Source organism: Telopea speciosissima, chromosome 5 (assembly GCF_018873765.1).
Source record: "Telopea speciosissima isolate NSW1024214 ecotype Mountain lineage chromosome 5, Tspe_v1, whole genome shotgun sequence".
NCBI classification, from domain to species: domain Eukaryota; kingdom Viridiplantae; phylum Streptophyta; class Magnoliopsida; order Proteales; family Proteaceae; genus Telopea; species Telopea speciosissima.
In genome coordinates, this window is record NC_057920.1 from 42,977,493 (window position 1) to 43,121,671 (window position 144,179).

Consider the following 144,179-nt stretch of genomic DNA (forward strand, 5'->3'; position numbering starts at 1 on the left):
TCGGTATTATCCCCCCATACAGAAACACACTTTCATCCACCAAAGGGTGAAGGGTGATTCAGTGCTAACAACCGATAGCGGGACTTACACTCATCTACCTTACACGGCTCCAGAAAGCAACAGAAACCCCCGACGCAACTCCCAGAGGATGGTAAAAAGAGGACGGAAAAAAAGGAATAGTATAAATAATCAATCGACGGCTAAATAGGACATGGCTCTGATACCAGTAGGTTTTTGTGTTGATTTTTCAAAATATTGTGTAGGGACTAATCCTTCTTGTATACAGTTTAATTGGGCTCCTGAAACTATTAATGCAATAGTGCTTATTTTATGGGAAGAAGATATTACAAGTGTTATATTTACATACCATTGTTGACATGAAACCTTGTTGATAATATCAATGAATTCCTTTCCATTGTTTGTTTCATTGTTCGTTTGTGGTTCTTCTTCTTCTATCTCAATGGATTGTTCAATTTTCTTCAGTTTTGCTATGTCGGCTTTGATATTTTTAATTTCAGTTTTAAGATCATTAGTGGTTACTTCAAGGTTTGTGATTCATGTATGATCAGAAGTTTGCGAGGTAATGGCTTTGATATATATATATATATATATATATATATATATATATATATATATATGCTTCTGCTTGTATTAACTCTGATGTTAAATGGAATATTCCTTCCTTTTTTTGCATTGTAATTATTTGGGTGGGTCCTTGGTTGTTGACTATGGATTGGGACACTGTGTCATTGATCCTGGTAGGAATTGGGATGATGTATGTCATCCAAATCACCCTCTTGACTGTGCTTATTCCTAAGCTTGGGATAGGGGCGTGACACCTTCACTGAGGCTGTCAAACAGCCCCACTAGCGTGCTGCCATGGAGACAGAAATTACTACTTTAGAACAGAATGACACTTGGTCTTTGCAGCCTCTCCCTGAAGGTAAAACACCCATTGGTTGCAAATGGGTCTACAAGGTCAAGCATCGGGCTGATGGTACCATTGAACAACACAAGGCACGTCTGGTCGCCAAAGGGTACACTCAACAAGAAGGATTGGACTACACTGAGACTTTTGCTCATGTCGCCAAATTCACTACTGTTCGTACTCTTTTGGTTGTTGCTGTTCAGGGTTGGCATTGCCATCAATTGGATGCCAACAATGCCTTTCTTCGTGGCAATCTCCACGAGGATGTTTATATGCGCCTTCCGCCGGGTTATTCAAAACAGGGGGAGACTCGTTATTGCAAGTTTCACAAGTCTTTGTATGGTTTGAAATAGGCCTCCCGTCATTGGTTCGCCACTCTTACTTGCTCCCTTTTAGATGCGGGTTTCACATAGTCCTTGGCCAATTACTCGCTTCTTACTCGGCAATCTGGTACTTCTTATTTGGCTCTTAGTATATGTGGACGATCTGGTCCTTGCTAGGGATGACATGGCTGCCATACAGGAGATGGTCACATTCTTACATAATCGGTTTCAGCTCAAGGATTTAGGAACCTTGAAATATTTCCTAGGCCTTGAAGTGGCTCGTAGTCCGGATGGTATTTTTCTCAACCAACGCAAGTACGTTCTTGACATTCTCTCTAAGTCTAGTTTACTTGCTGCAAAGCCTGCTACTTTTCCTATGGAGCAAAATCTTTGTTTAACTACTAAGGATGGTCCTCCCCTTCCAGACCCGTCTCTTTATCAGCATCTGATCGGGCACCTTATTTATCTCACCATTACTTGTCTGGATATTACATTTGCAGTTAATCCTCTCAGCCAGTTCATGCACTAGCCACGTCAACCACATTTGGATAATGCCTTTCAGGTTCTATGCCACCTCAAAGGCTCTCCAGGCACTGGCATATTTTTCTCGGTGCATAGCTCCCTACGGCTCATCGGACTCCGAATGGGCTGCCTGCCCTACAATGCGTCACTCAATCACTGGTTACATCACCTTCTTGGGTGATAGTCCTCTCTCTTGGAAGTCCAAGAAGCAGAGCACCATCTCTCGTTCTTCTGCTGAAGCAGAGTACCGTTCTATGGCCGTTACTACTTGTGAATTATTATGGCTTCGTGCTCTCCTCCAAGACTTTGGGGTATCTCTTCCCAGTCCCATGCGCGTATTTTGTAATAGCCAGGCTGCGCTCCATATTGCTGCCAATCTCGTTTATCATGAATGAACCATGCACATCGAGATTGATTGTCATATTGTGCGCGAGTTTCTCCAATCCGGCTTCTTGACTACTGCCCATGTTCCCTCTCGCATGCAGCTGGCCGACATCTTCACCAAAGCGCTAGGTCATGATACGTTCCTTGTTTTACTCTCCAAGTTGGGTGTTTGTGATCTACACGCTCCAACTTAAGGGGGAGTATTATCGGTTATCATCCATTGTACATTTCTCATCTTTATCACATGTGATATAGAATCCTTTTCATATGGAAACTCTATATCACATGTGATCTCTTTCCTCTTTTATCTCCTTGTATCTCTACTTCTATCTCTTTGTATATATATTCCTCAATAGTGAATGAAATACACACCGTAGAATTACAATCCAGAATTCCAATTTTATGTGTAATGAATGTTCATCAATGTAGCGGGGTATACTTGGCATGTCTAACGCTGACCAAGTGAACACATCAATGTTGTTTCGCAAGGACGAAACCATTTGCTCCTTTCGTTCTCCCATGAACAACACCCCAATCTGCATCGTCGGTAGGAATTGGTGCCACTTAGTGGGACTTTTACTAGATCCTCGACCGGTTCCCCCTACCGTGCTTTTGTTTTGTCCCAGTTGTCACTGATTTCTATGGCTAAGGCCATACCCCTGCAGTTTTCCTTCGTCTGCTTCATGAACGCGGCATAACACTCACTGGATTTCATTCGCCAATCCCGTTCATTGTTGGGAACTTGATCTTGAGGTGCTTTGTCGATACTACGACTTCCATTTTTTTTTTAGGCTGGGCTGACCCAGGATGACGATGAAGGCGGAGTTGATTTTGACCACCATGAAGTTGATCATAATGGTGAGATCTTTGGGGGCCTCCCACACAGTGATGGGCAACTCGATTAAACCTTCAATGTTAGCAGCAGAACCAGAAAAACCATATAACGACATACCTTCGTGCTGGAACTTTTCATCCCTAAATCCAAATTGATTGTAGGCGTCATATGATAGGATGTCGACGGATACTCCAGTGTCGACCAGTACTTGATGTACGATCTGATTTGCGATTACTACCTGTATGATTACCGCATCATCATGCAGAAGGTTTAGGCCCTCCAAATCCCCATCTGTGAATGTGATGGTAGGGTTCGGCTTTGCTCTCTTATTCTGTATCTCTGCCACACCAATAAACCTGATGTGGGCTTTTGCTTTTCTGATCGATTCTTCTCCAAGTCCACCCAAGATGGTGAGAATATCGGCTCTCGCTGGTCGGTTGACTTCGGCATCCAAATAACGCTCTTCAATCCTCCTTTTAGGGCTCTACCGATCAGCCCTATGGTCTCTCGGCTCTTCCTTTTGGGATTGATTTCTTCCTCCATCTCCCGTCTGAGCGGCTTACTTGTCATCTTTCACGTATCGATGAAGGTGGCCAACTTGAATCAACTCCTCAATCTCCTTTTTCAACTACCAGCAGTCATTTGTGTCATGTCCGTGGTCCTTATGGAAACGACAATACTTTTTTGAGTTCCTCTCTCTGGGCTTTGAGTACATTGGCCTGGGTCTCTGAAGGAGGCCCTCGTTATGGATCTGCATCAAGATCTCTATTCGGGAAGCGTTTAGTGGAGTGTAATCAGGGCTTCTTGCCCTTCCCCTGTCACTTGTCCGCTTAGACCTTCGCCTCTTCTCTCCATTCTTGCGATCATCTTTTTCATGTGATGATCTCTTCTTCTCATGGATCCCCTGATCCAGCATTTTTCGTGCCTTCCGGACATCTTCCATGTTCACAAACTGGTAACACCTTTCTAGTAACTCAGTCATGCTAGGGACTGGACAAGCTCCTTCTTCGTAATGCCAATGTACAGATCATTGTACGCCATGGCGTCATCTAGGTCCTTGATGTCTAAAGACTCCTGGGTAAACCAAGTGACATAGTCACAATTCGGCTCATCATCTCTCTGTGTTATCGCCAAGAGGTTTATGATAGTCTTCTTCTATTTGATGCTGCTTTTAAAATACAAGATGAAGGCTTTTCCGAGCTCCATGAAACTCTTAATGTAGCTTGACTTCAGGTGCAAAAACCAAGTGGTAGCTGCTCCCTTCTATGATCTGGGGAAAGCCCTGTAAGAACCAGCATCACCACGGCCATAAATGGTCATCATATCATTGAAATAGTTGACGAGGTCATTTGAATTTGTCATCCCATCGTACAACACAAAGTTTGGTGGCTTGAACTCACACAACAACTTAACGTTAATGATATTTGCCAAAAATGGATGATCTCCTGGCAAGAAATGCCCAGGTAACAGTGATGGTTTGTCAAGGCTTTTGAGCCTCGCATCAAGTTCTTGTATTCTCCGTTTGAGGTCCAGATTCGTCAATTTACTAGACACTGAAATTTGTTGACTTGGCCTGTAACTCTGACCATTCGGTGGGTCATGCAGGGCGGGGTCTCTGTTGCGCTCTCCAAGTTGTATCTTGTTCGTCTATTTGGGTTGACTCTTTATGTGTTGCTCTCTAAACAAGGACCTCTCAGTCCAGGGCGACGCCAAGGCTCTCATTGTCCCACATGCCCTATGATGGGCTCGCACAGATGGGGAGTGCATAGGGAGTGCTCTCGTTCGAGTAGTGGGAGCTGCCGTTTCATGGTGGGATAGTTGTGACGATCCCGCACGGCTTTTAGATCTTTGGCCCGCAAGGTTGTCCACGCAGAGGTACTTGTGGATTTTGGACCAAAGATGGTATCTGCTGTGAGGGTGCCATTGAAGGTGGCACAAGAAGTCTGGTAGGGTTAACTTGCCAGATAAAGTCCCTGAGAAAGGCGTTGGTCTGTATGACCTGAAGTTGTAGATCCTGGACTTGCACATTAGTTGTCGATGCATTGGGATCAAGTGTTTCTGGTATCATCATGGCTGAGATAGTTGGTGGTGGTGGAAGCTCTTCCACCGTTGGCTCGACATGTCCATATATGAGGTTGTCAGGAGTTGACACTGCTGGCTCCGTGGCCGGATTCTCCTAGTTCACCTATCACTCCACTTGTGAAGCTAACCTCCTGGAGCGACTAGTCTTGCCAGCGTTTCCCTAGGGAGGACTTCCACCTCTTCCGTTGGAGGAGCTGGGTTGCAAGTTTAGAGTTGTCCTAGTCATTGGTAGAGGGTACTCAAGTGGGTTAGATTATAAGAACCGTTCCCACAGACGACGCCAATCTATTATGTCGAGAAACCTTCGGTGGGCCCTCCAAGGATAAAACCTGCACAGATGGACAAATAGATACGGGAGATGAGTGCCGGTGGGGTACCGGCGAAGGGCTCTCTGATGCCTAAGTTAGGTCTCTCTTGGAAACAAATGAAACAATAAGAGTTTCAAGAGTGTGATCCCTTGCATGGGGTCCTACCTTCCAATTTATAGGGTTGATTCCCTTTAATTGACGTGGTAACGAGAAGATCTTGATTTGATAGATGGTGGAGCCCTCCTGATTTTCAGGAGGTGGAGTGTTCTTGTCTATCAGGTCATGAAAGTCCCTATTTGATAAGGCATGTCTAGGAGCCTTATCTGGTGCGCATCATTAAATGCTCATTAATGTCGTTATGGCGTGGGAGGTGGTTTCCTTGGTTGGATAATCATATGTAGTGGGTGATGATGTGCCAAGGCCTTTGTTGAGTAACCATACTTAGTGGGTGATGATGTTCCAAGGCATGGAGGCTTACTTTGACCTGGGTTGATGATCTAACAAGTGAGCCAACTGCTTCTTGCTACCCCGAGTGGGTCTTGGACCCTTAGGATGGGTCCCGTGCGGGTATGATTCTTCCAGTTCTTCTGTTTGGACGTCTCTGTTGATGCCACATGTCTCATTATTATTGGGTAACTATTATAGGGTATAACAACACCCAAAGCATTTCATAGTAGCCCCATGATTTGGCATCTGCCTACCTATTCCTTTGTTGTGGTCACTTGTAGTGCATCCCCCGATCATTGTCCATTGATCGACTTCATTTCAGGGTTGTCATACGATCTTTTTCTTTCGGTTACCTTTCAAAATAGAGGGGTAGTATAGAGATTAAAAAACATCAACAAAGAAAGAAAGGTAGATTTTTGACTTCTATGGAGAATTAGAAATAACCTTTTGATAAGAGCCTTCAAAAAAAAAAGTTTTGATAGGAGAGTTCGAGTACTTATAGGATAAGCAAGGGGGACTCAAAGAAATTTTGACAATAAATAAATAAAGAAATGACATAATTACTTGGACACCCCCTAGACTATTGCCCGTTTTCTTACAATATCAAACTTTTCAAATAATTACTTGACATCCCCTAAACCTGACGGTGTTAGTCTGTTGTTAGTGGTTAAATGAAAATACCCATTTTACCCTTGTCATCTTTTCAATTGAAACTTGAACTTACCCTTTCAATGTTTTAACCTTAAAAGTCCCTAAAAAACCCAAATCGATTCTTAGCATCGTTGGAGAAGAACTGATATTTCCGGCAAGGTTCACTGCTGCAACTCCCGGCGAAGGTATGTCTCTTCTTTTCCTCTCTTATAAATCTTCAGATCATGACGATTTTGTCTTTATTTGCTTGGAATGCTTATGGGTGTTAATGTTACCATTCATCGGTTCTCTTTATACGCTCCAGATGGGATCCAGAGATGCTGTTGTGGAAATCGATCAACCTATTACCCCCCACGTTCTTCTGTAATTTTCTCCGAGGAGAGATCACTTAAAAAATGCCATGTAAAGGTATTAATGTTTTTGCTGGCCCAAATGCTAATGCTGCATAGAAACCTCTCTGATTTATCTTGTTAATACCTTTACTTGCTATAGTTCTTATTTCTTAGATAGATCCCACTTTCTGGACTCTTCACAATCTATAAACTGAATATAAAAAAGATAAGAGTGAGAAAGAAGTGGGAATTCAACGAATTTGTAGGAGGTATGTTGGATCTTAATCTTTTTTCGGCTGATTCCACCTGCTATGAAAATGAGATGATGATGGACAAGCTTCCTGATAGTTCCGGAGGCCGAGTGGACGATTCCAGAACTTCAAATTCATTAGTCGTTAATGCTGAAGCCTCCAGCAATGGAGGCGATGAGGACTCTTGCTCCACTCACTTTGCCTTGCAACTCTTCCCTGTGAGTGGAGAAGCTGGGCCTCCAGGTGATTCTGTGCTTTTCTCTGGGTTGTCTTCCTCTTCTTTGTTTGGAACACATTGGGTCGATCTCTCGTTTGTTAGAATAAATCGATCCGAATAGGGACAAAATCCCAAAAGCCAGGATCTCCATAGGGCGTTCAAGAACACAATCAAATAAATAATAGAAAATAGGGATAGAACCACCAACTTTATTTCGCATCCATAGTGATGATGATTGCAGTGGAAAATAAAGAACAAAGATCTAGGTGCTTCCCCTCTATTCCCAAAGTAACTGGCCTGATGAGAATACCGAATGCGCAAGGACGACGAACACTGAATATCTCCCTCTCTTTCAAGAATGCACTCCTCAATAGCAATTGAGAATAATAAGTTGTGATGGGTAGAGGGGGGACCTAGCTCTCCTTATATAGTAATCCCTATAGGGTCCGACTCATCACAGTCCCAATGGGAATCTATCTGGCCCACACTAAGCCAGTCCACATTAGACTTCTAATATAACTTAATGACCCCACTTTATTAAACCAAAACCCTAATTAGCCTGGTTTAGGGATTTAATTATGTCCATATAGAATTTTATTAGAACTAAAATTCTAACATTCTCCCACTTGGACTTACATTAAATTCTTTATTTTTAAAAGGATTTAAAAACAGTTTTGACCAAAACAAATCACATGCTACAACTCTTTAAGAAAACTTTATGTGCACAATTTTTAAAATAAATTGGTCTAGAGGTCATATTAGAAAGTCAATCCTATCCCATGGAGTTTTAGACACCGAATCATGCCGGTAACTGCATCTATGATCAAGCGACACAGAGCCTTCCATGGTCACGAGAGCCCTCAACTCTACTAACATGGATGCAATGTGGTAGTGTGGCAACGAGATAATACTCACGTAGTGATTCCTTATGTATTATTCGTTTATCAGTCCAAAATTTCTCTTCTTTAAGTGGCTCACTAGAGAAATAAACTTTGTGATTCTAACGAATCTGTATGTCTTATCAGAAATAACTCGAGTTATACTTTATGTGTTACAAGACATACCTTTAGGCTAACAACTTAATGCCCCAGCCTTGCTTAAGGTTAACACATTCCTTAAGACTTTAAAATCAGAAATATATACATCATGTCAATAAATAAAACACTCATGTGTTTAAAAGAAACTGCATGCAATGACACCTGATATATATATAAATCAAAGTTTACCATAAGGTAAAAATACAGATGAAAAGAAACTTTAAATTACAATGAAACAAAATAAAACAAACTCCCACTAACTAACCACATCCCATGATGCAACTAAGCCCATGCTCATGACATGTCTCTCAAAAACACAAGGGCGAAGACCTTTGGTTAGGGGATCTGCAACCATATCATTTGTACTAATATGCTCCACTGTAATGTCACCTTCCTTTATTCTCTCCTTTATGGTCAAATACTTGACCTCCATATGTTTAGACCCTCTAAGTCCTTTATTGTTGTTTATAACCAACACAGCAGAGCTGTTATCACAGTATATCTGGATGGGTCTATCCACAAAATCTACAATAGTCAACTCCTTTATGAGATTTCTGAGCCAAATAGCCTGAGTAGCAGTCCCATAGCATGCTACAAACTCTGCCTGCATAGTCGAAGTGGTCACCAATGTCTACTTTTTACTCTTCCATGATACTGCCCCTCCTGCCATCAAGAAAACATAACCTGATGTGGATTTTCTGTCATCCTCACAGCCAGCAAAGTCAGAGTCTGTATACCCCACTAGCTTGAGTTCAGGAACGTGTCTGTAAGTCAGCATATAATCTCTTGTCCCTTTCAAGTACGTCAATACTTTCTTGGCAGCAACCCAGTGACTAAGACCAGGATCTGACTGATACCTGCCAAGAAGTCCCGTCACAAAAGCAATATCCGGTCTGGTACAGACCTGAGCATATATGATACTACCAAGTGCGCTAGCATAAGGCACCTTCTTCATTTCATCCCTCTCAGCTTTATTTTTCAGGCACTGTGTCGAACTCAGTTTGTCACCCTTGAGAATAGGAACATTCCCAGATTTGCAATCCAGCATACTGAACCTCTCCAGAACACGATCAACATAAGCCCTCTGAGAAAGACTTAATAAACGGCAAGAACGATCCCTATGGATCTCAATCCCAAGAACAAAAGAGGCCTCACCAAGGTCCTTCATGTCAAATTCCCTAGATAAAAGTTGCTTTGTATTATGCAACATCCCTAGGTCACTGCTTGCAAGCAGGATGTCATCCACATACAGAATGAGAAAACAAAATTTGCTCCCACTGACCTTGTGATATATACACTGATCCACTTTATTTTCCATAACACCAAACGAAGTCACAACACTGTCAAATTTCAGATACCACTGCCTAGAAGCTTGTTTGAGACCGTAGATAGACTTCTTGAGTTTACACACAAGATGATCTGAATCATCTACTGCAAAACCCTCAGGCTGAACCATATAGACTTCTTTATCAAGATTGCCATTGAGAAAAGCTGTTTTAACATCCATCCGATGCAGCTCCATATCAAAATGAGCTACCAATGCCATGATTACCCTGAAAGAATCCTTCGAGGAGACTGGAGAAAAGGTCCCATTGTAGTCTACTCCCTCTCTCTAAGTGAATCCCTTGGCTACCAGTCTGACTTTAAACCTCTCAACTTTTCCTTTGGAATCTCTTTTGGTTTTATACACCCATTTGCAACCAATGGGCTTACAATCTTTAGGTAAATCAATAAGCTCCCAAACATCATTATGTTTCATCTCTCATCGCATCTATCCACAAATCTGACTGAGGACTAGAAACAGCGCCCGAATAAGTAACCGGATCGACCACACAACCAATGTCATAGTCATGTTCTCCCAAATAGACCTCATAGATAAGTGATATAGCTGACCTTCTCTCCCTGGTGGATCTCCGTAATGGTGCCACTACTGCCTCAACCTGAATCTGAGGAATCCCAGCTGGAACTGCATCAATGATGGGATCCTCAACCGCATCCTGAATAAGGGGAATCTCATCAGGTGCTACATGAATGTCGGGGACGGTATCAATATCAGGCTCCTAAACTCCAGCATGTGTAACCAATGGCACAGTATGCCCCACATCAGTCTGAATAGGTAGAAGAATAGGTATTGATGTACCAACCATGTGACTATCTTGAACAGTCTGAGAACAATCATTCTTTTTGGCCACATCAAATTCCAAAAACTTCGCTGTCTGTGACTCCACAATCCTAGTGCCTCCGCAGGGATTATAAAATTTATATCCCTTCGAATGATCTAGGTAGCTGACAAAGTAGCAACAAGTAGTCTTGGGATCCAACTTGTTTAAAGTTGGATTATACAACTTTACTTCTACAGGGCACCCCCAAACTCTAAGATGGTTTAAACTGGGTTTACGGTCAGTCCACAACTCAAAAGGTGTAAGAGGAGCGGCTTTAGTAGGTACACGGTTAAGGATATAAAGAGCAGTTTTCAAGGCTTCACCCCATAAGAACTTAGGTAAATTTGTCCTACTAACCATACTCCTCACCATGTCCATAAGGGTACGGTTACGCCTTTCGGCGACCCCATTTTGTTCAGGACTTCCTGGTATAGTAAACTAACTAACTATTCCAGAATCCTCAAGGTATTTGACAAACGAGCCCTTAAGCTGTCCAGCATCGCCATGTCTGCTATAATACTCACCCCCACGATCAGATCTAACAATTTTAATAACTTTCCCTAACTGTTTCTCAACTTCAGTCCTAAAAATCTTGAACTTGTCAAGAGATTCAGACTTTTCTTTAATTAAGTACAGGTATCCATATTGGGAATAGTCGTCTGTAAAAGTGATGAAGTAAAAATTTTTACACAATGTGGCTGAATAGGGACCACTGATGTCAGTGTGAATGACCTCTAACAGGTCAGAACTACGGACTGCAGTTTTCTTCTTTATTTTGGTCATCTTTTCCTTACAACAGTCTACACAAGTTTCTAGATCACTTTCGAGAGTAGGCAGGATGTCAGACTTTATCAGCCTTTCCACTCTTGCCTTAGAAATATGACCTAGCCTCTTATGCCACAATGTGAAAGACCGTTCTTTAGGTAAGGGTCTTTTAGAAACAATGCTTTCAACATTACAGGAGACGTAGATATTAGTGGGAGACAAACACAATCTGTACAATCCGTTGGACATAAAGCATGAACCAACTTTAGTTGAATTAAAAAATAAATTAACCATAGTATTCTTTATTTCAAAATAGAAACCACTAATGTCCAAAATTGAAACCGAAATTAAATTCCGCCTAAAGGACGGTACATAAAAAGTGTTCTTTAAAGTCAACTTAAAACCAGAATCTAATAATAAAATGACATCTCCCACGAACTCTACGTCAGAATGTCCATCATTTCCTACGACCAGCCTTGATTCATCCTTGTTTGGCCTCCTCCGATTTATGAACCCCTGTATGGTAAAAGCAACATGGTTAGTTGCACCGCTATCTAGCCACCAAGAACTGGATGGGGCTTCTGATAGATTGGATTCATAAACAAAAGCCAAAGAATCATTACCTGATGGCTGCTTGGGCTTGAGTAACCAAGCCTTGTATTTGTCGCAGTCCTTCTTCATGTGACCCTTCTTCTTGCAAAAGAAGCAACGATCACTCTCTTTCTTCAAAGAGTCTTTCTTGGATCCCAAATTATTAGTCTGATCGGACTGTTTATTGGCAGACTTATGAGTATGGTTTTTAGACTTTTTACTCTTACGGGCTTTGGAAGTAAACATGGCAGTAGGCTTTTTCTCTTTCTTCAGTTTCTCTTCCTCAGACACAACCCTAGAAATTAGGTCATTAATGCTCCAGACTCCATCTTGGGAAATGTAGTTGGTTTTTATGATGCCAAATTCAGAAGGTAGGGTATTTAAAGCTTGATGGACAATTAGGGCATCTGGAAGAGGAATGTCTAAGGCCTTGAGTTTAGTTTGGTAATCAACCATCCTAATAATGTAATCCCTAACACCCCCAGAACCATCATATTCCATATTAAATAACTCTTGCAGAAGTGTCCCAATCTCAGCATTCGATGAAACTTTGTATCTCTTGGAAATTGCATCTAGCAATTCCCTGGCAGTACATTTCTCAGGCAGACCACTTTTTAGGTGTTCCGGTATCGACCTCTTTATGGACAGTATACTGAGTCGATTACTCTTTTTCTATGCAGCATGCACAGACTTTTCATCCTTAGTACTATCAGCAGTTAGTTCTATTGGTGTATCCATAATAAGGGACGTGTACACATCTGCCATTTCCATAGCAAACGTAATGTCCTCTTTCCACTTCTTAAAGTTTGACCCAGTGAGGAGCTCAATAGTAACCATGTTATTATTGACAGAGAAGGTGTCTGAAAATTTAAACAATGAACAGTATAATAATTAAAATGATGCAAGTACAGCTTGAAAACTTTATAAGCTAATGAGAATTTTACACACATCATTGTGAAAACACCTTTGGGTTGAATTCTCAATATGCAATTGTAAAAATCCCTACATACCAGTGGCCATGGGAATACAACTCAACTTTCAAAATCCACCACCTTTGGGTGTGCAGAATTCTAGGGTCAACCTATTCACATGCATACTGTATATGTACCCCTTCAAGTACCAATACATGACCACCACCTTTGGGTGTATGACCACACATCAGAGTTGAAGGACATCCCACAACTGTATAAGACCGGTGTTTCACAAATCCAACAAGGAAGGTCGCTTTGGCGGCTGCATCCTGTCAAAAACATGAAACCCTCTTTCGGGATTTTCCAAAATTACTTACATCCTTAAACAATGTGTTATTTTATAATTTATGACAAGGGGCTTTAAATGTCTTAAAATTAACACAAAATAATAATAATTCTGTTCATCAAGGTAGGTATTCCAGCAATTCAGAAATTGGTTCGGTTCCCAATAGAACGAACCGATAAATTACATAAAGGGCATGCATCAAAAGAATATCAAAAATATTTAAAGTATTCATATCTGATCAAAACAGAGGGCACCACTATGTAGAGCACAGAAAAACAGAGCCAACGCAAAAAACGGGACCCCAAACGGAGTCTCGTAGCCCCCAGAAAGTCCAGTCAAAGTTCAGGTCCAAATCCGGTTAACTGTACTGGTCAAACCGGTCCAAAAAGTCAAACCAAATCAATTTGGCTCAACCCCGGTTCGAGTGAACCAGTTCAGACCCGGTCCAATCGGGTTCGGGTCAACCCAAAATGGGTCACCGGTCGGGTCAATGGGTCGGGTTTTCGGGTCAGAAACCTGGTCGACCCGACCCCGGGTGGAGCACGTTAGCGTCGTCCAGAAATACTATCAGGCGCACGATAGCAAAACCCAGTTGATTCCATTCTTTTTTTTTTTTTTTTTCTTTTTCTTTTTAACTTTCCGCGAGTGAAGATCGGCACGAGAGCGTCCGCGGCCATGCCTGCAGCGTCGGAGCGTGAGAGCCAGCGCAGCGTCAGCGTGTGATCCACCCATCGAAAATTCTAATTTTCGAGCTCTATGCCCCCATGTGATCAGATTCTGTTTTCACTGGCTAAAAAAATCAACAGAATGCCAGTGTTTGTACGGGTTTTTGGAAAACTGAAAAAAACCCTAAAAACCTTGATTCGAATCGAAAAATTTTCGATTCCCTTATTATGTTCTATTATTTTGAATCCATATAGGTTCAAGAACGGATCTATGAAGGCTCTGATACCACATGTTAGAATAAATCGATCCGAATAGGGACAAAATCCCAAAAGCCATGATCTCCATAGGGCGTTCAAGAACACAATCAAATAAATAATAGAAAATAGGGATAGAACCACCAACCTTGTTTCACATCCATAGTGATGATGATTGCAGCGGAAAATAAAGAACAAAGATCTAGGTGCTTCCCCTCTATTCCCAAAGTAACTGGCCTGATGAGAATACCGAATGCGCAGGGACGACGAACACTGAATATCTCCCTCTCTTTCAAAAATGCACTCCTCAATAGCAATTGAGAATAATAAGTTGTGATGGGTAGAGGGGGGACCTAGCTCTCCTTATATAGTAATCCCTATGGGGTCTGACTCATCACAGTCCCAATAGGAATCTATCTGGCCCACACTAAGCCAGTCCACATTAGACTTCTAATATAACTTAATGACCCCACTTTATTAGACCAAAACCCTAATTAGCCTGGTTTAGGGATTTAATTATGTCCATATAGAATTTTATTAGAACTAAAATTCTAACATCGTTCTCCCAGGGCGACATGGTGAATCAACCAGAACTGAAGGTTTTAACCCCTTAGCAACAACACCTAACATGGTAGTTTCCCATTATAGAGCTTTCTATCTATAGATTGAACCATTACCAAGGAGCTAATTCGTTCAAAACTCAGTTGACTGCTTCTATAGATAAGGCAGAGCGCCCTTGGCTCAACATTATAGCTTTTAGGGCTTCGGCGGGGTGAAGAAGAGCCGGCGGGGAACATGGAACTCTTAGGGTTATTTCGTTTTTTTTTCCATTCCACTGGCACTGAACAATCGTGTTGCAGATGCGATGCAGTAGGGGATAGGGGCGGTGGGGTTGCAGGAAGAAGAAGAAGAAGAAGAAGGACGAGGAGGGGGAGGGGGGTAAAAGGGTCACTTCATTACCTTTAAAGGGTAGTTTAGGTATTTAATAATTTTCTAATCCATGACGTCATCACTAAACAGTGAGTGAGTGAGTAATGGATAAGACCCCCTTGAAAGAAATGGTAAAATGTAGGGGGTGTTCAAGTAATTATTTGAAAAAATAATAAGAGAAGGGGCAATAGTCTAGGGGTGTCCAAGTAATTTTCTCTAAATAAATCGATATATGGACGATGTGGATTGCCAACTCACTGGTTTGCGTGGCTGAACAAGAAAATATGTAAATTCGACTTCGAATATGATTATGATTCACGCACCAGAGTCCTGTTTTTATTTCGGATAACAGAACAGAAGAGAACAGATTTTTTTGGTAAAGAGAAGAGAACAGATTTACTGTTTACAGAAGAGGAAAGGAAGCTTACCAAAAAAACAAAAAAGAAAAAAAAAAAAAATGGAAAAGGAAAGGAGAGAGAGTTAGGAAAGGTTACAAATTATATTATTTTATCAAATTACTCATCGAAATTTCGGTGGGAAAAAACGAGAGAGAATCAATATCGAAGAACAACGACTGATCTGATCCGATCGTGAACACGAGAAAACCTATCAACCATTGAACGTTACGCCGAAAAATCCTTTATTATGGGAACGAAGCTTGAACCTTCCCTTCTCATGGCGATTTATCAGGCTGCCTATGTTTAAATTATAGCTCTGATCGTCCAAACATGTGGTTTTCTTTCTGGCGATCGAGGAATCGATTCTCCTTGGAAGAACTCAGGTTTGTTCTCTTCTCTCTCTCTCTCAAGCACATATTCCCTAAGAATTCTGGTTCGGATTATCTCAGGTTGAGCTTTGGTCTGTTTGGGAATTCAAATTTTAGGTTTACAATTGGTTTTAGTTGTATCTTTTTTCCTTCTTTTTCTTTCATGAGGGTCGTGATCATACTCGTGATCATCCTTTTTTAAACTTAATGAGGTTTGGGATTTAACCAGTAACTTGCATTTCGATTGAGATTGTAATGCATCTGTTTGCGGAATCACATTTATGAATAACCCAGAGTTTCAATTGAAGTATTTTATTTTACAAATTGAAAGATTTTTTTTTTTTTCAGTTGAAAATATTTGGCAATACTGCAATACGTAAGAGTTTCTTGTCAAATTTTATAAATTTTGTTTATTTTCTGTCATGTGGGTAGACATCCGTAGCTCTTTGACAGGAAAGCCCTAATATTTAAATTGTTGTACTCGGCACGGTATGGTGCCTAAAGTCTTGGTAGTGCTGGCTATTGTTTAGAATATGTAAGGAAGTGACTTATATTCTCAAATTGGAGATGGGAGCTGAAAAAGAACTTCCAATAGGTAAATCATGTAATCAGGAAGTTTATGGTATATTGTAAGAACTATAATACACACCAGGCCAACTGCATTATCCAGTTTTTATCAGTGGTATTTGGACAGGATTCCACAATTTGTCCGTAGCTTTAAGTAAGATCATTTTGGGTCTCACTGGAGGATTGCTTCCATTTCAGAAAAAGTCCTTGAGCTGCAAGCTGACGTAGTGTAGGAATGCGCAGTATTACTTGGAAGAGGTCAATGGTATGTAAGGTTTGGAAGGATAAACTGTATCCATTGAGATCTTCTACAGCACAGGCCCATTTTAAGAAGGGTTTATGTGAATTTTTATTGGTACAGGACCAAGTTGTTATTGAATCTAGTGAACCCAAAATATAGTAGTGCAGGAACTAGACTAAAATGCGGAGCTAGGTCTGGAACTCTGTCAAGTTAATTAAGGCTGAAAAGTCTGAGGTAAAGTTTCTAGGAACAAAAGAGTAAGATTTTACTATCTTCCATGGATTCTGACTGACAAGGATTCTTCATGGTGCTGTTGTTGTAATTTGAACTTGTACTTGTCTCCTTTTAGGGCAAGGGGTTCGAGTATGTACATATAAAGCACAGTTCAAGTAGTTCGATTAGCTCCGTATCATCCATACTACAGGAGATAGAACTATACTAGCTGCCAGACTATTTGAGGGGAAGGCTAAGGCAGGTAGGCACCACCCAAAAAAGTCCCAAGTATGGAATACTGACTTACTAATTAGCTACCGGAACAAATAGAAAGAAGGAAAGATTCAATGAATACCACAAAACTACTACTACTACTACTAGGTGCCCATTGGTCATCAATGGTACATCTAACAAGCTGCCTACACAAGGAAAGTGAGAAGCATTATAGGCAGACATGTGGCACGGAACATGTATCCACCGTTCATGACTGAACGTTGTTTCGAGATCAAAGAAGGAACAAACCTCTAGCCTTTTGAGTGCTAGAACGGAGGACCCTGTTAGTCTTTTTCATATGTTCCCTTATTGTGATGTCCTTTCTTCTTTTTGCATGAGCGAAGAAGAAACTCCTAAGCGCTACTAAGCCCCAGCGAGAAAAAGCCTACCAATATATAAACGGGCTAACGCCCATGCTACGAAGCAACAATTAGCTGATTGTAGAACACTGTTGTGCTAACGCAGCATGAAAAGAGCTAATGCTCCTTATATAAGGGGCATCCAAACACATCAAATCATGCTAACATGTCTTAGTAATAGGTTTGTGAGCTGATCTATGAGCACCCTTGCTTCTTTGGTCGTAGATCAGCTAGCATTCAGGTGTAGCGAAGGTTCACCCCTCCAAAAAAAAAAAAAAAAAAAAAAAAAGAAGAAGAAAAGCACCACAAAACACCTTCTGGGATCATCCTCATGGCTTTCCTGTAACTCTGTTTGCTGTCTTCTCCTGCATTTCATAAATGCATGCATCCCTTTCACTGCGTACAGATCGATAAGCTGCAAGTTGGATCTTCCTCAAGATTGCTGACCTTCCCTCCACTGGGCCTCCCATTCCACCATAATAGATAAGAAAGGAGCTGCCCCAAAATTTAACATCATTCTCTTGCTCACAGTTGCGTGACACATTTCTCAACCTTCATCCTCTTCTAATATGATTGTCCTTTAGTAGAACGTTTACCAACATTGCTGTTCGCATGAAACAGGAAATACACAGAGGGACCTACATGTTCCAAATAGCTCTATAGAGAGAGGCACTACCACCGTTTTTAAAGTAAATCTTCCCATTCCTTAATGTCTGCTACATAGTTCTCAAGGCGTCACCTAGGTCCCCAAGGTCCTTAGATTGGGCAATGCTTGCACTGACCTAGTCTTTTACAACTTTGCTCTCGCCTTGGTCACGTTAGCCAGATTTGACCTAGGCCGGCACCACTTTGGGCCTTTTCTTGAAAAGAAAAGGAAAAAACAATTGTGCAAAAGTTAAATTGCTGCCCTAATACAAAAAAAAGGGTGCAAAAATGTGTTCCATTATCTCAATAGAAGGATACCACCTTCTGTCCATTAATTCGAGACGCACTGGATGCTAGTACTTTTTTCACAAAATTCCCTTTCAATCATTTTATATTGTTTGCTCTATGACTGCTATGGTATAAAATTCCAAAGAAAAAAAGGGCAAAAAAGAGAGATTTCTTGGATGTCTTTGGTGGATGTCTTTGGTGATGAATATATCTTGCTGCTGTGTGTTTCTGAGATTTTACTTTCTGCCACTTTCTTCTTTCTAAGGGTAACAGAATGTGCTATTCTTTTTGGTGTTGATACTACGGATGACCAGGGATGTGATCTCAGGTTTTAACATTTTACAACATATTGACTGAGGTTAATGGTTACTTAAATGTGACATCAACTGATCAAAGTAACCACTACCAAAGGCATGAAGGGAAGAAAAAAAAAGAAGAAAGAAGGATGAACACTTAAAGGGAACATAGATTGAGGTTAATCCCTTATGTTTTTCCTTCACCATGATCCATCCAGACTTGGATACTGCCCTTTCTAGGGAGGCTCCAGCTGAACAACTCAACTGGACAACCTCATATGACTGTTTTCCCCTATTCTGTGATGACAATAAGTACTTAAGACTTGCTAAAAACTACAAAATTGAATTCAGAAAGCAGTTTAAGTTACTAGAAACCAATTTTAAGATTCACTTTCCAATTTTGAATCTTTATTACAATAATTATTCTTTTGAGGTCAACTAAAATTACCAATACTTCAACTAAAATTAGCAACATACTAACTTCTTAGCCCCATTATCCAAACAAATTACATTAGAATTTAAAAATTAGTTTCTAAGTTAGACTTTGCAATTTCCAAAAATCAACTCAAAGAGAAGTGATGAAAATAACTAAAACATAATATGTTGTTACTTGGAGATATAGAACTATGCTTCCATGCTTTAATTCTTTCCTCCATTCTTATGAATTTTCACATCCATTGAGAAAAAATACCATCATTACTGTTGTGATCTCAATTCTAATTGAGAAAGTAACAAGGATGCATAAATATATATATATATATATATATATATATTTATTTATTTATTTATATATTTTGTAGTTTATCAGTTGGTGACTTTATATCTTGAATTTGGCTGGAAAATTTTGAGTAAATTTGGTAGATACTTTGAGATGCTTCTTTTAACACGTATTTCACTGGATGCAGATATTTAACTGACCAGCTGGAAAAAGTTCAAATTGTTAATGAAAGTAACAAGGTAATTTATTGATCTGCCTTCACAGATCAATGTTCTTACTTTATTCTTGTTGCATCTTAGTTTTCAGAGTCAGGCAGACTCATCTGGTCAGAGTGGTTGACCCAGGACTCTAGTGGATTGGGTTGGTTTGAGAATCAGAGAATTTAATCTAAATCATTCAAAACCACTTGACTCATCCAGCTCTATGTTGAAATCCTTTGATGTATGATATGAGGTGGAATGACCATCCAAATTTATTGTAGGCAAAAGTAACAGTAAAGAAAATCTTCAAACTTCTAGGTTTTGTTGTCCCCCGATTTTTTTTGTATATAAGATTCCTATTTCCCAAAGCCCTCAAAATTATGGGACCAAAAGGATCCTCCACATATGACTTCTTAGTCTCACCAAAAGTTTAAATGATTGGTATCACGTATCGTATTAGTGGGGGTGATTTTAAGAGACGTAACATATCGGAGATACATATCGCACGCTACAGATATGCCTGAAAATGGTCAAGAGACATATAGAAATACACTTTTGGAGCAAAAAACAATATAAATAAGCAATATTGCAGTTTGTTTCCTTGATTTGATTCGTTTTTCAGCAAGGAATCAAAGCCCCAAGCATGAAATTTGAAAGACGTCCCGAAATTGAAATTTTGGTTGAAAACTTGTCAGTCCAGGTGTTGTTGATGCTTTCTGGTTTCTAGAATCACGATTCTGAAGTCACATGTCCCTTTTAATGTGCGTATCGCAATGTATTGCATTGTATCGTATCGATACCTTGCGATACCGATACATATTGGCCGAGATGAGACGAGATAAGACGGTGCGATACTTTAAATCATGGTCTCACCATTTCCATGCCATCATATTGTTCTTTGTTGGCACCGCAAGTGAACATTTGCACCTATTTTGCTTCACCCACCCACCCACCCACCCACCCACACACACACACAGAGTGAGAGTGTGCACACGTAAGTTAGGTATTCAATATCAATACAAGGCTCGAAACAAAACAGGTCGGTACGATACATAAGAAAAAAATATTAGGTATCACCCTGTGTTGGTCGATACTACCTGATATTGTGCGAGACAGATGGTAAGAGCAGCTGCTGCCGCCACCACAACTGCCTAGCAGCTGTAGCAGCAACAGCAGTAGGAAGAGGAGGAGAAGAAGAGGGAAGAGTGTACCTGGCGGCAGCGACAGTGATGGCAGCAGAGCAGAATGCTACCTCTGTTACTCTCCCCCCTAACGGCAGCAGTGACAGAGCGTTACCTTTGTTACTCCCCCCTTTTTCTGCTTTTGTATTTAGGTTATGTGATTGGTCCACCCATGGAAGCTTTCCATGCATTGACCTCCTAATGTCCCACATGGATCAACCGAAGACAAAAATCAATTTCCATTCATCAAATTCATGTGCTGCTGGATAATGAATTTTCTCTACCCAACCTAATCTGATGAGCTTCCCTACCCCACCCCCCCTCTCTGGCCTCCCATCACTCCCCTGCCCCGGCCGGACCAAAACATTGGTCGTCTCTTGTCTTCATCATCTTCTCCTTTGAGTTCTGGTCTCCCTCTTCACTTCATCAAACCATCTACCAATGGCAGTTCTAAGTTTGCTCTCGCTCTCAGAATCTCCTCTCTTTTTTTTTTTTTTGGGGATAGGTAGGGCCCCAAGGGGAGTTGAACTCGTGACCTCTTAATGGTGAGGTGTTGATCTTTGCCAACTGAGCTAACCCCTTGGGGTTCTCTCCTCTCTTTAGAAATCAACAAATGGAAATCTTGCCTTGTTGGCCATTTCCTAGGCTCCAGACCCTCTTTTAATATTGTCAAGTCTTCTCTAACCAAGCAATGGAATGCTCAAGGATGTATGGATACATACCTTCTGGATAAAGTAGTGTTCAGCTTCAAGTTTTCCTCTGATGTTTCCAAAGTTCATGCTCTCAATGGGGCTCCCTTGCTTGTTGGTACTAAGCCCATCTTCCTTCGCCAATGGGATCCCTACTTGCAACTCCACAAGGTAGATTTCAGCTCTATCCTCCTTTGGGTTACTCTGCGTGGCCTCCCACTCCATTACTGGAGCCCAGATTGCCTTAGCATCATCGGCTCTGTCATTGGATTCCCCCTTCACTCTAATGCTCGCACAAAAAGGATCGATAGGCTCACTTATACTAGAATCTGTATCAATGTTTCAGCAGACTCTCCCCCCCTCGTCCATCTCCATCGTGGAAGATGATGGGTTCAGCTTCAAACAACCCATCTGCTATGATTGGCTTCCGCCGCATTGTATTCACTGCAAGATTTTCTGTCACCAGTCCAAGATTTGCTCTGGTAAGGCTCCCCTATCCTCCACACCTCTTGCTGAAGTCCCGGAGGTCTGCGCAGCTGTTCTAGTGGTATCGTCTTCCGAGCTGGTTCCTTATGGATTAGTGTATTCGACAACTCCAACTCCCTCCTCCACCATTGATCATAGCAAAGACTTAAACACCTCCACCCTGTCTCACCTCCTGGATATTGGTCGTTATCTGGCACATCGCTCCCTTCTGGCTCCTCCAGAGATCCAGCTTGTGGTCGTTTGAAGTCTCGCTGCAGTAACTGACCTCTCCGGGAACAACCTGATGTAGATCCCACAACTGACCAGAAGAAGAAGAACCAAGGCCCATCGAACCAGCTCCAGATGGACCAGAACTGGAACAGATCGAGCCAGCCCAGCAGGTCTTCTAGAAGGGCCATGAAAAAGAGGCCATAACACTGTTCACGTGAACAGCCCTTATTTTCCTTGTGTGGAGATATTTTTTTGAAGATTTTGTGGACCCATCAAGTGGAGAAAACTTCTATCCCATTGTTTAGTTTCTATTTTCGTTTTATATTAGGTAGTTTCTAATTTATGTTAGTATCTAATATGGTTATCTTTGCATGTTTAGAAGGCTGAGTTATAAAGCCTTTAGTAGTTTCTATTTTCATTAAGTTTCTAATTTCCATTAGTTGCTAAGTTTGTCAAGTTGCTATTTTTTTTATGTTTCTAATTTTGTAAGCTAGCCTACTTCATTAAATAGGCAGCCCCTTATTGTAATAGTTAGACAGAATTTGAGTAAAGAATTTTCTGGCCAATTTAACCACCAAATTATGGGCTGCCAAGTATGCCCTTTACCTCCTCTATTTGGAAAAAAGCCCTTGACTCTTTTTGGGCCCGTTGTAGGAGATCCCTATCCTTCGCTTGGAATGGCTTTGGTTGGATATGACTTTTTCTAGTAATTCTATCTGTGATACAGTTGGCAAGCTTGTGTTTGGGGCCGCTATCTCTCACATTTGGATGGAGCAGAATCTTAGAAGATGGACCTCCAACTCTCGTTTTGATTTGGAAAGCCATCTTCTTTGATGTCAGCTCTAGACTTCATATGCTCCCCCATGGTTCCCTCTCCGATTCCCCAAGGAACAAGCACATTGTTGTATCCTGGGGTTTAGATGCATCTCTTTTTCAGTCTCCTAGCCCTCTTCCTAGGGCTTGAAGCTTGTAATCTTGTATAGCTCTCCCCCCCCCCCCCCTTTTCCCCCTGTGTATTCCCCCCTTCTCTCGCTTTCTCTCCCCTTTGGGGTTTTGCTAATAAGTTTTTTTTATTCACCAAAAAAAAAAAAAAAAAAAAAACTGTCCCACATGGAATGAGGATTTGGCAAATCCAACCATTGAATAGGAAGGGCATGTTCTATATTGGTTATGCGACAATTTTCACAGCGAAACTCAATCATTTACCATCCATGTATGGACATCTTTCCCTTGGGTTTTAAGCCATCTATTTTTTGTCCCAAAATGTAATGAATCTTCCAACTGTTATACTGCCACATGGCCATTTCTAATTGAGTTCAAAATTAACTGTTAATCAGGATTTCATGGGGCATACTTGTACACAAAATATGGGTCCTAGCTGATTCTGAGGCGTGGCGGATATTGGGTCTGACTACCTAACATCCTCTGGTTGCACCTAATTATTATTTGTTTATGGTGCATTATACTTGAAAATAGTAGTGTTTATGTATGAGAGAGAGTTGTGGTTGGGGTAATTGTAATTATAGAAAGCAAAGGGGTAAATTGGGCGATATTTCCACTTGGGGGCCAGTGGTGGGGTAAATTAGGTAATATAATTTCCACTTGGGGCCAGTCGAATGATATAATATGGAAATAGAAATCCTATGTGGAGGACATTTTGGTTAAGGGTTTCGGAATCCAGAATACAAAATGTATTGGGAGCTGAAGGTCCAAAAGTTTGACAGATCTTTTTATTGGTACTTTTTTGTCCCTCCCAGACCCTGCAGTAGCGGGAGTCTCGTGCACTGGGATGCTCTTTTATTTTAATTTTCTTCTCAATATAGTTGTCAACATGTCATTGGTTGGCCAAGTTGACCAGCTTATTGAATGGTTGACCTCGAGCTTGGGGCATGGTACAAAATTTCACGATATATCGCCGAAATTTCGGTAATTTCGACACTACCGAGATGAGATGGGCTTCCGAAATGAAAAAAGTTCAAATTTCGGCGAAATTTTGGTATATTTCGTAGAAATACTGTGTATTGAGCAGTATATTTCGGTAAATTTCGTAGAAATACTGTGTATTGAGTATTAAACTATTGACTATTATGAAGTTTATGAGTTATGACTTATGCACTTATGACTTTATGAGTTTAAACTTTAAAGTTTAAACTAAAGGCTACCTTTGACTTTATTTTTGTTTCATTACTTTGTTTAAATTTCTTATTATGTTTTTTAGTACATAAACAATATGTATTTAACTATTTTATACAACAGGGTCCGACAGTATACAGTCAATCAGGGGTGCAAACCCAAAACACCACTTTGAGTTCGTTTTTTTTGCAATATGAAGGTTTAAATATGTTTATTTAGCTTAAATAAGGGTGTCCATGAAGTATCAGGCCTAGATAAGGCCAAATACCCACCGAAATGGACTCCCGAAATATTGCAGAAAAAATGCAATATATAATTATTTAATGATTCCTTTCTCCTTCCAGCTAGCCAAGGAAGGGATTAAGAGGGATAGTCTTTTCTAGGTTTACAAGCATTTATGTAATCTTCCCTTTTATTTTCTTCTTTTCTGCCCCGGGCCTTCCTTACGTTTGTTAGGGAGCACTGGTCTTTCCTTCTTAATAAAATTCCCTTTTTTTATTTATAAAAAATGGGATTCATTTTTTTATTGTTCTTTGAGTTTATTTGGATTAAATTTTTTCGTGCTCTGTAATGAAGGAGTTTGTTATTGAGGCTCTGAGGTCAATTGCTGAGTTAGTGACATATGGTGATCAGAACGATCCGGCCTTTTTTGAGTGAGACTTCCAATTCCTAGCCTTTATGTTTCTTTTTTTGAGGCTCAGAACAAGCTTCATGTTTTCTGCCTTTTTTTGCAGGTTTTTCATGGAGAAGCAGGTCATGGGGCAGTTTGTACGTATATTAAATGTTAGTAGAACTTCGAGTGTTCCTCTTCAGTTGTTACAGACAATGAGCATTATGATACAGAACTTAAAAAGTGAACATTCTATCTGTAAGTCAATCTGAGAGCTTAGCCAGTTTAAGCAGATCCTTTTATCTGCTTTTTATTTTTTATTTGGTTCTAAGTTTTATCTTGGCTGTTCTCTTTGAAAATTTTGCAGATTACATTTTCAGTAACGAACATATAAACTCCCTTATAACATATTCTTTTGACTTCCGTAATGAAGAGCTGCTGTCGTACTACGTATCCTTTTTAAGGTTTGTGGAGTAATTAGTTCCTTGGTTAACTTTATAATTTTTTTTCTTTCTTTCTTAATTTAGTTTAACTGCTCTTTCTGCAAATGTTCACTAATTTCATGAATTTCTGCCATTTGATGACTGAAGGGCAATAAGTGGGAAGCTGAACAAAAGTACCATTTCTCTGCTTGTGAAGACCCAAAATGTATGCTAATTGCAATATAAAACTTATGCATAATAGTTCAATTCTGCATTTCTGTACTTTGTTATCAGATCTTTCCCTTCCCAGCGACAACTCTCTGTCTATATTTTTTTTCACGTAGCTGTCCTGTTTTGGTGTTACCTGATTACAACTGTATTTAGTCTTTATCCTTTTTCACTAATATCGAGATTAGCCATGCCGATATGATACAGAATCTATACATAAACAAAATATGTACAGAACTGATACGGTATCTATACGGGCCTATATGGTACCGAATATGGACTGATACAGACTGATACAGACCAATACACTCAATACACTGGCTGCCAACTAAAGAATCCCAGTTTTTGGAAAAGCTTATTCCAATTCTAATTTTTTGGCTAAAATCCAAGTGGATCCCATCTACACTAAAAACCGACATAGAAGGAATGATTCATCAAGAAATTATTATTTTTTATTAAATTTCATAAAGTAGAGATCAAACATCAACGTCCTCCTTGTTTGAAGGCCCTGAAAGATACAGTAAGAACTAACAAGGATAAAAAGTAACAAAACGGTATGTGTCTTAGTAAGCTGGCTAACAGAAAACAAGCATAATGGTAATCGAGGAACATGAAGAACCAAGGTTCGAGAACTCGCGAGATCTCGCGAGAAGTTCGTTTTGAAATCTCGAGCGAGATTGTTGAGTCTCAAAGTGCAATCTCGCGAGATCTGCGAGATCTGCCAGATCTCGATCTCGTTGATCTCGTTGATCTCGGTTTCAACCCATTATTTTAACCTACCTACCCTTAAATACCTTACCTAATTGACAAAACTCATCGCAGAGATCTCGGTCCAAATCTTGTGAAGTTGAGGGAGTTGAAAAAATGCACAACTCGCGAGAACTGCTCGGGTGCAAGACCCATGACCTGCCATGACCTGTGTGGAGGAGCCATCTGCAAGGATGACCAGGGAGGACTACTGAAGTTTAGAAATAGAGGAGAACAGATTAAGCTCACTAGTCATGAGAGAAGAAGCGCCAGAATCAATGATCCATGGAGTAGTTGTAGTAAGTAGGGTGGAGTTACCTGTGTGAGCTAAGGTGGCTGTGGAAGCAGTAGTAGATGCCTCAAGTGGTTGAAGACACTTGAGAATCTGATCATAATCATCACGAGGGACAGACACAGTGGAAGAAGCTCCAGATGCAAATATACTCTCTCAGTAGAACTATCAGTCATGGCAGTATTGACCAACTCATTGGTCCACTCAGGTTGGCCATGCTTAGCCCAACAAGTATTAATAATATGATTTTGCTTACTACAGTAGGTTTAATGATGAGAAGATTTGTCAAACTGCTGTCCACCTGTACCACGACCACCTGATACACGGCCGCAGCTTCGTCCAGAGAAAAATGAACCACGTCCTCTACCAGCAATAAAGGCTGATCTTTCCTTTAGAGAAGGGGAAGAATCAACCTTGAAAGACTGGTCGTCAGGATGAAGACCCACAAGAAATTTGGCAGCTTGAAACTCAGCCCGTAGAAGCTTCAACTTATCTAGATCAGTGGTGAGAGGTTGGTGAATCTGAAGTTCTTCAATAATGCCGTTGTAACTGCTGAAGATTTTATTCAATGACTTATCACCTTGCTTGAAATTAAATAATTTCTCATACTGCTCATAACTCCGAAAAATACTTTTCCTAAGAGAAACTTTCTTTCAAATCATTCCACACCCCTTTTGCAGTAGTATGAAACATAACATTAGAAGCAATGATAGGTTTAATAGTCTTCCATAACCATATCTTGAGTGTGGAATCCTCACGCATCTAGTCTTCATATGCGGTAAGAGAAGCAGAATTTTTAGAATCAACAGCAAGAGGATCATCAGTAAGGTACTTCATCTTCCCTTTAGCATGAGTATAAAAAAGAACAGCTTGAGACCAGAACATGTAGTTACTACTTACTAGTTAGAGACACCATTCAACTTGATTTTGGTGATCTGTCTGTGGACATTATCCACTGGAGCTATAGGATCTGTCATCATGCAAACTGGCAGAAAAGGAATACTGAAGCATTTAACCCAAGGAGCAGCAGCAGTAGTGACACAGGCTGGCAGCAATAGAGTCCTGAAACCGAGAATTTGATACCAAGGTTGCAGAAATCAGATGCACAACTCTGATATCACCAGTCTAATAATGCAGTAATACCCAGAAGCAATAACAGTTTATAGTTCTGATATGTTGTAGCCGACAGCAAGAGAAGTCACACAACCCAGATATGGGCGATTTTAGGCTAACAATAATCTGCAGGTCAAACAGATCTAAACCTAAATCGAAGAAGGTACTAGGGTAGGAGAATATATTCCCAAAATCTTAGTCTGATCAGATGATTATAGTGGAATCAATTTAATGAACAATAGATCTGGTTTTTGACCTAAAAACAGAGGATCCGCAGGGAGAAGGAGAAATCAATTTCCATAAGATCAAACCACTGAAAGATCCCAATAGTTGGATCGAGTGTACCTCATAACATGTATAATCAACTCTCAAAAACTTACTCCCATCAGATGGTTGAATAGAAAGTAATTGCAGAACTCAAAATACCACAGAATCAGCAGTTGAGGCTTCATAAACACAGATTTTGATGTCTGAAATCCAGAATTTTCATAACCAGTAGTATGTATATTGCAAGGTGCCCTAGTTTAATTCCATATCATCCAAAAACTAAGGCAATCTTCTGTAGATAGGCAGCATATGGTTGCTGCAATCATAATCGAGCATAGTTCGAGAACTCACGAGATCTTGATTAGTTTCTCGGTTTTTTGAGAAACCGAGACAAGTTGGTATACGAGTTGCAAAAGTGCAACAACTCGACCGAGATCTCACCGAGTTCTTGAGATCTCGAGAATCTCGACCCAAACTCCTTTATATGAGTGCCAGATCTCGAGATCTTGGTGGAAAATCTTGGTATACAGACACCTATCTATGTAAACCTTGGTATACAGACACTTATTTAGGCCAGGAACTAAGATATACACTTATTTATGCCTAATATCATTTAAGTAAATGAAATAGTTAATTTTACTTAAGATATTATTCATAAATAAGCAAATACCCCCTATTTGAATCTAATAAAAATAGTTAAAAAATCAAATTCCAAAAGGAAAAAAAGTCAACCCCCCAGTTCAAGAACAAAAACTGGATTTTCGACGGTAGGTGCAATTTTCAATTTTCTAATGCTAGGGTTTTTCTCAAATCTAAAAATTCCATAAATCTTAATATGGTCAAACATTGCTAAAACCAAAAGTGCGGTAAAATATTCATTTGTTTTGATTTCCAAGAAAATATTTTCATTTAGAGCGATTTTGACAGCATTCGTGCACACCAAATTATGTTTGACCGGTATATAACTCCTATTTGGACTTTGTTTTTGCAAAATCTGATAGTGCCATTGTGTTTAAATGGCATAAAATAGGCTGAATACAAAGTTTCAGACCCAAACTAGGTCTAAAACCCACCGAGTTAAAGGCTTCGAGTCGAAAAAAAAAAATGCACCAACTCGGCGAGATCTCGACTCGACTCAGTTTTTCAAGGGACCAAGTTGGTACCCGAGTTTTAGTACCTTGTACCCGAGAGGAATCTGTGAAGAGACTATCAAAAAAACTTGAGAACGAAAGAAATTGCTAGTTATATTGCTCTGATACCATGTGACAATATCACTGTATAAAACCAGCGAAAAGAATGAAAAAGATAGAGAAGGAAGACTTCTAGGAAGGCTAAAACCGATAGATAGCCTCCCCCTTTATCAGTTCTATTTATAGAGATGCTGATTACAATAATAGTTTCCTACTCTAACTAGGAAACCAACAAAACGAAGTAAACAATATACTAGGAATTGAAGAAGCCTAAATAGAATGGGAGTAAGAACAAATAAACAATAAGGTAACCCACGCTAGGGGGGGCTCCCCCTATCGTGGTATACATAAAACTTATCCCACGGTTTAACAATAGTGATAAATGCCCCTTTATATGTTTAAAGGTCTTTGATTGATGTTGTTGTTGCACTTTGCTATGTTGATCCAACTTGCGTTCCATAGTAGCTGACAAGATGAAATAATGAGTGTTTGCCTCTTTTCTTTGCTTGGCTATTGGATACATCATTTTTCTTTTCTGTCTTCCATTTCCTTTTTGTCTTGTATCAATAACCACCATTTTGTACATCTAGGATGAGGTAGTTTCTTTCCCACTGTACAATGAGGCAATAAGGTTTGCTTTTCATGAAGAGAACATGGTCCGCATTGCTGTACGTGCTTTGACACTGAATGTCTATCATGGTAAGTTCCCGTTTTTGTTTACTATCTTTTCCCTTGCTTATTGAACTGCAGTTATGTTGCAGTGGCACCTGATCTTTATTCCATGTTTACTTTTCAGTTGGAGATGAATCTGTGAACAAATATGTCAATAGTCCGCCTTTAGCAGATTATTTTTCGAATTTGATTTCATACTTCCGGGAGCAGTGCATCAGCTTGGATAGATGGGTATCTGAAGCTTCAAAGTATGTGTTGGGGTGTTGATGGATAGTGATGTGAACAGTTGCATCATTCTTCTTTATATATGGTTGGATTAAACTTATGATTTATATATTTGTTTTTTCCCCTAGTTATCCCCTAATAAGTATTATTTGGCTACTGTGACAGGAATCCTGGCCCAGAATCAACCTCTTGCATTCTTGCTGCTGTAGAAGAAATTGAAGATTATTTGTATTATTTTAGTGATGTCATTTCTGCTGGGATTCCTGATCTTGGAAGATTAATAACAGAAAATATTTCGCAGATTCTAATATTTCCTTTGCTTCTTACTTCTCTGAATATGGAGCATACTGATGTATGCATCTTTGCCTTCTGTCTCTACTTAGAAACAGTTCTATTGTTTCTTATTTCTTTTATGGGAATTGTTTTTTCCTCGTATGACTGTTATAATAAATTGTGGCTATGTGTTTCTTCTCACTTTTTGTTGCTTGCATCTACAGGAAACACACATTAGTGGCACTACATCTCGTTATCTACTTTGTTGCATCTTGCGCATTGTTAAAACCAAGGATTTGGCAAATAGTATTGCGGCTGCTCTATTCTGCCCCCCGGATGCGTTTTCTCCAATTTCTGAAACTAAACCCAATGGCTGTATGTCGGGTCATGTTTCTTCACATGAAAACCAACAGCTGGATAATGATGCTAGTCACTCAGAGGCAGATACTCAACATTTAAGAGTTGTTGTAGCAAATTCATCTAGTTCTCCTCAAATTCATCCTGGAGAAGATTTTGTCTTGCAGCATGGTTGTGATAGTCCACGTTTGACTTTGAGGTAGGTTAATTCTAGTTGTCTCTGGAAGTTGAATTTTATTTTTCCTTTGTTCTATATATCTTGATCCATATTTGATAGCTGCTTTTATTTCCTGTGTCAATTGGTGCAGACACTTCTATGGTATAACTGAATATTTACCTCATATTGTTATTTGCTTACGACTGCCAAAAAATGAGAATCATGGGAAGCTTGTTAATGTAGAAAGGGTTCAACTAAGAACCACTCTACAGTCTACAGTAGCATCATTAATAGTTGCAGCCGATCAGCAATAATAGAAGCAAATCAGAATTAGAAGTTAAACACCAAAATAGAAGGTAACAAATACTAGGTAACCAGCAGTGAGAATGGGCTCTAAGGCTGATCAAGTGGAGTAGGCAATGAGGAGAATCTTTGCTGAAAATTTCAGCCAATTTCAATGGTTAACTTGTGAGATATGGCCCCAACACCAAATTAGAAGGTTTATAGAAAACTTGCCAAATTAGCACTGCACTTGGCCTCCAAGAAGGATCGAGTGTTGAACTTGTAGAGGTGATGCTATGCTGCAATTTTGGTTCAGTTATGATGTTTATAAGTGGAGATGGGAGTTGGGGATGAAAATAGAATAGTGTACAGGACAAATTCTTTGCTAATAAGGTAGTGCCTCCAACGACGCAAAACCTGAACAACTGCATATAGTTCAATGTCATAAGAACTTCTCACTGTAGAATATCTGGTTTTGGCATCATTGAACTTCTCACTGTAGAAGGCAATAGGGTGCCCATTCTACATAAGAACTCCTCCTAGACCAACATGCGAAGCATCAGTGCAAATTCGAATATTTGGTCAAAGTTTGGTAGGCGTAACGCTGGAGCTTCAATCATCTTTTTCTTGATCACTTGGAAAGCTTTATGGGCTGCTGCTGTCTATTCGAACTTTCCTTTGTTTTGTTTGGTGCACTCAATGATGGGTGCTATGATGGCACTAAAATTGCAAACAAATCGCCTGTAGAATGATGCTAAATCATGGAAGCTTCTTTACTTCAGTGAATGACTTCGGAGTGGGATTAGCAATGTTTCTGACCTTTCCCGGATCAGCTTCAACACTCTTTGAAGATGTAATAAAACCAAGGAAAACAACCTTGGGTAGCAGGAAGTAGCACTTCTTCAAGTTGATGTATAACTTCTCTTGCCTGAGTACTCTAAAAACTTGCTTCAAGTGGTCAATATGGTCATATGGATGCTTACTGTAAGCCAAAATGTCATCAAAGTAAACAACAAGAAATTTACCAATAAAAGGACAAAGTACCTGTGTCATAACTCTCATGAATGTGCTAGGTGCATTCGTCAGACCAAAGGGCATAACCTTCCATTCGAACAGTCCATCTTTAGTCTTGAAAGTTGTCTTCCATTCGTCTCCAGGCCGGATGCGAATCTGATTATAACCACTTCGAAGATTAATCTTAGAAAAGTTTAGAGAGCCGGATAGCATGTCCAACATATCATCAAGCCTTGGAATTGGAAACCTATACTTGATGGTAATTTTGTTAATGGCTATGCTGTCCACACACATACGCCACAAACCATCTCTCGTTGGAGTCAATAAGGCTGGAACAGCACAAGGGCTAAGACTCTCTTCAATGAACCCCTTTTGGATCAGCTCTCCAACTTGTTTCCAGAGCTCATCATGCTCTGTAGGGTTGAGTCTATAGGCAGGCAGATTAGGTAGCACCGAGCCTGGTATCAAGTTAATAGCATGCTGGATGTCTCTCAATGGGGGCAGTTCATTAGGCAGTTCCTTTGGCGCCACATCAGAGAAATCGTGCAATAAGTCCTTAATAGCGTGTGCTAGCTTTACTTCTGGCTGGGCAGCAACTTCTTGAGTAACCACAACTAAGATCAGGTCTGAATCATGGTTGGTTTGCTCAAACTCCTTCTGTGGAACAGCTAGTACCTAATTCTCACAATCTGTCCCCTTTTGGTTGGTACGCATTGAGTGGCATTTGCGCATCTCTAAGGGTAGATTAAGAGGTTTAAAAATAACTTGCTGTCCCTTGTGTTGGAACACATACTGGTTCTTCCTTCCAAGGATGGCAACATCATTATCATATAACCAAAGCCTTCCCAATAAAACATCAGTCATCTTCATTGGGATGATGTCGCACCATACCTCTTCTGAGTAGGCTTGAAGCTGTAAATGAATGTTGCATCTCTTGTTCGCCTCCAATTTATTACCGTTCAGCAAAGAGACTTTGTAAGGTGATGGGTGCTTCTGAAGTTTCAGATTAGCCTTCTTCACAAAGCCTTCGGAAATTACATTAACACAACTACCACTATTAACAATAACCTGGATAGTGCGTTCTCTAGTGCGCATACGAGTGCAGAAAATGCAGCTACACCGCCAATCCTCGCCTTTGGTTTCAGCCATTAATATACGTGCTACAACATGAACACCTCGGGTATCTTCATAATCATCACCCAAGTCCTCATAGTTATCAGCCCCGTCATCACAATCATCTGGGGGATAAGTAGAGATGCAACGTTCCTTTACAGCTTCAAGCCTACTCAAAAGAGGTATGGTGCGACATCATGCCAATGAAGATGACTGATGTTTTATTGGGAAGGTTTGGTTATATGATAATGATGTTGCCATCCCTGGAAGGAAGAACCAGTGTGTGTTCCAACACAAGGGACAACAAGTTATTTTTAAACCTCTTAATCTACCCTTAGAGATGCGCAAACGCCATTCAATGCGTACCAACCAAAAGGGGACAAATTGTGAGAATAAAGTACTAGCTGTTCCACAGAAGGAGTTTGAGCAAACCAGCCATGATTCAGGCCTGATCTTAGCTTTGGTTACTCAAGAAGTTGTTGCCTAGCCAGAAGTGAAGCTAGCACAGCCCATTAAGGACTTATTGCACGATTTCTCTGATGTGGTGCCAGAGGAACTGCCTAATGAACTATCCCCATTGAGAGACATCCAACATGCTATTGACTTGATACCAGGCTCGGTGCTGCGTAATCTGCTTACCTACAGACTCAACCCTACAGAGCATGATGAGCTCCGGAAACAAGTTGGAGAGCTGCTCCAAAAGGGGTTCATTGAAGAGAGTCTCAGCCCTTGTGCTGTTCCAGCCTTATTGACTCCAAAGAGAGATGGTTTGTGGCGTATGTATATGGACAGCAGAGCCATTAACAAAATTACCATCAAGTACAGGTTTCCAATTCCAAGGCTTGATGATATGTTGGCATGCTGTCTGGCTCTATGATCTTTTCTAAGATTGATCTTCGAAGTGGTTATAATCAGATTCGTATCCGACCTAGAGATGAATGGAAGACAACTGTCAAGACTAAAGATGGACTGTTCGAATGGAAGGTTATGCCCTTTAGTCTGACGAATGCACCTAGCACATTCATGAGAGTTATGACACAAGTACTTCGTCATTTTATTGGTAAATTTCTTGTTGTTTACTTTGATGACATTTTGGTGTCATCCATATGACCATATTGATCACTTGAAGCAAGTCCTCAGAGTACTCAGGCAGGAGAAGTTATACATCAACTTGAAGAAGTGCTACTTCATGCTGCCTAAGGTTATTTTCCTTGGTTTTATTATATCTTCAAAGGGTGATGAAGCTGATCCGGAAAAGGTCAAGCATTGTTGATCCCACTCCGAAGACATTCACTGAAGTAAAGAAGCTTCCACGGTTTGGCATCATTCTACAGGCGATTTGTTCGCAATTTTAGTCCCATCATGGCACCCATTATTGAGTGCACCAAACAAAACAAAGGAAAGTTCGAATGGACAGCAGCAGCCCTTAAAGCTTTCCAAGTGATCAAGAGGAAGATGATTGAAGCTCCAGTGTTACCCCTACCAAACTTTGACTAAATATTTGAAGTTGTACTGATGCTTCGCATGTTGGTCTAGGAGTTCTTATGCAAAATGGGCACCCTATTGCATTCTACAGGGATGCAGTTGTTCAGGTGTTGCGTCATTGGAGGCACTATCTTATTGGCAAAGAATTTGTCTTGTACACAGATCATGAAGCACTCAAGCACCTCCACTCTCAGAAGTCCATTAGCACCCGGCATGCTAAATGGGTTTCTTATCTACAGGAGTTTAATTTTGCCCTCAAGTACAAGTCAGGAAAGGAGAACACAGTGGCTGATGCACTGAGCAGAAAAGTCCTGACTTTGAACACATTTTCAGCCCATGCACTTAGCATCGAGCAGATCAGAGATGAGTATGCTAGTGACAAGGACTTTCATGTCCTATATGCTGATTTGAAGCAGGGTGGACAACACCTTAAGTATTCATTACATGATGGTTATTTGTTTTTAGGAACACATCTCTGTATTCCTGAATCTTCCTTACGCCATTACATTATTAGGGAGTTACATGGAGGAGGCTTGGGAGGACACTTTGGGAAAGACAAAACCATCATATAGGTGACTGATCAGTACTATTGGGCTCACTTGGCCAAGGGTGTAGAGCATGTAATCAGGAGATGCCGAGTTTTCCAGTGAACTATGCCAAGCAGAACACGAGTCTCTATTCACCCCCGAATTCCTCATCAGCCTTGGGTTGACATCAGTATGGATTTTGTACTTGGGCTGCCCCCTACTGGAGAGAGATTTGACTCCATCATTGTTGTAGTGGACAGATTCACCAAGATGGCTCACTTTATCCTCTGCCGAAAAATACTTGATGCTTCCCACATTGCCAAGTTGTTTTTCAAGGAGATAGTTCGCATCCATGGGCTGTCGAGTACTATAGTCTCTGATAGAGATGTGAAGTTTATGAGCTACTTCTAGAAGACTTTATGGCTGAAGACAAACACCAAGCTTCTGTTCTCTACTGCATTCCACCCACAGACTGATGGGCAAACAGAAGTGGTAAACAGGAGCCTTGGTAACCTATTGAGATGTTTGGTGAGAGATTATGAGAAGACATGGCCCTCCATCCTTGACATTGCTAAGTTTGCATACAACAACTCTTATGAACAGGGCCACTGGACGTACCCCTTTTCGAGATTCTCCTAGGAATACAGCCTAAACGTCTCAGTGGTCTTGTTTCTTTACCTCCTCAAGCTAGGGTAAGTGTGGAAGCAGATGAGTTCCTCCGCCACATCACCGAGGTGTACGCTGATGTTCGAAGGAAGATAGCACTCAATACTGATCATTACAAGGCTATTGCTGATAAACATTGCCGATTTGTTGAATTCAAGCCTGGAGACATGGTCATGGTCAGGGTTAACCCAGAGAGACACCAACCAGGTGTCAACAACAAGCTCCATCCAAAGAAGATGGGTCCATACAAGGTGCTGAAACGTATTGGACCCAATGCTTATGTTCTCGAGTTGCCTGCTGATATGGGCATAAGCAATGTGTTTAATGTGGCAGATCTCTACTTGTACATAGGACATCACTTAGATGATGGTGATTCGGAGCACATGCTGAGGCTGCCCCAACTCAAACCACCTTCTGCAGATGTGATCGAGGAGGTTCTAGATGACATGTACAAGACCACTCGACATGGCACTGGTTACAATTCTTTCCTTGTCAAATGGAAAACTCGCCCACACCAAGACAGTACTTGGATCCATGTAGATGACTTAAAGAAGCTTGATCCCGAGTTATATGATCGATATATGGCCTTCACCCATTCATTGAAGATGAATGTTTCTAAACCGGGGAGAGCTGATGTAGGTCCAATCACAAGGAAGAAGAAGAAACAACCCTGATTGGCTGCATTCGTTGGAACCTAGTTTTTTCTATACTTAATTTTTTTTTCAGCCTTTAAGAACTAATTCTGATTGGGTGGATTTGTTTTAATTTGATTGGTTCATTAGGAATCTTTTAAGTCATTGTTTTAAACTATGTTTTATTCCCCCCTCCGCGATTTTAAGAGGGCAGGAATTGTTTTTGTAATAGGAATCAGATCTGGGATTCCAAATCCAGATATGAATAAGTGTAGGCCTTTGGCCCTTTTGATTATAAATAAAATAAATTGTGGGCAAGCTCCTCCACTATTCTGAATTCAAAAAAACTTCTCTTTAGCTTTTGCTACTTGTGGCCTTGCTGCTGTTGCTCCTTTGTGAGTACTTGCATCCTTGTGGATCTCAAGGTGGACAGGGTGGGTGGATCTCCCACGACTCCTTGCATCGTGAAGATCAGGAGGCCCTTCTCTGGATTGTTTGAGCTGCTGCCATTGGTGATACATCAAACCAGTAAGTTACTTTTAAGTTTCTGCAATCACGCTTCTCCTTTCTCATCCTCTAACCTAAGCCTCCACTCCCAATTGATCCCCTAAACCCTAGCTCCATCTACCATCCATAAACCCTAATTACCCCTCATCTCTGTGAAACCTAAAAACTCCTAAATTCTGTCCAGCCCTATTCAACCATCCAAATCTCACCATACTTCAACCGAATCATCCCCTCCATACCTACAACACTCGACCAGCACCCCTTGACCTAATTCCCCCTCTAAACCCTAGATCTCATCATCCCCTTATTCCTAAAACCCAAAACCCGAAACCCTAATTTCCTAAAATTCAAATCTTCACTTAAACCCTACAAATCCTACCCCATTAAACTCTCATAGGCTTGCCTAGCTTTACCCACTAAATTCCCACTTCATTATCCAAACCCTAACCCTAATTTTGACCTAAAACTCTCAATTCTGCCCCATTCGGCCAGCACCTTTGTGAGGGTTTGATCTATTTGGCTCCTAGTAGGTTTCCTACCTATCTAGGACTACATTAGTTAGTGGTGTAGAGCAATCCAGCCAGCAGAATAGGCCAAGAGTTGGATCGAGTGGGGTGGTTGATGGTGTGATTCTGTGCTCCAAATCTCCACAGGTTCTGATGGAGGGGTGGGAAGTTATGGGACTCAGAAGTTGTAGCAGTAATTCATCTTGCAGGAACAGCATCAGTCTTCAAACGATGGCAGCAACAGCAGCAACAGTCTTGAAGTGTTTGGGGATTGATTACAGCCTTCGAAGGATTCTTCACAGCACTTGTATTGTTAACAGAGGAAACAGTAACACAAAGGGTTCGATTGATATAGAAGATAAGAGAAGAAGGGGAAAGGGATAAGGAGATTCGGCTCTCACGAGCCAGGTTCTCTCAGCCCTTCATGGATTTCGGCTCTCACCAGTCAGCCTCTTTGCCATTCATCCTCACAATGGGATAAGAAACTTGCTCAAAGCAATACTCAATCATTCACTAAATCGTTGGTGGGGAGGGGGGGGGGGGCTCTAAGGACATTACATATTTATGAGCAGCTATGCTTGCCTTATAAGTAGAAGAAAATTAGAAATTTGCAAGAAAAGGACGCAAACTAAAAATAAAAACTTAAGGAAAATATAAATTTCTAATTAAAAGCAAAGCCTACTTTCTAAATCTGGAATTAGAAATTAAAGAGCTAAGGTTGCTTAATAGACAACTACAAAATATCTTAGAGAATAATTCTAAAAATAGAAACTAAACTAAACTCCTAATTCCTCACGCATAGACAAAATTGACCCTTCAAAAAGTCTTAATACGATTTGGTCTTGGGCCCCATAGAATCTTCTAATAATATATATTCTCACCAAGGCAAAATAAGGTGCTGTGACATTGTTTACGTGAACAGTGTTTTGGCCTCTTTTTTTTCATGTTTTGATCTACGTCACTTGTTTTCTTCACTTCCATTAAGGCATAACATTGGTGATATCAATATAATATTACATAACCCTATGAGGAGTGAATACAGTTTGCATCACTTGATGGCAAGGTTCAGAATTCCACTGCAAAGAGCGATTTTCAGCACGAGGTGAAATCAAAATGTTTTGGCAAAGTCACCAAAATCTGGGTGGAATTTGATATAGAAAAAGAGAAAATGGTTAATCCACAGGAGTTCCTCAAAACCTTTTAATAGAACAGTATGGGATTCTAATTTAAGCATAACTGCATATATTGGACTATCTTTTTTGGGGTATACATCATAGTTGGCAAGGCATCGCCTAGGCGGGCGCCTTAGACGCGATGCCGCCTTAGACGCCTTGGCCGCCTAGTTGGTGTCGCCTTGATTTTTTACTGCACTTTTGGTTTTTAGCAATGTTTTACCATATTAAGATTTATGGAATTTTTAGATTTGAGAAAAACCCAGCATTAGAAAGTTGAAAATTGCACCTACCACCACAAATCAAGTTTTTGTTCTTGAACTAGGGTGTAGACATTTTATCCTACCGCATTTTGGTTTTTAGCAATGTTTTACCATATTAAGATTTATTGAATTTTTAGATTTGAGAAAAACCTCAGCATTAGAAAATTGAAAATTGCACCTACCGCCGCAAATCAAGTTTTTGTTCTTGAACTAGGGGGTAGACATTTAATCCTTTTGGAATTTTATTTTTTAACTATTTTATTGGATTCAAATAGGGGGTATTTGCTTATTTATAAATACAAAAACATTTACTTAAATGATGTTAGGCATAAATAAGTGTCTGTCCTGGTTTCTGGCATAAATAAGTGTCTGTATACCAAGGTTTGCATAAATAGGTGTCTTTATACCAAGATTTCCCATCGAGATGACCAAAACCTGAGATCTCGGCCGAGACATTGTAACTTTCCATTTCGCCCTTCATCTCGTCTCGAGCCTTCGTAAAAGCGAGATTTTCGTTGAGACCTCGCGAGTTTTAGTTCTATGCTAATAACCAATTGTCATTCAAGGGAAACTAAAAAAGAATTGAGAGGAGGAAAATGTAGAAATGAGATAAGAGAAGAGAGCAAAAATTAGAAAGAAAAACAAGGGAATTCAATCATAGTAAAATGGTGGAACAACAGAATAGAATAGAAGTAGGTAGAAATATAATCAACCAATAGATACTGCCATGTATATGCAGAACTATGTTCTTATTAGCACTAATGAGGAGTTTGGTAACCAAGGTTATTAAAGTCGCACTCTGGTCGATTGGTGCCAACAACAACAAAATCAGGTCTGCGAATGTTGATAATTGTGGACAAATAGATCTCTGCATACCTTTTTTATTTTTTTGATGATTAAATAATTCAATTACCAAAGGAAGAAGGGGGAGGGGAAGGATACAAGAAAAAGCCAACAGTAAGCCCTGCCAAAAAGCAGGGACAAGAAAAGGGCCAAAGCTCAACCCAAAAACACACAAAAAGAAAAGCCAGGCAATCTAAGGAACCAAGCCTGGCTCGAAGAATGCCAACTAACCCGGGTCAATAGGCTTACCACTTAGAGCATCATTTTTGATATCCAAATTGGAAGGTGAATTCAACTCCGGGGTGGTCAGGGCGTAAGAAAGAGAGGGACGCTTTTTAGGGAAAGGAGGGGAGTTGGGGTTATGGCGACGGAAAACGTGAAGAGACGGGGAGGCGGAAGGGTAGGAAAGCCGGGTAGAGTTAAGGGTTGAGAGAGAAGAGGGAACTGACCCATTAGAACTAAATGGGCCAGCCAAAGAGGAACAATAGGTGGGTTGGGCTAGAGAGGAAAAGGATAAAGGAGAGGGAACTGGCCCATTAGAACCAGATTGGCCAGCCAAAGAAGGACAGGAGTTAGGCTGGGCTACAGAGTGAATGGATAAAGGAGAGGGAAGGGATAAAGGGGGGACCACTGTTAGGAAAACTCTTCCCTCCTTCCATGAATTTTTTTGATGATAACAAACGCATTGATATAAGCTAATATGTACTTAAGAAGGTTTTAAGTTGACAGGAATACTAAAGCTCCAAAGAAGGACAAGAATTGAAGGAAGAATGAAAAGAATGCAAAATTAAGCCTTGAAAGACCCAGAGATTTGAAGGTCATACCTATTAGAGAACTCAAACAACCAACACCGGAAGCAAAGAAGGCTTGAAGTCCTCTTGAAGTCGCTCGTGTGCACATAAAAACACATTGCATATACACATAATGGAAAAATCATATGCATCATGTAGAGACTTTAGGAGGCTTTTTATATAACCTCTTAACCTCAGTATAGGATGGTAAACAGTTGGAACAAAACCCCAAAAGTCGGACTATCAAAAAAATAGTCAAGACAATCACATGGCCATTTTCAACCGGGACTGGCAGAAGTCTGCCGGTACGTACCAATAGGTCTGCCCGGTCGACCAGATCGTGCCGGATGATCTGTCGGTCGACCAGACATCGACCGGATGGTCCAGCTCATGCCTCAACGGTTATATTGCCCGGTCGACCGGTAAGGTCTTCAGGTCTACCAGATGGATAAAAATAGATCCGTTAGAGTTATTTCTACACATGCTTTTAGGGCATTAAATGAGCTCTATAAATAGTAAGTGTGTCAGACCTTTTCACCATCTACTACAGTCCAAAAGACAACTTTATTGAGAGGTGAAAAGTCTTTCAAAGCTCTATTGTGTTGAAGTCAAGAAGTTCTTATCAAGGCCATTCAAGATTGACTTCATTCATGTTCTAAGGAAGGTCAAGCTCATGTGCATTCATTTTCATATCATTCAACACTTGCAAGGAGTTCATGTCACACTCCTTGCCTAGGTAATTCTTATCTTATTTTAATTGTATTTTGTTCTTGTTGTTGAGTTGGGTAACTCTAGATGAGCAAGGTGTACTTGGATTAACCTAAACTAGACTTAAGAGTGCAAGGAATTCTCTTATCCTCAAAAGATAAGGATCCTCTTATCTTGGTAAAAAGATTATAAAGGTGTTTTTCCCACCTATTGTATTGAAAGGAAGAGATTAGTGAAATTCTCTCAAGGTTGAGAGGAGTGGATGTAGGCTGGTTTGGCTAAACCACTATAAAATCTTGTGTCATCCTCCTTTAAGCATTTATCTTTATTCACTTTGTTTAAATTTAAATCAAATTGAAAGAATTATAAAAAGATTCATATTTCACTAGTGATAACCTATTCACCCCCCTCTAGGTTATTCCACAACCACGACATTGGAAGGGGGAATTGAGGAGAGAGAAGGTCTAGGGGATAAAAAGCCCTTAGTCTTAGATTTGAGAAAGGAGGAGATACCAAGGTGTAAATGGAGAGACTTTGGGGAGGTTTGCAGAGGGACGACAAGCTTCATGTGGTCAATAGGTTCCATATGGTCAGTAGGCTCAACAAGCTCGTCAGGCACAACAAGCATAGGATCAGTGGAGACTGGCTTAGGAAGAAGACATGACTTATGGTTAAGTAGGGAAGAGGCCAGCTCATCGGGGGAGAGGAAAGCTGCATCATCGTAGAGGGAGGCAGCCTGGAGGAGAGAGAAGCGGTTTGAACCTACGGTAGCAGGGGGGACCATTTGCTCAGTGGGAATTGGACGATGGGTAGAGATTGAAGCCGAGAGATCCTTCTGGCGAGTTTTTCGATGGCGACTTCTTCTTTGGCCACGACTAGGGTTGTGATGCTCAGAAGCTGCCAGAAGAGAAGCAGAGAATCGACTGGAGGTCTTCTTAGCTCCATGGCAAGATTAGGACCTTCGATAGAAGAAAGCAAAGCAGAAAAAGCTTCAGCGGTGGCTTCACTCCCAGCATCAGGATTTTTTCCAGTCAAATGACCTAAGTACTTGCAAGATAAGCACTGCGGGGGGAGGGGGGGTTCTCCAGTCATAGTGAACAGCCTGGTTGAAGGAGCCTTCATCATCAACTACGAGGATGGAAGCTGGTAGGGGAGAATCCGCCGGAACTTCTACATAGATTTTGGCGAAGGCGAGGCGATCTTGGAGTTTTGTTTTGCCATCGGAATAGAGAGGATTTCCAAGGACCGAGCCAATCACATATTCACATTAAGACCCACCTCACACCAGAAATGCAAAGGGAGCCCGGGGAGAGAGATCTAGAGAGGAAGAGAACTGAGATTGAGACGATGCAGCTGAAGATAGCGGTTCCATTGCCGGAGAAAGAGGGGTTTTCTTCCCACGTTCTAGGGACCTCCAGCCAAAACTCTACTTTGTCTTCATCTTCAGCAAACTTGAAGATAAAGAAACCATTGTCTAGCAGGTATGTTTCAAAACGGCCCTTTGTTTTCCATTGCTTCGAAAGAGGAGCTTTTACAAAGGGGAAAGGGGGTCAGGTTCCCATAAAGTGCCCCACTAGGCAATTATCCCATTCTTAGCTTCATGAAGGAGGAGATCAGCTTCGTAATGGGCTGCCTTGGAGCCACTGATGAAGGTGGGAGGGACAAAGTGAGGGGGGAGCCATCACGGGAGGAGGGGTTTTGGGATGAGAAGAGGGAGGACCAAGGTCTAGGTTCAGGGGTACGGAGAGGGGAGGCCCTGGGTGGTGGCGGCACCACCCCAGGGTGATCGAACATTCAGGAAAGGGTTCAGGCCATCACTGTGGCTGCCTTTCCGATTGTCTAGCAGGTATGTTTTGTCTGTGCATAACTTAATTAAGCATAGTAGATCAGGAAGAGAATATAAAGAAGACTGTAGAAATAGATAACAAAAAACAAATAAAGAATAAGGGAGGAGAAGAGATGAAAACCTGAAATAGAGAGGCGAATGATGAATACCTGTAATAGAGAAGATTCAATGGAAAGAGTTTGAGAGAGGTGCAGTACCTAGGCAGATCCTAGGGTTGCGAAGAGAAACTCTTACTCCCAAATACAATCTGCATTCAATTATCATAAACTTCCGTAAACATTTGAGAATATGACTCTTTACACTAAGCAAGGAATTGACTACTTACTTAAGAAGCAATTGATTTCTTCTACAAGAAGCCAATATGTAGCTTCTTTCTCTTTTAAGTTTCTTAATCCCAAAGAAAGCATGATCAGAATGACAAAAGTATCATCATTCAATACCATTACCATTAAATACAATCCTGCTCCTACTTAACAGAAAAACTCTTGTCTATTTCTCTTCTTGATCCCTTATATGGTCCTAAAATTGAAAGCCTTGAGGCTTGAGCTTGGTTGTAGAATTTGTGCTTTGGCCTCAAAATGGGTTCTTGTTTCCCAAGCCAATTAAGGTGAATAAGTGAATTGCATCAGTAGGTCATTCTTTGCAAATATAAGATGCATGCTAAACATTCGCGAAGTGCTATCTATTCTCATGTACATGTGGAGGTGAATGGTCAAGACTAGTTCTGGTCACCTTCTAAAGTGTGTAGATGTGGTCTTGTCTTGGGACAATGAGACCTTGTACCCCCCTGAGTCGCATGGAGATGAACCATGATTTCTCTTTGAAGAGGATGTCTCTGCATCATCAACAGTAGTGGTACTTTTCTATAGCAACAAAACAAGGTTATCATGTCTTCGAAAATTGTGGAATCTGTTGGGTCCCTCACTTTCCAGGTGAGGCCATGTGGATACCCCTCTTAAACCCCTCTTTTTGTAATTCAAATTTATCTGTAGGTTTTTACATTGTATTAACTGTGAATGGATGCATAATGACCCAGGACAAAAAAAAAAAAAAAAAAAAAAAAAACAGAGAACATAGGTCAACTTTCTTCCCCAAATGATCAACACAAGGCTCTAGGAATATCTACTGGCAGCAACCTATGGCAATGAGAGCAAAGGCCAAACCGCTGGCATGTCCTTGACATTAACTTTACATGCTGAGAGATTCGAATCCTCCCTGATTTTATTCCATTTACTCTGAGCTGATTTGTCCAGTTCATGGTTCAAAAACTTGTCTCGAGGAGGTGTCTCGACCAGGTCGAGATCTTGAGATCTCGGCGTGACTGCATTTTTTTTTTGGGTTTCGGTTTGATGTTTAGGTGGGAAAATGGCCATAGTTGACTCTGAAACTTTAAGAGAAGCTTGTTTTAGGCTTAATAAACATATTTAAATCTTCAAATTGTAAAAAAAAAGCACCCAATTTTGTGCTTTAGATTTGCACCCTTAGTTGGCAATAAATGTCGAATCCTTATGTAATATTTGCCTATACGCATTGTTGTTTGAGTGCTATGAGACATAATGGGCAAATAAAAAAAGTAAATTATGCAATAATGGATGAAGATTAGTAATATTGAATAATTATTTAAGAAATAGTTAAGGACTTAAAGTAAAAACTACAAAGTACAGTGAACAATATATATGTCATAGACACCATAGTCTTCCATGTCCCAATGTTGAATTGTATGGTGTATACCATGGGGTTATACATGGGATTTTACTATGTAATTTTTTCCTTTTTATCTTTCCTTTTTCCCTATCTAATAACTCTCTTATGTGGGAAGGTTGGTGTTCATCAAATCAGTTCTACAAGCTTCTTATATTTACTGGTCAGGAATTTATGGGTTACCTCACTCCACCATCAAGTCTTTGGAATCCCTTATGACTTCTTTTGTCTGGAAAGGCTCTGACTCCTCAACATTTCTTCACCCCATTAGTTGGGCTTTAGTTTGCCTCCCTTTGGAGGAAGGAGGCCTGGGCATTAGAAGAATCAAGGAAGTGAACTCAGCTGGTATCATCAAGTTGATTTGGAAGATTGCCTCTAGAAAGAGGAGTATTTGGGTTGATTGGATTTATTTTGGGCTTCTAAAATCAGATTCTATTTGGACTGTCTCTATCACATCTGATGCTACTTGGGTTTGGCATAAAATCCTTGCCACTCGACTGTCTGTTCTTGGATCTATCCAATCCCGTATAGGTGATGGGACCTCCACCTCCCTTTGGCTTGACCATTGGCACCCTATGGGAATCCTTCTCCATCAGGTTAGCCCTAGAAGTATCTATGGTTCTGGATTGGCTCGAAATGCTTTGGTGGCGGATATTCTTGATTTGAATGGCTAGGCCCCCCCGGAATCTTCTAACCCGGTGCTTAACAATATTTGGGGTATCTTACCTTCCATTACTAGAAGACCCCACTATCGAGGTGACTGTGTTACTTGGCTGCAAAGTTCCTCGGGTTCCTTCAGTTCCAAAGCGGCTTGGGATCTCATTCGTGCTCGTGGTTCGTTAGCTCCTTGGAGGAAGCTTGTTTGGTTCAAGCACCATATTCCTCGTCATTGCTTTACGGCTTGGAGAGTCTTTTCCAACTGCCTTCCAACGCAGTCCTTTCTTCGCCATCGGCATATCTCGGTTCCCCCTAGTTGTGGTCTTTGCTGGGATTCGATTGAGGATTCCAACCATCTTTTCTTTGCATGCCCTTTCTCCTCTTCCATTTGGAAAGGCATCCTTGCAAAATGTTGGCCAAGCAATCGTAGGATTCTTCCTTTTGACAGAGAATGGATATGGATTGATATGACTTTTGGTGGCTCTACCTTGTGCAACGTGATTGGAAAGCTGGCTTTTTGTGCGGTCATCAATCACATTTGGATGGAACGTAATATTTAGAAATAGACCACCAAATCTCGATCTCATTAGCAGATTTGGGATTCCATTTCTTTTGAAATTAAAGCCAAACTTAGTTCAGCTGTTCCCTCTATTTGTGTTGACTCCCCAAGGAATAGGCTCATTGTTGTATCCTGGGGTCTAGCTTCTATTTTTCTTCGAGCCTCAGACTCTCCTGTTTGAGTCTTTGGCTGTTTGTTATTCTCTTCTTCTCCCTCCTATTTGAGGGTAGTTGTACTGTTTTCTTTCTTTCCTCTTTGGTAATGAATTATTTTATTCACCCAAAAAAAAAAACTCTAAATAGTAGTTAGTTAGAGTAAGGGTAGCAGTAATTTTCCCTTTAAAACTTCTTTATAAATAGAAGCTTGGCTGATTCTAATGAATCATTCAAGCATTACTACCTAAAGGATTGTTCTTCTTTCTTCTAACTTGGTATCAGAGCATCTTTGATCTAGGGATTAGAACAATCCTATTTGCTATCGTTTCTCTCTCCTTCGATCCCCTTCCTCATCCCTCCTTCTCCTTCTTCTCTTCTTTCTCTTCTTGGTTCGAAACCTGCACAAGGAGCAGCATCCATGAGGTGATCATTCGATTGTATGCTGCTCTCTATTCACCTCAAATATCTCATGTTTTAGAAGACTCATAGATTTGTAGTTGCTGTCCACCAAGTCTACAATGTTTGGTTCTTTCCCCTTTTTTGAAGGTTGATCGATTTCCACTCAAAGGATCAAGCTTTTCATCTTTGGAAGGCCATACCCGCAGCAATAGGTCAACTCGTATCATCCTTCCTACACCAGAAAGAAACCTGTTGTAGAAATCGATCTCAACTTGTGGTATTTAAGGTTTTTCAGAACCCTATCTCCCAAATCTATTCAGGTTCTCTTTATCTGCTGCTGCTGAGTTTTTGGGAGGAGTTCTTCACTTATTTATCTGGGCCTCCTTCACGTATTTCTACAGATTTCAGCATCTGACATCTCAACTATCGAGTGCTCAACAGGTGTTTGATGAATTGCCTATTATAGTTCTCCTTCTTAGATTGGTGTGAAATTTTGAGGATTTTTCCATCATCATCGAAGAGTACTCAATCAAGTTTTCAGCCTATTTCATTGGAGATTTCTTGGGGTTATTGCTGTTGCCATTTTAAGCAATCAATTTCTTGTGTTGCTGCCTTTTTTGGAGCATTTCTTTGGATCATCATGACTGGTTCTGGTTCTGACCTTACCTCTGCTACCTCTGGGTCTGATGGATAACCTCGGAGTGTGATTATCTTCCTCATGCAGCTGAGATTAAGCTCGACGGTACCAACTACTTGATGTGGTCCAGATCTACCTACGTGACTTTTGCAGGTCGAGATCTCATTGGACACATTATTGGCACCACTGTTCAACCAACTAAGGAAGGTCCTACCAAGAAAAGATGGATTGCAAATGATTCCATGGTGATGTCCTTCTTACCCAACTCTATGCAATCTGACATCTCTAGTGGGTACTTGTTACTTGATATTGTAGCCCAGATTTAGGCTGGTGCAAAGGAGATATAGGGTCAAGTTGGGAATGATGCCCAGGTGTATGAACTCCGTAAGAAGGTTCATGACACCACCCAGAAGGAACTATCTGTCTCTCAATACTGGGCAGCCCTCCGAAGCTTATGGCAGAAACTTGATCAGTATTCCGACTACCAGCCTACCATGTGGAGAAGATTCGAGTGTATGATTTCCTTGCTGGTTTGAATGTCAAGTATGATCAGATTCAGATTCAAATTTTGAGCAGGGTCCCTTTTCCTTCCTTGGAGTAGTCCTATGCATTGGTTCTTACAGAGGAGAGTCGCCGAGCTGCTATGTTGCACATTCCTACTATTGACCGATCGGCCCTCCTAGTTGAGGCCAGCCCTTGCCCTACTCCCACTGCCGATAGTTCCACTCATTTGGGTGCTTCTTCAAAAGAGGCTGTTCCATGTGAGCATTGCAACAAACCATTCCATACGAAGGCTACTTATTGGAAGCTCCATGGGAAGCCTGCTGACTTCGAAGCCAAACGTGCAGCCAAGGGTAAACCCAAGACCAAGGCCTTCCGTCGCATGTTGAAGGCCTCATCTACTTCTGCTGCATCCTCCACTGCCTTTGCACCAGCCACTTTAGGTTCCCATTTTGCCCAGTCAGGTATTCCTTTCGGTGGTCATTGTGCATCGATTGTTCCACTCCATGGAGTATCGACTCCGGTGCCACTTACCACATGACAGGTTCTTCCAATTTATTTCATAAGTATTTCCTTTCATCTAGTAAAGAAAAAGTTTGAGTAGCAGATGGTACCCTCTCTTCCGTATCTGGGAAGGGTTCCATAAGTTGCTCTCCCTCTTTTACCTTGTCTTCAGTCCTACATATTCCTAACTTTACTACTAATCTTCTTTCTATTAGTAGTTTGACCCGAGATTTGAACTGTAAAGTAACCTTTTATCTTGATCATTGTGTTTTCCAGGATCTAGTGCATGGTAGAACGATTGGATTGGGTAGGGTGCATGGTGGTCTCTACATGCTTGAGGGCGCTTCTACACCAACGGCCTTGCCTTTTCAGCTTCATTCAGTTCATCCTCAGCTTCACTCTGCATTTTCTACTACTTTGTATCAATGGCCCTGTCGTTTAGGTCATCCCCCCTTAGGGATTTTATCTCTTTTGTTCCTAAACTAGTTCAGAATGTAATTGAATTTAGTTTTTTTGTGAGGCCTATGTTATGGCCAAACAAACTCATTCTACTTATTCTCCTATTAATCAAAGAAACAGTGCTGTTTTTAACTTGGTTCATTTGATGTGTGGGGTCCCTCTCTTCGCACTTCCATTTCTGGTCATCGTTGGTTTGTTACTTTTATAGATTGCCATTCTCGTCTTACTTGGGTTTATATGATGCAACATAAGAGTGAAGTATTTCGTTGTTTTCAGCTATTTCATAAAATGGTTAGACCCAATACTAAGCTACCATTAAAATTCTTAGGAGTGATAATGGTACTGAGTACACAGAGGGCCAGTTCCAACAATACCTAGCTGATCATGGCATTGTTCACCAAACCAGTTGTGTTGACACCCCTACCCAAAACGGGGTGGCCGAAAGAAAGAACCGCCTCCTCTTAGAAGTAGCCTGTGTTCTCATGTTTGCTCGTCATGTCCCTTCCCAATATTGGATTAATGTTGTTCTTACTGTTGCTTATCTCATCAACCGCATGCCTACTCGTTTCTTGGGTACTCGATCTCCTATTGAGATACTGGAGGGGTCTTCCTCTTTTATTGTCCCCCCTGCACTTTTGGCTGTCTGTTATGTCCGTGACACTCATTCTCTTAGCAAGTTTGAACCACGTGGGCTGCGGTGTATTTTCCTTAGGTATTTTTTCGATACAGAAGGGCTATAGGTGTTACTTTCCTCCTACTCGCCGTACTATGGTAAGTATGGATGTTATCTTTCATGAGTCAGTTTCTTACTATTCCCCGCCTCCTCTTCAGGGGGTGAGTACTAGTCAAGATGTGGCCGTCCAGGATCATTTTCTTCCTTTTCTTGCTATCGATGTTGTGGACACTAAGATTCCAACACAGGGGGAGCCTATTTCTCAGGTTAGAAAGAAGTTGATAGATGATCCCAACCTCAAAACCTTTTGTCGAAAGCGGTCAAAGAACAAGCAAGTTGAAATCACTACCACAACAACACTTGAACCTGTTCAATTGGAGCCCCCTAAGCAAGAACCAGGCGCTACTGGTAATCCCTCTTCTCCTTAACCTTCTCTTGATCTTGATTTACCTATTTCCCATCGTAAAGGCACTAGGTCTTGCACTCAGCACCCCATATCTCATGTTGTTTCTTATGATGCATTATCTACTTCCTACCGTACATTTATTTCTTCTCTTTCCTTTGTTGGCATTCCACACAATTGGCAGGAGGCTCTTGCAGATTCGAAGTGGAAAGCAGCCGTGGTAGAAGAAATGAATGCCCTAAAGAAAAACTACAAATGGGACATTGTAGCTCTTCCTCCAGGAAAGAAACCAGTTGGGTGCAAGTGATGGTTGTGGTCAAGCAGAAAGTTGATGGCAGTGTGGACAAATATAAGGCAAGACTTGTGGCTAAAGGGTTCACTCAATCCTATGGGATTGATTACCAGGATACCTTTGCCCCAGTTGCTAAGCTGAATACAGTTAGAGTTTTATTGTTATGTGCTGTGAATCTAGGGTGGGATCTACAACAACTTGATGTGAAAAATGCTTTCCTTTATGGAGAGCTTGATGAGGAAGTGTACATGGAAGTTCCTCCTAGTTTTTCATCTGACACTACCAGTGACCAAGTTTGCAAGTTGAAGCGTGCCCTATATGGCCTCAAACAGTCTCCTAGAGCTTGGTTTGGCAGATTTCATAAGGCCATGACTTCTGTGGGGTTCAAATAGAGCAATGCTGATCATACCTTGTTCATCAAGCGTCATGGTGACAGGGTCACAATCCTTATTGTATATGTAGATGATATAGTTTTGACTGGAAATGATAGTGAGGAGATAAATCACCTTAAGGAGTTTCTCAGAAGTGAGCTTGAGATCAAGGATCTTGGAAAGCTCAGGTATTTTCTTGGCATTGAAGTTGCCAGATCATCAAAAGGCATCTATCTTTCCTGGAGGAAATACATCCTAGACCTTTTATCGAAGACAGGACTGTTGGGTTGTCATCCAAGTGATACCCCTCTAGAAGCTAACACCAGACTGAAGGAAGGTGATGGAGAACCAGTTGAAAAAGGTCGTTATCAGAGGTTGGTGGGAAAACTGATTTACTTATCTCTTATACGACCCGCCATTGCTTTTGCTGTGGGCCTGGTAAACCAATTCATGCATGATCCCTATTCCACTCATATGGAGGCTGTTCTTCGCATTCTTCATTACTTGAAGGCAGCTCCAGGAAAGGGAATTCTCTTATCTCCACATGATCACTTGAGGGTTGAAGCCTATATAGATGCAAATTGGGGTGGCTCTTCAGACCATAAGTCTGTTACAGGGTATTGCACTTTTGTTGGAGGTAACCTAGTTACTTGGCGTAGCAAGAAGCAAAATGTGGTGGCTAGATCAAGTGCCGAAGCTGAATTTTGTGCAATTGCCCAAGGCATTTGTGAATTGTTATGGCTTCAAGGCTTACATCAAGACATTGGTGTTCCTACTCCTCTTTTTATGATGCTATATTGTGACAACAAGGCTGCAATTAGCATAGCTCACAACCTTGTTCAGCATGACCGTACTAAACATGTGGAGATTGACAGACATTTTATTAAGGAAAAGCTTGAGAGTGGTCTTGTTTGTGTTCCCTTCATGAAGTTTGAAGATCAACTCACTGATGTATTCACTAAGGGACTGAATGAAAAGTTATTTCAACCTCTTGTATCCAAGTTGGGCATGATTGATATCTATGCTCCAACTTGGAAGGGAGTGTTGAATTGTATGGTGTATACCGTGGGGGTATACATGGGATTTTACTATGTAATATTTCTCTTTTTATCTTTCCTTTTTCCCTATCTAATAACTCTAAATAGTAGAGTTAGTTAGAGTAAGGCTAGCAGTGTAATTTTTCCTTTAAAGCTTCTTTATAAAGTAATTGGAATGTAGCCTAATTACTAATTTTCTAAAGATCTCGAATGCTAAACAAGAGGAGTTCTTGGTCCTAATTGAATTCCATTACTGAGATTAAGGTTTCTAAAAACTAATTTGGGTTGGGTAAAATAGGAATAAGACGTGATCGGTACGCTTTGTCTTTGTACCTAGACTATTTTGCCAATGATCTCATAAGTTTTCCATCACTTTGACATGTATAAAAAAAATATTGTGACATTTCATTTCTTATAGCATTTTTCAATTGAATGTTTCTTAGGTATATATATCTCAATGGTAAATAGAAGCTTGGTTGATTCTAATGAATTATTCAAGCATTAGAACCTAACGGATTGTTCTTCTTTCTTCTAACACCCAACAATACAATATTGTGAGTATGTAGACTGTCTATTGATATGAACTATGACATGCTGGTCAATTCCACTCATGGTCCGATGGAACAGACATGCATTGTCTTCCGTCTGCATGGCATATGAATGCCACACATAGTTTTCGAGGAAAAACAAGAGTAGTTTCTTCTTAAGCGGGTCGAGATATTCAAGATTTTCGAGATTTCATTGAAATTTCGGTCGAGTTTACCAAAACCATGCAGATTTGGGTCTTGTAAGAGAACTCGTCTTGACCAGGTTGAGATTCTCGAGTTTTCCGAGATCTCGGCGAGTTTTAGAACTATGGTCCAGTAGTTGCTAGGGATGCAATTCAGGCTGGGTTTGGCTGTGTTCTGTTAACCATAACCCTCCCAGCATGAGGGGCCAAAGTTCCATATTTAACCAGGACAGTCCAAAGTCAGTTTGAGTCTTGCTGGTTTCTCAATCCTAGTCCAGTATGATCAGCGTTTTAGGTAGTAAATTCATGTATAATTCTTGAACGGCCGAATTAGTCAACAATAGGGATGGCACTGGGGTGGGACAGGCGGAGTTTAGCCAAACCTGGATGTGCCCCATTCAAGACATAGCTCTCTATCCAGGCCCCCTCCATCCAATGGAATGTGTGTAGAACTTGTACATTTTACAAGGCACAACCGAGGCAGGGACCAACAGGTTTTTTAAAACCTGCATCAGCTCCGTGCTTGATAATGGTCATATTAAATCTGCCCCATGAGGGGTGGGTCAGGGAGGGTGTGTCCCATTTAACCCACTCCATTCCCATTCTTAGCCGGAAAAAAAGATTCAGAATTTTCTTGTCAAGTTCAAATTCTGGGGAGAGAATGTAATTATTTTAGACATGATATATAATTTTTTATGTACATGCTTAAAATCGGTTCCCACTTAAGTTAATTTACTTGTTGGGGTTGGGGCTGAAGCTACATTTTATTTCACATATCTACAGTGGAATTTATAAAATTTACTATAGATACAACTTGTATTCCAAAACTTTGCGGGAATGAGTCCCTCCCTCAATCCACCGCTGGTTCTAAGCCAGTTTGAAACACACGAGATTTCATTCTGTCTGGTATCCTGTTTCTCTCTCTAACAATGATGCATGATTCAGTGTTTGGTGATCTTAAGCACTTCGTTGCACTCACTTTTTCAGTTATACCATACTTTAGAGATGTTTATGTTGATTTAAACTTGACTGTTTTGATTGGAAATTCCTTTCACCATACCATTCTTCAACCTGTACCTCTTAGGTTCATATCTAATCAGCATTGTAACCCCTCTTCTCTAGTAGGTTCTTCATTTCGTCCTCTCTGAATATTCACACCTCCTTTATGTAGGGAGTTGTTGCTATCATATGTTGTTAGTGGAAATGACATACAAGTTTTGAGTTCTTTGAGTGTGTTGGCTACATTGTTGCAAACAAAAGGTAATATTACTCAAAGTTAATGAATTTAGTACTGTGCTGTTTGTCTTTCGTATTTTAGAAGTTTCTATTTCTTTTTGTAGAACTTGATGAATCGATGCTGGATGCACTTGGAATTCTTCCACAAAGAAAACAACATAAAAAACTCTTACTGGTAGGTGGTAGTGACTGTTATCCATCTCAGTTTCCCAGTTGTTTGTTTTCATATACAGGGTTTATTGACATCTCATGAATATTAATTGTTCTGTGATTGGAGTTTGCAGGTGTTTTTTTGAATCACTGTAGAATTTAATTTGAACACAGCTGAATCTTGTGAATCTTTTTGTGGTTTTATAACAGCGGACCTTCGCAGTATTTGGCTTTTGTTACTTTGTTAGAAAATGGTCAAGAACACACATATATGCCTCAAAGTAGGTGAATTGTATTACTTCTACAAGTTAAAAGTCCAAGATTCCCTGATTAAACTTACTCAACACGAATTTACTTTGTTGCCACTCATTAATGTTTTTAAAATAAGTAGTATTTTTACCACTCCCGAAATCCATGATTAGTTTCTTCAATGGAACTATAGTCCATTCTCTTCTTCCACTACATCAAATGCTGATCGCCTTTCTGTCAACAGAGATTCAAGACAAACAATGAAGCAAGTGATATCTTGGTTAATCTTTTCTTCAATGTAGTCATTATATATTAGCATCGGTTATTTGGTTTCCTGATTAGATTATCCAGGTGATGTTTTCTCTTAGTACAGCAAGCTAACATTACATAGCTATGAGATCATGTAACTGGAATGCAGAGCATGTTCTTGATGCTGTACTTTGACCACCTACTTGTTCATCATGCAATATCTGCTTTGGTAAAACTGGAAGTTGAGTAATGAGATGACCTTTTACCATTTCAGATTTGACCTGAAAATGTAGATATAGAAACTCCAAGCTGCATTTAGGAGGTTGGGAGCTCTTCTTTCCATCTTCTCTTATTAGTGATGATAGTTATACCAATCCAGGCCTGATAGCTACATTTCAGATGCTGAGTTATCAGATAACCCTCATTCCTTTGGTGTCGGATTGCATTCTTAAACTCAAAGAAGTCATCAGCTTTTTTGTATGATGTCAGAGTCTCACCCCTGGAAGGAGAGGTTCTGGGGTTTGTGAAGGCATTATCACTGCCTTAGGCCATGGGACTCACATTTTCTAGATATAGTGATTTCAAGTACCTAATTGATGTTCTCCGTGCTATTCTATGTCTGAAGAAGTGTCGTAAAATTAGGAGGCTAGCAATGCAGTTTCAGTCAGTTCTTTGAGTGGGATCTGGATCTTGCAATGGATGTGCCCATGATGGAGCTGAGTGGGCTACTTTGCTAGAGGTGGCTTCTATATACACCTTCCCTTTTCCTTCTCTCATTTTTAAATTTTTTTAACTCTTCTGCTGGAGAACCTTTGGATTCTGATTCCTGACAATATTTTACTCTTACACCAAGAGGGGGGGGGGGAGGAAGAAAATAGAGAGAAGGTTTAATAATATCTATTATCTGGGTCATTTGGGCTTTGTACATTCTTTGGAAATTAAAAAAAAAAATTTGCTGATGCAGCAAGCCTTAGATCCCAAATTAGAATTAGCGTATCGAGTGGTGCAACACAGCCCAGATCTAAGGTGCTTTGTGATAATCCAAGTGCTGAAAAGCTTGCTGGTTCTCTGTTTCAACTGCCTGAGATAGGAAGAAGATATAAAAATAAAGAGGATAAGGGATAGAAAAGTTAGGGAAGAAGGGGACTCTATAGGGGGGGAGGGAGAGAGAGGGATCGATCTGATTAGGGGAGGGGATAAATATACCTGCCTTCACTCAGGCAGGTATTTCTCACACAAATTTCTTCTAGGGATAATTTCTTAGATCCACTAGATAAGAACGGAAATTACAAGATAAGTAGGTTTTAAATTTGTTTTACATTCATTAGTTTTAATTTTGAAAAGATTTACTTGATCTTCATAGTTAGTTATTGGGCATGCCACCTAAGAAGAAAATAAAAGTGAACGTCTGAAAACACCCCTTCACTTCTTGTTTAATAATTATTCGATCTTTCTTCTACGTGTGGTGATAAAAATTGGTGAAGTTTCCTATTAGATCTCATAGAAAAGTTTCCTATTAGGTCTTCTACGTGTTGGGATAAAAAATTGAAAAAGTTCCCTATTGTATCTCAATCTCCACGTGTTGGGAATAAAATTGGAGAAATTTCCTATTAGATCTCAATCTTCTACATGGTAGGTAAAAATTGGAGAAGTTTCCTATTAGTTCTCAGTCTACTATGGATAACAAAATTTGTTTTACATTCAATGTTGGAAATAATGTGTGCCACACAGGGTTGGTAATATTGGTGTCGGATTAATGAATTCGGTATCGGCCGAGATGATCCCAATCTGATACAGATCCATTGATACAGCCAAGGATAACAAGACAATACAAAGTTTTCCTCCACCCATAGAAGACGGTTCACCCACCATCCTACGGTTCACAAACCCCAATAGGATTTTAGTATTTTCCCAAAAGACCCTTGTGATGCCTTCTGCCGCCCTCTCCTGCCCCAAGGTGAATGGGATCCTGTTGAATAATGTAACCAGAATATTCTTTTTTGTGTTTTTATTTTCTGTTTTTTCCCCCTTATACGATTCCTAGTTCTAGTGGGAATTCCTAGTAGGAATAGGATTGGGGGGATTTGTATCTCTTATGTAACTAGATTTTATTATAAATAAAGGGCTGGGGTGATCGATCAGATCATTCAAGCTATTCTCAATTCTGGAATTCTAGTTTTGAACATGGTATCAGAGCTAGGGTTTTGAGCCTTTCTCGATTTTCAAAAAAAAAACCCTTCCCCCCTTCCATCGATTCCCTCTTCTTCTCCCTTCTTCGATCTTTTCTCTCTCTTCTTTCTCTTTCTTTGGTCCCCTAAACCCTTCTAGGGCAGCATCTATGAGGTGATCCAAGAATGGTTCAAGTGCTGCCCTCTATCCCACCTCAATTTTAAAACCCTAAATCAGATCGATAGCTGCTGCCATTGTTCATCTCTGCGATTTGGGACTGCTTCAACTCTTGTGGAAATTGATCTCATAACAGTGGGAGATCGATTGGTTTTCTGTTGGAGCATCATTGCAGGCCTATCGACAGCAACTATCATATCTGCATTCCAATTGGTTGAAGACCTCAAAGCTGCAGCTTACTTCCTCTCTTATCGATCTCAACTGTCAGGGTTTTTCAAAACCCTGACTCCTTATCGATTTGGCTATTTTAGGCTGCTGTTTGGGAAGTTTTTTTTGAGGGATTATTCCTTGATTCAATTACTGCAATCGACACTGTTTCAACACCACAGTACTGCTGTTTTTTGAAGATAAGAATTCTGCCCAATTCAAGATCGATTTCTGCAGTTTTTTGGAAACTCTGTTTTTTTTGCAATCTGCATTGCTGCCTTATATCTTATGGGTGACTCAGAGGTTACCTCGGCTGCTTCTGGAGGAGATCAGACCAGGAATGATTTCCTGTCCTATGCTGCTGCCATCAAACTTGATGGTACCAATTATCTGATTTGGGCTAGATCGTTATCCCTGACTGTTGCTGGCAGGGGACTCATTGGCCACCTTACTGGTACCACCAAGCAACCCACTGAAGAAGGGGCTGCCCGCACTAAATGGGCTGCCAATGATGCAATGGTGATGTCTTTTGTTCTGAATTCCATGACCACTGACCTCTCTAGTCAGTACCTTCTCCTTGACACTGCCACTCAGATATGGACTGCTGTCAAGGATACTTATGGCCGTTTAGGGAATGGTGCTCAGGTTTATGAGATCAGGAAGACTCTTCAAAACACTACTCAGAAGGAGATGACAGTCACTAAGTACTATGCTGCCCTCAAGTGCCTATGGCAGCAACTGGATCACTATGCTCGATTCCAGCCTACCACTGTTGCAGATATTATTGCCTACCATACCTTTGTGGATCAGTTTCGGGTATATGATTTTCTTGCTGGACTTAATGATGATTATGACCCTATTCGGGTACAGGTTCTTGGTCGAGTTCCATTCCCCACTTTGGAGGAAACCTTTTCATATGTACACAGTGAAGAGACAAGGAGGGCTGCTATGATGATTACTCCTAAGGTCGCTAGATCAGCTTTACAGACTACTACTGACACTTCTGCTGATAATGTTGTTGCTACCAAGGATTTAAGTCTCGGTATCGGGTATCGTATCGGTTAGGCGGTTTTAAGAGACGTATCGTATCGTATCGTATCGTATCGGAGATACGTATCGATCGGTGCAGAAATGCATGAAAATGATCAAAATACACATGAAAATACACTTTTGGACACAAAAAACAATATAAACAAGCAATTTGTGTCATATATCATGCATATATACTAAGAATTGTGAATAATCAATAACCAGACAAGTGCAGCACTTTGAAATTGTTATAAAAGATTAAATGATGAAATTCTTTATATATAGAGTCACTCTATTGCCATGAAGAATGTCGGGGTGGATCAAAGTCATGTCCGTAAGGGTCTTTAACAATAGGAGCGACTAGGATGATGTTGTGTCTTGTCCGAACATAAGCACAATCATCGAGCCGTCAAAATATCGATGGTAGTGACTCTCCCACTCATAGTAGAATCGTGTGTCTGCTCGGAGTGGCTAATGTCACTGACAAAGACTAGGTTGTGCTTGTGCTTGATTCTCTCCGTATCCATAACTTCCATACCCTACGAAGCCCCATGTCCATAGCCGAAGAAGAACCGATGCATAATGCCCATGGCCGATGAAGCACCAAGATAATCGAACAAATGCTAAGTGACTCCATGCCACTCATAAGCACATCACTATCATATGGATTGTGGGAGCGCTTGGCAGACTTGCCCTTATGCGGCTTCCGCGAGTAAGTCTTATGGCCAGCAGGCTCAGCACCATGATCCATATCTTGGGTAGTATGTGTGTATCCTGCCTCACATGTGAACTGAACCCCAGCACGATGTTGTGAAGCCTCATGGCCACCACCACTACCTCCAGCACCACCACTACCTCCAGCACCATGGCCACCACCACCACCACCACCACCACTACCATCATCATCATTGTCATCATCATCATCATCATCATCATCATCATCATCATCAGCAGCAGCAGCAACAGAACCACCACCACCATCACCATCACCATCACCATCACCATCACCATCGTCGTCTTCATCCTCATCATCAACATGTTGTTGAGTTCCTCCATACGGATGACCGACCTCGCCCTCCCGACTAAACCTTCTTGAGCTACTTTCATTTTCTTCAACATTAGGACAAGGATCTTGTGATGGTGGTGTGTTGCATCCTCATCCATCTGTTGAATGATGCTCTCTATCACTGGATCAGGTTTGGTTGTCTGGCGATCCTTACTTAATTGATCCATCACCAATACCTTATCGGTATCTTCTATCCATGCTCTAACTAGATCTTCATCGTCAAGTAGGTGGTTGATGTCGATTGGGTTGACATCTACATCATCTCCTTCTCTTTCCAACTCTAAATATTTAAGCTTCAGCTTCATGTTGTAATGGACATACACTAGCTTCTCCAACTTTGAATAACTGAGACGATTCCGGGGTTTGGTGTGTATCAACCCGAATGTACTCCAGTTACGTTCGCAGCCACTAGAGGATGCCGTCAGGGATAATACTCGAATTGCAATTCGGGTTAAGTGTGGAGCACTAGTACCCCCATAATTGAGCCACCAATCAGCTGCACAATAATAAATGAAATATTAAAAGACAAAACCTTAAAACAAATTTTAAATGATATAATAAATTAGGTAAACCTAACTTACCTGGATGTTGTGTGCTCCTAGCATGGATAGCCATTCTATCAGCAAAACCACGAGTGGCCTCCCAAAAATACTTAGCCTAGAGAGGTATTAAAAAAATATATATATTAGTTCCACTTCCACCAATCACTCTATTCTTGGTTTCAATCATTTATACAACTAATTTAGTTCTAACCTCATCCATGGCAAGTGTGGCCTTCGCTACATCTGGCTCCATTCTGTTCACAACATTCCTTAGGGCACGCAATAGATCCGGTCTACACCCTATATCATTGGAGTATTGGATATCCGGACTCAAATAATATGCTGCACATGGTTTGTAATGGATGGTTAGAAACCTAGAAATTCTAATAATAAATAAATAAATAGTAACTTACTAACTACTAAGTGTTTAAAATGAAACCAAAGTCATATACTTATAAGATTACCTGCCCAATGAACATCTTGAACCAACATATTTTCCCATCGATCGGATATAATCTTCAAATACTTCTTGTTTGATGTTGGATTATTCTCATGTATTTTTCTCTTCACACATCCCATGGCATCTACCATCTTACCCATGGTCCGCTCTTTATCCCCATCAACCTCTCAAGCGCATAAAAGAGTGGCATCATAACATTATAAAGTCGGCCCATTGCAGCCCAAAAATTTGAGGAGGTAACAAGATCTTGAACAAATCTCCCAATTTCAGACCTTGCATAATTGCTAGTCAACCACTCAGTAGAGGTGAACATCTGTAGCAGCCCATGCTTTCGGGAAATGAGGCTATCAATTGCAATGTAATTTGTTGCAAATCTTGTTGTTGCAGGCCTCACTAAATCCCCTTGTGTATAACTCCTCATCAATGCCAAAACCCAACTATGGTTGTAAATAAAGTTGGTGATTTTCCTTGCATTACCAACCAACTTTTGGACCTTGGGCAATTCTCCTATGTCCTTAAACATCAAATCTATGCAATGAGCTGCACATGGTGTCCAAAATAAATGTTGCCTCTTTAACATAAGCAATCGACCAGCTTTCTTGAAATTTGCTGCATTGTCGGTTACTACTTGGACAACATTTTCTTCTCCTATGTCCTCCACAACTTCATCCATTAACTTGTACAAGTAGTTGGCATCTTTGATTTCACTAGATGCATTGACCGACTTGTGGAAGATCGTCCTTCCATCACAGTAGATAAGAAAATTGATGATGGATAATCTTGTTGGTCCACTCCATCCATCACACATGATGGTCACTCCATATAGTGGCCACTTCTCCTTGAACCTCTCTACATACTCATGCACCTCTTGGACAATATCATCCAAGTAAGGCCCAGCAATCTCATGAGGTGTGGGTGGCTTAACATTTTTCCCACACCGCTGAATCTCCTTTACCATGGCCTTGAAGTGGGGATCTTTGGCCTTAGTGGTGGAATCATAGAAGCGTGGAACCATCCGGAGATTGCTCGCCTATCCTTTTACTAAGTGTTTTGGGTTGAAAGCTTTCTTCAATCCTCTGTTGGCTAGCATCCCTTGCTCTATAGACATTAGGATCCATGTCTCTGATATCTGGGCTCTTCTTTCTCTTACCCTTACCACTCTTTGTAAACCGGTCAAACATCCCCTTCACACTGGTTGCTCTACTAAGGCCAACAGGCTGCTTACCCTTACTTAGAGATGGACGACAAGAGGAGCCAACACCAATATCTACAGGGCCCTGGCTGGGTCGAGTTGATTAACTTCTAATCAATTGCTCAGCTCTCCATTGTTGCTCTTTTGCTTCATGTCTTGATTGTTTCATCGCCAATGCCAACTCTGGGTCCTCCTCTGCTTCCATATCCGATCCTTCATAATCTTCAAAATCTTCCATCAAATTTTTCACCAATGCATCAACATCATCATGTGCTTGCTTGGATTTTTTTTGGAATCTCTAAGGTGTTTTTGCATTGCCCTGCTTAACTCTACAGGGCACTGTGTACACTTGGAAACATTTCCATATCCTCCTGCCATGTGCTCTTTTTGCCGAGTTACCCCACCTCCAAGATGTTGGGTGTCACAGAAGTTGCACTGTGTATGCAATCTATTATTGTTTATTTTGGTACAATAAGACCACCCAATGTCTTTTTGTCGCGGCATCGTCCTAAATACCAAACAAAAGTAGATAACTATATAAGATATATATTAAACAATTTCAAATCTACACATCAATAATTTATTATTTATACAACTATACAAGTATAGACACACATTATGATGCATGTCATGCATTGCATCATCTTCTTTTATTTACTACCTAGCAAAGTTGCCATAAACAATATTTAAATATTTTTATATTTTCTACAACTAGTTACACATTATTTAATTTTTTAAATAATTAAAAAAAATGACATAATGTACTACATATATGAATCTAAGTCTTTGATTCTATTTCAGCCAATTATACATTTTATCAAACTATAATGAAAGAGTATAGATGGAAAAATCAGATTTTTTACATTTTTTTAAGTATTTTATAAATTCAGAAAATACCCCAAAAAAAAAAAAAAAATACAGATTTTAGGGTAAATGTATAATCTTCTTGGGATGTCATACATCTATACATAATGTACTCCATATCTTATAAACATTACCATTTGTTTTAAAGTTAAGAAGAAAAAAAAAAAAAAATCATTTTAAAGAAGGAATTTTCGGTTTTGGGTAAAAATGGTCAAAGAAACATGGATTTGAAACCAAATCTTTGTAAATGCATACAAAGAATGCAATTTCTATGTTTGTTTAACATATTCTCTTTGATTCATACCAAAAAACATACCAATAATCAAAGATTAAAGCAAAAGATTCAAGTTTTTTTCAAAAAACTTACCTAACCCTTCAAGAACAGCTTTTGAATTCGAATGTAGGCTGTTAGATCCACCAAATGATGTGATTTCAGCTCCTCTAAGTTCGTTTTTGGCAAAGAATTGAAAGCCCTCAAGAAATCTTACCCAAAAATCAAGTTTAAATGTGTTTTTGGAAGGGTTTCTCAAAGTGGGAAGACCTTTTTTACTGGACTGCTAGAAATCGAGTTTTGGGTGAAAATGATGAAATGGCCATGTGTTTTTTAAGTTAACGATACATACTGAGACGTATCGAGTCGTCTCGATATGTATCGGTATGTATCGGTCGATACATATCGATACATATCGAGACGTATGGATACGTCTCGATACATATCGTTTTTTAAATATAAAAAATAATTTTTTTTAAAAACTCTCGGCTGTATCGATACGTATCGTATCGTATCGGTACGTCTCGGTCCATACGTCTCGATACAGTCGAGACATTTACATTTTTAAAAAAAAAAGATACGTCTCGGCCTGTATCGTATCGACCACGACCGATACCGAGACGTATCTGCCGAGACGGTACGATACGCACCGAGACTTAAATCCTTGGTTGCTACTGCTACTACTAAAGAGCCTGTGAAGTGTGATCATTGCCACAAACCATATCACACTAAGGCTCAGTGTTGGAAACTTCATGGGAAGCCTGCTGATTTTGAGAGCAAATGTGGTCGTGCTAAATCTAAAAACAAGGCCAATCACACTGAAAGTGTAACTTCAGCTCCCACTATTGACATCGGTTTCTCTCAGGACGAACTTCAAGCTCTCCGCCGTCTATTGAACACATCTGCTGCCCCCACTACATCTGCTGCCAATTCAGGTTCCTGTTTTGCTCGTACAGGTATTACCTTTGGTGGTCATTGTGCATCAGTAGTTTCCACTCCTTGGATTATAGATTCTGGAGCTACTGATCACATGATAGGTTCCTCCAACCTTTTTAACACATTTTCCAGCTTCTGGTAAGGACAAAGTGAAAATTGCTGATGGATCCCTCTCCTCCATATCAGGGAAAGGATCCATTGGCTGTTCCCCTTCTCTGACTTTATCTTCGGTGCTACATATTCCCAAGTTCACCACTAATCTTCTCTCCATTAGCAGTATCACCAAATCCTTAAACTGTAAAGTGACTTTCTTTCCTACTCATTGTGTTTTTCAGGAACTGGACTCGGGGAAGACGATTGGATCGGGTAAAGTGCATGGCGGATTGTACCTGCTTGATGGAGACCCTGCATCAACACAGGCTTTAACTTATCGGCTTTGTTCCCCAGTATCTTTCTCTTCTGAATTACACATATGGTACTCTAGACTAGGACATCCACCTTTAGGTACTTTATCTACTTCATTTCCAGCATTAGGTAATTCTTGTCATAAAGAAGACTTCTTTTGTGAGCCTTGTGTCTTGGCCAAACAGACACGTTCAACTTATCCCATTTCCAATAAAAGATCAGCTTCTTTATTTCATATTGTTCATTCTGATGTGTGGGGTCCTAGTAGGAAAATTTCACTTTCGCGGCATCGGTGGTATGTTACTTTTATTGACTGCTATTCTAGGTTTACTTGGGTCTATCTTATGCACAATAAGAGTGAGGTTTCCTCATGTTTTCAACACTTTCACCAGATGGTTAAAACTCAATTTCAGACCACTATTCAAATTTTACGGAGTGATAATGGGCGCGAGTAGATGGAAGGTCAGTTCCAAAAATACCTGGTTGCCCATGGGATCCTCCATCAAACCAGCTGTGTTGATACTCCAGCCCAAAATGGTGTGGCTGAGAGGAAGAACTGCCACCTCTTGGAGGTCGCTAGTGCACTCTTGTTTGCCCGGAACGTCCCTTCCGTTTATTGGGGGGATGCTGTCTTCACTGCAGCCTATTTGATTAATAGGCTACCCAGTAGGGTCCTTAACTCTAGACCCCCTGTTGGGCTATTACTTGGCTCTTCCTCATTTGTTGTTCCACCCAAAGTGTTTGGTTGCGTCTGCTATGCCAGGGATACCAGGTCCCCGGGCAAACTTGATCTACGTAGTCTTAGGTGCATTTTCTTGGGATACTCAGCTACACAGAAGGGGTATAAGTGCTATCATCCCCCATCCCGCCGGACTTTTGTCAGCATGGATGTCGTGTTTCATGAGAGTGTCTCCTACTATGTGTCCCCACATCTTCAGGGGGAGAGTGTAAGTGAAGATGTGTTGACTGTAGACTCTCCACCTCCACTCCAGCCTGTTTATCTTGAGTCTGTTCAACCCACTTCTAGTCCTCCCCTTGAGTCAAGGGGAGAGGTTGTTTAGCCTACTTCTAGTCCTCCCCCCGAGTCTGGGGGAGAGGTTCCTATACAGGGGGAGCAGCCCACTCCAGCCTAAACTCTTGTCCAGAGGACTATTAGTGAATTTCAGAAGAGGATTGATGCTAGCAATATGAAGAGCTATGGAAGGAAACATAAGCAGGTTCAATCAACCGTTGCTCCAGTACCCATCCAATTGCCAAATCTGGATCCAGGACCTGCCTCTCCACCCGGTAATATTTCTTCTCCTGAGTTACCTATTGCCCTTCGCAAAGGTGTCAGGACTTGCACTCAGCATCTTATATCTCATTTTGTTTCTTATGACTCCCTTTCCCCATCATTTCGTGCTTTTATTTCTTCCCTTTCTTCTGTTCGTGTTCCTAATACTTGACAGGAAGCTCTATCAGATGGAAAGTGGAAGGCAGCCATGATGGAAAAAATGGAGGCTTTGAAGAAAAATAACACATGGGAGCTTGTGGTTCTTCCACCTTGGAAGAAAACCGTTGGATGTAAATGGGTGTTTGTGGAGAAACAGAAGGTGGATGGCACCGTGGATAGATATAAGGCATGACTCGTGGCCAAGGGTTTTACTCAGACATACGGCATTGACTACCAGGACCTGTGCACCTGTTGCAAAGCTGAATACAGTTCGGGTATTGTTGTCATGTGCAGTCAACCTTGGTTGGGATTTGCAACAGCTAGATGTTAAAAATGCCTTCCTAAATGGGGCACTGGAAGAGGAGGTATACATGGACATTCCACCAAGGTTTTCTTGTGACAAAAATAAAGGAAAAGTGTGTAGACTGAAGCGTGCATTGTATGGGCTGAAACAGTCACCCCGGGCTTGGTTTGGTCGATTCCACAAGGCCATGATTTCTGTGGGCTATAAGCAGAGTAATGCTGATCACACACTCTTTATCAAGAGGGTTGGTGAAAAACTCACTGTTCTTATAGTCTACGTTGATGATATAGTGGTTACTGGCAATGATAGTGATGAGATCAGACAGTTGAAGACCTTCCTTGGCCAGGAATTTGAGGTTAAAGATCTAAGTAAATTACGATACTTTCTTGGGATTGAAGTGGCCAGATCTTCAAAAGGCATATTTCTCTCCCAAAGAAAGTATGTCCTAGACTTGTTGGCCGAAACAGGTTTGCTTGGCTGCCACCCTGCGGATACTCCTATGGATCCTACTGTTCGGCTCAAGGAAAATGATGGTGAGCCTGTTGATAAAGGCCGGTACCAAAGACTTGTAGGGAAGTTGATTTACCTTTCACACACTCGTCCAGACATTGCTGTTGCTGTGAGTGCTGTGAGTCAATTTATGCATGATCCCTACATTTCTCATATGGAGGCTGTTCTTCGTATTCTACGCTATTTGAAGTCGGCTCCTGGAAAAGGCATTCTTTTGTCTTCACATGGTCACCTACGGATAGAAGGATACACTGATGCTGATTGGGCTGGTTCTGCAGATCGGAAGTCTATTTCGGGATATTGTTCCTTTGTGGTGGAAATCTTGTCTCCTGGCGTAGCAAGAAACAAAATGTAGTAGCTCGTTCTAGTGCCGAAGCTGAATTTCGAGCTATGGCACAGGGAATTTGTGAGTTACTTTGGCTTAAAGGACTGCTACAAGATCTGGGTATTCCTATTCGCCTTCCTATGATGTTGTACTGTGATAACAAGGCTGCAATCAGTATAGCGCACAACCCAGTACAGCATGATCGTACCAAGCATGTTGAGGTGGATAGGCATTTTATCAAGGAGAAATTAGAAGGTGGGCAGATTTGTATTCCCTTTGTGACTTCTTCGGATCAACTTGCTGATGTCTTCACCAAGGGACTGCCTGGAAAGTTGTTTCATCCTAATCTAGTCAAGTTGGGCATGATCGACATCTTTGCTCCAACTTGAGGGGGAGTGTTGAATAATGTAACCAGAATATTCTTTTTTGTGTTTTTATTTTCTGTTTTTTCCCCCTTATACGATTCCTATTGGGGATTCCTAGTTCTAGTGGGAATTCCTAGTAGGAATAGGAATGGGGGGATTTGTATCTCTTATATAACTAGATTTTATTATAAATAAAGGGCTGGGGTGATCGATCAGATCATTCAAGCTATTCTCAATTCTGGAATTCTAGTTCTGAACAGACCCCATTCATCGTGGGTGGAGGAAAACTCCGTCCAAGAAATTTTTTATTAAAAAAAGGGGCAAATGCGTGATTTGTGAAACACGATATTAATGTGAGACTCCAACTCAGCAGTTATAAACCAGAAGCGAGGATCTGCGAAAAAAAAAAAAGAAGTGAAGTTAGGTGTTTTCGGAAGTTCACTTTTATTTTCTTCTTAGGTGGCATGCCCAATAACTAACTATGGGGATTAAGTAAATCTTTTCAAAATTAATACTAGTGAATGTAAAACAAATTTAAAACCTGCATAACATGTAATTTCCGTTCTTATCCACTAGATCTAAGAAATTATCCCTTTTTTATTTTAATTACTAATTGTTGGGGGTAGGGGTGGGTTTGCAAGTATTTTAAGACTAAAAAGAAGAAAGAAACTTAGACTAGGACTCCTCACTTTCTAAATCAGACCCAAAAATAGAAACTACTAGAACTAAGAGGCTAAATCTAATTGGATTCTTTACGTTCTACTCAAGACACTTCAAAAGATCTAGAAACTAAGCTATGGAAGCTAACAAAGAGAGCCCACAAGATCCCCACTATACTGATAACACTAACTATTTTAAAATAAAATGTCTCCTTAACTAATGGCCCCCTCCATAAAATATTGACACTAATTAAAGACTACTGATAATTTAAATACTATCTTACGGACAAGGTTTTAGGTCTCGATTTCGCCCCTGGTTTCGCTAGGCCACGAAACCGATATATACCGAGATCTCGGTGAGATGATTAATTTTTTCGCGTCTCAACTCAGTGGTGGGTTTCGGTAGCCATATGGCCAAGATAGGTCTTGAAACTTGGCATCCACCCTATTTTAGGCATTCAAACCCAAAATGGTACTTTGACTTTGGACCTAGGTTGGTCCTCTACGGTGTAAGTGAGGTCTACCCTAGGCTATTCGACACAATATTTAGAACTCATATAATTAAAGTAGAGGTGTAAAACAACTTAAATAAGCATTAGGAATTAAAATACATCAAACCATAAACCATTTAAGCATTAGGTATCATATTCATAATTCATACATGGTGATGGTTCGGTGGTTTGTTAATAATTGTTAGAAACTTGGAAAGAGATAGATTAAACAAATACAAGTGTAAGTGTGTAACAAGTCCTACCATTTGAGAGAAGCTAGTACTGAAACAAGTGTCGGGCCGGATCATTATAATGACCACGTTGTTGTCAAATCAAGCTCTACTCTGATTGAATCACAAAGGCTGGCCATGACATAGTGTGCTGGAAGTAACGCTCGAAGTCGTCTATAACTGCCCTATAAACTGAATCATCAGCATACTGGAGGTACCCTAACCTAGGTTATATATCTTTGAAACGTAAGGAACTCGATTGAGGCCACCGCTAGTAGATGGTGCCCGTGGAACCCGAACCGGCATCGACATGTATGGCTGGGGGGCAGGACCCCAAAGATGCTTTCCACAAAACCTGACTCAGTGTGTGACTGACCCTCATACGCATAGGCAGAGAGGGTAATGATGATGAAGAGCCGGCCTGCCCAAAGGCCTCAAACTGACCATACCCAGTATAGTGACTATAGTCGGAACCAGTACTCCCTATGCCATATATAGATGATGATGTACACCACTGCTCCCCATGATGAATACCACTCTCCATACTTATGCCTTCAATACTTGTCAATCAAGCTCTTGATCGTGCCATCCATGCTATCTTGCTGCTCCCCAGTTAATGGTGCAAATCGATGATGTCAACCTCTCCTATAAGCAAGTGCATCATGGTCCTCATCTTGTTTGGTATGAGTGTAGTGAGTCTCTCTCGTGAAGCGCACTAGCTCAGACTCAGTCTCACGCTTTGGCTCCTAATAATGATCCCTCTCATGAATACCCCATCACCCCCATCATCCCATCATCCCCATCACCATCACCATGATCACCATCACCACAATCAGCATCACCATTGCTAGTACCCAAACCGGACAACTTAAGGTTCTCCTCATCAACCCCACAAGCCTGAGACTCAAAAGGTCGGGGTGTCTGTGAATGCACACAGCCCTCGTGAGATGATATATACTCGTCCACGTCAGTATCCATCTGAGCAGCTATCTCCAGGTCGGGCCTACCCCCAGCTTGCCTCCATCCGTCACCCATTGGTATAGGGGATCCTTCTCATCATCTGAGTCAATCTGGAAAACATTGGCAAGCTTGATTGGTACGTTATCACCCTCTATGACTTGGCATATGTGTTGCATTTTCAATCTCATGTTGTAATGCACAAACTCCAATTGCTCCAATTGTTTGTGACCCAGTCGGTTCCGCCTCTTCCTGTGGATGAGTGAGAATGTACTCCAGTTGCGCTCGCCTCCAGAGGCGGAACAAGTTTGAGATTACACCTTGATTGCTACCATTCTTAACTGAGGTGCATCTTTCACATAATGGACTCACCATTCACCTACATTAGAAGTATAGAATATTAGGATTATTTATAGGTACATGATTTAAATGGAGACAAGATGACATCATAACAAATAATGCAGTGGACCTACCCAAGGTTCTAAAACTCAGGTTTCGACCATCCAGAAACCGAGATACAGACGAAACTGGTTGAAACCTTTGTGTTTTTTTCCCAGCCAACTTGAGTTAGTGGTTTGGAGGCCCAGAAATGTTTTTTTTTTCTGATTTTTTGTATACAACCTATTTTTGACATTTTAAATACAATGCATGAACTATTTTCACAAAAAAAACACTCAAAATGGTAGTTGTGGTTTTTTACCCAAGTTTACTAGTGTACGTTGAAGGATCGGGTACAAGAACATAGTATAAATAATTAGTTTACATGTAGTTAAAGTACACAAACACTAAATAATTCATGTTAACCAGATAAAACATTAAGGGCTCAACACTTGCTCAGTTCCATGCGGAGTTTCTTGGTGGGTCCAATCCACAAGCTGCGTACCACTGAATATTTCAGAGTCGTTCCTTTGAATGTACCACATATGTATCCCCTGACTTGCTTTGGGCCCAATTGTTCTGATAGTCGATAATTGCCCATCTATAAAGCCCTATCATCAACTTGTCTAAGATATCCCAATCTAGGGAAAGGCTCACCGAGATTGTAAGAAGTTGGAGCCGACACACATGGCTGGGATGGATACCCAAAGATACTATCGACAAAGGATGACCCAACACCTGACCCATCCCCATATCCATATGTAGCAGCAAATGTATCATGACTACTCCCATATCCAAATGAACTAGTGGTCTCGAAGGATGGTCCACCAGCATATCTACCATACGGTCCATACCCAACATATAATGCTGATTCGACGCTCTCGAAGCCACTATCATGATGTTGTGCTGGACTAGGGGTCTCTGCTATGAAGGATGGCGCACGTCAATGCCGAGATCCTCTAGTCTCCCCCAAACTCATAGCTTCCATAGTTCTAGACAAGCTAGATATATCCATCCCAGATGCCTCATCAGTAGGTCCAAGTCCATGCTTGCGAGGACGTCGACTGTAGTTACGTACACCATGATTCTCATCTTGTGTTGCATGAGTAAACTGACTCTCCCCTGTGTATCTCTTTGGATCTGGCTCTGGCACTGCTCTTGCTGTTGAAACATTTGATCCCCCTCATTGCGTAATCTGGGATTGTCATTATAATATCTACCAATCCTCATACCACCAGCACCATCACCACCACCATCATCGTCATCATCATCACCACCGACACCACCATGGCCCTGAGTTTGGGTAGGTAGTTGAGTGGCATCAGAGGAATGAGACCAGTCATCATCATCAGCTCCACTACTACCAGGGTGTGGCTCAAATGGACGTGAGTTTTTCGAATGAACTTTGCCCTCTGTTGCTATATAATCATCAACATTAACACGCATCTATGAAGTAATATGGTTGTTGGGTTGACCCCCATCCTCAACTAATAAAGGCTCACCTCAATCCCTAACCCACTCTATAAAGGGGATTCTCATCATCTTCATCTACTTTGAATATTTTTCGCCAACTCAATTGGGCTTGTATCATGTTCCATGCCAAATCGTATGTGCTCCTCTCTCAATCTCATATTATAGTGCACATAAACTAAGTCTTCTAATCTCTTAACACCCAATTGGTTCCGTCTCTTGGAGTGAATGAGATTGAACGTACTCCAATTACGCTTGCATCCAACGGCAGAACATATCTGGGATAGCACATTGTGTGCTATCTTGGATAGATTGGGTGAATCGCTGCCATATTGCAACCATCATTCTGCTGCAAGAGAGCATTAAAAATTATTGTTAGGTAATAGTAAATAAGGGTATATAGTTATATACTTAAGTATAAATGGAAAGACTAATTCATTGGACTAACTAGCAGCAATGCCTTCCCGAGCCGCTATTGCCACTGATCGGCCAAAACTCCCAGTGGCATCCCGAAAAGCTTTCCATCTAATATTGTCATTTTAATTAGCACCAATACCGACAAATATAAATTTTTACCTACTAAACAATGACTGGTTCTCATCTTAGCATTGATGATGGACTGGCTATTTGAATTTGGCTCAACCCTTTCCACCACTCTGTGAACTGCATATATCAAATCTTGCTGCATCCTAAGTCGATGCTTGTGGTGGTACTTAGGATTTAGATAGTATGTTGAACACAACAAAGTTCTACAATAAGAGACCAAATGACAATGACACATTGATTATTTGAATTTAAGTTAATAAACTAATAACTCACAAGCCTTATGTAGTGGATGCATGTGCTCCCTCTCCCATCGATCCTTGATAATCTCAAGAAACTCCCGATTACCCCTTCTGTAAATTGCTTCAACCTGCATCTTTATCATATCAATTGCTACCCACAAGAGTGGTAAGGTAGGCTTCCTCTGTTGATGCACCATTTTCAACACCATAACAACTGGGTATAAAATATTTACAACCTTCTTCAGATCATCCCAGGACTTACCACTAGAAATGGAGGCTTGGACTGTCCTACCTCCATTAGTTAAAGACCCCTCCCAGTTAAACCACTCTTCAAAAGCAAACATCGATCTAAGACCAGCCTTCTTCAACTCGAAGCTTTGAAGTGCAATCCAATTAGTTGCAAACTGTGTAATCCCTGGCTGAACTAGGTCACCACCACACCTGGCCTCACCAAATACAGAGTAAATCCATGATTATAAATGAAGGTGCTCACTTATCTTGTCTTCTCCACCACTCCTTTCACAAGTTTCAAGTGCCCCATGTCCTTCAACATGGGATCGATGTAGTGAGCGACATATGGTGTCCAGAAGAGTTTCTATCTGGGATTGTTCATCAGTTTTTCCCCAGCTTTCTTAAAGATGCTACCATTGTCAGTAATAACTTGCACCATATTGTCTACTCCCACATCCTTCACTACTTCTTTCAACAAAACAATTTCCATTTTGGGAGATTTGAAAAAGCACTATCTCGTTGAAAGGTTCTATTCATCTGTCGTTTCTCAATGCATTTCTTTAGACAAAGACTCCATTTTTTCCTCTTTTCGGATGGTAAATATTTCTCAAAACATAGAGTGTGAATCAAACGCATGTTTGAATTGAAATTGAGATACTGATGCAAATTCTTCCCTTTTGAATCAGATAGATTCATATCTGAAAGAGGTTGACAATAAGTTCTTTCAAAATTGACTATTTACCCCTCTGTTAGGGGTGTTCCAAAAATGTCTACGATCAGAAAAATGGAATATTGAATAAGGATTGGATTTCTTTTTTAAAAAAAATTTCCAAATGATAACGGGTTACCCAGGATTCGAACCCGGAACTTGTCGGATGGAGTAGATAATTTCCTTGTTGAAATAAGAAAAAAAATCCCTCCCCAAACCGTGCTTGCATTTTTCATTGCACATGACTTTCTCTATGTATACATTTTACACTCAGTTCCCTAGACGAGACTGTAAAAATCCTTATTTTTTTAGATGCATCAACAAACTTGAGGAACACAGTCCTCCCATCACAATTCAACATGAAGTTGATGATGGACTATCTAGTGGGTCTAGTCCAACCATCACATATCACAGTCACTCCATAATGCTCGCACATAGGCTTCAACCATCAATATTCTCCATCAAGTCTTCCTTGTGGTAGGTTGGCCCCTTCACTCCAGAGCCAGCCTTACCTATCTCATCTAACATATGCTGATAGTATGGCCCTTGGGTGACATTGGCTGGAATGTTGTGGTAGAAAGCCCACTTGGAGAAGGCAATCCCCACTTTCTCCTTTACATTAGTCCACATCTGTTTCAATTACTTTTGTATAAACTCTGGTCTTGGAAAGACTGCAGGATCTATCTGGAGTACCTCAACATCTGGGTTACGGACTGGGGGTGGGGGTGGAGCCCTTAGGGTTTGGGCCTGTCAGGCTGGGGGCCGTGGGGCTGGGACTGGGTCTAGTTTTGGGGCCCTCACAATCTGGGTCTTCTTAAGTGGAATCTCTGGCTCTCTATGTCTCAACCTCCTCCTATGGGGTTGCTCTGGCTCTGGCTCTGGCTCATCTCTGGCCTGTCTAGATGAACTAGCTCCCTTGGCCATCTATAACCTTATCTCATCATCAATCTCTTGTTGTTCTTTGCTCGCCACCTTTGCCCTCCTCAATTGTGTAGCCTCTGCCGGAGTTTCTACATTATCATACTCATCTAGCTCCTCATCATCATAATCTTCATCCCCTAACTCAGGATACTGATGTAGACATGCCTCTTCAAACTCCTCCTTGATTGCCTCTTCTCCCTCCTAGCTGCTACTCCGCCCCTCAGATGTTGTGCCAGAGCTAACTTTATCTGAGCCGGCACATTAGGGCAACCTGTCACATTCCTATCTCCACCAGCAAGTTGCCCCTTCAATCTAGTGGCTCCACCTCCCATTATTTGCTTCTTACAATAATTATACTCTGACTTCCTCTTGTCAGCTGAAAGAGGTCTCCCATGCAGCCGTGCAATGTCCCCCATATTTCAGTACTTAGGATTTACCAATCTGTTGCAACAAGAACACAAATTATTAACAAGAATACTACAAATATAACTCCTAAACAACAACAAAACATATTCTAAATATCTTCCAAAGTATGCAATTTTTTGCCTTTTTAAAACTATTTTTTAAAATTATTTTAATAATTATTAGTTAATTAATTAAAGAACATAACATTACTAATCAAATACAAATGAAAACATATTCTGCAATCTTTAACTATTTTTCTACTTTTTTTAAACTAAAACAGAATATTTTTCTATTTATTTTCATTTTTTTAAATTTCAGCGATTATTTTTCATAAATCAGAAAAATTAAATAAATAATTAAAAACAGGAAAAAAAAAATTTCCACTTCATCATGCCATACATCGGCAAACAGTATCTAACATATATAAAATTGGTGTCCATCCATCATATATAAATCATATTTTTTTCAAAAATATGTTGCATGGAAATGGTTTTTTTATATCAGAAAATAAAAAAACAATAATTGTCCTACCAAAAAAATTTCACTATGTAGAGTCGTAGATCGGGCCATTGTTGCTAACATATATAAATTTCAACAAATTCTACCATGTATTTAATTGTGTTGTACAAATAATTTGATTTTTGGGTAGAGTGCACTATTTCCTTTGAGCTTGAAGGTTCAAACATTGGATTAATCAACTTGATAGATGCACCAAACGAAGAAACAATGCGAAGAAATCCCGAGTTTTGAGCAAAAATGTCTCCTAGAATTGAAACCAGCAAAACAGAGGGGTTTTCGATCGAAACAGGTAACTTATATAGGCCGGTTGGGTTGGTTCAAGTATGTTTCGACGAGTTTCGACCAAAACTGAGATAACTCGGTTGAAACATGTCGAAACCCATTGAAACCTATTACTTTTTAAACTCCATCCTTATCTTGTGCAAAACCGAGATATCTCGATCGAAACTGCTGGTTTGGATTGAGATTTAGATCCATGGACCTACCATGGTCTGCGGTTTGTCTACTATTCACTGCGGCTTCATGACTGAAACTACCACATGCATCCCTAAAGGTCGTTATTTTTGTTCATTTCGAGTATGCCTCGGATTAGTACACAATATAGATGTAAATTACTATTAATAAGTAAGTACCAAGTAGCAACTCCAACCTCATTGTTGCATTTTGCTCACTCCTTAGCTTTAGGGACCAACTTTGCCACCACTAACTCCACTGCTTCTATCAGTGTATCATCAATCCAAAGGTTATACTTGTACTGATACCTTGGATTAAGATAGTATGCTGAAAATTCCATAAATAATTTGTCACTGTTTATAAATATGTAAAATTGTAAATCGAATGTAAATTAAATATCTTGGACTAAACATATAAAAGTATACAAATAAAACTCACCAGCTTTATGTAGTGGATGAGACAAGTGCTTCTCCCATCGGTCCTCAATGATTTTGATATACCCCTTCCACCTCTAGGTATTGGTGCTCTCACTCTTTCTTTCATTAGTTCCATGGCAGCATACACATGTGGCAAGGTTGGCTTCTTCTCTATGTCTGCCATCCACAGGACCCTTACCACTGGATCCAATATAAGAAGGACCCTCTTCAAATTATGCTAGAATTGGCCACTAGAGATGGTAGTTTGTGTTGCCTTACCCCCCACTCTCTCCAACCAAACCACTCCTTGCTAGCAAACATAGATTTTAGGCCAACCATCTTATCCTAAAAGCTTTGCAATGCAATGAAGTTGGTGGCAAATTAAGTACTGCCAGGCCTCACCAAATCCCCTCTGTATTTACCCCTCAATAATTGTAAAGAATATCCATGGTTATACACAAATGTGGTCACATGTCTCTCCCGCTTTCTTAAAATTACTCCCGTTGTCTATCACTACTTGAACAATGTTCTCTGACACTACTTCTTCCACAACTTTTTTCAATAACTTGTATATGTACATTGCATCCTTTTTCTCCTTGAATGCATCCATTAACTTTAAGAAGATAGTCTTGCCATCACAATTGACTATAAAGTTGATGATGAACTGTATAGTGGGTCCAGTCCAACCATCACAAATAATAGTGACTCCACTGCTCTCATTTTGGCTTTAATGAGTTGATGTAAATTTCAAGCTCCTGCTTTTGCTTGGGCAAATAAACATTCACCAATTCCCATGGAGCGGGCCCCTTCACTCCTATGCTAGCCCTCCCAACAGTGTCAATCATAGCCTGGTAATATGTCCCCTAAGCAACATTAGCTAAGATGCTATGATAGGTGAAGAGCTTGGACATTGCATAACCAACTTTCGCTTTCCAACCACCCCATGTTTGTTTTATAGTTCTTTGTTTGGTGTCCTGCTGACTGTATATAGGGGGATCCTATGAAAGAATCTCAATGGGATCATCAGGACTGAAGAGTGGGGGTGGGGATGAGGGTGCAATTTCCCTCACACTCTGGGTTCTCCTAAAAGGCAAATCTCCCCGTCTCTACTTCTTCCTCCTCTCCCTTGTCGGTCGTGTATCTGAAACAGCTGGTCTAGAATCAGAGCCACCTGCTCCTCTGTAAATCTCTGTAGCCCCAACCCTTTCCATCTTGGCTGTCATCCAACTCTCAATCGAGGCTCTCTAGTACTGTCTCCACTCTGCCTGTGACTCAAAATCCTCCCGCCTGGCCATGTACTCATTGTCTTGTGGTTGTGGGTGTCTCTCTTAGACTGCCTCATGAAACTCTTCCCCCACCCTTTGCTCTTCTGCCTTCTTTAATCTTCCTCCCTTCAAGTGTTTAGCCCCTCCAGAATTTAGGATTTTCTACAATAGTCACATCTTGACTTTTTCTTGTCATTTGACATTGGCTTTCCATGCCAGCCATGCTATATCTCCACCTCCACCTCCACCTCCACCTCCACCTTCAGCCATTGTGCAACAATTTTAAACCTTGGCACTCTGTTACATCAACAAATGCTTGCATTATTAACTATTCAACATCGTTTCAAAGTCCTACATATATCATATAGCTATTTCCTATTTTATCCTTACCTCTTGTATTTTCTTCTTAATTAAAAAAAAATCTATAATGTTTTTCATAGATAATCATATCAAAAGTAATACAAAATTATAATGGATGAAACAAGAATAATCATTTTCCATATTAAAATGCATTAACAATGTTTTCATTAATTTTAAATAATTTTCAAAACAAAACAGATATTTTTCACTAATTTTTGGATTTTTCTGAAAATTTTAAAAATATATTTTAAATTTTAGAAATTAAAAGAAATAATTTACTAACTAAAAAAAAACAACACCGTGAGGCTGTAGATCGGCCAACGGTGTCTAACATATATTTAATTGAGTTCTAAACAATGTGTATAAACCATTTTTTTTTTGCAAGAAAATCATTTTATATTACAAAAAATAAATAAATAATTTAAAAAGAGAAAAATAATTTTTCCTTTGTCAATCCATAGAGCGGTGGACATTGTATCACATATAATAAGTACCAAGGTTCGAGAACTCGGGTCTCGGTGGCATCTCGGCCAGGCCAGAAACCGAGTCGAGTCGAGATCTCGCCGAGATCTCGGCAAGTTGGTGCAATGTTTTTTTTTTTGGACTCGGACCCCCAACTCGGTGGGTTGTACACATATTTTGGGTCTGAAACTTGGTATCCGGCATATTTCAGGCCATTTAAACACAATGGCATGCCCAGATTTGCCAAAAAACAAGTCCAAATATGAGTTTCACTTTGGACCATAGGTTGGTAGGCGACGAGTCGTACTAAAACAACCTAATCTATATATAATTTAGTAAAACATAGCAAATTAGCAATCAAAACATTCTAATTAGTACACATCAATCAAAACATTGAAATAAAATGTACATTACATCAATGTTCACTTAATTTGTTACATAAAATGAGATTGAACAAGAAATTCATCCCCATATCGATCCACATAGAATTCCCATATCATGGAATTGTTATAGTGTTGCAAATAGTGTGACACAGTTTCCATATAAGTCTTTTGATCAACATATACCAATTTCTCTATCTTAGGGTACATGGGAGGTTGTTGGTATGAGGTGTAAGATCCACTGCTACTGTCATATTGAGTTTGAGGCATGTATGGCTGGTTTGGGACTAGAAATGTGTACCCAACACCTGACGCAGAGCTTTGACTGTCATACTTAGCTGCTGACGGCCCATACTAACCATAGGTACTATAATCAGAACCGATGCTCTGCTGGCCATAGTCATAACCATGATGATGCTGAGATGATTGCCATGACTGATGCTCACTAGTAGTACATAATTTTCCATAAGCAATAAGTATTTTTCCTTAATATTATATATATATTTTTAATTTTTATAATATATTTATTAAATCTGAAAAATAAAATAATTTTTTTAATGGGTGAAAATAAAAAATTAATCCATGGGGCTGTAGAGCATCCCAAGTAGTTTAACATACATCAAAATCATTTTCAAACAATCACTATTCATCCTATTTTTTTCATTTTCTTTTTTCAAATAAATCATTTATTTTTCCAGAAATTATAATAAATAATTTATTAACTGAAAAAAAAATCTGACTCCATCAAGTGATAGATCGGGCAAAGATGTTCAACATATATTAAATCCACATGAATCTAACAAGGATTACAAAATTTTTTTTTGGAAAAAATAGATTTGGGAAAGAAATAGAAAACACCTTTGAAATCTTGCAAATAGGTGATGATGCTCCAAATTGGCACTTGAATCTTCACTTTGGCACTTCAATCTAACTCCAAACAGTGCATTCCAGCCAACAATCGAAAGAAAGAAGAAGAAATTTGAAGGAGAGGTGTTTTTTCCCTTGGTTTAGAGCCTATCGAGTTCTGTCCTTGCTCTCTCTTATGTTGGAAATGGGTTTTTGGGTGAAAATTGGGCTGAATACAAGTAAATAACACTTTTGGGCCCAACCGAGATATCGCCGAGATCTCGGCGAGATATTGTTTTTTTTGCATTGAAAATATCTTGTTTTTGAGCTTTGAGATATCACCGAGATCTCGGCCGAGAAATTGTACTCCTAGGAACCGACTAGTAACTCGACTCGGTATTGCCCAAAACCGAGAAACTCAGCTGAGATCTCGCGAGTTCTCGAACCTTGATAAGTACATAATCAACGCACAAGTATTGATCATGCTTCTATGTAAAAAATTGTTTTTGAGATAAATAGTTACCTAACAATGTTCTTGAGATGCAATGCAACTACCAAGAGAGATGTTGAAGCTTCAATGTTGCATCTACAACCTTTAATCTGGAGGTGAGATTTGCCAAAAAAGTAGACCAAATAGGTGTTTTCCCTTCACAAGACACCGAGAGAGGTGAGAGAGAGAGCAAGATTTTGACATTGGGTAGAAATCTCGTCGAGAGGATGTATTAAGTGACTTAAAGTTGGTCTGGTTTGACCGAGTCGAACCGAGACCGAGATAATAAATGAGAACTTGGTCAAGTTTTTGCTGTCCTTTTGTATCGTTTGTGATGTCCTGTCGAGATCTGGCGATACTGAGTTATTTCCGAGATCTCGGTGAAATCTCGCCAAGATCTTGAACCATGCTTACGGATCTGGCCCATATTACAATAGTAACTCCCAAATTATGAAATACAGATCTTTCGCCAAAATGTGGGATCAGCCACATCCACGGGTGGAGATTATGCCTCTGCAGTAGCCACACACTGGGCCATTTTCCAACTTTGAGATGGGTAGAAGGAAAAATATTTGAGACCAGGAAGGCCATGACCATTTTCCATTTTTCACTGAAATATTGAATGCTGGGTGTAGTCTCTAAATATTAAATGATAAAACTAGTCATGCTTTCTCTGGTTGTTTAGTTGTAAGAAACTTTTTACTTTTAGCATGTTTAGACATGCTACAATTAGTAACTTGTAGGAATTTTACTATTGTTAGAATTTAGGTCTTGATGGTTGAATTTATAGGCAATATTGAAGAAACGTAGAACCCCTTTGATGCAGATACAACTTGGGATGGAGCTCCAATCCGTTATGTTTTTTTAGCCCATAGTCTGGGTTTAATTAAATCCATCGAACAAGCCTAGTTTGGTTCAACTTCTGACCCAGTCGATCAGTCCTTTTTTTTGGGGAGAAATTCTAGCTATCAGCCAGCCTGCTACGTGGAAGATATTTCCCAGAATTGGTGGACATTGAACAGCTGTATTCCCCCTATCGATCCAGCAAATATTGTGGGAGATTTTTCATATTTATTAGTTATTAATTTGCTGATTTATATGGGAATTAACAGATTTCATGGGAGCTAGGAGGACAGTGATCAATCTGCACTGGAGGGGATAATGATCAAGATTGTGTGGGCCCCATGGCCAATATGAAGAGAATAATCTTTGGAAATATTCCCCAGATCTTGTGGGACCCATGCCAGTTTGCGTTAGAGAAGGATGCTGCCAAGGAGCCATATTTCATGAGAGATTTTCTGGTGGGGCCCAGCTGCTTTATGATGTGTTAGTTTCCTATAATATAGGATTCTCTCTAGTCCTTGTGTGGGGGCCTTAGTAGCTTTAAGGTTGTTTCATTTTTTTATTAGATTAATTTATCTAATGGGTAGTTTCTATTTTTAGGACTCTTTCTTCCTTAGATTAGGTTGGGCTGCTTTATTATAAATACATATATGGCTGAGCAGAAGAGGACAGAGATTGAAGAGAAAAGAGTTATGATTGAAGCTGTGAGATGCGGCAATGGTGAGAGACTGTGGGTGAGAGGATGATGGGCTGGTGAGAGCCTGGCTGAGAAAGCTGATCCTATCCCCCCTTCTATATTCCTTTATTCTTTTTCCTTTATCCTTTATGTTCTCCATTAATATGTAATAGAAAAAACAGCAATTAAAAAAAAGAGCTTTAGTTATTTAGTTATTCCTTATTGTGTTAATCCTGGCTGCAATCGATCTCTCACTGGTTTCTCCCTGGTTCGAGGTCGATTTTGCATTACCCTTAGCCTAAAGTAGACAATGGAACTAAATTCAAATGTCCCAACTGATTACCTATGAAAGCTAGTACAATAAGTTGAGCTTCAAAGAAAACAGAATGCACAGTTCTGTTGACGTAGAATTTGGCTTTTTAAGGGATTGGCTAAGGTTTCTGGGCTTAGACAGGGTAGCTCAATGAAAAGATTTATGAATTAGGTTTAGGGGTTAGTGTTGGTTAGAGATTTAGTCCATTGTTGAGTGGAGTTGTTAATGTAGGCACTGAATTTTCGAAGGGACTAGGGAATTTTCTTAATGAATAAGATTTCAATTGTTAGACCAAGATCTAAATATCGAAAGGGAGCTTTATGAGAACCGAAATTCTAATGGCAAATTATTATACTAACTTTCATGTTGAAAACTCAGGTTGATCCATGTCTACATCTGTCTAAGGGTGTACGGTGTACGAAGTGCATGAGGTTCCCGCCATTGCAGGGTCTGGGGAGGGTCATAATATATGCAGCTTTACCCCTGCTTTTGCAAAGAGGCTGTTTCCAGACTCGAACCCATGAGCACTTGGTCACAATGGAGCAATCTTTATCGTTGCACCAATGCCCGCCCTCCATATCTACATCTGTCTGCATCTAATAATTGCTTTTATGAGATCGAATGCCTTGGCCACGGTTACAACTTTCTTTCTAATGAAACGATATGCATGCCATGTTCTATTTCTTAGTTTTGTTATATATAATTGCAGGGGTCATTTGTTGGTGGCTTGGGCCATCTATAATGAAACTTTATATCATGGGTTTCCTATTTGATTAGTTGCTGTTCTTCTGAACAATATGTATTCTATGATGCTGTGTTGTTTGGCTCAAGTATGATATCTATTTTGTACATGCAGCAAGCTTTGGTTGGTGAGGGCTCAGGTGAGGAGCAGCTTTTTTCCTCTGAAACTAGCTCATTGAAAGATGGTGTTCATAGTGAGGTTGATAGCTATCTCCAAAAACTGAAGGTATTCACACCACCTCTATCTTTCTCAGTATTTATTTGTGTGTGTGTGTGTGTGTGACTGTATTTAGTTATGTGCTAAAGTGGGCTTAATCCATGGTTAATTCTATTCATCTGAACTCAATTAAATCCTTATCCCAACTACAACATGGGTTTGCTAGATGAATCTTTTTCTATCTATTACACTCTATCCAGGGCCATTTCTTCTATTTAATCCCAACTTCTCTGGCCATTTATCACTATGTCAGAGTAAAAAAACCTTTTTGTCTATTCTTCAATCAAATAGAGCCTTCTATTTGTACCATATCAGTTATTGGTGTGGTTCTCGGTATTATTTGAGTATGCCTACATATGAGAGGTTACGCTGAATCTCGGTCTGAAATTTGACATGTGGCCACTTGTGGGTGATCTTCCAAAATCACACCTGGCAGAAAATTCCTCTACTTTCTGCTTGATGTTGGAACTTCTGACCGTTGGATAGACAGGTCAAGGTCCGGATTGGTCATGTGTCAAATTTCAGCATCAAATCCAGTCATGCACCCTCCCATGTAATGGCATACTCCCCCTTGTATGTCCATGTAACCCCTTGGAGTTCTGTGCACCCTCTTCGTAGTCTTGGATTTTTTAAAGGTTTGATTTGCCACCTAACCAACTTGGTTTGGGCTGAAACTTGGCTTGTGGGCAAGGGACTGTGGGGTCAATCTGTCCACAAAATTTGGACCACATTGGAGCTACCATGTGGCAGATACTTGATGCCAGGTGAAATTTCGTCAATATCCTCTTGTGGGTGTCCCAGTCCCATAACATCCGTAGTACTTGCAGTTGAAGAAAGCCATATTAAACAATTTGTAACTTGCAGAACTGAACTCAGTATCTAGGATGTCTTTTGGAATCAACAACAGATTTCTCCAACAATTCAAAGAGACTATTTTTTAGGTTTGGAGATGAATCTCCATTCCATGGATGTTAATAATGTCATCAAAGTTATCCTGGTAGTCAATGCCATAGGTTTGAGCAAAGCCCTCGGCGACTAATCTGGCCTTGTACCTCTCAATGGAGCCATTTGCCTTGTGTTTGATAGTGAACATCCACTTGCATTCAACTGGCTTTTCCCTTCTAGACCGGGAACAAGCTCCCAAGTGCCATTATTTTGCAAGGCCTGCATTGCTTCCATCATAGCACCCTTCCATTTAGGATCAGCTATAGCTTCTTTCCAACCCTGTGGAGTAGAAACAGAAGACAAAGAGGAAACAAAAGCTTTATAGGACGGGGAAGGATTCATAGGAGACAAATTTTGAAATGGGATGTTTAGTACAAGTTTTAACACCTTTCCTAACAACGATAGGAGGATTATTGTAATCAACTTCAGTGAGAGGAGAATCCTTATTACCTGTTTGTGACGAAGGAGGATCAGGAAGCTCTGATGGACATGGCGGGTCAGTCATAGGCTGTTTTGTCTGGTGAGAGTATGTAAGCAAATCCTTCTTATGAGCATTCTTCCTCTTCAAAATGAATATTGCCAATAACAAATGGAGCAGAAGGAAGCTTTGGTAATATATTCTACCTCTCAAGAGAAGACTGGTAATAAGATGCTGACTTCCTTCCCCTCCTCTCATGCCTATTTTGACAACCCAGGCCTCTCTGACCACTCTCCTATCTCCCTAACCGTCCGGCCTTTCTCCTCTTTTGGTCCTAAGCCCTTCAAGTACTTTGACATGTGGTCCTCTCATCCTACCTTCTTTCCCTTGGTCCTTGAAGCTTGGCACAAACCTGTTTTCTCCTTCTCCAATCCCCTCCTTGCTTTTTCCAAAAGACTCAAGAATGTCAAAACTGCTCTCAAGGCTTGGAACCTTAATACCTTTGGAAACATTTCTCTCCAGGTGGCTGACTGCAAAGACAAGCTGGCTGCTATCCAACTTCGGCTTCAATCTGATCTTCACAATGGCCCTCTTGCTGTTGAAGAAAAAGAAACCTCTACTGAGCTCACTACCTTGCTTGCTAGAGAAAGCTTTCTCAGGCAAAAGTCTAGAATCAAGTGGTTAGATTTGGGGGACTCGAACACAGCCTACTTCCATCGTTCTGTGAAAGCAAGAGCCAATGCCAATTCTATTTCTCAGCTCTCCAGGCCGGATGGCTCTCTTGTCACTTCTGTGGAGGGTATCAAAGGTTTGGCTGTCCAGCATTTTAAAGATCTCTTCAACAACCATTTGGTGAACCATTCCCCTTTTCCTGATAACCTGCTGAACAAGTTTGTTGCAGCTGAGCAGCAAGACTCCCTGTGTGCCATTCCCAATGAAGAGGAAATTCTAGCAGCAGTTCACTCCATTAAGGTTAATGGGGCCCTGGGCCCTGATGGTTTTAGTATGGGCTTCTTCCTTGACTGCTGGGACATCATTAAATCTGATCTCATTGCAGCCATTAGAAGCTTCTTCTTCAACCCCAGTCAGATCAAGAGCATCAATCATACCTTCCTCTGTCTCATCCCCAAAAAGGAAGGGGCAAATGCCATGAATGACTACAGGCCCATAGCTCTTTGCAACTTGCTAAACAAGTTCATAGCCAAGATTCTTGCTCGTCGCTTAAAAGGTGTTGTGGACCCGCTTGTCAGCAACAATCAGTCTGCCTTTATCCCTGGTAGAAATATTGCGGACAACATCCTTTTATGCCATGACATTGTGAGAGGATTTGACAAGAAGAACCATGCTCCCTCTATCCTTATGAAGATCGACATCCATAAGGCTTTTGATACTCTCAGATGGGATTTTATAGCTCAAGTTTTGACCAAGATGAGGTTTCCATTAGTCTTTGTTAATTGGATCTCTTCTTGCATCACCACTCCCATGTTCTCAGTTCTGGTCAATGGCAGCCCGGCAGGGTGCTTCGGAGCTTCGGCGGGTATTCGCCAAGGCTGCCCACTCTCCCCTTATTTATTTACTTTGACCTTGGAAGTTCTCTCTAGAGATATCCAGATTTGCACTGACCAGTTGCTTATCTCTCCGATGCCCAAGTGCAAAGCCCTTAAGCTTACTCACCTGGCCTTTGCTGATGACTTGATGTTCTTCTCCAAGGCCTCGATCAGCTCGCTTGAGTCTATTCTGCTTTGCCTTCAGCACTTCCATGAGCTTTCAGGTTTGCGCATCAATCCGGCCAAGTCTCTGATGTTCTTTGCAGGGGTGCCCGAGTCAGACAAAGCTGCCTTCTTAGAGAAATCAGGTTTTCTTGAAGGTCACCTTCCAGTCAAATACCTGGGGCTTCCTCTGATTCCGGCAAGACTTTCAGCCCACCACTGTACCCCTATGCTTGATCTCATTAGGAAGAGACTCCAACTTTGGAAGAGTAAGCTCTTATCCTATGCTGGGAGAGCGGTTCTCATCAAATCAGTCCTAGAATCTTCCTATATATTCTGGTCTGGTATTTTTGGTCTCCCACAATCGGTTATAAAATCCCTGGAGGCTCTCTTGGCTGCTTTTCTTTGGAAGGGCAAGGATTCTTCTAGATTCCTTCGTCCAATTAGTTGGGCGGCTGTGTGTCTTCCAAAAAAAGAAGGTGGTCTTGGTATTCGTAGAATAAAAGAAGTGAACTCTGCAGGTATTATCAAGCTCATTTGGAAGATTGCCTCCAAGCAGAAAAGTATTTGGGTTGACTGGTTATACTCTGGCTTGCTTCGCCAAGACTCTATCTGGACTGCTTCAGCCTCTCCCGATGCTTCTTGGGTTTGGCGTAAGGTCCTTGCCAGTCGTCATCTGGTTCTACATACCATCCGCTCCAGCATTGGCGATGGCCTCTCCTCTTACTTGTGGTTGGACCACTGGCACCCCATGGGAATCCTCTTACACATGGTCACCCCGAGATCCATTTATGCTTTAGGTCTCAACAGACTGTCTTTAGTGGCTGATATCATTGATCAAGATGGTTGGGCTCCTCCTCCTACCTCCTCTACCACTCTTGGCCTTCTCTAGAATGAGCTCCATTCTATTTCCAGAAGGCTTGCCCCTAGAGGTGACTATGTTACTTGGAAGACAAACAACTCTTGCTCTTTCTCTTCCAAGGCTGCCTGGAATCTTATTAGGATGCATGGACAGCTGGTCCTGTGGCGCAAGCTTCTTTGGTTCAAGCATCACATCCCTCGTCATTGCTTCACAGCTTGGAGAATTTTTAACAATTGTTTGCCTACCCAGTCTTTCCTTCGTGCTAGATAGATCCCAGTCTCTACGGCCTGTTGCCTTTGCTGGAATGGTATTGAAGACTTGGATCACCTCTTCTTTGAGTGCCCTACTGCCTCTGCCATCTGGAAAGGAGTCTTGTCTAAGTGTTGGCCTGCTCGTAGAAGGATCCTCCCTTTCTCAAGGGAATGGATTTGGATTGACATGACCTTCGCCGGCCATTCGATTTGCGACTCCGCTGGCAAATTAGCTTTTTGTGTAGCCCTCAACCACATTTGGATGGAGCGTAACATCAGGAAATGGACCTCCAACTCTCGCTCCTTTCAGAAGATTTGGGATTCCATTTCCTTTGAAATCAAAGCTAAGCTCTCGCTAGCTCCTCCATCTTGCTGTACTGACACCCCAAGGAACAGACTCATTGTTGGTTCCTGGGGTCTCTCAAATGTTTCTTTTGTTGTTGCAGCCGGCCGCTAGCTTTGCTACAGCCTGGTTTTTATTTTTCTTTCTTCCCCTCGGGGCCTCTTGTTCTCCTTCTCTTTTGGTAATGAAATTCTTATTCATCCAAAAAAAAAAGATGCCGACTCATGGAAAGTGACATCCATGGTAACATACAATCATCGAGAGGGAGGATTGTTGCACTTATGACCCTTTTGCGAGGACAAATAGCCAAGAAAAATGCAATGAAAGGCACAAGGGTCAAGTTTATACTGGGAAGGATCAGAGCTGTGAGCATAACATAAACAACCAAAAACCCATGGGTGAAGATGGGAAGCAAGGGAGGGATCAGGGAGACGGCTACTGGGAGTTTGAAAGTCCATAACACTTGAGGGAACCCTATTGATGAGATAGGTTGTAGTGAGGACAACATCCCTCCTGTAGGATTTAGGGACATTCATAGGAAGTAGAAGAGAGCGAGCAACCTCGAGAAGACAACGGTTCTTGAGCTCAGGAATGCCATTTTAAAACAAAAGAAACATACACTGCATCTTAACAAAATCTTGGGTTTAGGATAACTCTTACATAGAAATTGCAGCTGTAAAACTTCAATCCTTGTTCTAAATTCATTCTCTGCAAAACCCTGATTTCCAGTGAGAGTTACACTCTTGAAATCCTCTAGAACTTCTTAATATTTGTGGGCAACTTCAAATAATCTCCTTCCTTTTCTCTCTTCTCTTCTTCTCTAATCCTAGAATTTCCAACAAATGAATCAATCACACTCTAATAACCCAATACTCAGCCATTTTATAAGTCCATGGCAAGGTTGTAATATTTCTTATTTTCTCATGATCTTCCCATTTATACCCTTTGAAGATTTTGTAGCACTAACTTAAACCATCCAATGGAGAATAGAGATACATGCAAGTCCCACCTAACTCTTTTCTTTTCCATTATGCCCTTCATTTAAACCAACCCCAAACATTGGGTGAACCAACTCTTCAATAAGAACACTTTCAATTGAGCAAGCCCAAGAAATCAAACCCAATCAAACCATTAATTCCATATTAAATCAAGCCATAGTACAAGCCATATAAACATAGTGAAATGAATTAATACCTTAATAAAACAAATAGCACCACTACAATAAAATAAGGCCAAATAATAAAGTACTTAACAACATTAAAATATACCAGACGTCAATATAATATTATTAAAATATTACCATATATCAAATAATGGCTAGAATAGCCCAGTAACCATATAAATCATTATTTTTTTTGGGTGAATAAATAATGAATTACCAAAACCCCGAAAAGTGGGGGGGGGGGAGATACAAAGACTCAAGCCGTAGGGAGAAGGGACATGAGACTGAAAAAGAGAGACATATAAGCCCCAAGAGACAATAATACGTTTGTTCCTTAGGGAATCAATAAGAGAATTATGAAGCAACATGTGGAGCTTGGAGTGGACATCAAAATAGATGGCTTTCCAAATCATATCAAGAGAATGGGAGTTGGATGTCCATCTAAGATTCAGCTCCATCCAAATGTGGGAGATAACAGCACCAAACACAAGCTTGCCTACAGTATCACAAATAGTATTGCCAGAGAAGGACATATCCAACCAAAACCACTCCCTTAAGAAGGGTAAGGGTCTTCTTCCACGGGGCCAGCAGGATTCAAGGGTTTTTTTTTTTTTCCAAATAGAAGAGGCAAAGGGGCAAGAGAAGAAAAGGTGATTGATGTCCTCAAGACCATTCCAATAGAGGATACAGGAGGGGAAACAGGCAGCTTCCGGTGGAGGAGAAAGGATTGGGTGGGGAGGCAGTGGGTGAAGGCTCTCCAGATAGTAAAATTATGGCCGGCCACACAAGGTTGTGCCAAGAGACGGAAGGGGCTTGAAGTCTGGCAAATTCCCAAGCTGAGCGGGAGCTAAAAAGGCCCGAAGGGTAGGGGACCTAGGAGACCATATCCATTGAGGAAGGGATGGGGGGAAGGGGGGAAAGAGGCCCAGACCTGCGAGAGAATGGGGGGAGGGGGAGGGAGGGAACCAGGACTCACCAGGTACCATGGGAGATGATGGCGGAAACCGGGGCGTGTTTAGGAGTACCAAAGGAGTATACCAAATGAGCACCTATAGTGGAAAAGAGGACTCAAAAACATACATACATCCTCCGAACCGGCTTCCTCTTCCATATCGGGATCAACCTACCGGCTCCAAGATTAAAATAATATTTAAGCATGGATTCAAGATGTGGGGGTATTACATTCTCTCCTCATAAAAATTCCATCCTCGAAATTAGTCATACCTTAATCCCCAAACAAATGGGAATATCTCGCCCTCATATTAGCCTCAAGCTTCCATGACTCTTCTTGACTCGAATGTTTCTTCCATATCACTTTCACCAAAGGTACAGCTCGATTCCGCAACACTTCCTTCAGATCATGATACATCTTAGTATCACCTGGGTGAACAGTATATTGGTTGTGGTGCGCTTCTTTCAATAGAATATGTTTCAGCTTTTCATTATTAGGCACACACAACCTGGTCCTAAATTTCTAGGACCCAAGAAAATTACTCGGTCGGCCAAAAACCTCCCATTTCTTAAATTTAGCATAAAAATTTTCTTTCCTCAACGTCTGAAAGAACGCCTTCAAGTGTTCCTCGTGCTCTTCTTCACTTATTGAATATACTAGGATATCTTCAATGAATACTATCACATACTGATCCAAAACATCATGGAACACTCATAAGGATGAAGTAATGTAGGGAACTTATCAAGATTGAAGATCTGAATACAAATTTGGTCATATTCCGGATGAATACCACTAAGGATGTCATACACATTCCATTGCCCATTTCTTCTAAAAGGCGGGAGTTTCAGCAGTGCAGGCCATCGGTACAGGATGATAAAAGTTTAGCTGCTTCCAGAGAGCAGTTAATGTAGCATAATAGGCAGTCAACGAGAGTTCTTTCTGAGAGGTGTTGTGAACCTAGTGGCGAAGCTCATATATCTGGGCATAAGTCTGCTTCACAACATCCCAGAGTTCCTTGGTAGAGTTCATCAATATAAAGCTGGAACTGATGGCAGGTTCCATAGAGTTGAGAAGAAAAGACATGACAAGGGCATCGTGTGCCAACCAGGTGTTCTTGGCAGCAGTCTCACAAGGCATGGATGTATCACCAGTCAAATAGCCCGAAAAATGATTACCCTAGATTGTTAAGAGGCATGCACGTGACCATGCCAGATAATTAGTGCAATTCAGCTTTATTGGTCTCGGATGGAGACATAGTTGTCAAGGCGTTGCCTAGGCATCCAGGCGGATTTTTAGGTGCCTAGGCTGCTGCCGCCTTATTGTAGGGCGCCTTGCACTGGTTTAATTGGTATCGAGCCAAGTTCTGGTACTTATTTATGCTAAATATCATTTAAGTAAATCATTTACTTAATATATTAACCATAAATAAGCAAATACCCTATTTCAATCCAATAAAAATAGTTAAAAAATAAAATTCCAAAAGGATAAAAAGTCAACCCCTAGTTCAAGAACAAAAATTGGATTTTTAGCGATAGGTGAAAATTTGAACTTTCTAATGTTGTGATTTTTCTCAATTCTAAAAATTCCATAAATCTTAATATGGTAAAACATTGCTAAAAAACAAAAAGTGTGGTAAAATATTCATTTGTTTTGATATCGAAAAAAATATTTCATTTAGAGTGATTTTGACAGCATTCGCGCACACGAAATAAGGTTTGACCGGAACATAACTCAATATAAATCAGATTTAAGCAATCTTGGATTTGTTGGAAAGCTGGTTTTATGCTCTATTTAATACAAAAAGTCTCATGTAAAAATAAAATCATTTGATTAATCAAATTTCTTAGAGAACAAGAACATTCCTCTAAATCGAGAGTAGGTTAATTACTTATTGATAAGATCATATTTTCTAAGAACAGTATAAACCAAATGTGTGACTAGGTATACCTGAAAATGACCAATTCCAAGAACATATAAACCAAATGTATGTTTTGATTGTTTTTTCTAATAGCTTGCTTCAGTTCTGCTGTCTTATATTTCTATGTTGATTTTTGATGACTTGATGTAGCTCAATGTTGATTTTGATGAGTTGATGCGACTTGGTGTTTATTTTTTATGACTTGATGTGCCTTAATGTTGATTTTTTATGACTTGATGTGGCTTGATTTTTTATGATATAAGGTACATATTGTAGCATACTAAATAATTCTAGAAAAGAGGGGAAATAAAAAATAACACTTGCTTCTTCTTTGCAGCCTCCTCTCCTCCATTAAGCTTGAGGCTCGAGGTTCTGTTTCTCTCCCCACCCTTCTCCTTTCCTGCCTTTGTATATTCCCCCCACTCTCTCGTTCCCACCCCCTCTTGGGGTTTGGTGATAGATTTTTATTCACCTGAGAAAAAAAAAAAAAAACCACTTGGGCGCGTTGCTCGCCTAGGCATGCATCTTGTTGCCTAGCTGCTTAGACACCCCTTCACCGCCTTGACAACTATGGATGGAGAGTAGGGTGATGGCCATGAGTTCCAATACGACTCACCTGACCATCCACAAGATCTCTTAAGGAGTCAGTAGCTCTCCGTCATAGAGCCAAAATCTCAACCAAAATGAAGGAAAGGTAAAGGCCAGGTGGCCCTTTGTAGCATAGTTGCCAAGGCGTCGCCTTGGCATCCAGGCGCCTTGCCCTCGCCTTGATCGCCTTGTTTTTTCAACCCCTTCGGCCACCTGGATTCACCTAGGCGCCTTAATAACTATGCTTTGTAGTGGCGGTAGGGCCTGCGGGTCCTTTGGAGCAACGATAGAGGGGCTAGGGGGACCTGGGAGGTGGCAACAGAGGGCCTGGGTGGCCCTAGGGTGCAGCGGTAGGGTCTGGGGGCCTTGGGAGGCTGGTGGTGAGAGCGACAGGGGTTGGGAGGGGCCCTGGAAGGCCGGTGGTTATAGTGGTAGGGGCTAGGAAGCCTACGGTGAGGCTTAGAAGCTAGGCAGTAAGGGCGGCGCTGCCATAGGGGCGGGAAGTGGCGGTGGAAATATTTTGTAATGGACGTCGGTCAATGATGGAAGCTATTTTCTTACTTAGTAGACTCATAGAAATATACGTGATTTATATCATGAACCATGTACCAATGACGTTGCTTGCGGTAATTGAAAAAAAAAAACAACAAACTCAGCCTTATCCCAACTTAATGGGGTCAGCTACATGGATCCAATCAAACATAGTAGGTAAAAACTGCGAAGTTAAAGACAAGAATGGGAAAATGAGACGAGAAGTGAAAATACGAAAAAATGGCAAAGGAACAAAGGAAAATACAAGAAAAGTGAAGGAGGAATGAGGCACAGCCCAGCAAGTCAGGAGAGTCTCGGCTAAATAGGGTCTGCTACATGGATCATTTCCCTCCAATAGGCTCTATGAGATCATATATGGCACCAGACCTAGACTATTCATGTCCTTTCACACAACTTCCCCTATGGTCATTTTAGGCCTACCCCTCGCTCTTTTAGCTCCATCAATCGGAATCATATCACTCCTCCCTATTGGGGCGTCCCTAAGGCTCCGTTGAACCTGACCAAACCACCTCAAAGGAAAGGACTCTCTTGGAGCTTGTCATTGATCGGATCAACTCTCAAGTCAGCTCTGATACGATCATTCCTTACATTATCCTTGTTTTTTCCACTCATCCATCTTAACATCCTCATCTCTACCATATAAAGCTTCTCAATATGACACATCTTAACTGCCCAACATTCTACCCCATACATCGTAGTAGGTCGAACAATGGTCCTATAGAATTTTCCTTTAAGCTTTAAAGGAATACGTCGATCACATAGCACTCTGGACGCACCTCTCCACTTCAACCATCCCACTTTAATTCTCTGTGAGACATCATCTTCTATGTCACCTTCCTTATTAATGATTGACCCCAAATATCTAAAATAGTCACTTTGTGGTATCTCTCTTTCCTCAATTTGCACCGTGATAGTATCCATCATATTGTGACTAAAATTACACATCAAATACTCCGTCTTCGTTTTACTAATCTTAAAACCTCTTGTTTCCAAGGTTTATCTCCATAGCTCTAACTTAGCGTTAATCCCTACTTTTGTCTCATCCACCAAAACGATATCATCGGCGAAGAGCATACACCATGGGACCTCGTCTTAAATGCTTTTGGTTAGGTTGTCCATGATAAGCGCAAAAAGTTATGGGCTTAAGGCTGATACCTGATGGAGCCCAATCGTAATTGAGAATTCCTTGCCCTAACCTCCCACAGATCTCACACTAGTCACAATGTCCTCATACATATCCTTTATTATATCCATATATTTACCCCTCTTTACTAGAACCTGACGGATTAAGTCTCTAGGGACTCGGTCATAGGCTTTTTCCAAGTCAATAAAGACCATATGGAGGTCCTTCGTGCTATCTGTATGTCTTTCCATGAGCCTCCTCAATAAGTACATAGCTTTAGTTGTGGATCTACTTGGCATGAAGCCAAATTGGTTCACCGACATATGGGTCTCTCTTCTCAAGCAAGCTTCAATAAACTTTTCCCAAAGTTTCGTAGTGTGGCTCATAAGCTTAATGCTTTCTATAGTTATTGTAGCTTTGGATATAACCTTTATTCTTGTAGATCAGGATTACAATGCTTCTCCTCCATTCATTTGGCATCTTCCTTGTGTTCATAATCCTATTAAACAAATTTATTAACCAATAAACCCCACAACTTCTAAGGGTTTTCCACACTGCTATCGGAATCTCATTTGGGCCAGGTGTCTTGCCTGTTTTCATCTTTTTTAAGGCTTCTTTAACCTCTGCCATACTAATCTTTCTTACTTATCTATGGCGTGTGATGTCTTGAGAGGATCACTTGGGGTTTTGAGCTCTGATACCAATTTGAAATAAGAGGATCACTTGGCTTGTCAATAATGACAGAGGCCACCACTTTATTTATAGATAAAGAAGGGATTACAGATATAAAATGTTAGCTAAGGATGACTCACAATCCTTATCTAACATATGGAACATGTGCACAATGTCCTAGGCACTAGACACATACGATGAACCTAGACACTTTGACACACTTTAACATTGATCCCCTCCATCATACATATCTTTAATTATGTCCACATATTTACAGGACACCCTTCTCTTCCCTAGTATATGCCAGATTAACTCTCTTAGGACTTTGTCGTAGGCTTTTTCTAGGTCAATAAAGACCATATGGATATCCTTCTTGCCCTCTCTATATATTTCCACGAGTCTCGTAAGTAAGAAAATAGCATCATTGATCTTCCTGGCATAAAGTCAAATTGGTTCTCCAAAATAGTAGTTTTCTTTCGCAGGTGGGTTGACTACTATTCCAGAAAATAACTTCATCCCCACTTTATGGGCTTATAAATTGGGCCCATTAATGAACCCGAGAAAATAAAAGACCGAACATATAATATAACTACTCAAAGCTTGTTTTCAGCTCATTGGACTGCCACTAGCACATTGTGGGCCTCCATACGGGATGATGTTTATTCAACCAGTATAATGCAACTGCATCAGAATGTTGACCTAAAAAGGGTTTAAATGTTAAGTAGTTCATAATCATCTACATGTTATGTTTTGAGCTTCATTTACTTCAATAGATTTTCCTGAGTCCTGTAACCTTTAACATCATTCTTATTTTAATGTATTTATATCATTCAACCACATAACTTCCTTAACTAATTTTTGGTTGACTTATTGTTGTTCCTTTTTTGCTTTTTGCAGGATCAATATGGATTGCTGTGTTCTTGCAGTGAAATTGGAGCTAGCCCTCGTGGAAATAGATTTCAGGTCCTTACTTCAGTGTAGTTTGTAGCAGTCTTTCTTTACTGATGATCCATGAACTTCACAAAGTTGATTGTGTGTGCTATAATTCTTTTAGACACCCCTTAGTAGGATCTCTGAGATAGCATAGAATCTCATGGAACTATGATCAATGAAATTTTTGGAATGTTTAGGATCATGTTACGTAGGAATCCTTCAATATTTGGCACCTATATGCACTTTTAGGCATGATGGCTGTTTTTGCATGAACATAAACTTGAGGCTTACAATTATAAAATTGTAACAATGTTCTTTTGTAGGTGCTCGATTCATTGGTGAGCCTCTTTTGCCGGTCAAATATTTCTGCAGAGACATTGTGGTGTGGTGGTTGGCTGTTACGTCAGCTTCTTCCTTACAGTGAGGCAGAGTTCAACAGTCATCATCTTAAACTGCTGAAAGTAAGATGCTCATGGCAATGATATTGATAAGAATACGTCCTTTGTGTGTTTATCATGGAACTAAATCTCGGTCGAAACTGACCAAAATCTCCGAGTTTTCTCAATTTCGAGCCTGGCCGAAATGAAACCCAGGGAAGCGCAGTGTTGAAACCTCGAAATGAGACCTGGCATGTCTCAGTTTCGGGCCTTACTGAAACCGGATCCGAATCCGAGATCTCGATCCTTAATTCCAAAAGCCATCCATAGATAGCCAACAATAACTGAATACAACCTAACTTGGCATTGTTCTCATGATAGCAGTGCCTCTTTCTTCATCAATATTTGATGCCCTGTTATTGACACATGCAAATATATTTTGTTTAGCCCTTGAGATATGTCAATAATAAAGGATTCAAACTGATTACATTCTATGAATGGTGCACTTTTATCAGTATTTATAGTACATGTCTTAGGCAACAAGAGAGATATTGGAGGGACCAAAATGGCATTTATTGCAAGTAGAATCTAATTCACTTCTAACATAACCAAAATGTGTCTACTTACATCACAGTATCATTTCAACATTGTAAGTACAAATATTTGGAACAACTCAACTCAAGTCTTATCCCAACTAAATGGGGTCGGCTACATGGACTTTTTCTCCTATCAGCTTTATTCAAAGCCATACTTGTTTTTAGTCCTAAGCTATCTACGTCTTTCCTCACCACTTTTCCTAGAGTTATTTTAGCTTTCCTCACCACTTCTCCTAGAGTCATTTTAGGCCTACCTTTAGCTCTTTTAGCTCCTTCAATCTGAATCAAATAACCCCTCTGTGTTGGATCATTCAAAGTTCTCTACTGCGCATGTCCATGCCACCTCAAACAATTTGCCCACAACTTATCATGTATTGGAGCTTCTGGAAACGGCCTCTCTGTGAAAGCAGGGGTAAGGCTGCATACATTATGACCCTCCCCAGACCCTGCAGTGGCGGGAGCCTCGTGCACTGTGTGTGCCCTTTTTTTTTTTTTATCATGTATTGGAGCTACTCCTAATTAGCTTTAATTTGTTCACTCCTTATTTTATCTTTTCTAGTTTTACCACATATCCATCTCAACATCCTCATTGCTGCAACACTATATTTATATCTTGTTTCTTCACTGCCCCACATTTAGTATTTTAGCTCCATACATCATTGCTTGTCGTATCACTGTCTCATATAATTTTTCTTTTTCTAAATGAATACGTCGATCATACAATACTCTAGATGCACCCCTCCACTTCATCTATCCTATTATTTTTCTCTGTGCAACATCATTCTCTATTTTTTCTTTTTTTTTTTAATGATTTACCTAGGTACCTATATTTTTCACTTAGCGGTATCTCCCCATCATCAAGTTTCACCACCTCATTTTCGGTCATGTTGTTACTCAAGTTATACACCATATATAGATAGACTTTGTTTTTGTTGTACTTATCTTAAAACCTTTTGACTCTAAGGTTGATTTTCATAATTCGAACTTTGTATTTATCACTGCTTTTGTTTCATCTACCAAAACAATATCATCAGCAGAAAGAAAATACCATGGGATCTGATCTTGAATGTCTAGTCAGCTTGTCTATGATTAGCGCAAACAAATATTTGCTTAAAGTTGATCCTTGATCTAATGTAATTGGGAATTTACTATCCAGCCCCTTACAGTCTTACACTAGTCACTACACCATTATACATTTCTTTAACTGTTAACGGTTGACACAGTGACCCGGACCTAGATACACTAGAGTGTCTAGGAGTTGGAATATGTAATCCAGAATACTGTAGGGGTATTCTGGTCCTTTTGGGGGTAGATTTATTCTTATGATATTAGGATTAAGTTGCTGCTCTTATAAAGTCAGCTAGTTAGGGTAATTATGTCTATAACTCTATATCAGTCCCTTTGTAACTTTCCCTATAATAGAGGGGCTTACCTATCAATGAATTCAATACATTCTATTATCTAATTCTCTCTTTCTAACCCACGGTTTGCTAACATGGTATCAGAGCCAAGTCTGATCTGGGTTAGAAAGAAAGAAAGAAAAAACCCTCCTTTTCTTCTTCAATCGACATCTCCCTCCTTTCTCTCTTTCTCGGATTCACCTTCTTCTGGTTTTCTTCTCATCCTTGTAAAGGGGGAAGCACTAATGAGGTAAAAACCTAAACCAATGATTTTGTTGCTGCCCTCCTCCATCCTATCTACTTTTTTTCTATTAAAATTCTACTGGAACCATACCTGCAACCTGAAGGTTTCCAGAAATTTCTTGAAGATCAGATTTCTATCACTAAAGAAGGTTGATCCTCTATTGTTGGAGCCTCCCATGCACCCTTTTCCAGCACCTTTCTACCCTATTCCACTATCCCCTTTCCCCTTTTTTTCTGTCTCCAGCTTTCATTAACCATTCCAGCCCCCATACCCAGTCGATCTCAACTTGTCAGGGTTTTTTTCAAAACCCCGACTCCAATAGATTTTTGGGTTTCTCCTTTCAGATGCAGCTGATTATTGGGGGGTGATTCTCTACTACTATAAGCCCCACTCGACCTAAGTTTGGACCTTTTCTGATGGCTGGATTAGTTTTTACAGCAAAGCTTCCTTAACCTTCTAATTTGGTTACCTACTAAAATCCCTAACAAAACCCTAACTCTAATCGAATTTAGGGTTACAGGTCTTAGCTTTTGCTGATTTTTAGGGCTGATTACTTCCATTACTAGGACCAACCAACCTCAATCTTGCACCTATCCAAGTTTTCTAGAAGACCCCTACCCCCAATCGATCTCTATCTAGACATTAATCGATTTTTTGGGTTAGGGTTACCTGCTACTTCTGGAGTTTTTTGGAGATGTTTCTACCATCAAGAGAGGCAATCTACTTCAAATTTTTTTTTTTGGGTGAATAAGAAATTCATTACCAAAAAGGAAAAAAGAATTATAGGGCCCTCAAAGAGGAGCAACAAAACAAAAAATATGAAAGACCCCTAGCCTTAGCTTGGCGGGCCAGGGGGAACAAGGGAGACAGAAGAGAGACCCCAGGAGACAACAATAAGTCTGTTCCTTGGGGTGTCAGTACAAAAAGGAGGGGCTGACGATAACTTCGCCTTAATATCAAAGGAAATGGAATCCCAAATCTGCTGGTAAGATCTAGAGTTGGAGGTCCATTTCCTAATATTGCGCTCCATCCAAATCTACTTCAATTATTCATGGCTTGAAGAAGAATTTTACCTAAGATAGCTGCTGCCCTATTTTTTCTGCACTTTTGGGTGTTTCTCCTTCTTGAAGATCAAGTCTCAAACACTATAAGAGATTGGTTGTTCATATTGGAGATCCATTCAAGCAGCTGAAGACAGCATCTATTACCTGAACTCATCATTCTTTGACGAGTCATCATCAGTTTTTTGAAGCCCCCTACCCTCCAATCGATCTCAAGTTTCAGATTTTTTACAAAACCCTGACTATAATCGATCTAAGGGTTAGGGCAGTCCTCTCTTGCTGATTTTTTGAGGAGAGTGTTATCACCATCAGAGGAGTACTCGACCCAAGTTTCAGCATCATTCATGGAGTTGTTTAAAAAAACTCAGGTTTCATCCTTATTGTCACCTTCTATATCAATCAACCTATTTATTTTCTAGTTCCTATAAGGCTGGCTGCATCATTTACTATTGGATCTGCTGAGTTATTTATCTTATACTTACTGGTTCTATTGAGTTTTACTACGTACCTTGCTGGTTCTATTGATTGGCTTCTGTAAACATGATTGGTTGACATGTTACTGCTGCGTTTATGAGGACTGCTGCTGCCCTTCTTGAGACTGAATATCCTACTATTGGAGATCGAATTTCTTTCATTGTTGAAGACTCGAATCTACTACCCTGGAGATCAATTTATTTGGGATCACAACAGTGTGTTCCATAGTTATTGGTTGCAACTACGAACCTATTTAGTTGTGTGAAGTTTTTTCTACTGATTCAAATCCAGCTTACTTTGAGAGCTTGATCCTAGCATTGTTCACTAATTCAGATCTGATCCAAGTTTTTTTTTAAGTTTATTACATCAATTCTGGCCAGATATCTTCGTCAGTTCTATTTAGTATGTGAGAGTTTCCAAATTGGAGTTTTGCACACTGGTTCTTCCGTGTTTGAAGATTGATCAAGCCTTGAAGATTGGAGTCTTTCCTTACGTCAAATCAGATCTGTTTACTTATCAGATTTGAATATTGGATCCCCTGCAAGAGTTTCCATCTAAGGAGTTTGTTTGATCGTTTGAAGATGGTTGACAATTTATTTGTTGCATTGTTTTTCTCCGTGATTCATTGCCCCACTGGTTTTTTTTCACTTCACCACTCCCATACCATACCTTTGGCATATACCCATAACCACTTTGGAAGTTTATGAAATTCTTTAAATTGTCATTTCTTCATTTTCCATTACCCTTAGCACCTTTTTGAAAATTTTGGAATATTATACTTTTGCACTATTTCTTCCATCATCTCCGTTATTTGTCCACATGCACTACTACACGTAAGGGGGGGGGGATTGTGTATAATACACCTGCAGCTATTGCAGAAAGCAGAACTTGCAGGAACATTGGTGCAAAATATAGAAGATTAGTCTTCTCCACCATTGCTATTCGGTATCCTTCATTATTGGGTTGAGCTTGCCGTAAGGGGGAGATGAAGAATATTGAAGATGGTTGGTTATTGCCTGCCTATTTAAGGATTTACAGTACCTTTACAGTGCCTATATGAGGATCTACAGTTAGGTTGACCATTTTCGCTGCCTGATTCATTTGTTTCCGCTGCTTGCTGCCCTAGTTGCTTATCTTCAAGATTATCAGTCAGAGATTCATCACTGGACAGCTATAGAAGATTGGTGAAAGCTGCCTTTTTTAGAAGACATTCTAGTCCCGGTTTGCTGATCAAGTCTGCCTAGGTTTTGAAGATCTATTTTTCAAGTTCTTGAAGGTTTATTTAGGAGCTGCATTCATTTGTAAAGCTGGACACTGATGCAACTTTGTTTCTTCCCGTTTTGTTCAAGTTGGGCATTAGTGCCTTGTATGCGCTAACTTGAGGGGGAGTGTTAGCATTATTATGGAGTTATTTTTTCTTATTAGTTCAAGCTGGATCCTCCTTTACTTATATGTATAATCTAGCTTGAGGGGGAGTGTTGGAATATGTAATCCAAAATACCGTGGGGGTATTCTGGTCCTTTTGGGGTAGATTTATTCTTATGATATTAGGATTAAGTTGCTGCTCTTATAGAGTCAGCTAGTTAGGGTAATTATGTCTATTTCAGTCCCTTTATAACTTTCCCTTCTATTATAAATAGAGGGGCTTACCTATCAATGAATCTAACACATTCTATTCTCTAATTCTCTCTCTCTAACCCACGGTTTGCTAACACTAGGTTTATTATGCACATGTTGCACATGTTGATTATGTTAGGATTTGTTTCCAGATTTTTAATGATCTTTGATTATAAATAAAGCGGCGGCCTCTGTCTCATTGATAAGCCTAATCGTTCTCTCTTTTCTCTCAACTTGGTATCAGAGCTCAATCCCCTTAGGGATTTTTTAGAATCCGCCGCCGCTGCCACTACCACGTCGAGGCTTCGGCCTTTTGGTTCAGCATGGTTGATTGAACATGTGCTAATGCATGTCACACCACGCTAACCATTGCTGACCACTAACCACCACCATGCTACCTACTGCTGCCGCCACTACCGCCGCCGTCACCGTCACAGCCAACCCCGTGGCCCCTTTTGCCCTCCTTTAGGGCTTCTTTTTTTCGCCGATCACCTTAGGCCTACCACTGCCGCTGCCTACCGGCCCTGCCTGCTTGCGCCAGGCCTTCCAACCCCTGCCGGTGCCTCTGCCTGGATCTGCCCAGGCCTGCCAACCTATCTGCTGCCTCTTCTAGACCCTCTGTCGATCTCTTTAGGCCTTGCTGGCCCTTCTGCCAACCTGCCCAAGTGCCGCTAGCTGCTGCCTTGCGACTTTTTTTTGAAGTATTTCCCATCCAACTTCTTGTGCTTATTTTTTTTGGCGCTATGATGGAAGAATCTATTAGTTCCCTTGGTACTGGGAGTGGCCCCTTGAATCGCCTTGGCACTCCACACCATTCTCTTCAACCAAGACTCACCAAGTTGAATGGACTTAATTATCTCACGTGGTCACGTGCTTGTCTCCTTACCATTCGTGGTAATCATTTCGCGGGGTACATAACTGATGACATCCCTTTACCTGTAAAGGCTTTTGCCAAGGAAAATTGGTTAGCAAATGATGCCTTGATTATGTCCTTGTTGAATTCTATGGAACCAGCCATCAATCAGGGCTTTGTTCTATTGAATTCTGTGAAAGAAATATGGGGAGCTGTTAAATACACTTATGGACAGGCCAGTAATTATGCTCAGATCTATGAGCTTCGTTGCCAGGTTCGTGACACCACATAGAAAGAATTGTCAATGCCTGCATATTATTCTACCCTCACTACTTTATGGCTGCAACTGGACTTCTATCACCCCTTTGCATGACAAGCCCTACTGATGCAGCCACGTTTGCTAAAGAATGTGAAATGGAACAGGTGTATGATTTCCTTATTGGTCCCAACCCAGAATACAATCCGATTAGGCTTCAAATCTTGAGCAGAAGCTACTTCCCTTCACTTCTTGAGACTTACAATATGATTTAGCATGACGATCGTCATCGTTCTATTATGATGCCTCTTGCTGTTCCCACTCGGTAAGCCCTTGTCACTACTCCACAACCCTCTTTATATGTAGATACTATTGGTACAATTAGCATGTCCGATACTACTCGTGAACCTGTGAAATGCGACTATTATGGTCGTCCTCGTTACACTCGGGAGACCTTTTGGAAACTCCATGGCTGTCCTATAGGAGGTGGGAAAGGAGGAAAATCTGGTTCGACACGTCCCTAGGCTCACTTGATCGACTCTACTAAGGCTTGTACTGGCTCCTCCTCTATGTCTGTCGAACAGCTTGTGACCTATCTCCAGCCATAGTTATCAAGGCGTTGCCAGCTACGCCATGGCGTCCAGACTCCTTGGTTGCCTTGGACGCCTTGGGCGCCATGGCGGGCGCCTTGCTGCCATGGCGGTGTCGCCTTGCTTTTTTTCTCTCTAAAACGCCATGGTCGCCTTCTTGCCTTGATAACTATGTCTCCAGCGTATGATGACTCAACTTGGTCCTACATCTTCTACCACGACACCCCTTACCCCGTCTACCTCTCATTTATCCCAGTCAGGTATGTTTCTTGCTTCATCTGGGACTAGCCCATATTGGCTTCCTTGATTCTCGGGCATTGGATCACATGATCAGCACTTCGGATCTTTTTCATACCTATTTTCCTTGTTCTGGTAAGGACAAGGTCCAAGTTGTTGATGGCAATCTTTCCTTTTATTTCTGGTTAAGGCACTATATTACCTATACTCCTACCATTTATTTATCCTTTGTCCTCCATGTCCCTAGTTTATGTGCTAATTTGCTTTCTATTTCTCGTCTCACTAGTAAACTAAATTGTAGTGTTCACTTTTATTCTACTCACTGTGTTTTTCAGGATTTAACGACAGGGGGCAAGGCTCTCCACCGATCTCTGCTAATACTCTTACCCGAGCAAAGAGCGCTCTTACTCAGCTCTAGTAGTGGCATCGTTGTCTTGGACATCCCTCTTATCATGTTATACGTTATTTATTTCCTTAGTATATTTACATTGTGATTTTGTGAGTTTGCCAAACATACAAGGTCTTATTATTTTCCTAGTGACAATAAAAGTTTGATTCCTTTTTCTGTCATACATTCAGACTTATGGGGCCCTTCTAAGGTTGTTGCTAGGGGTGGGTTTAAATGGTTTATTCCTTTATTGATAATTGTACTCGCTTGACCTGAGTTTATCTTCTTCAAACTAATCCAAGACTTTTTCTTGTTTTCAATCATTTCACAATATGATTCGCAATGTGTTTAATGCCAAAGTCCAAGTCTTATGCAGTGATAATGGCACTGAATACGTTGATGGATCATTCCTTTACAATACCTTGATTTTCATGGCATTATTTCTCAAACTTCTTGTGTTTGGACCCCAGAACAAAATGGCATCCCAGAGCGAAAAAATCTCACCTTCTTGATGTTACTAGGGTTCTAATGTTTAAAAATCATGTCCCTAAGTTTTATTGGGGAGATGCGGTTCTTACTGCTGCCTTTCTTATAAATCGGGTTTCCTTCTAGTGTCCTCCACTTCAAAACTCCAGTTAGCCAGCTTCCAGATCTGACCCCTTGCCTCTCACCTTCCCCCCAAGGTATTCGATTGTGTTTGTTTTGTGCACAACTCTTCCCCTTCTCATTCCAAGCTGGATCCTCGGGCAATTCGTTGCATCTTCTTAGGGTACTCCGCCTCCCAAAAGGGGTACCAGTGCTATCATCCTCCCACTTGGAAGCTGACTGAACCCTATTATCAGTCATCTCTTCATGGGGAGCATCAACTGGAGGAAGAGATTCTGATACCCAGTAAGCCATTAGGTTGATATTGGCCACTGAATTGACATGTGGCAGATTAAGAGGATACCATGTCTATACAATTGTCAGATCGACCAAATCTGCCACCTCTTAGGCAGAAATGGATGCCATTTTCTGTGTCCGCTGGACAGGACAAGAAAGAAAAATAGACCCTAATTATTACATCTTATTACTGAACATATTAAAAATGAGCTCCATGTTTTGGCTTAAATGCTATGCTTTTTAGTTTTAAAACACATTTGCTTCTGATTCTCTGGTTATATAATGTTTTGGCCCTCATCACTGCAAAGTTAATGGTCATGTGGTATAGACAAAATTTTATGTACAAGCAAACATGTGGATGATTCTTATTGTATAATTAAATATGAATAACATATTGGTCAAAAAGTAGTTTTCATCCATATCGATTCTCAAAACATATTCTTGTTGATGTGATATATATGGTGGAATGGAATGACAAGGATGTTTCCTACTGGACAGGACACGTACAAGAATTGCATCAGTGGTCTTCTCCAGGAGGTTAGGGGGACATGGCCTGATTTACTTATAACAGTCCTTATTGATGAGTGGAAGAAGTGCAAAAAAGGTACGTAACTAAATTTCGATGGTTATGGTGGATTCAAACACATTTTTCGGTGTGCTTTGTTTGCGTGCTTATTGGTTTGCCTATCTTCTAATTGTAGCAATAGAGGCCTCATCCCCACAGAAAGAGCCCAGGCACATCCTCTTGCCATCACAAAGGAGTGATATAGAAGGTTCTATCAGCAATTTTATATTTGTAAAATTTTCTTTGAATTAAATATTTCTGGAAAATTAATAAGGTTATGTCTAATAAGAGAGGTTTATGTTCAGGTGAATCATCTTTTACTGCAGGAGAAAGAATGTGCGAAATGGTGAAGGTGACTTTCAGACTCACTTCAGTTAATTCTTGGTTGAAATGTGTGAAACTACTTCCTTGATGTAGTAACAGTATCCTACAAAGCCCAGCGAGTTTTGTCGTTAGCACAACGAGCCCACTAGGAGTGTGGCTGTTGCTCTTTTATTGCTACGTTTAGTAGATCCCTAACCCATATGCTCCATGAACTCCCTTGAATTGATTGATCAATGAAACCTTGAGAAATTGGCCCAGCGAGAGAAGTGCATAAGCACTGAGCAAGCCAAAGACTGGACTGCAGTCACTCTTTCCTCTTTGCCTTGTTTAGCCACTTTGTCCTTTAATTTCCATTAGCAAATCTGCACTTGCTTACAAATATCCTACTCATAAGACAACAGATAGAGGAGTCTCTCTCCTTAATAAAGTACACCCTATATAGAAACTAGAAAGTACACAAGGAATGAGATTCCCGACCAACAACCAGAACTGATTCTCTAGATAGGCAGAGAACCCTTGTACTCAATGCTCTCCTACTGTATGCAATAGATAGTTTAGTTTGGAGTCAAGGGAGGACCAGCTGCCTCGCTCCATCTCCCAAGGAGGTGAGACTGAGAATTATAGCTTATACAAAGGTGAAGGTAGTGGATGGTCTCACTTAAATTAAGTACTTGCGGGCATCGTGAAGGCCTCCCAATTCCATATATAAAGTGAACAATGGGGAAGCTGGGTTTGCCACTCCTATTTGATATACTCTTGTGAATGAATCTCAGTGGAGGATTTATGAATGTAATATATCATTCTGCTTACATACGCATTATGTCTGTACCTCCAATTAGTGGATATTCAACTTTTTGTTTCCGTAGGTCTGTAGCTAACATTTTTTGTTATCTTCTTTCATATTCAGGTCTTCGTGCTTCTTCATCAACTTCAAGTCTTCTCCCTTGGAAGGACTTTACCTGATCAGCCCCCTATTCTTTCTCCAACTGATCTCCCAATAAACTCTCGAGCTAAAACTGCTGGACTAGATGTCTTGGGTCCAAAACCTGGCACTGAAATAAAACTGGGTCAGTTTTTGTTTTAATTGCTTATTCAAATTACTATAAAATGAATTAATAACAAAATAATTTATTCCTTGAAAGATGTCTTATTTTTGCGATGGGCCTTTTATTAAGGTCTTTCACTTATAAATCATGGTGCTGGATGCCATATGCAGTAGATGCAGTGCCATGTAGAATTGCATTTGAGAGGGGAAAAGAACGTCATTTTTGCTTTTTAGCAACATCGAGAGGAACACTTGGGTGGGTTTTACTTGCAGAAGAATTACCCCTCAAGCAGAATTTTGGAATTATCCGGGTTGCTGCACCCTTGGCTGGCTCTATGGTATGTATGTCTTTCATTCTGAGTTTCTATCTTCAGTGTGTTTCTCCCTGGTGCTTGTTCAACCACATTTTCCCCTGTTCCATTTTAATAGCCACAGGGAGCACAGACAGAAACTTAGTAAAACTGCCATTTTCATCTTCCTTTCTGGGAATTGTAGGTGATTATGTTTATAGATCCTTTTCAATTTATGGTATATAGTGCAGAAGATGGTAAACTCCAAAGCATCTGACCTTTCCCACTAGAAGGATATACTGTCAAGCATTTATAAGTGCTATAGGGCCAGAAGATGCTAGCAGCGAGTTCTGTAGACAAGATCATCTTTGTGAATCCAACAGAAAGTATTCATGAATGCATTTCTTCCAATGCTTAAAAAACTGAACTCAACTCATCCTTATGCCTTTAGTGATAGAGGAAGAACAACTCTTGCAAGAATCCTCTAAACTCTGACATCCTTCTAAATGATCAATACACAAAATGACAGCATGAGTATGGAGAAATGACATGGTATAAGTTGAAAGCTCTTAATGTAAAATGGAGAAGGGTAAAAAGGGGTTTTCCATGTTAGTGGAACCTGATGAATACTGATATGGTCTTAGATACAGCAGATTAAAATTTTGTGGAACTGTAACAAAATAAAAAAGAGAAAACTGCTAGAGAAAGCAAGAAGAAGAGAGAGAAGGGAATCGATGTAAGAAGGAGGAATGGAGGATAAGATTATTGAATGAGAGAAAGAGTCTGTGAACTCTCCCACCGGTAGCCACTTTATTTATAATCACTTAAGTACTACTGAGATTAAAAATGTACCCTTGGTCTATGTATAGCTTCATATAAACCTAAAACAGTAATGTATAAAGACTAAAATACCCCTATGGTAGGCAATAACTATAAACAACAACTAAAACTAACAAACACTAACATCCAGAAACTTAACACAATACTCTTAACAACAAGATTGTAACCTTACTCTTTGCCCTTTTAGTATAACACACTTCTTTTTTCTGAGGGTAAATAAATTCATTTCACACAGACAATAACAACTATTGAAAATGACAAAAAAAATAAGTCACTTTCAACTTATTTTGAAAATAGCTTGTTGTTGTTTGTTGTGTGTGTGTATATATATATATATATATGGGTAAAAAGTCGCAGTACGTACGAGAGAATAATTTTTGCAGAGCATTCTTCATAGATAGCCGTGGATATAACCATATATAATCTGAATCGTTGAAACACTTTTCTCATTCTAACTGAGACCGATTTTGACGGTGACAGCCCAGTTTTGACAGTGATAACAGGTCATCTCCGTGAAACCACATCCCAACTCCGATACCCATCCGGCCATCCCATCTCGATTCTTTTTTTTTTTTTTTCTTTCTTTATGGTAAACATCCATACCAACTCATCCCTTGGGTTTCTGACGGGTTTAGGGATTTGTTGATCACAATATGCGGATTCAAATTATGAATCCTTTAATAACTTCTGTTTCTTGTCATCTTCTGAAACTTAATTCAGAAGTGGAAGTTGTTTAAGAAGATTTATAGTGGAGAATTCCATTGACTGTAGACCAAAGGAAACATAGCCTGAAACTGTGACTCAAGAATAGCTCTCTAGAAAGGAACATTCAGTCGATTCTAAAGTTCATTTCCAGAGTAAGGAAGATGCATGTCGGTACAGAAGCTGAGTTCCTGGATGAAAAAGATTTATTTTCTTTAGATTCAGACCTAGAATCAATCGGTTCATGTGATGATTTTCTCATTAGAATTTTTTGCTCCATCCAGTGGATGGGTTTTTATCAGTTAGAAATTTTGAGAAACCGTCTCAAACTGAAATTGTACTGGACTTCGATGAAGATAACGTAGAAATGATTGTTGATATCCAAAGAACCTAAGAGACCCTTTTGCAGATTTCAAAATATGGTGAGCACCAAAACCATAGACATCAGCGACTAGTCTTTTTCGTTTATTAACCCAATTAGATTTAGGGATGAGACAGAAATTTTCTAAATAGAGGAAAGGGAAACAGGAACATTGAGGTTGATCTTTGAGGGCAATTAAGCAAACACGTCCTCAGTTCACAATTCCAGGTGAGGTGCTCAACCATGACGACCTCAATTACCCCTTGATACTAGTTAACCTCCTCAATCATTACCTCTAAATCTTCCACTTGACGGCCCTAATCCCACTTCTACCAGTGCCAACACTGGTCAGGCCAACAAGGACCGTAAAAATGTCATCCAAGCAATTTGTATTCGAACTCAGTAAACCTGATCTCGGTGAAAATGCCTTCTTCCTCGCTCGAAAATAAGCATTAACGGGTAAAAATGAACTTAGCTTTTGGTTCATCCTCTGTATTTCTTTTCTCCATCGGTCTTCTGAAGCACATTGTTGATGGAGATGACCTAAAATCGATTGTCACCGTAACAGCAAGTAACCAGTAATCTAGGTTCATCATTCAGCGGTTGAGATTAATTTCACTGTAAATGTGCGGTTAGTATTAAAGAACGGAAGAATAAGTTCACAGGACGGACGTTCCGCTACCACTCACCCTATATATATATATATAAAATGGAAACAAATTAGAATTCTCAATTCTCTATGACGTCTAGGCGATGAAATATTTTCTAGAAAAAGCAAATCATAATGATTTTTACCTCCATTCCCAACCATATTTATCATTCTTATCAACATCCACACCCCCGAGAGAGGGGATAGATTGGAAAACACATCTTGCTTTCCCACACCCGCATTGAGGAGAGGGTTGATCATGCATGAAGCACCATACTGATTCCCATGTTGAGCCCTTACCATGCCATGAAGCACTTTGGGGCAGGTTAGACCTCTGTGGGTGTACTTTCTTTTGTACTTTCTCAGGTCTAACCTTCGCCACTTCAAACGGGCCTTCGCTACTAATATCTCATTATTATAAATAAAGGTGGCTGTGTCTCATAGACACAAGTAACAATTCCCAAAATCATCACCAACAATAGCCACGGAGGCCCTCCAAGGCAAAAACTCAAGCAAAATAAATTAGACGAAGGGTTGAAGGGGCTACATAAGGGGAGGGAGGGTTGAAGGGGCGGGCAAGGAATGAATTGAATGGGCACATCCCAAGAAACAGCATGAGTCTATTCCTTTTAGACTTTCTACAAGTAGAAAAGATAGCAAGAGCCTTTTGGTGGACTTCAAAGCTGAAAATATTCCAAAACTGATTATAGGTACAAGAAGAATTCAACAACCTTCTCAAATTCCTCTCCCACCTAATGTGATGGATCACGGCATAGAAAGCAGTTCTACTGATAGGATCACAGACAGTCGACCCCTTGAAATGGGAAAGCATCCAAGCCCATTCCCTAGAGAAGGATCGAATTGGCCTAATAGAAGGCCAACACTTGGCGATAATGTGCCCCCATAGGGATTCAGAGATAGCAACTAAAGAAGAGATGGTTTGTCTTCTTGGGCATTCCAACAGAGGCAACTAATGCAGACCAAGGGGGTGATCTGCTATGGTGGGCTTCATTGGGAGATCAATAGAAGAATTAGAAGGAGGGGAAAGAGGGAACTCACGTTCACACACACTCACGCATAGCTTCACTAATAAAATCTCATTAATCAAATCTGAGTTCTTATAGCATGGTTATATCTATTTAAATAAAAGAAAACCAATAAGAAAGGAAACTTACTCTAACTTGGAAACTCAAATGAATAAGGAAACTAAATCCTAGTAGCTTTCTAAAACTGAAATAAAATCTTACGTAGCTGACCCAAACAATTAAAAGACATAAAATAACTAACTAATTCCAACCCTTGTTGGACCAAAAACCCTTGGACCGGTTTTGTTTGGGTTTGGGTCTCCAGAGCCTATCATGTTTGTCCAACCAGCCAAGTGATATTGCATTAATTCTCCTCCTCTGAAAAAAACCGTCGAGTTTGGAACAGGACCAAAGAGGCCGTCTAAGGAACACGCTAGAGGAGGAACGATCCCACTACTTTCTTGAGTTTAATTTCAGGGAGATCCTTTGTGGGAAGAAGCTTCAAGGTTTTGTTGCAGTGCATGAAGGAGTAAGTATTCGCATACCCGCAATGTTGTGCCTTCTTATCAAACAACCACGGTCGACCAAGAAGAATATGACAGACCTTGAGGAGGAGGACGTCACACTGTACTGTATCCACAAATTCACCAATAGAGTAGGTGAGTAAACACCACTCTGTAACCTTGAGATTAGTGTTGTTCACCCGTGCAACTTTGTAAGCAGTTGGGTGTGGCTCTGTCTGCAATCCTAATATACGAATAGCTTCTTCAACGACGATATTAGTGCAACTACCTCCATCAATCACTAGACTACATAATTGGTCGTTGCACTTCACACGGGTCTAAAAGATACTGCTGCGGCGCCAATCTTCAGCCTCAGTGACTTTGTGAGTAGTCAAAACATAACGAAGAACATAAGAAGGATATCGCTCCTCAACATTGTCATTGGTGTTGACTTTAACTAGTCCAAGTTCTGGTGGTAATTCAACTGTCTCAACACCAAGGTGCTCTTCTAGAACATAAGGGATAAAATGATCCTTATCAATATAAGCCACCAAACGGTTGGGGCACTGAGCAGTGACATGTCCGTATCCTTTGCATGTATAACACTTAATGGCAGCCTTTGGCATTATAGAAGAGTTGTCGAAACCAAACTGAGGCAGAGAATATGGTCGGGGAAGGTGTGAAGATGCCCTGTCAGAATCACGCCGAGGTGGAGAATAAGGTCGATTAGGCCGTGATGCCATAGATGAACCAATAGCCTGTGGTTTGCTAAATGACTTTTCTTGGGGGAAAGACTGCTGCTAATTTTTTTATTGTTACCCCCTAGGAAAAGTGTCTAGAAAATTCCTTCGATTGTATGGTTGTTTCAGATTTTCTTCTACCCAATATGCACCCTGTACAGTATCTTCCATTGTAGGAAGGCGACTGGATGCGAGTGCAACACTGATCTGAGGGTGCAAACCATTACGGAATTGTGCCACTAATACTTCTTCATCCCACTCAAAATCAGATCGAGTGGCATAATAATAGAATCTAGCAACAAACTCCTCAACTGTTAGGTTATCCTGTTTCAATTGTGCAAACCTGAGGTGCATCCGTTGTTTGTAGTCAGTAAGCAGGAACCTTTTGTTCGTGACTTCATGCATTTCAGCCCAAGTAGTAACTAAACTAATGCCACGGGTCCGATTTTGTTGTTGTTGCTTGATTCACCAGACTCGAGTTGTACCTTTAAGCAAGGTTCTAACACTCGGGTCTCGGTGGCATCTCGGCCAAGCTAGAAACCGAGTCGGGTCGAGATCTTGCCGAGATCTCGGCGAGTTGCTGCATTTATTTTTTTTTGACTTGGACCCCCAACTCGGTGGGTTTTACACATATTTTGGGTCTGAAACTTGGTATCCAGCCTATTTCAGGCCATTTAAACACAATGGCATGCCCAGATTTGCCAAAAAACAAGTCCAAATATAAGTTTTACTTTGGAATCCTACAAATAGGTGATGATTCTTAGACTGTTGGAGTTGAATCTTCATTTTAGCACTTGAATCTCACTTCAAACAATGCAATCCACCCAAGATTTGAAAGAAAGAGGAAGAAATTTGAGGGAGAGAGTTGTTTGAGTGTTTTCCCCTTTGTTTAGAGAGCTATGGACAGAACTATTGACATTTTCGAGTTCTGTCCATTGCCCTCTTTTAATAAAAATGGGCACATGGGTCAAATGGGCAATTAAAATGGGTAAAAACCATGTTCTAACCCGATAGATCTCGAGATCTCGGCGAGATATTGAACTTTTAAAACTAAAAAAAAAACTGGAAAAAATGTGTACCGAGACAATACCGAGATCTCACCGAGAAAGTGTAATTTTAGAATGCGTATGGCATCTCGTCTCGGGATCTCACGAAACCGAGAAACTCGGCGAGATCTCGCGAGTTCTCGAACCATGCCTTTAAGTTTAGCCTCTGCAAATAAAACTTTCCTGGCCTCAGTCAAATCATACCATCTAAAAAAGGTCTCCAAACTGTGAATCCAGTCAATGTACTGTTCTGGATCATCATCCCAATAAAAATCAAGGACATCCAACTTTGCTGCTCTTTCAGCTCCATAATCATTAGAATGAGCAACTCCACAAAGTCGGGGTGGTGGCGGTGGTGGTGGTAGTGTACACCACGAAATGGGTCCTGTGCGACAGAGTTGGAAGAATCCCCAACTAGCATAGGGCTCTTTTCTTTATCTGAAGCTTTCAGTTGATCAATAGAAGCTTGCATAGATTCCATCATTGTCTTAATGGAATTGACAGCGGCAGTGAGAGTATCTGCATCGGTTTCAGCCTTACAAGAATTGAACTGTTGGTTACCATGGTTATACACTTGTACTAAAGAAGAAACACTCAAAGACAGGTTGGATGGCAAAATAGTAAATAAATCAAAGGTTATAAGAGTAATGGCAATTCTGTAATTAAGTTGAACTCTATGAGAGGATGGCAACATGGGAGTTCAAATGGAAACACAAGAAGGATTTAACGCATACAGCAGGGAGGGTAATCTTGAAAAATGAAAAGGAGAAATTAGAATATGTATAGAGAGGGGTAATTCTGGAAAAAAAAGGTAAAGTTAAAAGTAAAGTATGGGGGGTAATATGGGAAGAATGGGAATTCAAAAGAACTTATCGTACACTTGGAGAGTTCGTCTGGAGGGTGAGAAAGGCGCTGGAACCAAAGTAGTTCGACTTCTACAAGGAGAGAAAGCCGATCGCTGGTTGCAGAGTTCGAATCGGACTCGGCAAAAGACTGCGACTTCGACGGAAGGGAACGACTCTCGGTGGACAGCTGCAAACCAGGGATGTCTTCTTCTTTTGGTTCAATTATCTGCTTCTCTCTTCTTTTGTTTTTTAAGTTCTCTGATTCTCGCTCTCTCTTCTTTCTGCACTTTTTTTTTCGGTTCTGGCGGAACCAAGAAGGGGATGGTGGGTTGGGATCTGGGGTTTTGGTAAGGGAATCAAAAGAGATGGGAGGGGTTGGTCGGTGGGAATCGCAGGGGTGGGATGGGTTGCTGGAATCGACTGAAAGAGTGGGTCTGATTCTCTTTTTTTTTGCCCGCTGTTACAGCGATGAAGAAAGGGAAACGGAAGGGAGTTGGGTTTTGCTATGAGGATGGAGACAAAGGGAAGATGTGGTTGCCTGGAATCAAAGGGGGTAGTTGGGTTTTTTTGTTTCTTTTTCACTGCTGCTGCGGGTATAGCAGAACAGTAACAGAAGAGAGGGTATAGAGAAGAAGAAGAAGAATGGGTTGAGAGAGAATGATTGGGAAGGAGATGGGATCCTTTGGTCTGATACCAAATAATGCAGACCAAGGGGGTGATCTGCTATGGTGGGCTTCACAGGGAGAACAATAGAACTAGAAGGAGGGGAAAGAGGGAATTCACGTTCACACACACTCACGCAGAGCTTCACTAATAAAATCTCATTAATCAAATTGAATTCTCATAGCATGGTTACATCTATTTAAATAAAAGAAAACCAATAAGAAAGGAAACTAACTTTAACTTGGAAACTCAAATGAATAAGGAAACTAAATCCTAGTAGCTTTCTAAAACTGAAATAAAATCTTACGTAGCTGACCCAAACAATTAAAATACATAAAATAAATAACTAATTCCAACTCTTGTTGGACCAAAAACCCTTGGACCGGTTCTGTTTGGGTTTGGGTCTACAGGTCCTATCATGCTGGTCCAACCAGCCATAGTTATCAAGGCGGGAAAGCATCCATGGCGTTTTAGAGGGTTAAAATTCAAGACGACCCTCTCTGGGCCCCACCCTTCCCTCTCGCCCAACTCTTCACCTATTCCTGCCAGGTTGGGTAACTGTTTACCTGACCTAGATCCTGTTGCAAACTCTCTCTCTCCTCCTTCGTCCCAACCCGAGCACATTCTTAGCTCTAACTCCTGCATCTCCCCTGCTCCTTTGATCCCAGCTAATCCTTTACCCCCTGCTCCTTCGATCTCTGCAAAAACAAAACCCCCTGCATCCTCTTATAATCGAAGGCATCGCAGCTCCTCTGCTTCTCGCAGCGCTAGTGTTTTATCCCGTTTCTCTGGGACTGAGTTGCAATCCTCAAATTCTCCTCAATGAATCTTGGCATTTTGTGGAATACTCGGGGTCTCAATTCCCCTTCTAAACACGCTGCTGTTCGCTCCCACATTAGACATCTCCATGCTACTTTTTGCTGCTTACTTGAGACTCATGTCAAAGAACCAAATGCTGCTCGAATCTCAAATTCCATAGTCCCTGGTTGGTCCTTCCTTTCCAACTACCACCATCCTGATGGCCGTATTTGGATCATCTGGGATCCCTCTAAAATCAAAATTTCTCTGATCTCCTCTTCAGCCCAATTCCTCCATCTAAGCTTCTCTGATAGCTTAAACCAATTCTCCTTTTTCTTCACTGTTACCTGTGCCTTCAACTGCCCTGTGCTGAGACAAGATCTTTGGACAGACCTCCATAACCTTGCAGGTTCCATAGATTCTCTCCCTTGGGGTATTGGTGGTGACTTTAATGTCATCAGATATGGCTATGAAAAACAGGGGGGTGACCACCTGGATCTTGAATCAATGGCTGCTTTCAATGATTGTATCGAGGACTTGAGCTTGGATGATCTCAGATGGACAGGTCCCCCCTTCTCCTGGAGCAATAAAAGGGCTGGTCCTGCAAGAATAGCCTACAAATTGGATCGGATTTTAGTAAATGAATCTTGGCTGACTTCCTTTCCTTCCTCCTCTGCAAATTTTGACCCCCCTGGTATATCTGATCACAGCCCCATAGCTTTACCCATCCAGCCTTATAACTCCTTTGGCCCAAAACCTTTTAAATACTTTGATATGTGGTCCAAACACCCCTCTTTCCTGTCCACAGTCAAGGATGCTTGGGACAAGCCTGTGCAAGCTTTCTCCTCCCCTCTTTTAGCCTTGGCTAGGAAGCTCATGAATGTAAAAAATACTCTCAAATCCTGGAACCTCAGCACCTTTGGAAATGTCTCCCAAAATGTCAAGGACTGCCAGGATAAGCTTGCAAATATTCAGAATCAAATTCAGATGGACAACTTCAATGATCAATTGGCTACCGATGAGAAAGCTACTGCCCTTGAATTATCTTTGCTCCTCAATCATGAAGAAAGCTTCCTGAAGCAAAAATCCAGGATTAAGTGGCTTGAACTTGGGGATTCCAATTCAGCTTATTTTCATCGTTCTCTGAAATCAAGAACCAATCATAACTCCATAATTCAGCTAGCTGCTCCTGATGGATCTCCAGAGATCATAACTCCATAATTCAGCTAGCTGCTCCTGATGGATCTCCAGTTACCACTGTGAATGGTATCAAAGATATGGCTGTGAATTACTTCAAGAATCTCTTCTCGGGTCCTTTGGATGAGACGGAACATGTCCCTGATAATGTGCTCAACAAGTTCATCCCAAATGAACTCATTGAGTCTTTTAATGCCATCCAAATGAGGAGGAAATTATTGCTGCAATTCATTCCACCAAGCTGAATTGAGCTCCCGGGCCAGATGGATTCAGCATGGGGTTTTTCTTAGCTGCTTGGGATATCATCAAGGATGATCTTATCAAAGCAATCACTAGTTTTTTCCTCAACCCTAGCCAGATCAACGAGATGAATCACACTTTTCTTTGCCTCATTCCTAAGAAGGAAGGAGCCTCAGTGATGACCGATTTCAGGCACATAGCCCTCTGCAACCTGATCTACAAATTTATAGCTAAGATCCTTACTTCCAGGCTCAAGAAAGTGGTGGATCTGCTAGTCAATGAGAACCAGTCAGCCTTCATCCCCGGTAGAAGTATTTGTGATAACATCCTTCTTTGCAATGAGATTGTCAGAGGATTTGACAGGAAAAACCATTCCCCGGCTGCTCTTATGAAGATTGATATTCACAAAGCCTTTGACTCTCTGAGATGGGATTTTATAGCAAATGTCATGAACAAAATGAGATTTCCAGCAGTCTTCATTCATTGAATCCAGTGCTGCATCTCCACTCCAAAGTTCTCAATTCTTATTAATGGCAGCCCAGCAGGCTATTTTGGCTCCATTGTAGGGATTCGACAAGGCTGTCCTCTTTCTCCCTACCTCTTCACCTTAGCCCTAGAATTCCTATCCAGGGAAATTCAGCTTTGCATTGACCAGAATCTCATCTCTCCCATTCCCAAATGCAAAACCCTCAAACTCTCACATTTGGCTTTTGCTGATGATCTCATGATCTTCTCCAAGGCCTCCATCACCTCTTTTGAGTCCATCATGAACTGTTTGCAGCACTTTAAAGCTTTATCAGGGCTCCGCATCAACCTCCATAAGTCCCTTCTCTTCGTAGCTGGTGTCCCTGATGATTTCAAGGTTGCTTTGAAGGATATTTGTGGCTTCAGTATTGGTCATCTCCCAGTGAAGTACTTGGGCCTGCCTATGATTCCAGCAAGACTTTCGCCCCATCACTGCACTCCTATGCTGGATCTTATCAGGAAGCGTCTACAACTCTGGAAGGGCAAGCTCTCTCCTATGCGAGCCGATTGGTTCTTATCAAGTCGTTCTCCAAGCCTCCTACATCTACTCGGTCGGGTATCTATGGCTTGCCTCGGTCCACCATTCAGTCTTTCGAGACCCTCATGGCTTCTTTCCTTTGGAAAGGCATCGATGCCACTAGATTCCTCCGCCTATCAGTGGAACTTGATTTGTCATCCTTTAGAGGAAGGAGGTTTGGGAATTAGAAGGATCAAAGATGTGAATTCGGTGGCATTATCAAGCTTCTTTGGAAGATTGTTTCTAGGGCCAAAAGTATTTGGGTGGATTGGATAAACTCAGGTCTTCTCCGTTCAGACTCTATTTGGTCAGTCCAAATACATTCAGATGCTTCTTGGACCTGGCGCAAGATTCTTGAGAATAGAGTTCTGACTCTTGGATCTATATGTTCTCACATTGGTAATGGGAATACCACCTTGCTCTGGCTGGACCACTGGCATCCTATGGGCATTCTGCTTCACCAGGTTACCCCTAGAATGATTTATGACTCGGGGCTTCCTAGAAATGCTTTGGTGGTTGATATTCTAAATGAAGATGGATGGGACCCCCCTGACTCCACTTCCCCTACTCTTACTTCTATTTGGACTCTCCTTCCTACAATCTCCAAAAGACCTTTCAACAGGGAAGACTGTGTCTCTTGGATGCCTTGCACTTCGGGAAAGTTCAGCACTAAATCAGCTTGGGACCTTGTCAGATCTAGCCTTCCGCTTGTCCCTTGGAGGAAACTTGTCTGGTACAAGCACCACATTCCAAGACACAGCTTCACGGTCTGGAGAGTCTTATCCAACTGCCTCCCAACGCAAGCTTTCCTCAGACACCGGCACATTATGGTCTCTCCCAACTATGGCCTTTGTTGGAATGGGACTGAAGATACAAATCACCTCTTCTTTGGCTGCCCCTTCACTCGCTCTATCTGGAAGGGCATCCTTTCCAAATGCTGGCCGTCAAACAGGAGGATTCTTCCTTTTGATCGTGAGTGGATTTGGGTTGATATGACTTTTGGTGGCTCTACTATCTGTGATATGATTGGGAGATCGGCTTTCTCGGCGGCTATCAACCACATTTGGATGGAGAGAAATCTTAGGAAATGGACTTCCAAATCGAGATCTACCAACCAGATTTGGGATTCCATCTCTTTTGAAATCAAAACTAAAATTAGTTTAGCTGCTCCCTCTACTTGTATTGACACCCCAAGGAGCAGATTCATTGTTGTATCCTGGGGCCTTTCTTCTATCACCCTTACGCCAGCGGGCTCCGCTGTTTGAGCCTTTTCTGCTGGTCCTTGTCTCTTGTTTCTTCCCTCCTTTTTGAGGGCTGCTTTTAGTAATGAATTTTTTATTCACCCAAAAAAAAAATTCAAGACGACACAGCCATGGCGCCAAAGGCGTCCAAGGCGACCAAGGAGCCTGGACACCTTGGCGACGCCTTGATAATTATGCAACCAGCCAAGTGATATTGCATCAGCAACAACTTGATATATTGATTGATCTATGACGGAGGAACTTTGGGTAGGAAGGATGGAATGGATGGCCCACCAAACAATGAAACCATGCCTAGGGATGTTGCCTTTGGCCCAGATCAATTTGTGCCAAATAACAGTGGGCTTAGTGGATCTCACAAGATTCCAGGCAGAAGCAGAACAAAACCTTCCAGAAGGAGAGTACATCCACTGAGGGAGGTCACCACTGCCCCTCGGGGAATATGTTATTAAATCATATTGTAACATTTTCTAATTTAGAAACTTCTACAAAAGAACAAGGTTATCAATTTATAAAAGTCATCACAATGCAAAATTAGAGACGAGCAAAATTACTAGACTTTTTTTTTTGGATGAATAAAAATTTAATTACGAAGAAAAAAGAAGGAATATACAAGCCCAAAGGCAAACAAAGCCAAAGCTAGGAACTAGCTAGGGCGCAAAATGGATAGAGGGAGACCCTAGGATACAAGACTTAAACTGATACAACTTAAACTTGCAAAACAAAATTTAAGTTTTTGAAACTACAAACTTAACCATTCACTGAACTGTGATGTTTAGGTGACCTATTGGTCCCCCACATGTTGAAGTTTTGCTTGAAAGCCTGGTTAGCATCCCTTCTTCTCCGGGAGCATTTTCTTGGTCTCCAAGGAAACATTTTCTCTTCCCATGCTAAAAAGTGGCATAATTGGGTTTCCTTGTTGAATGAGATTATTAATACCTATGTCTAGGGAAGGAAAATAGCTTTGTAGCTGCTTCTTTTTTTCATGTATATTTGTCCATTTTTCTTCTCTTTTCATTAGAGACTACAAGGAACTTTATTTTTTCACAACATACAGATTGTTGCTTTTGGTAGTGGCAGTTTCCTTCTCTACAAATGAATGGGTAATTTAATTACATTATGGTTTACACGTTGAATCCATCAACTTAGACCTTTCTGTGAACTATTTCCATAGTGTACATTTGCAATGCATATTTATTCCTTTTATAAGTGTCTGTTTAAGAACCAGTTCTACATTTGAAGTTGCACACTCCTACTTCACTCATACCATTATCCATCTTTTTGCTTCAGCCCAGAATAGATGATAAGCATTCAAAATGGTTACACTTACGCATCCGTCCATCTACTTTGGCCTTCATGGAACCCTCCAAGTCTGAAGCCCTTGGAAAAGCAAAGACAAAAGCTTTAATTGATGGGAGGTGGATCCTTGCATTCAGGGATGAGGAAGCTTGCAAGTCTGCCTTGTCTATGATACTTGAGGAGATGGATTTGCAAAGTAATGAAGTGGAGAGAAGATTAAAGCCTTTGCTTAACCTGGACAGACCTCTAGATGTCCTATAGATTTTTTTGGAAGCTTCATCAACAATACATACACATACTCCATAGCTTATTTCGAATGCTAGTTTGCTTCATGGGTGGAATGGGGATTGCGTGCTACCTTTTGTATAATAGTAGTTTCCGAAAGGCGGTCTTAGAAAAACAGAGATATAGAGTAGCACTTCAGCCATTGAATCATGGATGATCCAATGCCATTCTTTGTACACTAGCCCTTTTTTCCCCCTGTCCTAATTTTTTTTTTTTTCATTCTTTAACAGTCCCTGGCACAGGGTTTTTCTTTGGATTTTCCTAATGTAATTTCTGTAACATTAATGTATATTTGAGATTATCCGAGTAAAATTGCAATCTTTTTGTGTATTTGTCCAAACAGTGTATCCCTATGATTTTGTGAATTTGTGCACTAAATGTGCTTCGGAGTTTTTGTACATGAAGCCTGCCTTCTTTTCCTGTCTTATACTGCTTTATCAAAAAAAAAAATTTGGGAAACCTGAAACATTCTGCTGCTTGCCTATAACATTCCCCTTTTATCTTTCCTGATCCTCTATTCATTCTATTGTTCTTTCATTGCAGAAAAATCCTTTTCGCTTTGAACGGTGATTAGATCACTAGACTTGAGTCACTCTGTGGAATTTGATTGGTTTAAACCTCTATTTGAAGGGGAGGGGAGGGAATCAATGTGGATTCTCGACATTTAATTCTAATTACTTATGGTTGATACCTTCTCCGTTCTGGTTTCATGAACAAGGGAAAATTTTTCAGTAGTTTCAATTAGGAGATTTGCTTAATGAATTGAAATTGGATAGCGCGATCTAGGCTCTGTGACTGGTGGATATAAATATCATCAGCACATATGTTATAACTGGCAAAACTTGTTCGCTTCCTCAGCTGCAGCGATTCATTGTCAAAATGGTTATGTACCATCAGTTCACAGTGGCATTGATACTGATTTCCGAGGCCAAGCTGACAACAAAGGTTGGTGCGGGGCCTTAGGAGACCTAATGTTCAAATCTTCTGCCCTCTCTGTTTTGTTTTGTTTTTCTTTCTTAGAAAAAAGTATATGGACTCTTATGTTGTCTTTGGTATGCATTCTTGGAATGCATTCTAGGTCGATTTTATATTTTCGGATGATAAAGTAGAGCTGTAAACGGATCGGATTCGGCTTGGATAGTGCTATATCCACATTCGCATCCGATTAGCTATCGGACGGATTCGGATTGTGTTAAACAAATACGGACACGGATACGGATCGGATATTTTATCCGTTTACATGTAAATATAGCTTTTTGGATAGCTATAGCTTATCCGTATCTGCATCCATTTAGCTTTCGAACGGATTCGGATAGTTCTAAACGGATACGGACACGGATACGGAAATGGATTTCGGCTATTCATATATACCCCTACGATAAAGTAGTTGTTTTTATCATCTTAGAATGCAAAAATTCGACTTAGAATGCATTCCAACAATGCTTACCAAACACAGTTTTGGTCTTGGTCTTGGATTGCCTTTTTAACTCTTTATTCTCCTAGATCCCTATAACCATTTTCTAATCCCTGTTGTTCTACAGCAAGTTTAAGCACTTCCACCTCAGTCTCAGCCGTCCATAAAGGCGAAAATCATTCTCTTATTGTCAAATTGTCTACATTCCTCATTATTGCTCTCCTATTATTCTTGTTTTACAATTGACAACTTTGATACTCTCATCCACACCAGGGAACATAACAGCCCCATATGACATCTCTTTTGTAGTTTTATTATACCAATGGGTCTTTTCTAAATTATTGAAGCATTAATAAGTATTAAGGTTTTCCATGTCAACCCCTAAGGCTACTTAAAAGGGGAAAAAATGCATAGGCTTTCTTTTCAACCATCCTAATAGAGGTAACACTTCAATGATTTTAATTTTCTTATTTCTTGTGGGATATAGGAGAATGATTACCGTAACAAGTAGTATTAATTCCAGAAGGGGGGGGGGGGGGGGTTGCTATTTCTATGGAATGAGGGTGATTAGCATGAAAACTTAGTCTGGTCAAACTAATGTTCTTTTTGTTTACTTCTGGAATTAAAATTATGTTTATTTTTAACTTATTTATACCATTAATCTGTCATCACCATGGTTTTGCAAGTTGGTGACATTTGTTTCTGTCGCAATAAATTATTGTTGTCACCAAATAAGTGAGTTAAGAAGTTGTAACCTGACTTGCTCGCCTGTTGTCTTATTTTCAAAGTTATTTAATATAAAGGTAATCTTGGCATTTCATACGGACAATGATAATTTTTTAAAATGATATAATGATAATTCACTTTCAACTTATTTTAAAATTTTTTTTTTACCCATTACTAAAATTAATTTTTGAGAATAAGACAAAAGGCAAAAAAGTAAATTTACAATCTTATTGTACAACTAGATTGTATCCTTACTTTTTTACCCCTTGTCTTATTTTATAAAGCCATTTAATGTTGCATTTATTGCACGGGTAAAAAGGGTATTTCAAATAAGACTTGTATTAAATGTTGCAGTAAATGACTTTTACCTTTGGGTTATGCACTCCTTAAGTCGTCCAAAAAATCCACTTGCACCCGCTGCTCTTCTGACAATTCCACATACACCCCTTGGTTTTTAAATTAATCCATGTTTTAGTCCTTGCCGTTAATACTAGGTGTTAGAAGTTAAATATTTTGTTTATTGGCCAAACTACCCTTTCTTCTAACTACCCCTATAATTTGAAAAGACATTTTTCCCTTCCCTTTCTACTTTCGATTCAGATCTATGGATGATTCTCTTCTTTTTCATTGTTTCTTTTGTGGACAAGTTCTTAATGAACCCTCCAAAACTCCAGCCAGAAACATGGTAATGGTAGGATGGGGCTTCATGGCAGTGGTGGTGATGGTGGTGGCTATGGCAATGGTGGTATTGGGTATTGTTGCATCAAGAACTGTGCCGAAGCGATCTGTTCTTGCAATACAGAATTAGCAAGAGAGGGTCGGGTTGTGCCTGCGTCTCCACTTCGATGCCTAAGTTAGAACTCTTAGCAACAGATAATGATAATTGAAGTCAGATGATTGTGGAAGGAGTTTACCCTGTTATTTATAGGCGATGGTGGGCAGAATCGTGCCCTAATAGGAAAGTAGAGTCCCCGGCGTGGAGTGAGAAATTTTAGGGGAGATTTTAGGGATAGCGTTGATCCCTTTGCACCTTATTAGGGGCCATATGGGCAATAATCTCTGGCCATGGTAGTTCATGGCAGGATTTGCATTAACAGAGTGTAGTGCTCAGGTCGTCTCCTCCCACTATGGGTCCAGTCACCCTCATAAGGGGGTCAGTCTGGCGATTCTTCGTAATGACACGAGGTCTGGCCTTGCGCGTGCGCCCTGTGAGGTATGGTGTTCACCCAAACCTCGCTCTTTATGAATCTGGTCAGCTCGTGCTTACCCTACGTGACCTCAGCTCGTCCATGATACACGTGTCAGGCTCTCATTGGCGGCTGACGTCTCCTGACATATCACGAGCCCCCCACTCCTCTAGGCATTCTCGGTCAGGGGAGTTGGATCGATTCCCGGCTTTAATGTCTGTCTTCACGCTTGGGGATCCGACGGTTGGCAATTGAGAGGGCACGTGATGGTCCACCCGTTGATTGATGCGTGGCAAGGGTGATGATGGTGCCTCGGGTATCACTACAGTCGTTCGGGCTCAATGAAGCTTGGCATTCCAATGGTGGAGCGCCACGTGGAACACCATTATGATGTCTCGGGCAGAGCTACGGTCCTCCATTCTCGACCCTTGATGGTTTTTTATTTCAGCCGTTGGATCTGGACGATTTCCCTCCTTGCCAAGGCCTATAAATTTGGAGCCTTTGCTTACCATTTCTCCTATTGTTGCCTTGCGTCCCCTGTGTTCATTTCTCGCTGCTGCTTCTTTTTCTTGCTTGCTTGCTTGCACATTGTCATACTGGTGTCCTGAACCTCATAGCTGCTCCAGCCTTCTTTGGTCGCGTCGTTCTCGTTCTCAAGCGCTTCAACTTTGTTCCTCTCTTCAAACTTCAACTCTTTCCTAGAAATTTTACTCAGTCTCTATGTCTTCTTCATCTTCTCAGCAGCAGCCCAGTAGGGGCTTCGGCAATATTCTTGGCATGAGTGGGGGTTCTGACCCCGAGATGAGTTCTGAAAGAACTCACGATGACCAGTTTGTACTCTTCGGGTCCAAGCATTTCGCTGCCCGCTATGGCCACTTGGCGGTCTCTTCCTCAGACCCCCCGAGGAGTGACCTAGCCCCTGCTCAAGTTTTGGAGGAGCGGGTGGCCGAAGGTGGTGAGCCCCTGGACTAGGAGGAGGGGGCGACTCTGCTTCTGAGGCACCTGAAGAGGATGTTAGGGGGGTAGACTCTTATGAGAGTGTTCTGACTGAGCGATCTCTAATCGCTTTGAGGGACCAGTTCGGGTTCCCCAAAGAAGTGTGTGCCTGGGCTCCAAAACTAGAGGAGAGGGCAAATGCCCCGCGCCAGGGGACTGTGTGTCTGTATGAGGTCGCGTTCACTTGCGGCCTCTGTCTGCCAGTTCGATCTTTCATGGTGGACATCTTTCGCCACTACACCCTCTCTCCGAGCCAGCTGGTGGCGAATTCGTAGAGGCAGATCTTCGACTTCTATCTCTTTTTGCTCAGCTCGGCCGTGATCGTCCTGGGCCCTTTTTGCCCATTTCTTCATGTTGAAGAGGGCATCGGGCGAGTGGTACTATTTGGCGTTGTGCGGCTAGAAGGGGTCGTTGAAGGTCGTGCATTTTATAAGCCACATGCCCCAGTCTGCCAAGAAGTGGAAGGACCGCTTTTTCTTCGTGCGGATACCTGAGGATCCCTTCAAAGCAGAATGGGAGAAGATCCGGTTGAGGACTGTGAACCTTGTCCCTGAGCTAAGCCGATACGATTAAGAGTCTCTCAGTTTGTGCTTGAATAGCGTGACCTTCGACATGCATGAGCTGAAGAACGAGGATTAGCTGGTCCACTATGGCCTGAGCTCGGCCTAGGGTGAGCGCCTTTGGTCCTCACTGTTGGTTCTTCCTTCAATATATATATATATCCTTGACTGCTCTTTATTTCTCTGATAGTGGACTTCCAGGTGGATGTGAGGTCACTCCAATCGTCTGCTTCGGAGCAGAAGAAGAAGGCGACCGAGGAGCAAGCTCAGCACTCCAAGGTCCCAGCTACTAGCGGCCCCTCCAAGGTCCCTTCGAAGGGTAAGGTTGCTCCTCCACCCCCAAAGGTCCCTCCTAAGGACCAGCATCCTCCTCTCAAGAGAACTCAGGACAATGTCGTTGATCTTGAGAAGGGGGAGCCATTAAAGAAGACCACCCTCGAGAAGACCCCCTTACCGCCACCCAGGGTGCCAGCGCTAGCAGCTCGCCCTAGGCTTCTGGGAAGGGGGCGTGACACCGGATAAACTTTCAGTGGAACATTTCCGAGGGTGACTCGACCTTCCAGGTCCCGAAGGTCGCCAAAGAGTGGATGGACCACGGCCTTCCTTCGGATCTAGAGGTCATCCGAGGGTTGACGAACGAGGACCTGGTCAACTCATTCGCCGCTGATTTTGCTCAGGTAAGCTTTGTTGCTTTCTGTATTGTCTATTTTTTTCCTGTAGTATATGTGTTTTCTGATTTAGGGTTGTCTTTTCAGGTCTCCAACAGGCTAGCGAGATCCAACAGAGGATGGAGTTCCTCGTTGACCTTTACGAGGAGGAGAAGAAGAAATGTAAGGCTGCGGAGGAGCAGTCGTTGGATGTCGGGACCCAGGTCTCGACCTTTGACTTTAAGGTCAAGGATATGGAGGGGATGCCCAAGACGCTGACCAAGCGCAAAGATGAGCTGGAGCAGGAGGTCCTCGCGGGCCAAAAGAAGATCCAGGGTCTTCAGAAGGCTTTGGTTGACCAGAAGGCGAGGGAGAGTGCAGCCTGTCTGGAGGCTGTTGAAGCGTTCAAGAAGTCGAAGGAGCAGAATGACTTCCTCACGTTGAAGGCTAAACAGGCCTACAACTTCGGCATTGGCAACACAGTCGGCTACGTCCTGGAGGAGAGCCCGGGCTTCAACTTCACTAAGTTCGAATACTACGTCCCTCCTCCGCCGAAGTCTCCAGATCAGGTCATTGCTGCCGACGCTGCTTCTCCATCTCTGGAAGAGCTTGTGCCTCCAGCTCCGGTTAACGCTCCAACTCCTGTCGATCTTCCCAGCCATGATTCTGCTCCTCCTTTAGATGCTGTTGTTCCTACAGACCCACCACCAGTCAAGAACTGATGATTTTTTTTTTTTTTTTTTTTTGTACTGCCCTTTTTTTTTAATGTAAATATCAAGACATCTAAATGAAGTATGTTTTCTCACTGTCTTCATACGTGAGTGTCTTCTTATTTTTCCAACTCTTTGGGTCATTTTTCTTCATGCATTCGCAGGGTCGAGTAGGTCTTTTGGTGCCAACTGCTAGAGTTGGCCTTTGTGTCCAATGGATTTTTTGTGCTGATCTCAGAGATCGGTTTTTTGGTGCCAACCTTTGGGGTAGGTCTTTCGGTGCCAATACTCGAGGTCGGTCTTTAGTGCCCGGTAAGGTCTTTCGTGCCGATCTTAGAGATCGGTCTTTGATGCCAACCTTTGTGGTGGTCTTTTGGTGCCGATACTCGAGGTCGGTCTTTAGTGCCCAGCAGGGTCTTTCATGCCGACCTCAGAGATCGGTCTTTGGTGCCAACCTTTGTGGTTGGTCTTTTAGTGTAGAGACTCAAACTTGGACAGAGGTTTTGCTCAAACCATAACCTTTTATTGAAGGGGGTCGTTATTACAAAGCCTAACTGAAAAAAATTTCTCAAATTCTCTGAGTTCCAAGGTCGGGGTATTTTGTTACCCCCTGGGGTCTTTAAGCAATATGTGCCTGGCCTTATTTGCTTGGAGACCGCATATGGACCTTCCCAATTCGGGTCCAATTTTCCTTGGCTTTGAGGTTGTGAGGCATTAGTTTTCCTTAACACCAAGTCTTCAGCTCTGAACACCCTTTCCTTCACTTTCGAGTTGTAGAAACGAGCCGTCCTTTGTTGGTAAGCTATGTTTCGCTTCAAGGCATCCTCTCTTACCTTGTCCAGGAAATCTAGGTTCGCCCTTAGCGCATCCTTATATGTTCTCTCATTGAAGTTGAGGCTTCTCAACGACCCTGCTAGTATTTCGATTGGTGCTAGGGCTTCTGTTCCATATGTTAGCCGAAATGGGCTCTCCCCCATTGGCGTTCGAACAGTAGTTTGATAGGACCACAAGACACTCAGCAGTTCGTCCACCCATTTTGCTTTTTCGGTCAACCTTCTTTTTATTCCTCCCAACAGTGTCCGGTTGGTGACCTCCACCTGAACATTTGCATGTGGGTACGATATTGATGCTGTCCTTAAGTCTATATGGTAGCGCACACAGAATCCTCAAAATTCTGGGTTGTGGAATTGAAGCCCATTATCTGTTACCAATACCTTAGGTAGCCCAAACCGATAGATGACTTTGTCTCTAAAGAGTTTGTCCATTTGTTGTCGCGTGATCTTTGCAAGTGGTTCTGCTTCTACCCATTTGGTGAAGTAATCTATCGCAACAACTAGGTATTTCCTTCCTCCAGAGGTCGGAGTGAAATTCCCTAGGATGTCCATTCCCCACATGGCAAACGGGGATGGGGCTGAGTACTGAGGTTAGCTTGGTAGCTAGTTGATGAGGTATGGGCACGAACTTCTAGCATTGTTTGCATGTCTTTACGTACTGGATTGTGTCCTTCTACATATTTGGCCAATAGAAGCCCAACCGGAGTACTTTGTAGGCTAGGTTGCGACTTTCCATGTGACTGCCACATATTTCTCTATGTATTTCCGCTAGAGTGTACTGGGCTCGACCAGGTGTTAAACATTTGAGTAATGGGGACGACATCGACCTCTTATATAGTTCCCCTTTGATCAGGGTATATCTCACTGCTCATCCTCGTATCTTTCGTGCTTCGACCTTATCCTCGAGCAAGCTGTCGTCCCTTAGGCAGGCGACGATCGGATCCATCCAGTTTGGTTCCATCTCGATCGACGTGACCTCTTTCGTCTGATGGGATGGCTCGGGCAGGTTTTCAATGTATACCGACCCATCTAAGGGTGTCAATTTGGGATCGGAACCAGGAACCGTCCCAATACCGTCCCGCTAAAACCCAGCACCGGACCGTCCCATTAGTAAATGGGATGGTACTGGTATCCGATTTTGGTACCGAATGATAAATGGAACGGGACGGTTCTGGGGCAGGATTCCCAACGGTACCAGTACCGAAATACCAATTAGGTACCGGATGGTACTGAAACTACTAGTACCATTTAAAAAGAAAGAGTATATAAGATCTTTTTTAAAAAAAAGGGTATAAGAATTACGACTCGTTAGGGTTTCACTAATTGCCTTTTGAATACGAAGAGGAAGAACAAGTCAATAGCCGTAGCTTGAAGTCTCTCCTCACAGAATTTGTTATAGTGCTACTCCCTCCTCCCTCGACCAACTACATCTACCAGGTTCTTTCTTTTTGCACTTCGTACTTCGTACCATACTACCATGTGACATGTGTGATAAATAAAGTTTTGTTTGGGAAAATAAAAAAAGGAAACACAACGGGATTCTTCCATTTTGTAAGACTTCTCTAGATTTAAAAAAATGAGAAGCTTATTATATGTGATCTTAGGAAGTTTGAAGAAGTAAAACTATGATTTCATAATTTAAGTTGCTTTACAAAAAGCAGTAAACAACTTAGATTTCATGATAGTGAAAAAATTCCACAACACTAATAAACCCGCCTTGTTAGAAAAAATTAAACTTCTCCCTTTTTCTACAGTGCCTAGAACCATTTAAGAACCGGTACCGTCCCATCCCGCTAGTAATCAGGACTGGGATCTAGGTTTGGTCCCGTTAACTAAATGGGACGGTATTGGGATTGGCACTTTTGGTACCGGTACCGGTACCGTCCCATCCCAAATACCAGGAACCGTCCCAATTGACACCCTTAGACCCATCCAATTGTGCTAACTCCTCGCTGGAGAGGCGTGAGAGCGCGTCGGCTGTGGTGTTCTTGTCCCTCAGTACTCTATGCATATAGAATGCGTCAAACGAACTGGCTAGTTCTTTTGCTTTGGATAGGTATACCGCCATCCGGTCGTCCTTTGCTTCATAATCACCATTCATCTGGTTCACGACCAGCTAAGAGTCACTTTTCACTACCAATCTCTTGACCTGGATGGCCTTGGCTGTTTTTAGTCCTACTATCAGCGCTTCGTACTTGACCTCATTATTGGATGTTGGGAACCCGAAACGTAGTGCGAACTGTATTTTAAAGCCTTCTGGACTCGTTAGTATAAGTCCTGCTCCGCTTCCCCCTGAGTTACTCGAGCCATCGACGAACATGGTCCAGGACGGTTCGAACTTGATCTATTCTTCAACTTGTTCCACTAGGTCTGGCTTGGTCTCACCTTGCGTACACTCAAGTACGAAATCGGCCAGGGCTTGGCCCTTTATGGTTGTCCGAGGCTTGTACTCGATCTAATACTCGCTCAGCTCTACTGCCTAGGCTACAAGTCTTGCTGATATGTTCGGCTTGTGTAGTACCTTTTTCAAGGGCTGGTCTGTCACTATTGAGATGGGGTAGGCTTGGAAGTAGGGTCTTAGCTTTCTCGCTACTTTAACTAGTGCAAACGCGAGCTTCTCGATCTTCGGGTAGCGACTTTCTGCTTCCAAGACATAGTAGACCGGTTTTTGTGATCCATTCTCTTCCTTTACTAGGGTCGCGCTCACTACTACGGGCGACGTTGCCCGGTATATCAGCAGCTCTCCTTTCGGGTCAGGTCGTGCCAACAGGGGTGGGTTGGCCAAGTATGCCTTCAAGTCTTCAAATGCCCTCTGGCAGTCCTCAGTCCAGATGAAATCTTTCACCTCTCTTAGATTTTTTAGTGTTTTGAAGAAGGGTAAACACTTATCTCCAAATTGTGACATGAATCTGGCTAGGGCTGCTATTCTTCCATTCAGCCTCTGTATTTCACGGACTGTCCTTGGTGGGCTCATCTCCTAGATGGCTTGTATCTTGGGGGGGCTGGCCTCGATCCCCCTTTGGGATACCATGTACCCAAGGAACTTACCCAAGCTTACTCCAAAGGCATACTTTGATGGGTTCAGCTTCATTTGGTGGGCGCGCAATACTTGAAATACTTCTTTCAGGTCGGCTAGGTGGTCTTTGGCCTGTACACTCTTTACCAGCATATCGTCCACGTACACCTCCATATTTCTGTCGACCTGGGCTTTGAACATCTTGTTGACCATTCTCTGATAGGTCGTCCCTACATTATTCAAGCCAAAGGGCATGACCTGATAGCAAAAATTTTCTTGGTCAGACTAGAACGCCATGTATTTCTCGTCCCCTTCCTTCATCAGGATTTGATTGTATCCTGAGTACGCGTCCATGAAGCTCAGCCTTTCATGTCCTGCCATTGCGTCTATTAGGAGATCTATTCTAGGGAGAGGGTACTCATCTTTGGGGTAGGCTTTGTTGAGGTCAGTATAGTCTACACACATCCTCCACTTCCCGTTTGGCTTCGGTACCATCACTACATTGGCCAGCCAGGTTGGGAACTATTCTTCTCGGATAAAGCCCAATGCTCTCAGCTTCTTTACCTCTTCTTTCATCGTTGCCTGTCACTCTGGGGCAAAGCTCCTTTTTTGTTAGACCAGCTTTCGGGTGGGGTCCACGTGCAGGGCGTGCTCTGCTATATGACGTGGGATGCCTGGCATGTTAGTAGCTGTCCAGGTGAATACATCCGCATTCTCTCGAAGGAAAGACCCGAGCTCTCTCGCTTCTTCTTTTATCAGGGCCCCAATTTTCATGGTCTTCATACTTGACGAGTTCCTTGACCAGTTTGCCCCACTGATAGCGCTGGTCCCCTTCACGGTTGTCGCAGTTGTCGCAGACTTCAACTGCGAAGGTCATTCCTCTGCAGTTGCCTTTAATCTGCTTTAAGAAGGCAGCATGGTATTCCTGTGGTTTCTTCTGCTCGGTTCGGCACTCTCCTACGCCGTATGGGGTAGAGAATTTGACCTTTAGATGCTTGGTGGAGACCATGGCCCCCAACTCGTTCAAGTTCAGCCTCCCCAGTATGACATTGTAGGCTGTCGCAACCCGAACTACTATAAAGTTGACCTTTACGGTTTTTTGGCATGGGGCAGCCCCCACTGTCATTAAGAGTTTGACTGACCCCTTGATAGGGTGGGTGCTCCTAAGAACCCGTACAAGGGCACGATCTCAGGATTTAGTGTACCTGACTCGAACCTGAACTGTAGGTAGGCATCGTACGACAACATGTCTATCGATGCTCCGGTGTCCACTAGTATCCTGTGTACTATTTTGTTGGCTATAACTACTTGAACCACGACAACATCGTCGTGTGGCCAGCTTAGCCCTTTAGAGTCTTCATCTGAGAAGATAATTGTAGGCTCAATTCGTGCTTTTTTCTCGGGTACCTCTGCTACCGCCACGAACCGTGCTTTGGACTTCGCTTTTTAGGATGACTCCTGTCTCAGGCCTCCCAAAATGGTGAGGATGGCTGGGGTGTTGGAGGTGTTGGCCTCGGTTATCTCTCTGGTCCTCTGGCCGATCGTCCCGACGATCTCGTTCATCTCTTCCTCGGGGTCGGTCGTCCCTCTTAGGGTCGCTCTCTGCACCATCTCGACCCCGAGGATTATCTTTTCTATCCTCCTTGACATATCACTGTAAGTGCCCCTTCTGGATCACGTCCTTGATCTCTCTCTTCAGTTGCCGGCAGTCTTAAGTGTCATGATCTACGTTTGGGACTTGCAATATTTCTTCTTATTCCTTTCTTTGGGCTTTGAGAATATGGGTTTGGGCCATTGCAGCAGGCCCCGATCATAGACCTCCATCAGGAACTTAGTCTTGGTGGTATTCAAGGGCATGTAGTTCGGGCTTTGATCTCAGTCTGAGTACCGATCCGACCTCGGATTCTTAGTATCTTTCTTTTCTTCTTTCTCGCTCGTCCTTTTTTTCTTTGCCACTTTGGGGTTTGCTGTTCTTCGCGCCTTCATGATGTCAAACATGTTGTCATACTGATAACACCAATTAAGAAGTTGGGACATGGTAGTGACCGGCTCGAGGGCAAGTGATTTCATAAGGTCATGGTTGGTTACCCCATTGTGCAGGGCATTGAAGGACATGCCATCATCTAGGTTCTTAATCTCCAGAGCTTCTCCATTAAAGTGAGTGATATAGTCCCGTATGGACTCATCGGGCCATTGCTTTACTGCTAACAAGTTCACGGCCGTCTTCTTTTGCTTGACACTACTTTGGAAACGGCTCAAGAATGCTCTGGCCAGCTCCGCGAAGCTTCTTATGGAGTTAGGCTTTAGTTTGGTGAACCAGAGCGCTGCCGGTCCCTTCAGGGAGGTTGGGAAAGAGTGACATGACAAGACGTCAAACCCGCCATAGACCATCATCATCGCGTCGAAGTAACTAATATGGTCGTTGGGGTCGGTCTTCCCATCATAGGCCTCAAAGGAAGGTGGTTTGAAGCGTCGGGGGAGCTCGGCCCTTATGATCTCGATCGTGAAGGGGTGTTGGCCAGGCCTAAAATTCTCTTCGGGGGTGCTCCCCTTCTCCAGGGCAGATCTCCTTGAGCTTATGGTCAAGCTCGCTTTCCACGACCCGATTTACCATTGGCTCGACCCGTCCATTGCGCCCGTTCATTTCTTGTTGGTTCTCTTGCCTGACCGACCTTTGTAGACTGACCCGCGCAGTGTGCGCGTCTGAGTTCTTGGTACGACTTTGCTCAGTTCTGCTGTGGGTCTCTCTGGGTGTTGAGACCGATGGCTCCAATATGAGAGAAGGGTTGACCCGAGCAGGCAGGTCTCCGGTGCAAATGATCCCTGGAGGGGGAATGTTCCTCCGGGAGGGATGAGATGACCCGGTCCGACTTCTGGTCCTACATACCTCCTCTCGTGGGGCTCTCTCATCTTCTAGCACTGGCCTTGGGAGGACTGGTAGTGGAGGTGGGACCTGCGCCACAACGGGTGTAGGATTGGCCGTTCTTACTGCTTGCAATTCTTTGACTACTTCGCTGAGGAAGTCATTCTGTTGAAGAACCTGCCGCTACAAGTCGTGGATCTGGCCCATTGTGGCCAGTGCATCTGGGTTCATGCTTACTGGGATAAACCGGCCATTGTTTTCGATTGGCTTGTAGAGCTTTGGAAGGCTTGTGATCATCGTTCCCATAGATGACACCAATCTGTTGCTTCAAGAACTATGTCGGAGCCCTGTTCCTACAATACAAAAAGCAAGAGAGGGCCGGGTTGTGCTGGTGTCTCCACTCCGATGTCTAAGTTAGAATTCTTTGCAACAGATAATGATAATTGAAGTCAAATGATTGTGGAAAGAGTTTACTCTGTTATTTATAGGCGATGGTGGGTAGAATCGTGCCCTAATAGGAAAGTAGAGTCCTCGACATGGAGTGAGAGATTTTAGGAGTGATTTTAGGGATAGCGTTGATCCCTTTGCGCCTTATTAGGCGCCATATGGGCGATAATCTCGGGCCGTGGTAGTTCATGGCAGGATTTGCGTTAACACTCAGGTCGTCCCCTCCCACTATGGGTTAGGTCACCCTCATAAGGGGGTCAGCCTGGCGATTCTTCGTAATGACACGAGGTCTGGCCTCACGCGTGCGCCTTGTGAGGTCTGGTGTTCACCCAGACCTCGCTCTTTATGAATCTGGTCAGCTTGTGCTTACCCTACGTGACCTTAGCTCGTCCATGATACACATGTCGGGCTCTCATTGGTAGCTAACGTCTCCTGACATATCAGGTATCTACATTTTATCCTGGGAATCATATCGGCCCAGTAGTTTAGGGTTTTCTCTGCAATTTCAGATTAGTTTTTATGAAAAGCAAAAGAAATAGGGTTTCGATCCTTTGCTACAATCGGTGGAGATGGGAAGAAGAAGGGAAAGAGATGGTGTGGAATGGTTTTGACTATTGGCAAATTGAAGATGGGTTAGGTTTTGGGGACTTCGATCATGGGAAAAGAAAGGGTGGAGAAGCACAAGAAATATTTTCTTTCACCAAATACTTGAACTTGGGAATCATATTATTCCCGATACTGTACCCAAAAACCGTAGGTAGACAAGAGCAGGCCCTAGCAAATCCCTCTTGGGAAAACCCTAAACTCTGCAAAAACCTAATCTTCACTTCAAGTTTATATAAGTCAATGTGTGGGAGGAGGATTCCAGGGCACCAGAGAACCAGAGCACAAGATTCGGCAGGAGACACTACGACTTCGGTGGCTAAAAACTCAAAGACGGGAGAGAAATCGGTGGGATCGACGCTGCGGGAGAAGAGTTGAGGGCAGATGAAGTAGAGTCTGCGGAAATCAGGTTCAGAGATGCCCTTGGATTTGAAGAAGCTGAGGATGGAGAGAATGCTCTGAGAGTTTCAGGGGAGGGGACCTCGCTATTGGAGAAGATAGATATCGCAAATTTTCTCGGTAGGAAATATAGAAGTGAAGGAGTGGAGAATGCCGACTAGAAGTTAAAGAAAGAGAAGGAGAATGGGAGGGAGAAGAAGGGAGGAGCATTGGAGGAGTGTAAGAAGATGATGATGGGTTGGAAGAAGACGAGCAGACCATTGGGAAGCTGGAGGGAGTAAACTTGGGGTAGAAACCCTAAACTATTTAGGGAAGATGAGGGCAATTTGGTCAACTAAAACATATATGAAAGGAAAAAATGTCTTTTCAAATAGGTAATTTTACCCTAGTGAGGGTATAATTGTACATTACATTCTTGAATTCCAGATCCGTGAGCATTTAACGCCTAATATTAATGGTAGGGACTTAAATATGGATTAGTTTGAAAAGTAGGGGGGGCACGTAGAATTATCAATGGGTGCGTATGGCATTGTCAGAAAAGTAGATGGTGTAGATGGAATTTTTGGATCACTTAGGGGGTGCATGCATATTTAACCCTTTACCCTTATAAAACCCTTTTTTATCGCTACATTAAATATGCATTAAATGACTTTTAGGAAGTTCACAAAAAATAAAAATAAAAATTTCAGGAATAAGGCTAGGGATAAAAAAAATACGGTTATAACTTGTTAGTTCATCAACCTAGTGACAAAAAGATGTATATATATATATATATAGCATGTTGGGGGGTTTGGCATAAATATTGGTGGATTTTTTTTATTTCATCGGAACGAGCCATCATTTTTCCCCTTCTATGTCTGGGTGTAGCCATCACATGACCAAGCAGGATCTTTTGCCTATATATAGCAAATTTTTGTTTTAACTAAGGTTGGTCACAACAAAATTGTTTTGCCCATTGTCATTATGCCATTTTCAGTAGTTGTCATTTTTTATACTAAATGACATGATTACTTGTGCATGAAATAACTATTCGAAATAAGGCAAGTGTTATGTGTCTACACGGTTCTTGCTTAGGTGCATGGATATTTGTGATTGTGGTTAATTATTGTTAATTATATATGTGTATAAAATTGTGGTCAGTTATTGTTAATTATATGTAGTTATTAGAAGTGGAATGAGTTGCAAGAAGAAATTATAGTAGAGGGAAGTGAGTAGTTAGGATAATCCGTGTATTTATTGATGAATGAAGAAGTAGAAAGATGATCGAAAAAATGTTAATTTAATTCTTGAGAGAGGATTGACAGCCCCCCAATTGCGTGAGGACGTGGTAAAGCCAAATATCTATTTCTCTCCCATCTTTTCTCTTATTCTTCTAATTTTTTTTCTTCTACTTTCTCTCCAAGATCTGCACACGGCAAGGGACAAAAAAAGTGAGCTTGGGGCAGTGTATGGTATGCATTCTAAGTTGATTTCACATTCTCGAATGATAAAAATAGTTTTTTTTTTATCATCCGAGAATGCAAAATTGGCCTAGAATATATTCCAAGAATGCATACCAAACACAGCTTAGAACTTCTTAGTTCAGCTAATTGGTGACGACAATATACATATAAGATTTTGTTATACATGAAATTTTATGAAAACTTAAAAATTTACTTTGTGCCTTCCTTTCTTGGTTGCTGTTTGAAGCTGAAATTTGAGTTAGTGAGACAGGTATTGGTGTTGGATCCTACATCACATCTTATACCACATCGTCATGTTATATTTTAGGATGATGAGTCTGGTGACATTGGGTTTAGGGATTAGAATCCCATTAAAGTTCAAAAGCAATGTGTGGCAGTGGAGATACTATTGAGATATTGATGAGCCACACTCCATAATGTAATCCCAATCCTATGGTATGCCATCAGTGTAAGATTATACCATATCAATGCATATTGATCAACAACACACCACATCTTTATTTGTCCACCACATGTTTCTGTGTCTCTAGATTAGATGATGGTACAAAGTGCATCATTATCCTTATGGGTTCCATGGGCTTTCTTGTTTCCTAGGAACCTGATGATGGGCTGGCTTTTATAGCAATTCAAGACTGTCACTCAATCTCATCTTCATTTTCAGTTTAATCAAAAACTCAAAAAAAAAAAGAGAGTATACTTATAAACAAATTAACAGTCATGTAGTAGTGCATGGCCGCTCATATTTTAAAAATTATAGGACGAAAGGTCCCACAATCGCCGTTTGATGTCATGATTACCTAATGTCTTGATGGGCCTTCTGGGTCAAAGTAATGATATATAGTTTTTAAAAAGAGTATTTTGATTGAACCAAAAAGTGGCATTAATTGGCTTGTAGTGGGAGTAGTAGAGGGATATAGGGATTAATTGTGTTTGTGTGTGGAAGCTCTATGATTGTTCCTTTCTTTGTTATAATTAATGCCCCTCTCATATAATAAATTTATTATATATATATGAAGGGAATGGCTATTGACTGCAGTCAAAAGGGAGAATGGAGAAGGTTAATAATGATGAAAAGGAGATTTTAGAAAAAAAAGAGGAACCATATTATAGGTCTTTGCTTGTGCTGAGTGAATTCAACCCCCCCCCAACGTCCTTATTAAGACCAAAAGTGGATTCATGGAGTAATTAAATGTTTAGTTTATCCCAAAGGAGGAGTCCTATTTTTTTTTTTTGGATACAGAAATACAAACTTTATTAAGTTAAGATGTATTACACATGAAGATTCCGTTTGGTTGCAAAGGGAATTAAAGGGAAGGGAAGTGAAATTTTTTTCATATTTAAAAAAAGAACTTTTTTAATCATTACCTCATGTGACACCATGTGACAATATATCTAACTCCAAATCGTTCCATATTTGGTTATTAAATTTTACTTTATTTTACTTTCATTTTTCTTTGGTTTAAAATGTAAAATAAATATTACATGTAAAATATATCTTTACTAGATATGATAGGAAATTTAAGTAGTTTACACAATCACATGGGGTAATGATTACAAAAATTTCCTTTTTAGGTTTGAAAAATTTTCCCTTCCCTTCCCTTTAATTCCCCTTGCAACCAAACGGAGCCCGAAAGAAATTCTATTTGATTGATCAAATTTAGGGAGAGGGATGGGTTTGCTAGCAGTATATCGTATGCTAGCACCCTATATATCTATCTCTCTCTTCCTTCCGTTGAAGAGAGACTGACATATAGTATATCTCTAGCATACCCAACCTTTACCCTAATATGTATTATAAAAGCGAGTTGATTTCCTTGATGCCTTTATACATGGGACCCAAAGTTGGTGGACATTGTTCGATGTCTTTAAATAACTATGGTTAAAATTTCAGACCAAATTAACATTTTAAGTGTTAGAAAGTGCTTGCCAAACAAGCACTTTATCCCTCTAGATTGGAGTCTCTTTTTGCCCTCTATTGGTGAAGCCTGATCTTAGTCCAGGCTGTGTTGTGGTGATTCTTCAGCAGGCTATTTTGCCTTTGAATCGCACCAGAATGGCCAAAAAGTGCATGCATACAACATTAATTCTTGTAGAGTTCGTTGAGATCTTCGATTTGATATATATTTCGACATATGTTGGATCAGATCCGAATTAGATCGGATGGGTCTCTAGGGTTTTCTTATATAATGTTAGGGAAAAAGTTCTCTGTTCAGGAGTGTGGCCTATGCCAACACTCCCATGAGTCTATCTCTCTCCTTCCCATGTGAAAAGACACTCTACCCCCTTGTTTTAATGAAGAGAGAGATAGACACATGGGAGTGCTAGCATAGGCCACACTCCCATTAAGAAAACTGCTTCCCATAATGTTATTATCTCTTTGAGAGAGGTGAGTGTGAGGATTTGTATTAGCTTCACAGAAATAGTGGAATCGTTCTATCGCTCGACCGTGAATATAACCTTCCTTCTTAGGGTTGAACCACGTAAATCTTGTCTTGTGTGCTTGTTCTTCTTTTTCTCTTCGCTTTTCTTCCACAAAATCGCCATTCTGGGCGTTCTTTTTCAACACTCTCATCCCCCTCTTCTCTACAATTCTATATCCCTCGGTCACACTCTGTAGTCTTGTTACTCTTTGTAGTATAATGTACTTCTTATCTCATGTCCAAAAACAAAAAAAAAGATCAAAATTTTAACGGTTGAGAGTTGCAATCAAATTTTCCAAAAGACATATCTAGATCAAAATCCTACTAATTCATCTAACGGCTAGAATTCCAAATCATCAGTCCACGTTGTCGGAAAGTGTAGGGCATGATGGAAGCCTTTCACCCTTTACCAAAAAATAAAAACTAAAAAAAGCTGTAGAGGCCTTATTTTGACCATTAACTTTGTCCAAGTTGAATTTGGAGAAATAATTAAACTGAATTCACAGGGAAAGCAAATTTTAGATTGATCATAGATTAATTGTCTCTACTGGGGTAGGTGTTACTAGTTGTACTTGAGTAAAACAAAATCCTTGTTTCAGTTTATTCCTCTGCTTTTGGAAGCTTTTTAGCACATTGATGTTCATCAAGAGAATTTTCTTTCCCTCAATTAGGTTGGATGTGTACTCTTAACAATTGTAATGTTTAACTATCAGTTGTTAAAGAAGAAGATTCTTATTGGTAGCTTAAGATCGGTCCCTAGACTTGAGAAGTCCTTATCGTTAAAATTATACGTTCTACTAACATGTTAGGTAATAGTAAATTGGCCTGTTTTTACAAAATCTATAAGGGTATTGATGTAATATCCCTTCATATGTTATAATATAATCCTATTTGTATTAAAGCTTAGGCTGTGAGGGACAATCTAATAATTAGTCTATCTGACCTAAACCGTAGTTTCTCTATATATACTAGCTGAAAGCAGCAGCTGGGGTATTTCAAACTCGATACTCAGGATGTAATGCTTTAAGTAACCTTATGCTTAAACCCTAAACCCTAATACAACCCACAGATTATTTCTACAAGCTCAGGGGCTCGTCCAGAATATAAACTAAAAAACACACACACACTCACTCGACCTTAGTAAAACCCACTAATAGAGATTTAGCAAAGAAACAAGAAGAGTGAGGAAAGAAGTACAAAAGGACTTTTTAATTCAAAAAGAGAAAATGGGAAAAATATTACATGAAAGGTAGTTTGATAGCTTTACTCTCTGTAGTTTTACATAGAAAACCCCGTGGCCAAATCCTTGAAGACAACTTGGACTGTCTTGGGAAGACTCGACCCCTTGAACCCACCATAATCCAAAATATTCTCCTCTTTAGCCCCAAGAAGCGAGAGCTTAATGTTTCCCTCTTTCCCTCTCTCTTTAACAACCTTTTCTAAGCTCGTTTGAAAAATGTCTTTCAGCCAAATTTCAAACAAGCTATCAAGGAAAGAACCACACCCAGCTACCATTTCATCTAACACAACCTTATCAACTGACAATGACATCTTCATCTCACTCCTACACACTTCATGGAAAGACCCTTTGATCTTTGACAAGAAAGTCTCACCCATTTCATCGAAAAGTTTCGGATTTTGATCGAAAAGAAAGCTCTTCTCGATTGATCCAAGAAAATACCCATGTGGGCTGTGGAGATCTGTTGCAGTTTCTTGAGTGAGATCACTAGGGATGGGGTTGGAGTTGTCATCAGGCTTGTTTTCGTCTTCATCTTCATCTTCTTCTTCTTCTTCTTCCTCCTCTTCCTCAGCTCGGATGTTCAAATCAAAGGTGTTACTGCTTGACTGTCTTGAGATAACCCCCTTGTCACCACCATTAATATCTTCCACAGATGAAGAGGAGTGTTCTTTCTCTTCTTTCCTTGGATGCTTATTGTTCTTATTAAATGGCAAGTCCCACTCCGCCTTCCTCTTATGATCAGAATTGAAAATTTCAAATGCAGGATTTGTAGTAGTGTCTTCTTCAAACTGCAACTTCATCTGGATTGCTACCTCATCTTCCTTGCTGTTTATGAAACTTGAAGAACCACTACTACCACTACCACCTATTGTTGCAATGAATGTAGCCTGATCAAAACAAACCTCTCCCCCTTCCATGTCTTTGAAATTTTTGGTTTTCAGGCCATCAGCTAGGAACTTTATGAAGTTTGAATCGGCATAGTCGATATCTTCCAATAGAACAACACATTTTGGGTTCTCTTTCAAGGCTTCTATGAGGATTTCAGACAATTGGGGGTCCTTGTTCTCTCTTCTCTTGTTCAAGTGGACAAGGTGATCAGTAGACCCACAAATTGACTCAGCAGTTGCAAGTGCCAGTCTTCTCTTTCCTATACAATCCATTCCTCGAATTAGAAACCAATTCCCATTCTTCTCTGACAATTTGGAGGAACCTATTAAAGCTTCTGCGATGGAAGGGATTATCGCAGATTGCCAAGGGATATTCTCTTGCAATAGCTTACAGAGATCTCTTTTTGGGTCCATCTTTCCTTCCCTTTTTTGAACCTTGGATGCCATGGAATCTGAGAAAAGAGGATTACCAAGAGCAAGAGTGGTTTTCACTTCCTGGCTTTCCATGTTTTTCAGAAAATCCGAGCTCAATTCCGACTGCCGGTGTTCCCATGCCTCTTCATTAGTGAAACCAAATTCAATTGTACGTGACTGGTGACTTCTCAATTGAGATGCAATGCTTGTGACATGGTTGGTCTCCGTTATCGACTCGGTGAAGGAAATCGAAGTCGATTCAGGGAAAATGCTGGTTTGATTGTACTGAGATGAGGAAGGCCACCAAGGGTAAGATTTTGAATAGGTATAGCTCTTGCCACTTGAGTTTTGGTTGTTGAATAAGGAAGAGCCTTTCTGGTGGAGGATCTGATTAGGCCTTGGATGGTGTAGGCTGTGGCATAACCTGTTCCATCTTTTCTTCAATTCAACCAAATCATCCTGAAAAAAAATAAAAATATTAATAAAGGAGACAGGTTGTAAGAACAGAGGAAGAGATAAATAGTGAGATGAAGAGAACTTTAATTGAAAGTTGTTTAAAACATCATCAACATCTCTTTACCTTGTGATGGGTGTCAGCTTTATATGGCTGCAACCAGTAAGGCAAGTTGGTTGGACCCTTGACCATGTCTTTGGAATTGCAAGAGCTAAGAAGATAGGAGGATGGATTTTGCTGGCCTGATGTGAATATGGCTGCCTCTTTTTCAAAATTGGAGATACAATCAGCACAACAGGTGAGACTGTCTGGTTCTTCGTTAGGAGTGAAAGGTTTTGTTTCTGGCATTAGAGATGTGTTTGGAGAGAGAGATACCTTTGAGTCAAGGGCACTACAAGAATGAAAAAAAAAGAGGAAAGATTAAATCTAATGCAAAAAAGGAATTAAAAAAAAAAAAAAAAAAAAGAATCTCTAAATTTTCCATTCAATACCAGATATGGTAAATGAATTTCATATATAGTAACTAATGCTCTGTTTTTATTTTTCTATTTATTGTGGGTACACGATTTTATTCACATTGGTGATTATCAAAAGAAATTACTGATAATTTCGTCCAGATTTATTCTAAAGAAGGGAAAGTGCACACTCAAATGGTAAATAAACAAATAGAATGCATAAATAAAAAGATAAAATAAAGAAACCAGATAGAATTTAATAAGTGGACCCTCTTTGAGAAGGTAAAATTAGAAGATATTTGAAAAAAATAAAAAATAAAAAATAAAAACAATGATTACTTCTGTATTTGTTTCTAAGACTCAATCATGAATATTAGAAACACAAATCCAAGCAATAATTCAAGGATTTTATTATAAATCTAAAACTTGATGCATTTGAGTGAAGCAATTGATGGTTGGCTTACTTGGAAGCATGGAGGCTCAAACCCAATCCACCTGAAGGAACAGAGACAGCTTGAAGAGTCCATTGAGTCTCAAGAGAGGGTTGCTTCGTCTGGCACCTCATGTAAGTCTGGTAATTTGCAATGGCCATTAACCATACCTTACTGTTTGAGCAGCTATAGTCAGAGAGCAACCTTCCTATCTCTGCAACCAGATGATCAGTAGCATTATAACTACATACTTCTGCTGAGAATCCTCCCTCTTTCTCACCAACACCACCTTCAACTACCCATTTGAGATCTCCAGCATAGATGATTGCTCCCTCACCTCCTGTTACAAGAGAACCCACCTTCCTTCTCAAGTCTGCAACCTTCAGCTCCATATCCTCTCTCTTCATGAACCTCAAAGAGACAGAGGATAACTGAAATTTAATAAAGTGGGCCGATCTCAATTCATCAGGTATCTCGCCTCTTTCCACTTTCCCCATAAGCTCTGCAACCAGGCCTTCAGTAGTTGAAACAGAGTCCCCAACAATCACTGTATTCCTTCTTTTCGTCCTCATCAGAACCTCCAAAACCAACCTGAAATCCTCCTTTTCAGTGGCTGAATCAGTGAAGATGGAACTTAAAGGCTTCTTTGGAGTAGAAAAGGGAAGTGGGTTTTGCTCAGAATAGCAGTTCAACAAATGGGTCTGCCAGAAACTGCTGTGGTTGCTAATCTCTCTATGAGTTTCAATAGGAGGAGAACAAGTAGAAGAGAGAATCCCACCAGAGCTGCTATAGCACTGAAAAACAGAAGAAGCTGAAACGTCCTCTAGGTTGTTCTTAACAGAGGTGCTGGAGAACCCAGCTTCTCTCATTACCCTACTAACACTAGGGTCATCTAAAATGGATATAATGAGCTGCTCTAGTGCTACCTTAATGGCAAGGAGAGGTTGTTGTTGCTGCTGTTCTATGCAACCCCTCCTCTGGTGTGCTTGAGCTCTCTTCAGTGCTGCAATGAGAGCATTTGAGAGAGAAGGTTGACCATGGAGGAAAGGACCAGGTGTTGTTGGGAGTCTATTGAGAGCCACATTGAAGCAAAGTTCAAGAGCTCTGCATTGCAGTGGATGAGAAGTTGAATGTGGATGAGACTTGAGACAAGCCCTCCTCAAGAGACTGCACCTTGGACTCAGTAAGGTGGCAGCCACATGGAGTGGGGTGACCTGGGCATGGCCCCTCCTCTTGGCCAAGCCAAGGGAGTGCCTAAGCACCGAAGCAGCCTCCGATGTGAGGGTCTGCTGGACTGTACAGGCTCCTGCACGCATTACTTGGCTACACACCACCCCCTAACCCCCCCTTGTAAGAAAACACTTGTGCTCCAGAGGACCTAATTAGCTGCTGCTTCTTGGCTTCTGTTTCTTATCCCTCTCTTCTCTCCTATACCCCCAGCCACCACCACCGAATTGTTATGAACCTTCACTTGTTGCAAAGACCTTCACTTCTCTTTCTTCTGCACTTACCACCACAAAAATGTTCCAGAAGTTGGCTCACAGCTCAGTTCTCTCTTCTTGTTTCCACACAAGCAACACAGTTACCCTTAGTCTAAGAGAACTTGGCTGGCGATTACACTCGCTTAAATGGAGAGAGAGGAGTGAGATTGAAAAAGAGAGCCTTGGCAGATGAATAGAGCTTTAGAAAAGAGAAATGCAGAGCAGACCACCTTTAGACCTTCTTGTTATGCTTGTTTGTGTTGGGAGTAGCTGATGTTATTGCTTTTTATTTCCACTTCATAGGTTCCTCTTTCCATGCTGCACCATTCCTTTATTACCAGAGTCACAAAGTACGGTCCTCCTAAAGTGTTGTATCTCATATCACGAGATTTTGATTTCGAAGATAATTAGGAAAAAGGAATATTTGTTAAAGAAAGATCAAAGATCACTTTTTAAAATCGGTTTATTTTGATGGGAGTGGAGAAGATTAACATTAAGTAATGACTGACACTGATTTGTTTATGAGATCTTATCTCCTCCTGGATGATGAAAAGCTTCCAAGAAGGTTTCAATCCATGCTTTTACCGGCACCACCAACATATATCTCTACATATATTATTGGGAAAAAAGAATGTTGCCTGGTCATGTGGCCCCTGCGCCCAGACATAGATGCATGTGAAATTACCATAGTATCCCTGTGAAATAAAAATTCGCATTCATGTTGATGCTCTTGCGTGCATTCTCATTGCTTCTTGGCACTAGTGCCAGGGCCACTTGACTAGGCAACGATCTCTTGCTCGTTTTTTTATTTTTTTTTATAAGAGAAGGTTTTCTAGTTTGACAAATCACATAACCTAGTCATGGTCGGGTGCATACTTCTGCCATGTGATGGATCAGATTAAGCTTAAAGTTTGTGGATAGATAGAACCCAAGATCCCTTGCTCTTGTATCAATTTCAGCCGGCTAACCAGAGTTTGTCATGTGGCTAAATAGATCATGGAAAAAGCTCGCAATTTGACATGGGTGTGAAAGACTAAGTGGTGCCTGAACATACATGGGAGGGTATGATATTATATGGGATAGATGATTGAATTTTGGAATGAAATTTGGCATGTAGTGTATCCGAACAATCTCCTAGATATCCAACGGTCGGATATACCATTTGATCCTTACCCATGATGGAAGTAGGTGTTCCTCCATCTATGGCTTCCCCTCTCCCTCTCCTGCCTAGACATTTCCCTCCCTCTCTGCCCACCGCATCTTGCTCCCTGACCCCTCTACCCGCCCACCCGCCCCCCTCCCCCCTCTCACACCTCCCATGTTGATCTTGTAAGCTGTCTCCAAAGCCACATGGTCTAGAATATCCACCGTAGGGCCTGTAAAATGATATGGGCCACGAGCTTGGTCCAGACCGCCCACAAGGGGCAAACCAACCAAACCCGCGCAAGGGAGAGGGAGGCGGTCACTTAAGTGACCAACTCCTCTCCCCCCTCTCAGATAGATCCCAATGGGGATCTAAAAGGGGCAGCCTAGGCCATAGAGCAATAGATAAGAAACTTATTCTCTCCCTCTCTTCAAGTTCTGTGTTTGTCTTTTGGGTTTTCCATCCCTGCTGCCCAAGGATTTGTGGTGTGGATTTCTCTAAGGAGAAACCTGTAGAGATCGTGGAGCTTTGTACGTGTGCTCGTAACCATAAGCTTGGCTTCAGAACCTTCTTCCGTTGCACTTCCATACACATTCAGGTATGATCCAAACCCTCGTTTGTATGTGTATGGAGCATGTAATCTAACAGTGGCATCAAAGCTACTGGTTTATGGTTCGCATGTTTGGGAAGAGTTTTTCTTTAGAAGTGTTTTTGTTTTCT

General features: G+C 41.1%; 2 protein-coding genes across 5 annotated transcripts; one reads left to right on the top strand and one right to left on the bottom strand.

The window, feature by feature from the left end:
• Positions 1-15,474: 15,474 nt before the first annotated feature.
• LOC122661993 (protein TRANSPARENT TESTA 9) lies at positions 15,475-118,997 on the top strand. 2 transcript variants are annotated; one of them, XM_043857526.1, is made up of 21 exons: positions 15,475-15,723; positions 19,496-19,547; positions 24,784-24,860; positions 24,942-25,075; positions 25,185-25,281; positions 25,408-25,465; positions 29,667-29,775; positions 29,873-30,008; positions 30,139-30,325; positions 30,471-30,802; positions 53,365-53,453; positions 53,534-53,604; positions 81,447-81,557; positions 93,941-94,006; positions 94,300-94,437; positions 103,450-103,555; positions 103,653-103,724; positions 103,822-103,868; positions 104,748-104,907; positions 105,057-105,223; positions 118,376-118,997. In XM_043857526.1, the coding sequence occupies exons 1-21, from the start codon at positions 15,671-15,673 to the stop codon at positions 118,643-118,645; spliced, it is 2,532 nt and encodes an 843-aa protein (XP_043713461.1). In that variant the 5' UTR covers positions 15,475-15,670; the 3' UTR covers positions 118,646-118,997. The 2 variants fall into 2 exon arrangements, with proteins under 2 accessions (XP_043713461.1, XP_043713462.1); XM_043857527.1 differs by having other exon boundaries at positions 15,476-15,723; positions 29,873-29,996.
• A 17,778-nt stretch (positions 118,998-136,775) lies between these two features.
• LOC122662701 (protein SMAX1-LIKE 4-like) lies at positions 136,776-142,294 on the bottom strand. Of its 3 annotated transcripts, XM_043858406.1 has the most exons (5): positions 140,868-142,293; positions 140,075-140,339; positions 138,760-139,953; positions 138,221-138,729; positions 136,776-136,788 (listed from the first exon to the last, which is right to left on the bottom strand). In XM_043858406.1, exons 1-4 carry the CDS (start codon positions 142,148-142,150, stop codon positions 138,232-138,234), a joined length of 3,240 nt encoding a protein of 1,079 aa, XP_043714341.1. In that variant the 5' UTR covers positions 142,151-142,293; the 3' UTR covers positions 136,776-136,788; positions 138,221-138,231. The 3 variants fall into 3 exon arrangements, with proteins under 3 accessions (XP_043714341.1, XP_043714340.1, XP_043714342.1); XM_043858405.1 differs by lacking the exon at positions 136,776-136,788 and having other exon boundaries at positions 138,141-138,729; positions 140,868-142,294; XM_043858407.1 differs by lacking the exon at positions 136,776-136,788 and having other exon boundaries at positions 138,141-138,705; positions 138,748-139,953.
• Positions 142,295-144,179: the final 1,885 nt, after the last annotated feature.

Bases quoted from the DNA above. Each gene is read 5' to 3' on its own strand.
- LOC122661993 (XM_043857526.1), top strand. From the start codon at position 15,671: ATGTGGTTTTCTTTCTGGCGATCGAGGAATCGATTCTCCTTGGAAGAA. The intron at 24,861-24,941 runs GTGAGACTTCCA...CTTTTTTTGCAG, and splicing joins AACGATCCGGCCTTTTTTGA to GTTTTTCATGGAGAAGCAGG. The intron at 105,224-118,375 runs GTATGTATGTCT...TTTTTGCTTCAG, and splicing joins CACCCTTGGCTGGCTCTATG to CCCAGAATAGATGATAAGCA.
- LOC122662701 (XM_043858406.1), bottom strand. From the start codon at position 142,150: ATGCGTGCAGGAGCCTGTACAGTCCAGCAGACCCTCACATCGGAGGCT. The intron at 139,954-140,074 runs GTAAAGAGATGT...ATTTTTTTTCAG, and splicing joins AAGCTGACACCCATCACAAG to GATGATTTGGTTGAATTGAA. The intron at 138,730-138,759 runs GAAGAGGAGGAA...GAAGAAGAAGAT, and splicing joins ATTTGAACATCCGAGCTGAG to GAAGATGAAGACGAAAACAA.